This window comes from Xenopus laevis, chromosome 8L (genome assembly GCF_017654675.1).
Source record: "Xenopus laevis strain J_2021 chromosome 8L, Xenopus_laevis_v10.1, whole genome shotgun sequence".
NCBI lineage: Eukaryota > Metazoa > Chordata > Amphibia > Anura > Pipidae > Xenopus > Xenopus laevis.
The window spans coordinates 2,375,329-2,516,748 of record NC_054385.1 but is presented as its reverse complement, the minus strand read 5'-3'; the positions used below and the strand labels follow the sequence as shown (position 1 = coordinate 2,516,748).

Genomic DNA, 141,420 nt, shown 5'->3' with positions numbered 1-141,420 from the left:
TGTTCTTGGAGAGGAACCATGCTGTGTATGAATGCAATAAATGAGGCCATAATGAGTACTGAGAATTTTAATGGAAATTCAATATATTCTTTAGGTGACAAAGGAGATCCAGGTGTGCCAGTTCCTGGGAGTAAGTACTCATTGACTGCTTTTTAGCTGAAAAAAGTGCTAACAGTTGGGGTCAATAGTCAATAGCCATGCAGTGGGATAATAATCTATTGGAAGGGAATGTGGCTGTGGGATAGCAGGTATAGTAGGGAGAGATGGTGCCTATAGTAACAGTGGGATAATAGTCTCTGGGAAGGGAGTGTGACTGTGGGATAGCAGGTATAGTAGGGAGAGATGGTGCCTATAGTAACAGTGGATAATAGTCTCTGGGAAGCGAGTGTGACTGTGGGATAGCAGGTATAGTAGGGAGAGATGGTGTCTATAGTAACAGTAGAATAATATATTGGAAGGGAATGTGGCTGTGGGATAGCAGGTATAGTAGGGAGAGATGGTGTCTATAGTAACAGTAGAATAATATATTGGAAGGGAATGTGGCTGTGGGATAGCAGGTATAGTAGGGAGAGATGGTGCCTATAGTAACAATAGGATAACCAATATTATGTTTTTTCCCAGCGGCCCAAAACTGTAAGGAATGGCTGGATCAGGGAGGTACAATCAGCGGCTGGTACACTATATACACCCCCAATGGGCTTCCTCTCTCTGTGCTCTGTGACATGGAAACTGATGGAGGAGGATGGATAGTAAGTATTACATGACATGAATCTCCAAAGAAAAAGTAGAACATGAAAAGAACAAAAGCTAAAGGCTCTCTAATTATTATTTTCCTTCCCCAGGTGTTTCAGAGACGAGCAGACGGGTCGGTGGATTTTTATCGAGACTGGCATTCATACAAGAGAGGGTTTGGTCGCAAAGAGAGTGAATTTTGGTTGGGGAACGAGAATCTCCATCTCCTCACAGCAACAGGTGAGACCCGTATTTCCTTTTTCCATTTAGACCTTCCTGAAACCTTGTGTTTTTAAATATTGTTTTCAATAAATGAATTAAAAGATGTTCTCATTCAGGGAATTTGCAGCTCCGTGTGGACCTGACGGATTTCGGTGACCAGCACACTTACGCCTCATACAGCAACTTCCGTATCGATGAAGAGTCTCAGAACTACACCCTGAGTCTGGGGAGTTTCACAGGAGGAGATGCAGGTACAAATAACCATGCCCGGACTGGCAATCTGTGGGGTTCTGGCAAATGCCAGAGGGACTGCTATTAGGTGCCATAAAAAGTCAGAATTTAGTGGGCTGGTGGGGGCTGATTGGGCCTCTGTGTACCTGAAATGCCAGGGCCTGTTTTAATTCTCAGTCCAGACCTGCAAAACACCTCTTATTTCTAAAGACTGTGTGGGTCTTTGTCCAACTCCTATCTAAGTGCTGCTGAACCTGTCTGTGTAAAAAGGGGGTTTCAGCTATGTAGTTATTAAGGTACAACGGTTAATACCAGTTTATGCAAGGTTTGCTATAGCTTGCTAAAGCAGTCTCTACAGGCTCAATTGAGACCAAGAATATAAGTAAACCGTTGCCCTCATATATACAGGTTAGAATCATTGATCACATTCATTTATGGAGCATCAGGGGGTAGGCTGATAGGCTGATCCTTTTATTTTCCTTGTTGAAATGAACTTTTGAATTAAACTTAAAATATAAAAATGCCATTAGGATTTATTTAAATGTTGCAGAATATGGAAATAAAAGGAGTGTAATGATGTCCATATCCCAATAAATGGCATAACTAGTCCTCTCTAATGCAGGTAACTCCCTATCTGGGCACAGTGGCTACTCCTTCAGCACTAAAGACAGAGACAATGACATTTCTAGTGGCAGCTGTGCTCAGCAATTCAAAGGAGCCTGGTGGTATACAAAGTGCCATTCCTCCAACCTGAACGCACTCTACCTGCGCGGAAATCACACCAGCTATGCCAACGGAGTTAATTGGAGTACAGGCAAGGGGCAGCACTACTCCTACAAGGTGTCAGAAATGAAGTTTCGTCCCCAGCCTTAAAGTGGGAAGACTTATTATGTGATAATGAACAGCAGTTATCCCCATATAACTTCATAACCTGCTGCACCTGCTTCTTTTCTCCAATATCTGTTGCCAAAGCAGTTTTTGTAACCCCTATTTCTACCAGTTTCTCTTTTTATTTCCCAATAAAATCAACTTTTCCAAATCAGGCATGTCTTTGCCCATTATTTGTTCTTTTCCCCTAGTCTGGTTCTATCCAGAAACTGAAGCTGAAGAGTTAAAATTAGGCTGTAGAGTAATTGGCGGTGTTACAAAATCACCAAGTGAACGTCTCAAGCAGTAAACACAGTGGTAGTAAAATACCAGCGCTCCCCATTCCTGATTTGTGCCCAGCAAAAGTAACTAAGATTGGGTGCAGAGCTTTCTCCTCTTGGTGGCCACCATCCTGTTCTATTCATAGGATACCTTCCTAGGTGAGAAGATTTCATTCCACACACAATGCATCCATGGCTTCCTAGTTAGCGCGGACCAGTATGAAAAAGTTCAAGAACCAGTCTTACATTTCTCAAACTTATAACTCAATGCTCTTTAAAATGTAAAAGTTATTGGGGTTGTGGCTTCAGAAAAGCTGATCATGCGGCAAGGATGTTCCGTGATCCCAGGTGTAATGTGGCTACAGCCCACTGGACATGCTGTAAAGGTCACTGATATTGTTTTAAGACTTTACTATTAGGTTGATGTTTTAAACAGTTTTTCCCATACTTTGAGGAACAATTGTTAATGTTCTATAGCAGCAAAAATGGCTTCTAAACCAATATTTAATAATTGATAATTTAATACATTCAGTTTTCCTTCCTCAAACTTTATATTGGGTCTCCTGTATCTATCAGTCTTTGGAACACTCTACTCTTCTGATCTCTGTTAATTCCACTGATGTATTTGATTGTTTCTCTCTCTCTAGATGTCAAAAGGTGGCCCTGGTATTCTGGACACTGGAATAGAGTGTTCAAAAAAATTGTCCATTTGCAAATCTCCTGTAAATCACATAATAATTTAATTTCATCACTTATCTCCTGTTGACAACTCCTTCTTTAGCCACAAAATTCAAAAGTAAAATGTTCGAGGTCAATTTTTGTTCTTTAGCAATTCTCCTATTGACCATCTGTCTCCCCATTAATTGTTCATATAATTATTTTATGGGTTATCAAGATAGATCCTGGATGGTTTAATAGGAAGAGTTAATGCAACTGTAAATCACCAAGTCAACAACTTGAGCAGAAACCGCAGCAGATGTGGGAATTAGCAGTAACCAGGCAGGTTCCGGTTGAGTAATGCAGGTTGCTTCACAGCAAAAAATCTGTACAACCCCATTGTGATGATGGTTAGAAGGAGGGACAGAGACCAGAGATAGTTCTATCCTACTTGTTATAAAATGTTGCGGTAACCCCCAATATGAGTATTTGTACTGCAAGTAGAACCATGACTGGGTGGGTGCAGAGCTTTCTCCTCATGGCGGCCTCTGTACTATCCAATGCAGAGGATACCTGTCCTGGTAAGTGATAAGATAAAATACCTCAACTAATAGCACTATCTGTTTGGTTTCAGCTGTGTTAACTGGTCCTTGATATGCCCTGTGACTAAGATTTGTCAAGCTTATAACTATATACTCTTCCACCAGATGTGAAAGTGATTGGCGTGGGGGCCTCAGACAAGCTGACCATTCTGCAAGGATGTCCTGGGATTGCTGGAGTACCAGGACCACAAGGACCCACTGGCCCTGCAGGAGCAAAAGGTAAGAGATACTCTTTTCTTTTACTCAATCTTTGTAGTGAAATATCACTAAAAACTAATGATATCCCCCTCCCACGATGCATTTTCAGGAGATGCAGGAGCCCCTGGGATTCATGGGAAGATGGGACCCGCTGGCTTAAAAGGTAAATAAACAACTAAACAAATGCAATAATTTAGCTATTTTACAAATATCCATAACTTCTATAATATTTTGTATCTAGTCTACTTTTTATTTTTTCTTCCACAGGAGAACAAGGAAATTCTGGGCAAAGAGGGCAAAAAGGTATTTTCAGGATTTAGTTGGGCTTCAATACCTGCAGTTTTTACACACTAACAGAAATCAGTAAATACAATCATGGACATAACAAATGTATTCTTCCCAGATCAAGTATTCCATGTGATGTATATAAAAAGATGAGGCCCCTCACCTAGAGGAATTGTACTTTGTATGTCATTATGTAATATTGGGTTCTGAGAATTTTAACAGAAATCTAATCCCGTGTATAGGTGACAAAGGGGATCCAGGGGTGCCAGTTCCAGGGAGTAAGTACTCATTGGCTGTTTTTCATAGTTTAAAAAAGTTCTAATTGCTAACAGACTGTATCAGAGCTCTTAGCATGGCCAGGTGCCCTCAACATGATACACAGAAGGGTAAGATAGGTATGAAAAGTTTGGGGAAACTTATTTCTGGCAGTTCCCTCTAGGCCCAGTGGGAATATTGACCTCTGGGAGGAACTGTGACTGTGGGATAGTTGGTATAGTAGGGAGAGATGGTGCCTATAGTAACAGTGGGATAATAGTCTCTGGGAAGGGAGTTTAACCGTGAGAAAGCAGGTATAGTAGGGAGAGGTGGTGCTTCTAGTAACAGTGGGATAATAGTCTCTGGGAAGGGAGTGTGACTGTGGGATAGCAGGTGTAGTAGGGATAGATGGTGCCTATAGTAACAGTGGGATAATAGTCTCTGGGAAGGGAGTGTGACTGTGGAATAGCAGGCATAGTAGGGAGAGATGGTGCCTATAGTAACAGTGGGATAATAGTCTCTGGGAAGGGAGTGTGACTGTGGGATAGCAGGTATAGTAGGGAGAGATGGTGTCTATAGTAACAGTGGGATAATAGTCTCTGGGAAGGGAGTGTGACTGTTGGATAGCAGGTATAGTAGGGAGAGATGGTGCCTATAGTAACAGTGGATAACAGTCTCTGGGGAGAAACTGTGACTCTGGGATAGCAGGTATAGTAGGGAGAGATGGTAGATATAGTGGAAGCGGAGATAACCAATATTGTTTTCCCCAGCTGCACAAAATTGTAAGGAATGGCTGGATCAGGGAGGTACAATCAGTGGCTGGTACACAATATACACCCCCAATGGGCTTCCTCTCTCTGTGCTCTGTGACATGGAAACTGATGGAGGAGGATGGATAGTAAGTTGTGGGGGTCTTTAATTGGGAATTTCAGCATGATAGCCTTAATAACTAATGGACACTGGAATATGTACTTATCCCACCCCAGGTGTTTCAGAGAAGAGCAGACGGTTCAGTGGATTTTTATCAAGACTGGAATTCATACAAGAGAGGGTTTGGACGCAAAGAGAGTGAATTTTGGTTGGGGAACGACAATCTCCATCTCCTCACAGCAACCGGTGAGACCTATATTTCCTGCTTCCGGTTAGACTGTTTGGCCTTAGAATCTTCTCTATAGAAGTTAGACTTGGGATGCCGCAGATATTTATCCCTGTATTCATTTAACCTCAATCCCTAGATGGCTTCAAAATGAGCTTCTCATCCCAAACCTATTTCTTCTCAGGATAAGGATCCCTGCCTTTGTACTCTCCCCTTTTACAATTCTCAGTGAAGAGTGTTTTCAAAATGTTCCTCATTTAGGGAATTTCCAGCTCCGAGTGGACCTGACGGATTTCAGTGACAAGCGCACTTATGCCTCATACAGCAACTTCCGTATCCCTGGGGAGTCTCAGAATTACACCCTGAGTCTGGGGGGTTTCACAGGAGGAGACGCAGGTACAAATAACCCCCCCCCCCTTCCCAAATGAAGGGATATGGGCAAACAAGTCAAATGGAAGTGCATGCATTTACCTGTAGCTGTTGCTCCAAAGGGGGCAATTTCAATGTGTATTTCGGGGGTAGATGAAGCTTCAGCTAGACCCCACAGTGCCTTTTAGAATCTGGTTCTGGTAAATCAAGGGTGTGTTTGCCATGACAGCAGTGCCCCATAGGTTACTCGGGGCAGTAAAAAGTTTCTCCTTATAATAAGTGACAAACTGTATTTTTTTAAAGCAGAAAACTGTTCAATGCTCGTGAATATTTGAATCTGGGGCTTCTTCTGTGGATCTGCGACCAGCCTCTCTCTCTTTTTTGCACTGTTGGTTGAGGTAGAAAGGCTCTTATGGTAGGATTGCCACCTTTTCTGGAAAAAACACTGACCTTGCTTTTCTTTTATTAATAACAGTCATTTAGCTCTTTGTTACTGGCCAAGCAGCAAACCTTTGTTATGGTGAATTACTAGTAGGCAGTGTACCATATACATAATCCATACTATAGGGGAAAAGAGACAAAAGTCTCAGTGAAAAGTGCTTTTATACACAATTATACCAATGTTTTTAATAGGGAATAAAGATAAATATATAGGAAGGTCAGTGATCCCAATGTTAATTAATAGGGAATAAAGATAAATATATAGGAAGGTCAGTGATCCCAATGTTATTAATAGGGATAAAGATAAATATATAGGAAGGTCAGTGATCCCAATGTTATTAATAGGGAATAAAGATAAATATATAGGAAGGTCAGTGATCCCAATGTTATTAATAGGGAATAAAGATAAATATATAGGAAGGTCAGTGATCCCAATGTTATTAATAGGGAATAAAGATAAATATATAGGGAAGGTCAGTGATCCCAATGTTATTAATAGGGAATAAAGATAAATATATAGGAAGGTCAGTGATCCCAATGTTATTAATAGGGAATAAAGATAAATATATAGGAAGGTCAGTGATCCCAATGTTATTAATAGGGAATAAAGATAAATATATAGGAAGGTCAGTGATCCCAATGTTATTAATAGGGAATAAAGATAAATATATAGGAAGGTCAGTGATCCCAATGTTATTAATAGGGAATAAAGATAAATATATAGGAAGGTCAGTGATCCCAATGTTATTAATAGGGAATAAAGATAAATATATAGGAAGGTCAGTGATCCCAATGTTATTAATAGGGAATAAAGATAAATATATAGCAAGGCCGGTATTTTTTTCAGAATAGGTGGCACCCTATACACAGTACAAGGCTTGCCATATCCAGGCTGCTGACAGAAGGGGAATGACTGCAAGCACACAGTTATATATCATTGTTACAAAACATGAGGTGTTGGCACTGCACCTTGGCCAAAATCTGTGATATATCATGTACCACATCCCCTCACTGAATGTGACACTGCCTGTTATCATGACAGGAAAAAAGGCGCAAGGGATCCTGGGAGTGAGGGGAGGAGCTTCTCTCTCTAACAGGAAAGGAGCTACTTGTGGCTATTGTGAGGCAGTTGTAGAACAGACAAAAGTGATGAGAAAATGAGAGAAAAGAGAAATGATTCCCACAGACAGGAGAGAGGGAAGGATCTGTGAGGGAATGGGGAGCAGCCATGGGAGTGAGGGAGTGAAGCACCAGCCCATTGATATCAATGTAACACACAATACTCTGAGGTAAAAAATGGCTCTCACACACTATTGGCTCTTCCTAATTGTTCTACTTTATTCTCTTTAACAAATCAATAAAGTTTGTTTCCAACACCCACCATTTGTCTGCTGGGGAAAAGCAACAGTGTCCGTTCCACCACTATTGAGTTAAACACAGGGGTCATTTATCAACACTGGGCAAAGTTGCCCATGGGCAGTAACCCATGGCAACCAATCAAATTGCTGCATTCATTGTTCTACTTGCAGCTGGCTTTAAAAAGCTAATCACTGATTGGTTGCTATAGGTAACTGCCCATGGGCAAATTTGCCCAGTGTTGATAAATGAGCCCCTAGAGAGAGAGAAAGTAACAGGACTGGCTGAGTCTGAATTCCCAGTAACCCCCAGAGCCATGACATGATTGTATTGCGTGAATAGTTTAAGCTATGGCCATGAGAGGCCTGTGTGCTTCTCCTCTCACAATGCTTTTATTTTCCTGCTTTCAATAAAAATGGAATTCAAAACAAAATGTACACATGCTGTTTGCGTAGCCACAGAATGGGAATAAAAGGAGGGTAGTGATGAATGTATTCTTAAAAATGACATAAATACTCCTCATTCGTGCAGGTGACTCCCTCTCTGGGCACAACGGCTATTCCTTCAGCACTAAAGACAGGGACAATGACATTTATCTCGAAGGCAGCTGCGCTCAGAGTTACAAGGGAGGTTGGTGGTATTCCGTGTGCCATGGGTCCAACCTGAACGGACTCTACCTACGTGGAGATCACACCAGCTACGCCAATGGAGTTAACTGGAGTACAGGAAAGGGGTACAATTACTCCTACAAGGTGTCAGAAATAAAATTTCGTCCCCAGGCTTAAGGAAGGGAGGTAACTTGATAAATAACAGCAGCCAATGGGCAGTACCGACCCAATATAACTTTAAAAACCCGCTGCACCTGCTTCTTCGCACTCCTAGGGAAACTCTTTAAGGGGGCAATCACCAAATAAATATCTGTTTCCAAAGCAGTTTTTACATGTATTTACTTTAGTTATCAGCAGAAAGAAGTTTTGTGCCAGACAAAAATTTTTTACACACTTCAAAATAACAATCGAGTATCCGCGTATATTATATACAGTGATCTATATTGTAACAAAATGGGACATGTTCAAGAGCAGAAATGCAGAGCATCAGAACAATGGGCATGAATTAACCTGTACCACAGGGTCCCTTTGAAGGTGGTGTAGTAATTTCAGGTAGTTGGACCATGGTCTCACTGGGGAAAAGACATTTGCATATACTTCCAGACACTTCAATACAGAGGCACAGACAGTTCAATTGAGTAAAACTGTATTTTGGCTACTTTATTGGAGGCTTTTCCAAAGAAAAAAATAAAACAAAGAAACGTAAGCCTGTCTGGCTCTAACTAATACACAGTATGTTTTCCATTACAATCCCAGGACAAGGGCATTATGCCCCAATCCTTTACAAGGTAAATGCACAAAGTAGTTTCAAATTTACAAGGCAGTAAGATCAAACAAAACTGCAGCTCCTGCATTCGCTAAAGATCTCTCCCTTATAGGCTGGAACTACACAGTGCACGTTCTTCCGATCCAACGTGATGAGAGGAAGCGCAGACGTCACGTCGGATGCACCGAATCTAATGTAAGTAATACAAATATCACATGTACAAACTAATTGCATCCGACACGACTGTTGGATGAAGTCATGTTGGATGCAATCAGTTTGTAGATGCAACATTTGTATTACTTACATTAGATTCAGCGCATCCAATGTGACACCTGTGCTTCCTCTCATAGCGTCGGATTGGAAGAATGCGCTCCATGTAGTTCCAGTCTTACACTGAAAACTCAGCTCCTTTTCTTAGGGAGCCAGCCCCTGCACAGCTGCAGCCTAATCACAATGCAGCTACCTGCCTGGGAACCAAATTCACCTGGAGTGGCTTACTGAAATAGAGGACTTTTGTCCAGAGACTCCAGCTTTTATTTAAGCTGAACAATAGTAAAATAAAACCCTTTCATTTTTTTTTCCTCATTGCAAAACTGATAATTGTTGAAGTTACCACACATATGACAGGAATTTGGGGGAGCAAATATATATCAAGCGGTAGGGGAGTCGATAAATAATGTCATGGTGAGTTATAGGGACTCGCCCCAGTTCCCAGGGCATCAACAATTAAACATATATATAAAGTATACGTCTCATGACTCAATATTAGTTAAAATTCAAAAATGTATTCAATGTCACATTAAAATGGTACATACTGACCCCATATGGCCCACCTTACGCTTATCATAACCTCCGGTGCTTAGTCATACGTGTCTTTGTCTATGACTAAGTACCAGAGGGTATGAAACGAGTAAGGTGGGCCATATGGGGTCAGTATGTACCAGTTTAATGGAATCAATTTTTGAATTTTAGCTAATATTGAGTCATGGGACATATACTTTATATAAAGGAATCTGGTGGAAACATACACTGCATCCACCTGTTTCTCAGTGTTTCTCTTACAGTGGACAAACATTTGTTCTTCTGGTCTTGGCTAGTGCCAATTGGTCTTCCTAGAAGATAAAATATTCCTACGTAATGAAAGCAAGACTTGTTCATTTAAGTGACATGATCCACTTAATATTTCAAATATCAATTACTGCATCTAATTTTTTGCTTTCCACACCTCCTCCGTTCGTAAAAACGCCCAGCAGAGCTGACTTGACAAGTGAAAAAAATTGGGGCAGTCTTCTGCAGCCTACTCCTAAATATTGTTTACAGTTTGTTTAGCAAATCACTTGGGTTGAGATCAGGTGAGAACTGATTTTCATAGACACTGACATTTCAAGCACAGAGGCCCAAAACGACTCCCAAAAATTAATACTCTATGGTATCTTAAAGCAGCCCCTTTGGCATCTTTCTAGGGCCAGTGAGTAAAATTACCTCTTAGGACTGGGGCCGTAGCAGGTATAGTAGAGAGAGTTGGTGCCTTATCCACATAATAACTTTTGGATTGCTAATTTATTTCTTTGCACACATTCCTATAACATACCCTCACTATTCTGGTTCATAAAACAAGAATGATCAACCTTAAGCAAAAAAATATTGCATTCTCAAAAACATTTTGTGAGGTTTAAGTTAAGCAAATTGCATGGGGTGAGATGTCAAAATTAGGGTCACATGATGAAATTTTGTCCAATTATACTACTGTGCAAATTAAAGCTCCTGGCTGATTTGGGCTGTAGAATTAATTGATGCTATATAACCACCCAGTTAGCATCTTAATAAGAAACTGAATAACATGTTGGAACTGGCAGTAACCAGGCTGGTTCTCAGCCTTTAAAGACAAGTACCAAAAGGATTAGTGTTGGGAGGTTCTGAGTTCTTCAACACTGTTTATAAAAGGCAGATGTGCCTAATACATTGAACATGTGTCCTGCAAGAAGAACCATGACTGGGTGGTTGCAGAGCTTTCTTCTCTTGGTAGCTGCTAGCATTTCCAATAGAGTGGATACTCACCCACGTAAGTTACTTACTCAGAGCACATCGAATAGGTGTTATAGCAGGTATTGTAGGGTTAGATGGTATCTATAATAGGATAATAGTCTCTGAGAAGCAACTCTGGCTGTGGGATAGTTGGTATAGCAGGGAGAGATAATGGATATAGTAGCAGTGCGATAACTTATATTATTTTTTCCTAGTTCCACAAAACTGCATGCAATGGATGAATCAGGGAGATACAATCAGTGGCTGGTACTTATTAGATACCCTCGCTGGACTTCCTCTGTCTGTGTTCTGTGATATGGATACCGATGGAGGGGGATGGATAGTAAGTTGGGGGGCATAAAATAAAATGAAAATAGTCTTAAAAGGAGATGTAGAGAATAAGAACATTAAAAATGAAAATATATTGGAACTTCTATTATACTTACACCCCTTTCCAGGTGTTTCAGAGAAGAGCAGACGGGTCGTGGATTTTTTCAGAGACTGGAATTCATACAAGAGAGGGTTTGGTCACAAAGACAGTGAATTTTGGTTGGGGAACGATAATCTTCATCTCCTCACAGCAACAGGTGAGACCTGTATTTCCTGCTTCCACAAAATCATTGACTTTGAACCCTTGTCTTTTTTATTTGCTTGTGCTTTTTGTGGGGGGCGTAAATTTCCACCTACTAATGTAACTGTCGCTATTCAGATCTCCTTTGTTTTATTGCAGGGATTAAGTTGTTTGAGAAATAAAATGAGTAGTTAATTTAGAAACATTGTCCATCTTAATCTGGCAACTGTTTTAATAAATAGAGATTGAGTAAATGTCCAGGTTGAGTGACAGGTAGTCACTATAATATTGATAGATTCTTCTTTCACTTTTTCTCATTCAGGGAATTTCCAGCTCCGCATCGACCTGACGGATTTCAGTGACAAGCGCACTTACGCTACATACAGCAACTTCCATATTGATGGGGAGTCTCAGAACTACACCCTGCATTTGACGGGTTTCACTGGAGGAAACGCAGGTACTGTACATATATCCCCCGAATGTAAGGGATCTGGGCAAACAAGTGAGAGCTTTAGAATGGAACTCTTCCTAAAACCCCTAGTTGTGTGGATGCATACCTTTATAGAGATGCCCATGTTAAATGCTGCCCCAAAGGGAAGAATCTATGTGGGATTAACAGCGTGGGTTTCTGGGTTGGGTTGAGCGTCACCCACAGTGCCTTGTGATATCAGGTTCTATAGTAATATATCTAGAGGGATAAAAAATGAATAATATTATCTCTTAAAATGACTTGGCTGAGGGGGGCTAACCCATCTATTTAACCATTGACTTTCTGCTGGTACTTTTTCATCTTCAAACATACCAGCATTGACTACTCCCATCCTCAAAAAGAAACCTTCTTTTAATCCCAGCTCTCCCTTCAGCTATTGTTACTACTAATGTTACACCTAACCTACTTCCATTTTCCTCCGAAGTGTTGGAATGGTTTGTTTATAGTCGCCTTTTCCAGTATCACTCACATCTCTTTCTTGATCTACTGCAATCTGGCTTACTCCTAACATGCTCAACAGAACCTGCAATCTTCCCTTGGCACAGTCTAAAGGTCACTATTTCACTCTCATCCATCCATCTATCTCTCTCTTAAAGGAGAATTCAACCTGTAATAAAACCCCCCTTACCCTGGGTAGACCCCCTCCCTCATCCACCTCAGCCTACCCGCCCCCCCCCCCGGGCAAATGCCCCTAATCTCATACTCACCCCACATGCAGTTTCTGGCCTCGGCGTTCACTGCAGCCATCTTCTACTTCTCTGGTAATCTTCTTGTTTTGAGATCGTTTTCAACGCATGCGCAGTTGGAGTAAATGTTCGGAAATTTTCATGGCTTTCTGTGCACGGAAATTTAATCCAACTGCACATGCACCAGAACTTTTGAAAAAGACCGAAGAAAGAAGATGGCTGCCGTGAACTCTGAGGCCAGAATCTGCACGGAGGGGTGAGTAAAAAATTAGGGGCATTTGCGCGGGGGGGAGATAGGTTGGGGGGAGGGGGGTCTACCCAGGGTAGGGGGGAGGGTTTTTTTCTATTACGAAGTGAATTACGAGTTGAATTCTCCTTTAAGAAGGATGACCACCCACTCATCCTAGACTTTTTGTACTTAGCTGACATTCATGGCACTGCTCTCTCATGGTTCATATCGTAGTCGTATCTTTCTGATTTCTCCCTTGCTTTGTGTAGCTGCCCTACTGGTTCTCATAGAGCTTCTATTTTCCTTTTTTAAATTAACTTTTTATATAATGATGTCTGTATCCTTTATAATGACAACCACTCCTGTCCCATGCAGGTAACGCCTTATCTGAACACAATGGCTATTCCTTCAGCACTAAAGACAGAGACAATGACATTTATGAGGGCAACTGCGCCCAGCAGTTCAAAGGAGCCTGGTGGTATACAAGGTGCCATCTGTCCAACCTGAACGGACTCTACCTCCACGGAGATCACACCAGCTACGCCGATGGAGTTAACTGGAGTATGGGCAAGGGGCTATATTATTCCTACAAGGTTTCGGAAATGAAGTTTCGCCCCCAGCTTTAAGGAAGGGAGGTTGCATTAGATAACAGCAGCCATTCGGCGATACTGTCCAAAGATAAGTTTAAAACCTCCCAGGGAACGTTTTAACTGGATAATCACCAAATAAATGTCTGTTTCCAAAGCAATTGACTTTTTTTGTATATTTAATTTAGTTGCTAATTGCAGAGGGGGTGGCATGTGGGACTACTGTAGCGTAATAATGGTGTGTCAGTGTATGGTATTATGATCTGAGTTGGAACATGCTAAACAGTACAAATGCATAGCACCAGTACCATGGGCTCTAATTAACCCAGTGTTTGTATAAATGTAATGATACAGCAGCCTTGTGATGGCTATATCTTTTCCTGAGTTCCAGCACTGTACCACAAGGTTTCTCTGAAGGTAGAAGTATACTTGTTCTTCTATAAAGTGCCCAGATTCTCACCCATTTGTTGTGTCCCATATACACAGGTGATGAATAAAGCTGTCAGTTCACTACACATTCTGTGGCTGGTGCTAATATGTCTGGTGAAAGAATGACTTATATTGAATACATTATAGGCCTCTTCCCTATTAATTACATTGGCATTAAGCACTATTTATTCTGTTTAGGTGGGTAAAACACTGGTCAGGTGGCATCCCTACCTACAAGATCCATACTATGTGGGAATAGAAGGAAAGTCTCAGTGAAAAGTGCTTTTATCCACAGTACATGTAAGGCTTGCCATATCCAGGCTGCTGACCTCTAAATCCCACAGAGAGAAGGGGAATGACTGCCAGCGCACAGTTATATATCATTGTTACAAAACATGAGGTGTTGGTACTGCACTTTCCCCAAAATCTGTGATATATCATGTACCTAGGGTTGCCACCTGGCCAGTATTTTACTGGCCTGGCCGGTAAAAATGATGGGAGATGCCAATGTTATTAATAGGGAAAAAAAGATAAATATATAGGAAGGCCGGTATTTTTTTTCCAGAAAAAGTGGCAACCCTACATGTACCACATCTTGTCCCCTCACTGAATGTGACACTGCCTGTTATCATCACAGGAAATAGGTGCAAGGGATCCTGGGAGTGAGGGGAGGAGCTTTTTGTGACAGGAGAGTTTCTGATGCTTGTGGCTATTGTGAGGCAGTAATTGAACAGACAAAAGTTAGGAGACAATGACAGAGACAAAAGAGAAATGATTCCCACAGACAGGGAGGAGAGAGAGGGATGTGTGAGGGAATGGGGAGCAGCCATGGGAGTGAGGTTGTGAAGCACTGGCCCATTGATATCAAGGGGGTAACACACAATACTCTGAGGTAAAATATGGCTCTTTCAGTCCCACACACACTATTGTCTCTTCCTAATTGTAATTCCACTTTATCCCCTTCAACAAATCAATAAAGTTAATTTCCAACACCCACAATTTGTCTGCTGGGGAAAAGCAACCGTGACAATTCAGTCTCCAGTGAGTTAAACAATCCCTCTTATAGGAGTAATCACCAAATACATATCTGTTTCCATAGCAATATGTGTAGCTTAATGTACTTTAAATGTTTTCATATATTTAATTAAGCTACTGCTATGTGAGAGGACCTTAGCAACCCATTATAGTGACCTCTAGTTGAAGAGCAAGACTTATAACAGAAAATAACACTTTAAAATAGCAATGGAGTGTCTGTGTTTGGGTTGTGCAATGATTTATGTTGTAACAAAATGGGAGAAGCTAAAGAGCACAGATACATAGCACCAGTACAATGGGCCTTCATTTCTTTATATAAAGATTCTCACTTATACATGTCAACATATACAGAACATGCACAGAGTTACAGATCACTTTACTTTATACAATTCAGTGACATACAGTAGTTACTGTGAATCACTAGTAGGCAGTCATAACTACATTTTTATACATGATCAATACTATGGGAGTAGCTGCCCTACTGGTAATCATACATCTTTTATTTTCCTTGTTTAAATTAACTTTTGAATGATGTCTGTATCCTTATAATGACTTAACTACTCCGGTCCCATGCAGGTAACTCCTTATCTTAACACGATAGCTATTCCTTCAGCACAGAAGACAGAGACAATGACATTTATGATGGAAACTATGCCCAGAGTTACAAAGGAGCCGGGTGGTATATAAGGTGCCATCTGTCCAACCTGAACAGACTCTACCTGCGTGGCGATCACACCAGCTACGCCGATGTAACAGGAGTACAGGCAAGGGGCTACAGTACTCAAGGTTTTACAAATTAAGTTTTGTCCCCAGCCATAAGTAAGGGAGGTTGCATTATAAGTTTAAAACCTCACAGGGAACATTTTAAAGGGATAAGCCCCAAATAAATATCTGTATCCAAAGCAATTTTTGTAATTTAATGCAGTTTGTCTTTTTTTATGTATTTAATTTAGTTATTAGCAGCATGCAGTTAATTGCAGAGAGGATGGCGTGCAGGGACTACTGTAGAGCAATGATGGAATGTCAGTGTATGGCTTGTAGCATGATCTATATGTAACAAAATGTGACATGCTAAACAGTACAAATGGACAGCACCAGTACCATGGGCCCTAATTAACCCTGTGTTTGTATAAATGTAATGATACAGCAGCCTTTTGACAACAATATCCTTTCCTGAATTCCAGCACTGTACCACGGGGTTTCTCTGAAGATAGAGGTATACTTGTTCTTCTATAAAGTGCCCAGATTCTCACCCATTTGTTGTGTCCCATATACACAGGTGATGCATAAAGCTGTCAGTTCACTACACATTCTGTGGCTGGTGCTAATATGTCTGGTGAAAGAATGACATATTAAATACATTATAGGCCTCTTCCCTATTACATTGGCATAAAGCACTATATATTCTGTTTAGGTGGGTAAAACACTGGCCAGGTGGCAACCCTATCTCCAAGATCCATACTATGTGGGAATAGAAGGAAAGTCTCAGTGAAAAGTGCTTTTATACACAGTACATGTAAGGCTTGCCATATCCAGGCTGCTGACTTGCTAAATCCCACAGAGAGAAGGGGAATGACTGCCAGCGCACAGTTATATATCATTGTTACAAAACATGAGGTGTTGGCACTGCACTTTCCCCAGAATCTGTGATAAATCATGTACCACATCTTGTCCCCTCACTGAATGTGACACTGCCTGTTATCATCACAGGAAATAAGTGCAAGGGATCCTGGGAGTGAGGGGAGGGACTTTTTGTGACAGGACAGTTTCTGATGCTTGTGGCTATTGTGAGGCAGTTGTTGAACAGACATAAGTTTGTGAGAAAATGACAAAAGAGAAATGATTCCCACAGATGGGGTTGAGAGAGGCATGTGTGAAGGAATGGGGAGCAGCCATATGAGTGAAGCACCGGCCCATTAATATCAAGGGGGTAACACACAATCCTCTGAGGTAAAAAAATGTCTCTCTCAGTCACACACACACTATTGTCTCTTCCTAATTGTAATTCCACTTTATCCCCTTCAACAAATCAATAAAGTTAATTTCCAACACCCACAATTTGTCTGCTGGGGAAAAGCAACAGTGACAATTGAGTCTCCAGTGAGTTAAACAATCCCTCTTATAGGAGTAATCACCAAATACATATCTGTTTCCAAAGCAATATTCGTAGCTTAATGCACTTTGAATTTGTTCATGTATTTCATTTAATCACCCCAATGCTATGTGTGAGGACCTTAGCAACCCATTATAGTGACCTCTAGTTGAAGAGCAAGACTTATAACAGAAAATAACACTTTCAAATAGCAATGGAGTCTCTGTTTTTGGGTTGAGCAATGATTAATGTTGTAAAAAAATGGGAGAAGCTAAAGAGCACAGATACATAGCACCAGTACAATGGGCCTTCGTTTTTTTATATAAAGATTCTCACTTATACATGTCAACATATACAGAACATGCACAGAGTTACAGATGACTTTACTTAATACAATTGGTGACATTCAGTAGTTACAAAGGTTCTTATGGTGAATCACTAGTAGGCAGTCATAACTACATTTTTATACATGATCAATACTATGGGAGTAGCTGCCCTACTGGTAATCATAGATCTTTTATTTTCCTTGTTTAAATTAACTTTTGAATGATGTCTGTATCCTTATAATGACTCAACTACTCTGGTCCCATGCAGGTAAATCCTTATCTTAACACGATAGCTATTCCTTCAGCACAAAAGACAATGACAATGACATTTATGATGGAAACTATGCCCAGAGTTACAAAGGAGCCGGGTGGTATATAAGGTGCCATCTGTCCAACCTGAACAGACTCTACCTGCGTGGCGATCAGACCAGCTACGCCGATATAACCGGAGTACAGGCAAGGGGCTACAGTACTCCTACAAGGTTTCAGAAATTAAGTTTTGCCTACAGCCTTAAGTAAGGGAGGTTGCATTATAAGTTTAAAACCTCACAGGGAACATTTTAAAGGGATAAGCCCCAAATAAATATCTGTATCCAAAGCAATTTTTGTAATTTAATGCAGTTTGTCTTTTTTTATGTATTTAATTTAGTTATTAGCAGCATGCAGTTGATTGCAGAGGGGATGGTGTGTGGGGACTACTGTTGAGCAATGATGGAGTGTCAGTGTATGGCTTGTAGCATGATCTATATGTAACAAAATGTGACATGCTAAACAGTACAAATGGACAGCACCAGTACCATGGGCCCTAATTAACCCTGTGTTTGTATAAATGTAATGATACATCAGCTTTTTGACAACAATATCCTTTCCTGAATTCCAGCACTGTACCACAGGGTTTCTCTGAAGATAGAGGTATACCTGTTCTTCTATAAAGTGCCGAGATTCTCACCCATTTGTTGTGTCCCATATACACAGGTGATGCATAAAGCTGTCAGTTCACTACACATTCTGTGGCTGGTGCTAATATGTCTGGTGAAAGAATGACTTATATTAAATACATTATAGGCCTCTTCCCTATTAATTACATTGGCATAAAGCACTATATATTCTGTTTAGGTGGGTAAAACACTGGCCAGGTGGCAACCCTATCTACACGATCCATACTATGTGGGAATAGAAGGAAAGTCTCAGTGAAAAGTGCTTTTATACACAGTACATGTAAGGCTTGCCATATCCAGGCTGCTGACTTGCTAAATCCCACAGAGAGAAGGGGAATGACTGCCAGCGCACAGTTATATATCATTGTTACAAAACATGAGGTGTTGGCACTGCACTTTCCCCAGAATCTGTGATAAATCATGTACCACATCTTGTCCCCTCACTGAATGTGACACTGCCTGTTATCATCACAGGAAATAAGTGCAAGGGATCCTGGGAGTGAGGGGAGGGACTTTTTGTGACAGGACAGTTTCTGATGCTTGTGGCTATTGTGAGGCAGTTGTTGAACAGACATAAGTTTGTGAGAAAATGACAAAAGAGATGGGGTTGAGAGAGGCATGTGTGAAGGAATGGGGAGCAGCCATGGGAGTGAAGCACCGGCCCATTAATATCAAGGGGGTAACACACAATCCTCTGAGGTAAAAAAATGTCTCTCTCAGTCACACACACACTATTGTCTCTTCCTAATTGTAATTCCACTTTATCCCCTTCAACAAATCAATAAAGTTAATTTCCAACACCCACAATTTGTCTGCTGGGGAAAAGCAACCCTGACAATTCAGTCTCCAGTGAGTTAAACAGTCCCTCTTATAGGAGTAATCACCAAATACATATCTGTTTCCAAAGAAATATTTGTAGCTTAATGCACTTTGAATTTGTTCATGTATTTAATTTAACCATCCCAATGCTATGTGTGAGGACCATAGCAACCCATTATAGTGACCTCTAGTTGAAGAGCAAGACTTATAACAGAAAATAACACTTTAAAATAGTAATGGAGTCTCTGTTTTTGGGTTGAGCAATGATTAATGTAAAAAAATGGGAGAAGCTAAAGAGCACAGATACATAGCAACAGTACAATGGGCCTTCATTTCTTTATATAAAGATTCTCACTTGTACATGTCAACATATACAGAACATGCACAGAGTTACAGATGACTTTACTTTATACAATTGGTGACATACAGTAGTTACAAAGGTTCTTATGGTGAATCACTAGTAGGCAGTCATAACTACATTTTTATACATGATCAATACTATGGGAGTAGCTGCCCTACTGGTAATCATAGATCTTTTATTTTCCTTGTTTAAATTAACTTTTGAATGATGTCTGTATCCTTATAATGACTCAACTACTCCGTTCCCATGCAGGTAACTTCTTATCTTAACACAATAGCTATTCCTTCAGCACAGAAGACAGAGACAATGACATTTATGATGGAAACAGTGCCCAGAGTTACAAATGAGCCTGGTGGTATATAAGGTGCCATCTGTCCAACCTGAACAGACTCTACCTGCGTGGCGATCACACCAGCTACGCCGATGTAACCGGAGTACAGGCAAGGGGCTACAGTACTCCTACAAGGTTTCACATATTAAGTTTTGTCCCCAGCCTAAAGGAAGGGAGGTTGCATTTTAAGTTTAAAACCTCACAGGGAACATTTTAAAGGGATAAGCCCCAAATAAATATCTGTATCCAAAGCAATTTTTGTAATTTAATACAATTTGTCTTTTTTTATATATTTAATTTAGTTATTAGCAGCATGCAGTTGATTGCAGAGGGGATGGCGTGCAGGGACTACTGTAGAGCAATGATGGAGTGTCAGTGTACTGTATGGCTTGTAGCATGATCTATATGTAACAAAATGTGACGTGCTAAACACTACAAATGGACAGCACCAGTACCATGGGCCCTAATTAACCCTGTGTTTGTATAAATGTAATGATACAGCAGCCTTTTGACAACAATATCCTTTCCTGAATTCCAGCACTGTACCACAAGGTTTCTCTGAAGATAGAAGTATACTTGTTCTTCTATAAAGTGCCGAGATTCTCACCCATTTGTTGTGTCCCATATACACAGGTGTTGCATAAAGCTGTCAGTTCACTACACATTCTGTGGTTGGTGCTAATATGTCTGGTGAAAGAATGACTTATATTGAATACATTATAGGCCTCTTCCCTATTAATTACATTGGCATTAAGCACTATTTATTCTGTTTAGGTGGGTAAAACACTGGTCAGGTGACAACCCTACCTACAAGATCCATACTATGTGGGAATAGAAGGAAAGTCTCAGTGAAAAGTGCTTTTATACACAGTACATGTAAGGCTTGCCATATCCAGGCTGCTGACTTGCTAAATCCCACAGAGAGAAGGGGAATGACTGCCAGCGCAGTTATATATCATTGTTACAAAACATGAGGTGTTGGCACTGCACTTTCCCCAGAATCTGTGATATATCATGTACCACATCTTGTCCCCTCACTGAATGTGACACTGCCTGATATCATCACAGGAAATAGGTGCAAGGGATCCTGGGAGTGAGGGGAGGGACTTTCTGTGACAGGAGAGTTTCTGATGCTTGTGGCTATTGTGAGGCAGTTGTTGAACAGACACAAGTTGTGAGAAAATAACAAAAGAGAAATGATTCCCGCAAATGGGGGTGAGAGAGGGATGTGTGAAGGAATGGGGAGCAGCCATATGAGTGAAGCACCGGCCCATTGATATCAAGGGGGTAACGCATAATCTGAGGTAGAAAATGGCTCTCAGTCCCACAAACACACTATTGGCTCTTCCTAGTTGTTGTTCTACTTTATCCCCTTCAACAAATTAATAAAGTTAATTTCCAACACCCACAATTTGTCTGCTGGGGAAAAGCAACAGTGACAATTCAGTCTCCATTGAGTTAAACTCAATATGCTCATTCCCATATCTTCTAGAATTGTTTGATTTGTTTGAATTTGCCCAGTGGGGTTTTTCTACACGTATAAACAACATGATCCACTTAATATTTAATGAGCTAAGAACTAATTTTCTTGCACATCTCCCTGTTAAACACCCAGTAGGAATCAACCTGGAACAAGGAAATGGAGACAAATGGGGTCAAGTATTCAGCAAATACATACTCTGACATGCCCTGATATTTTGAGTACAAAGAGGCCCAAACAGCACTCACATTCCCAATAAATAGTGACAGTCTATGGCATCTCACAGCAGCCCCTCTGGCATTTGCCATAATCCACAGATTGTCAGTCTGGGCCTGGGTGTGATGACAAAATGAAGGGTCTGCCCAATACTTTTTTATTTTATGAGATTGAACTACTGCTATAAAACAATGTGAAACAAATCAGTAAGACTTAATTTATGATCTGGAACTGATAATTAAATCAGATACACCATTGCCCATAAATATTTATTTACCCCAATCTACTTCTGCCTGGAAAATGAAGTTTCTGGCTGGTTTGGGCTGTAGAGTTTATTGCTACTATAAAGCCACCAAGTAAACACCCTGACCAAAAACTGCAATACATGTTGGAACTGGCAGTAACCAGGCTGGTTCTCAATTTTAAAGACATGTGCCAAAGGGATTAGTGTTGGGAGGTTCTGAATTCTTCAGCGCTGTTAATAAAAGGCAGAGGTGCCTAATACATTGGCCATGTGCCCTGCAAGACGAGCCATGGCTGAGTGGTTGCAGAGCTTTCTTCTCTTGGTTGCTGCTATCATTTCCAATGTGGTGGATACCCACCCGGGTAAGTTACTCACAGCACATTAAATGCCAGAATTATTGAACCATGAGTGTTATCGCAAGTAAAATAGGGTGAGATGGTGCCTATAGTAGAAATGGGTATAATAGTCTCTGGGGAGGGACTGGGGCTGTAGGAAGCAGATATAGTATGGAGAGATGATGCCTGTAGTAGCAATGGGATAATAGTCTCTGGGAAGGGAGTGTGACTGTGGGATAGCAGGTAAAGTAGGGAGAGATGGTGCCTATAGTAACAGTGGATAATAGTCTCTGGGAAGGGAGTGTGACTGTGGGATAGCAGGTATAGTAGGGAGAGATGGTGCCTATAGTAACAGTCGGATAATAGTCTCTGGGAATTGAGTGTGACTGTGGGATAGCAGGTAAAGTAGGGAGAGATGGTGCCTATAGTAACAGTGGATGATAGTCTCTGGGAAAGGAGTGTGACTGTGGGATAGCAGGTATAGTAGGAAGAGATGGTGCCTATAGTAACAGTGGATAATATTCTCTGGGAAGGGAGTGTGACTGTGGGATAGCAGGTATAGTAGGGAGAGATGGTGCCTATAGTAACAGTCGGATAATAGTCTCTGGGAAGGGAGTGTGACTGTGGGATAGCAGGTATAGTAGGGAGAGCTGGTGTCTATAGTAACAGTCGGATAATAGTCTCTGGGAAGGAACTGTGACTGTGGGATAGCAGGTATAGTAGGGAGAGATGGTGCCTATAGTAACAGTGGGATAATAGTCTCTGGGAAGGGAGTGTGACTGTGGGATAGCAGGTATAGTAGGGAGAGATGGTGCCTATAGTAACAGTGGATAATAGTCTCTGGGAAGGGAGTGTGACTGTGGGATAGCAGGTATAGTAGGGAGAGATGGTGCCTATAGTAACAGTGGGATAATAGTCTCTGGGAAGGGAGTGTGACTGTGGGATAGTAGGGAGAGATGGTGCCTATAGTAGCAGTGGGATAACCTACGTATATTATTTTTTCAGTTGCACAAAACTGCCAGGAATGGCTGAATCAGGGAGGTACAATCAGCGGCTGGTACACTATATACACTTCCACTGGATTTCCTCTTTCTGTCCTCTGTGACATGGAAACTGATGGAGGAGGATGGATTGTAAGTTGGGGGCATAATATGAAAATGGCGTCTAAAGGGCATTTAGAGCATACGATCATTAAAAATTAAAGGGTATTGGAGCATCTATTTTCCTTACCCCTCCCCAGGTGTTTCAGAGACGAGCAGACGGTTCAGTGGATTTTTTCAGAGACTGGAAATCATACAAGAGAGGGTTTGGTCGTCAAGCCAGTGAATTTTGGTTGGGGAACGATAATCTCCATCTCCTCACAGCAACAGGTGAGACCTGTATTTCCTGCACAAAACCACTGAAGCTTGAGCCTTAAAGCTCCTCTTCTGCCCTTTTGTCTTTTTAATTTGTCTGTCTAGTTTTTTATGGGGGGGTATAGGGGTGTATAGTTAATCATGCCTCTACCTCCTCACTGACAAAAATACAGCAGATCTCCTTTACTTTATGGCAGGGATGAAGTTGTTTGAGAAGGGGAATCAGTTGAGACTTGTAAAGCTCCTTTAGAAACCTTTGCCTCTTTCTCAACCTGGCGATCGATAGCAAGTGTTCGGGTTCAGTGACAGGGAGTCACCCTAATATTTTCAGATTCTTCTTTCAATTCTTCTCATTCAGGGAATTTCCAGCTTCGCATCGACCTGACAGACTTCAGTAACAAGCGATATAACGCCACATACAGCAACTTCCATATCGATGGGGAATCTCTGAACTACACCCTACATTTTACGAGTTTCACAGGAGGAAACGCAGGTACAGATTTTTCGGGAAAATGTATTGATAAATAATGGGAAGTAACCCATGCGGATTTTGTCGGAGTATTTTTCAGAAAATAATGACATAAATCTTGATAAATAACCCTCTTAGTATTTGCATCCCCTGCAATCTGGCCTCCCCCCCAACACACACAACAGAAACTGCACTCTCAAAAAACAATTATCTTCCCCTAGCAAAAATCTTAAAGTCACTACTCCATACTCATTCTTCTAGATCTATCTGTGGCTTTTTACACAGTTGACCATCCACTCCTCCTAGATATTCGTGACACTGCTCTTTCAAGGTTCAAGTCTTATACTTCTGATCACTCCCTTGCTTTCTCCATCTCCACTTCATTCCATCATTCACTTTCTCTGTTGATGTTCCTCAAGACTTTGTCTTAAGCCCTCTGCTGTTTTCACTCTAGACTGCTTCGCTAGGAAAATGTATTCTGTACGTTGGATTTCTGCACACCTTCATGCTTATGATACACACATTAACTCTCTTCTGTTATGTCCTCCTGGATGTCACAGCTCCACCTGAAACTGAATCTCTATAAAACAGAATTCATTATATTTCTACTGACACTTTCCCTTGTATCTCAGGATCCACCATCATCTTTTATTGATTTGATACTAAATATAGAAATGCTGTTTGGGGAGCCACATAATTGGAATAATAGGAGAGTAATGATGTCTGAATCCTTTAAAATGGCATAACTACTCTTATCTCATGCAGGTGACTCCCTATCTCCACACAATGGCTATTCCTTCAGCACTAAAGACAGAGACAATGATATTTATGCATACAACTGTGCAGAGATATACAAAGGGGCATGGTGGTATATAAACTGCCATGCGTCCAACCTGAACGGACTCTACCTGCGTGGAAATATCACCAGTGACTCAGATGGAGTTATCTGGAGAGAAGCCATGGGGTACCAATACTCCCTCAAGGTGTCTGAAATGAAGTTTCGTCCCCAGCCTTAAGGAAGGGAGTTTACTTGATAATAAGCAGCAGTCATTGGGCGCTACTGACCCAATACAACTTTATAACCTGCTGCATCTGTTTCTTCTCTCTCCCAGGGAACCTCTTGAGGGGTAATCACCAAAGAAATATCTGTTTCCCAATCAGTTTTTGTAGCTGCACTGTAGCTCATTATACTGACCTCTAGTGTAAGGGGAAGACTCAACAGAAAATAAAACTTTGAAATAGCAATGGGGTGTCCTTGTATGATTTGTACATTGATGTTGCAACAAAATGAGACATGCTAAGCAGCACAAACGCATAGCACCAGTACCATGGTACCCTAATTAGCCAAATAATTAGGGTATTACAGCAGCTTTTTGGCAACAATATCCTTTCCCAAATACCAGCACTGTACCATATGGTCCCTATAACAAACCCTCACTATTCTGGGTAATGAAAATCCCCTACAGAACAAACTTGCGGGGGTAAGTAAAAAACAAGTCGGTGGAGCCTTCAGCATTCTCCAAAACATTTTGTGAGGTTTGAGTTCAGCAAATCACTTGGGTTGAGATGACAAATTTTATGGCCAGATGAACTCAAACCTCATAAATATACCCATTTATACTACTGGACAGAGTGATATAAACACAAAAATAGGAACAAAGGCAGACTCAATTCAAACTCCAGCTTTTTCCTTTTACTTAAGGTGAGATTCCAGCAAATGTTTCAGGGCCAGGCCCCTTCATCAAGTGCTGGAGTTTTTGCAGAAGCATTGAATTGAGTCTGCCTTCGTTTCTATTTTTGTGTGTATATTATGGAGGCTCTTATTTGCAGCAGAGCCAACATTGAGCACCTCTCATCAGTAAATATATACTTTTATTTTGTATACATAGAGGCAGAAAGAAGTTTGGATTTTATATATACATGACAGAGTGAAGCTCCTGGTTGGTTTGGGCTGGAGAATTAATTGATGCTATAAAACCACCAAGCAGCAATTTGAGCAGAACTGTAACACGCTGCAACTGGCAGGAGTCCTTCTCCACTTTAAATAATTGGGAGAGGTACAAATACACATGGCATGTGGCTCTGCAAGAGGAACCACCTGTGTATTTCAGAAATTGGATCCAAATGCCTAGATGGCTTCAAAGTGAATTGCTCTCTTGCTCTCTCTCACTTGCACAGGACCCCCTTTGGCTGGTTGTTTCTTCCCCCATATTGTTATGCATATGGTATGGTTACATTCAGCAACCTTCAAACTCCTCCACTCAGCTGAACCCTGTTGAACTTCCTCACCAAAATGCCTTCTGAAGTATTCTTGTTGTATGATTGTCAACCAGGCAGTTTACTATAATTACCATAGGACATTTTCCAACCAGATCAGCAACAAGATACTATCTGGGGCCACTCATGAATTTTTCAGCCACACCATTTGGTTCATAACAGCGGAAACATTTCATATAGCTTCCCATGATGGACTTTCAGCTGCTTTTTGAGACTAGTGTCCACTCCACTAGCACTCCCAATACTGTAATTACCCTCTTCCTTAATTTCTGTAAAATGGTGATGGTCTCCTGCTTGGAGTTGGCTCAGGATCTCCAGTTTACAGTCCATCTCTGACGCCTTGTGGTGTATCATACACTGTTGATAAACCTTTAATTTTTTGTGAAGCTCATCTTCATTCACTATTAATGATGAGATTCAATATTGAATACTATATACATTACTACTATACATTCTCCCATTCTGCTCTTTTCTTCCCACCGGCCTCAACATGATCTTATCTCACCTCCCAGGGCTACTTTGGGCAAAAACGCAACTATAAAAGCTATTATTTTTCTTGTTTAAATAACCTTGAATGGACTCTATCTCCATGGATAGCCAACCACCTATGCCAATGGAGTTAATTGGACTTCTAGTAGAGGGTATAATTACTACTACAAGGTGTATGAAATGAAGTTTTATACCCAGGCTTAAGGAAGGGAGCCAGATAAGCCTTGTAGTATACAATGTGATGCTTCAGAACTTATCTGTGATCCATTGTGTATCCTGTGCTTGAATGACTGCCCCTATATCTGCACAGTAGCTTCTTTATATAAACTAAATAGTTATTCTGAAGCAAACACACCAGTTTTACCAGTGCAGAGCAACACTACATTATATTGTCATTCTTTTATAACACTTTCATTCTTTGGTGTTACCGTTGCTTTAATAATATATAACTTAATTACTTGTGCAACACCTTTCCTGACCACAAAAACAAAACATTTAGCATTAAGACAAGTGACAATGGCTCTTACTGTACATGTATGTAATGCATATAATTGGTCCAAAGTGAATGTGCGGCATTGTAGGACAGAGTAAAGGTTGGCTGCTATTTAATGTTCTTGACCAGGAGCAGAAAATAGGGATGACACTGAATATTGATAAACGTAGGAAACGACTGACATCCATGTACCTTTAAAGAGGGATGATTTCTATGGGTGTTTATTAAATAGGCACCAGCAGTAAAGAGCTAACACCCTTCTTTATGGGGGTAATTTAATGCAGCCTGAAGAAGAGCATTTGCCGTAAAATATAATGCAGGTCCTTAATTAAAAATGGATCCAAGTCTTTTGTAACTTTCTAGGTTCAACAGATTTTTTGAGCATTAAAGTAGCCTGAAGACGTAATGACTCCCACAACAATGATGGCCCATACCATTATGGATCCACCACCAGTTTAACAGTTTTTGTTTATATAATTTTTTTAGGTTTTATCTAGACAGAGTCTGATAACAAGGATTAGCCGTTACTGTAAAACCACCAAGTCAACAACTTGAGCAGAAACTGCAACAGATGTGGGAATCGGCAGTAACCAGGCAGGTTCCGGTTGAGTAATGCAGGTTGCTTCACAGCAGAAAATCTGTGCAATCCCATTGTGATGATGGTTAGAAGGAGGGACAGAGATCAGAGCCAGCTCTATCCTACAAATTATAAAAGGTGGAAGTGCCCCCAACATGAGTATTTGCCCTGCAAGAAGAACCATGACTTGGTGTGTGCAGAGCTTTCTCCTCTTGTTGGCCTCTATACTTTCCTATGCAGAAGATACCTGCCCAGGTAAGTGATTCCCTTCCACATCCCTCTGTTTGGGTTTAACTGTGTCAAGTGGCATCAAAGAATGAAGTAGGGGCTTGAGATATACCCTGTCACTTATATTTGCCAACCTTGTAACCCCAAAGACTCAGTCTTACAGACTTGTAAATCCCATCTCCTCCCCCAGATGTGAAAGTGATTGGAGTGGGGGCTTCAGACAAGTTGACCATTCTGCGGGGGTGTCCTGGGACCCCTGGTATATCAGGACCACAAGGGCCAGCTGGTCCTGCAGGAGCAAAAGGTAATATATTTTACTGTTATTCCAAATTTTGTAGAGGAATATTCTCCATGTACAAGAAATTAACATTGCCCCATGATGCATTTTCAGGGGATACAGGAGCACCTGGGATTCCTGGGAAATTTGGACCCACTGGCTTAAAAGGTAACTAAGCAACAAACCTCATAATGTAGGTTCCAGCAAAATATCCATAATCTCTGTAATATCTTGTAGAGACATATCAATATATATATATATATTATTGAAATTGGCACTTGCCTACTGACTTTCCATTTCATCTTCCACAGGAGAACAAGGAGATCCTGGGCAAAGAGGGCAAAAAGGTATTTGCAGAATTTAGTTGGGCTTCAGTAACTGCAGTTTAAGGCACCAATAGAAATCATTAGATACATTGAAGAATAAAAGAAATGTATTGTTCCCAGATTAAGTATTCCACGTGATATGTATCTAATCATGGCCAGTCCAACTGACATTAGATACAAAATATGTATGTCATTTGAGTCCTTGGGAAGAATTAAGCACTGATATGATTATTAATGTACAGAATCAATTCTGCTCAAAGTGTTGTATTTCCCATAAGAATTTAATTACTTAAAGAACTGCGCTTTGTAGGATGTCATGCAATAAATTAGGCTGTAATGGACATTACAATTACCTCTAATTCTTGTTTAGGTGACAAAGGGGATCCAGGTGTGCCGGCTCCGGGAAGTAAGTACTCATTGGATTCTTTTCAACAGGTATCGTAGGAAGAGATGGTACCTATAGTAGCAGTGGGATAACCAATATTATTTTTCCCCAGCTGCACAAAACTGTAAGGAATGGCTGGATCAAGGAGGTACAATCAGTGGCTGGTACACTATATACACCCCCAATGGGCTTCCTCTCTCTGTGCTCTGTGATATGGAAACTGATGGAGGAGGATGGATAGTAAGTTGGGATCATGCCATGAGTCTCCAATGAGAAGGTAGAACATGAGAAGAATAAAAGCTAAAGGATCTCTACTTCTTTTAACCCCTCCCCAGGTGTTTCAGAGAAGAGCAGATGGGTCGGTGGATTTTTATCGAGACTGGAATTCATACAAGAGAGGGTTTGGTCACAAAGAGAGTGAATTTTGGTTGGGGAACGATAATCTCCATCTCCTCACAGCAACAGGTGAGACCTGTATTTCCTGCTTCCAGTTAGACTTTGTCCAAAGTTAATTGGTTCTCTGACCCCTTTTTATTTTATTTTTAAATGACCAATGTAAATGTGTCCTTCAAATTCTCTCTACATGAGTTGGACTGAATTTATCTGAATACATGGAATATTTATGTGATTTCATGTATACGCTAATTATAAGAGCATCAGTCTCACGAGAGACAGGGAATAACATACCCCATGTTGTAAAATATAAGGATATTATAAGTCACCAAGGAGTTCCATGTCCATATAAAGGCACAAAGCTGAATGTATGAGTTAATAGGAAGATAACTTGGGCTGCCCGATATAGTTATCCCTCCAGTTATTTAATCTCAGTCCCTAGATGGCTTCAGAGTGAGGTGCTCATCCCAACCCTATTTTTTTCAGGAGAAGGATCCCTGCCTCCGGACTTTACCCTTTTACAATTCTCAGTGAACAAAATGTAAACTTTCCTCATTCAGGCAATTTCCAGCTCCGTATCGACCTGATGGATTTCAGTGAAAAACGCACTTACGCTACATACAGCAACTTCCATATTGCCGGGGAGTCTCAGAACTACACCCTGAGTCTGGGGGGTTTCACGGGAGGAAACACAGGTACCAATATCCCCCTGAATGTAAAAGATCTGGGCAAAGTTAGAGCTGTAGAATAGAACTGTTCAGAGCCATACCAAAACAAAAGGGCACCCAAGGTCACTTACCCCCACAGTGGACAATTCTCCTGTTCACCAGAGTTAGAGGTTGTAGCAGAGGTAATTGCCTAGGGTCCTAGTGTCCCCCACCAATGTGGGAACATGCTTCTTCTACCTACTTCCAGCTCTAGAAGTGCTACAGTGATCCCCTAGTTGTGTGCCTGTATGCCTTTACCAAGATGCCCATGAAGCTGCTGCCCCAAAAGGGAGAATCTAGGGGTGATATACAGTGTGACTTGCTGAGGTGGGTGAGGCTTAAGCCATCTGTAGTAATACTGAGAGGAGGAGAAGGGACAGGTTGGATGGAAAGACAATGAGCTTTGTTTTACCTAGCTTCCATATGAGGGGGTGTTGGTTCATCCAGGAGGGGAATAAAAAGATTGTAATCATGTCCGGATCTTTGTAAATGACTTCACTACGCCTCTCTCATGCAGGTGACTCCCTCTCTGGGCACAAGAACCATTCCTTCAGCTCTAAAGACAGAGACAACGATGTTCATCTGGAAGGCAACTGTGCCCGGAGTTACAAAGGGGCCTGGTGGTATACAAAGTGCCACTCATCCAACCTGAATGGACTCTACCTGCGTGGAAATCACACCAGCTACGCCAATGGAGTCAACTGGGGTGCAGGAAAGGGGTACAATTATTCCTACAAGGTGTCGGAAATGAAGTTTCGTCCCCAGGCTTAAGCAAGGGAGGTGACTTGATAATAACCAGCAGCCATTGGTCAGTACTTACCCACCTGCTTCTGGGAAAAGGGACATAACCCTGTGGGTGTTCTGCTTTTTTTCATGCTTCATCTTATGTTAAAACTTTTTTTTTTCATTTATTCTGCTTAATAATATATGAATTAGTTACTACTGCATCTGCTGTAACTTTCTACTCACCTACTAGGGTTCTGGCTGATGAAAATGCATGGCATTACTGACAAGTCAAGCCCCATGCAATCTCTCAGATTAAAAGGAACTTGGGACAAGGAAGTGAACGTTCTTCTGCACAAGGGGCTCCACTGTCTCCAAAAGAGAAGTTTATTGGACTTTTTTGGACATGGTCACTTGACTAAATCTAGGGTCTGCCTCTTTTCACCTGCTTACTATTACTTTTATTTCTCAATAAAATGAACCAAAAACACTATGACCCATTAATACTTTTTTACCCCAGTCTGGTTCTGTCTATAAACTGAAGTCCCTGGTTGTTTTTGACTGTTGAGTTGATTGCTGCTATAATGCCACCAACTCTACATTTTAAGTAGAAAACCCAACCAAGTTGATTCCCTTATGATGACACCAGAAGGAACTCTCCTCCACTGTTTATAAAATACAGGTGTTATCCAACTTGTTTGTGGTCTGCAGATGAAAACATCACTGAGTGGGCTCAGTACTTTCTTCCCTTGGTGGAAACCATCCTTTGCAAAGCAGAGGATACTGTACCGGTCCAAGTGCATCAAATGCCCCAACCAATAGCACTTGCTAGTGGGTCAAGTGTTCAACTGTGACTTGATATACCATGAACTTCTGTGGGTTAATTTTGTGATAAACTTAGGTCTCCTGTATGCAACACCTTTCCTGACCACAAAAACAAGCACCAATGGCAATCACACTACCAGAAGCCTCATGAATACATACTGAGAGGCATAGTTGTGTGATGCATGTCAATGATCCAAAGGGGGAATGGTCTACACAACATGGTAGGACAACGAAAAGGTTGGCTTATATTTAATGTACTTGATCAGATAGAAAGACACTGAATATTGATTTAAGTAGGGAACGACAACTTAAATGTATGTGCCTTTAGAGAGGGATGATTTATTAAATGGTCAACAGTTATAATGTGCTAACACCCTGTTTTATGTGGATAATGTAATGCAACCTATAGAAGAACATTAGCCTCAAAACATAATGCATGTCCTCAATAAAAAACCAGCTCCAAGTCTTTTGTATTCTAGGTTGAAAGTGGTCTCAAATGTTTTCACCATTGAATGACCCAAAAGACCTAATGCCTCCCACAACAATGATGGCCCATACCATTATGGGTTCATCACTAGTTTAACAAACACTTTCTTACTGGTTTGATAGGAAGAGTTAAACGCTACTGTAAAACCACCAAGTCAACAACTTGAGCAGAAACCGCAGCGGATGTGGGAACTGGCAGTAACCATGCAGGTTCCGGTTGAGTAATGCAGGTTGCTTCACAGCAGAAAGTCTGGGCAATCCCATTGTGATGATGGTTAGAAGGAGGGGCCGAGACCAGAAAGAGTTATATCCCACTGCTTATAAAAGGTGAAGGTGCCTCCCAATTTGAGTATTGCAGTGCAAGAAGAACCATGACTAGGTGGGTGCAGAACTTACTCCTCTTGGTGGCCTCTATCCTTTCCTCTGCAGAGGAAACTTGCCCAGGTAAATGATTTCGTTCCACATGCCCCAACTTACATCACCATCTGTTTGCATTCAGCTGTGTCAAGTAGCACTAAAGATATACCTGTTGTTTTTGTATGCCAACATTATAACCCCCATGCCCTTCCCCCAGATGTGAAAGTTATTGGAGTCGGGGCTTCAGACAAGCTGACCATTCTGAGAGGATGTCCCGGGACCCCTGGTATACCAGGTCCACAAGGGCCAATTGGTCTTGCAGGAGCAAAAGGTAACTGATATTCCTCTGTTATTGCCGATAAATATATATTTCGCCAGCAAATAGAAACTAATAACTTTCCCCCATAATGCATTTTCAGGGGATGCAGGATGGCCTGGGATCCCTGGGAAGATGGGACCCACTGGGTTAAAAGGTAAATATACAACTCAACAACGCCATAATGTAGATAACTGCAAAATACACGTAACCCATGATATTTTGTGGAGACTGAATAAGATGCATGTCAATGGCCAGTCCATGTCATAGAACCACCCCCACATAATCCAGATAATCTTCATTATGTCTTGGTTACCAATTAAAGCCCCTCAGGTTTGTGAAGTTTGTAGAGTTAGTTGACTTTTGAAGTTGCAGCTGGTGGTTAGGGCCAATATAACAAACAAATGGCAACTTAAGATCAATGCAATATAACACTAAATATTCATGTTACTGAAATGGGCACTTACCTGCTAACTTTCTATTTTGTCTTCCACAGGAGAACAAGGAAACCCTGGGCAAAGAGGGCAAAAAGGTATTTGCAGGATTTAGTTGGGCTCCAACACCTGCATTTTTAAGCACCAACAGAAATCAGTAGATACAATACATTTTCCTCATATACGTATATTTTTCATTACAATGGAATACATTGGAAAGAGAAGAACTGTACTTTGTATGATGCTATTCAATAAATAAGCTATAATGGGCATTAAGAATGTCTAATTCACACTAATCCCTTATTTAGGTGACAAAGGGGATCAAGGTGTGCCGGCTCCAGGGAGTAAGTACTCATTGGATTCTTTTTAGCAGGTATAGTAGAGAGAGATGGTGGATATAGTAGAAGTGGATAACCAATAATATTTTCCCCAGCTGCACAGAACTGTAAGGAATGGCTGGATCAGAGAGGTACAATCAGCGGCTGGTACACTATATACACCCCCAATGGGCTTCCTCTCTCTGTGCTCTGTGACATGGAAACTGATGGAGGAGGATGGATAGTAAGTTGGGGTCATGCCATGAGTCTTCAAAGATTAAGTAGAACATAAGAAGAACAAAAGCTAACGGATCTCTAATTCTTCTTATTTCTCCCCAGGTGTTTCAGAGAAGAGCAGACGGATCGGTGGATTTTTTCAGAGACTGGAATTCATACAAAAGAGGGTTTGGTCACAAAGAGAGTGAATTTTGGTTGGGGAACGATAATCTCCATCTCCTCACAGCAACAGGTGAGACTTGTATTTCCTGCTTCTATTTGAACCATGAGTTTGATGACTGTTCTCTAAACTCTTTGCTCTTTCATTGTTTTCTCTTATGGTCGGCCAACTTTTTTAGTTTATAATACCAGCTTTTGGGTTGGAGTCTCACAGTAATGGTAAATACATTACCCTTAAATTTGGGCTGGATTACAACATTACTCTTACTATATAAGTTGGACTGATTCTATCAAAATGTATGGTTCTTTTATTTCTTTTGTCAAAGGTCCAAATAAAGTATAACACAATTACATTACAAAATTAAATCATGGGTTATGATGAAATATAGTGTAGGAAAAGTGATTTATTTCTCCCTGTCCAAGAAAAACACAGCAGTCCTGTCTTACTTTATGGCAGGGATTCCAGCTATACACTCCTTATCAGAGCTACAGTCTTAAGGGAGACAGGGAATAATGCGTCCCCTGTTGTAAAATGTAAGCATTTTAGAAGTAAGCAAGGAGTTCCATTTCTATATAAAGGCACGAGACCGAATGTATTTTGGTGAGATTACTCTGTTTGTTGGGAATTATCAAGGTTTATAGGCAGATAACTTGTGCTATCCCAGATAGTTATCCCTCCAGGTTTTTAATCCCAATCCCTAGATAGATAGAATGAGCTGTTCATCCCAACCCTGTTTCTCTTTTACAGTGAATAAAATGTGAATTTTCCTCATTCAGGCAATTTCCAGCTCCGCGTGGACCTGACAGATTTCAGTGACAATCACACTTACGCCACATACAGCAACTTTCGTATCACTGGGGAGTCTCAGAACTACACCCTGAGTGTGGGGAATTTCACAGGAGGAAACGCAGGTACCAAAATCATCCTAAATTTAAGGGATCTGGGCAAAGAAGTCAAATGGAAGTGCATTAGGAACCCCCCCCCCATGTAGCTGCTGTTCCCCCAAAGTGTTGAATCTATTGGGGTAGCATAGTGACTTTCTGTGGTGGCCGAGGCTTCAGCTAAAAGTGCTTTATGAGATCTGATTCTGTAGCACTATATACAGAGGGAGGCAATGCCAATGAAATATAATAAGGTTATCTCTGGAGGAGACTTGGCTTGAGGTGGAACAAAATCAGGTGTAATGTCTGAGGAAGAGGCAGTTTAGGGCTATTTCTATGGAGACTGTGGACCAACTCCCCTATCTGTGTTGCTGTCCCTGTACATATGAAGTGAGGTTTCCACCTATGTGAAGGACAAAGGCTCTAATGATGAATAACTAGTAAGCAGTGTACCTTATACATAACCCACACTATAGTGTCTCAGTGAAAAGTGCTTTTATACACAGTACATGCCATATCCAGGCTGCTGACTTGCTAAATCCCACAGAGAGAAGGGACTGCCAGCGCATAGTTATATATTAATGTTACAAAACATGAGGTATTGGTACTGCACTTTCCCCAAAATCTGTGATATATCATGTACCACATCTTGTCCCCTCACTGAATGTGACACTGCCTGTTATCATCACAGGAAATAGGATAAATTCCTACTTTATCTCCATCAATGAATAAATTCAATTTCATTTCCAACAAACACCATTTGTCTGCTGGGGAAAAGGAACGGTGATTGAGTTAAACAGAGACAGTAACAGGACTGGCTGAGGCTGAATTCCCATGAACCCCCTGAACCCACAACATGCCTACTTGTTTATACTGAATCTGCAGCGCATTGAATAGTGTGAGCGAGTAGTATGGTCGTGTTGTACTTACCCTTAGCTCAGGGGCAGAAGCGCAGGAAGACAATGAGAGGCCTATGTGGTTCTGTTACTCACAATGCTTTTAGAGCAGTGATCCCCAACCAGTAGCTTGTGAGTAACTTGTTGCTCCCCAACCCCTTGGATGTTGCTCTCAGTGGCCTCAAAGCAGGTGCTTATTTTTGAATTCCAGGCTTGGAGGCAAGATTTGGTTGCATAAAAACCAGATGTACTGCCAAACAGAACCTCCTGTAGTATTCCAGTCCACATAGGGGCTACCAATAGCCAATCACATTGATTATGTGGCATCACCCAGGAACATTTTCCATGCTTGTGTTGCTCCCCAACTCTTTTTAATCTGAATATTGCTCATGGGCGAAAAAGGTTGGGGACCCCTGTTTTAGAGAATGGGAATAAAAGTAGAGTAATGAGAGTCTGTATCCTTTAAAATGACATAACTACGCCTCTCTCATGCAGGTGACTCCCTCTCCTGGCACAAGAACCATTCCTTCAGCACTAAAGACAGAGACAATGACATTTACTTTGAAGGCAGCTGCGCCCAGAGATATAAAGGAGCCTGGTGGTATACAAAGTGCCACTCATCCAACCTGAATGCACTCTACCTGCGTGGAAATCACACCAGCTACGCCAACGGAGTTAACTGGAGTTCGGGCAAGGGGCCCCATTATTCCTACAAGGTGACGGAAATAAAGTTTCGTCCGCAGCTTTAATTAAAGAGGTGACTTGACAATGAACAGCAGCCACTTTGTAGTATTGACTTTATAACCTGCTGCACCTGCTCTATTAAATGGCAATCACCAAATAAATGTCGTTTTTTAAAGCAATTCTTATAGCTTAACACAGTTAAGGTTTTTTAATGTCTTTTTCATACAGTATATATTATCATTTCCTGAATGTCAACACTGTACCACAGGATTCCTCACAAGATGGAGGCTCACTGGGATAATAGTCTTTGGGAAGGGTCTGTGGAAATTCCCATGGAGTGTTTTTGTGAGATTTGCTTTGATTAAAAAAAAACACACATGAATAGAAAAAAACCGTGAGACCAACTGCATTTTCTGTTGGAGATGTAAAACCAGGATGAAAGAAGAGTTTCCATTCACTCCCTGTGATCTTCTTACATGGTACCAGCAAAGACATACACATAGTAAGTTAGGTTGAAAAAAGACACACGCCTATCAAGTTCAACCTTTGAACTCTATTTTAACCTGCCTAACTGCCAGTTGATCCAGAGAAAGGCAAAAAAAAAACAATCTGAAGCCTCTCCAATTTGCCCCAGGGGGAGAAAATTCCTTCCTGATTCCAAAATGGCAATGGGACCAGTCCCTGGGTCAACTTGTACTATGAACTATCTTCCATAACCTTGTATTCCCACCATTGCTAAAAAAACATCCCACCCTTTTTTAAAGCTCCCCTTATATATTTATATATATAGTTATCATATCACCCCTTAAGCGCCTCTTCTCTATGGGGTGCCGTTTGTCCCAAATACATTCTGTATACAAAACTATCCCTAATACACAGAATGAATGTCTCTCATGTTATATAAGTATTTGTGACCATACACAGAGGAAAAAATATACAAAAGACTTATTTCTATCAAAGAATGAAAACAAAATCTGGTTAGTGCACAAAAAGATTTCATTATGTCACAAACTCCATTCTGTACAGTTTAACAAGCAATCTGTCTCACAAATGTTTAACCTCCATGTAACGGACACACTTATGTGCAGAGTTACTTACAGAATGAATTATGTAAAAACAAAGTTGGACATAATATATAATAGTGTAACTAACTAGTGCTTGTCAAGCTAGATTTGACTGACAAAATAGATATCTGTGACAGAAAGCAAGATTTTATAGTACAGGATTCATTCTTTCCACAAAATGACAGTTTTGTTTCACAAAACAGATAAAATAACCATTCTGTGAAGCAACACTGTCAGTCACATTCCTGAACCAATAAGAACAAAGCTTATTGCCATATACAAACAAGATGAGAAGTGGCCAGCTCTGCTCCACATGGCTAAGCCAAAGTATCTGGCCTGCTATAGAGGGCGCCCTCTAATGTCCCCTGTGCTGCATAGTAATAAACATGAACAAACCTTTCCTAAAAGAGCTGCTTTTAAACACTACAGGTTCATAAATGGAAGTTTTTACAAATGGCTGAGAAATATAATGCTGCACTTATGATTGTAGAGAAAGAAAAGTATGCAAAACTTATATAAATTTGATCATTTTAGGTGATATGGCTATTCTTATTGTAGTAACCTGCTTGTGTGGCCATTTTGGTTAAGGGCATTCCTGCTGCTTTGCCATTATCTTATGACTCACTCCTGTTCCTCTTCCTGTCTAAGCTGAGAGTAATTATGGGACAGGCCACGCCCACCTGCAATGTTGTATTAAATGTAACAGAAGTTACTGTGCTTGTCTAGCTGCTTTGCCTGACTCTCAGAGACAGTTATAAGTTTTGTATATGATAGTTAGACTCCAATGTATCCTCCTAGCTGTAATCTTGTACCAATTATCTTGTCGTAGTCTCTTAATAATGTGCTTAGCTATAGTTCAACTACTACATAATAGCTTTAGCCAGAGACTTGGGATTGATCATGTGCACACATACCTCCCAACTGTCCCTTTTTCAGAGGGACAGTCCCTCTTTTGACAGCTCAACCTGAGGTCCCTCATTTGTACTGGAAAGTCCCTATTTTCTCTGCACTGAACAGCCAGAAAAAACAAAGTTTCTAATTTAACTGGCTTTTGGCAGAGAGGCCAGTACAGCTAACAGGTGCAACTAAAATGCTTTATAACAATTTTGAGATAAGAAAATAAGTAATTTTAACAGTTTAGATAAGGAGAAATATTTTCACATTTTTATAACCTGCCAAACTTTGTAAAATGAACATGGTAATTAGGGGGTGTGGCCACAAAATGGGTGTGGTCAAAAAATTGCTGCACTACATGCAAAATAATTTTTTGTCTCTCTTTTTATTTCCAAAATGTTGGGAGGTATGGTTCAACTACTACATAATAGCTTTAGCCAGAGACTTGGGACTGATCATGTGCACAGTCGCATTCTGTATAATATGATGTGTAGGTTATATGAACAGCCACTCCTGAGTACTGTGTGTAAACAAAAGGGGGTCATTAAGGCAGGGGCAATTTTAGGGGATCATAATCTATTTATATAGAAGCAACAAGCTGCACAATGCTTTATATTTATTTATAACAAAAGACTAATGATGCCGTCCCCTTACCTGCCCAGTGCTTAACCCTTTCACATCAGAGTGGGTCGAGGGGGGCACAACACTAGAGCAGAGAGCACAACTGTGCCCATGTCACATGCATGTCCAGGGCCGCCAGCAGGGGGGGGACAAGTGTTCCGGGCCTGAAGGGGGGCCCAGAAGTGCTGCATTTTTCAAAGAGCCGGGTCCCCTTTACGAGCACCCGAGTCATGCGGCCATTTCGCATATTACAGAATGCGGAAGTGCCGAAAAGACGAAGCTGAAGTCCCAAAGCGGCGAAAAGACCCAAATTCATGAAAGGAGGTGAAGTTGAAGTCCTAAAGCCTTTTGTTTACACATAGTACTCAGGAGTGGCTGCTCATATAACCTACACATCATACTAAACACAATGTGTGTGCACATGATCAGTCCCAAGTCTCTGGCTAAAACTATTATATAGTAGTTGAACTATAGCTAAGCACATTATTAAGAGACTACTACAAGCTAATTGGTGCAAGATTACAGCTAGGAGGAGACATTGGAGTCTAACTATCATGTACAAAACTTATAACTGACTCTGAGAGTCTGGCAAAGGAGCCAGACAAGCACAGTAACTTCTGGTACATTTAATACAACATTGCAGGTGGGTGTGGCCTGTCCCATAATTACTCTCAGCTTAGACAGGAAGAGGAACAGGAGTAAGTCATAAGATAATGGCAAAACAGCAGGAATGCCCTTAACCAAAATGGCCACACAATAAGAATAGCCATATCACCTAAAATGATCATATTTATATAAGTTTTGCATACTTTTCTTTCTCTACAATCATTATAAGTGCAGCATTATATTTCTCAGCCATTTGCAAAAACTTCCATTTATGAACCTGTAGTGTTTAACAGCAGCTCTTTAAGGAAAGGTTTGTTCATGTTTATTACTATGCAGCACAGGGGACATTAGAGGGCGCCCTCTATAGCGGGTCAGATACTTTGCCTTAGCCATGTGGAGCAGAGCTGGCCACTTCTCATCTTGTTTGTATATGGCAATAAGCTTTGTTCTTATTGGTTCAGGAATGTGACTGACAGTGTTGCTTCACAGAATGGTTATTTTATCTGTTTTGTGAAACAAAACTGTCATTTTGTGGAAAAAATATAAAATCTTGCTTTCTGTCACAGATATCTATTTTGTCAGTCAAATCTAGCTTGACAAGCACTAGTTAGTTACATTATTATATATTATGTCCAACTTTGTTTTTACATAATTCATTCTGTAAGTAACTCTGCACATAAGTGTGTCCGTTACATGGAGGTTATACATTTGTGAGACAGATTGCTTGTTAAACTGTACAGAATGGAGTTTGTGATATAATGACATCCTTTTGTGCACTAACCAGATTTTGTTTTCATTCTTTAATAGAAATAAGTCTTTCGTATATTTGTTTTCTCTGTGTATGGTCACAAATACTTATATAACATGAGAGACATTCATTCTGTGTATTAGGGATAGTTTTGTATACAGAATGTATTTGGAACAAACGGCACCCCATACTTCTCTAGCATAAACATCACCAATTTGGCCAGTCTTTCCTTTAAGATGTACTGCTTGATCTCATGATACAATCCTTTTATGAATAAAAGAAAGAATTGCTGCTGCATCTAATGTACAGTATCTCTCTTTACACCTACTAGTAACAGGTTGTTAGTGTTCTGGATCATGAAAATGCCCGGCACTTAGGTGTAGATTCACTAACGGGTGAAATTTTGCCAGCGTCAGCTTCGCACAGCTCACACCAGTTCGCCAGGCACAAATGCGCTACAATTACACCAATTCACTAATATAAAGTGCTAGGCGCCAAACTCTGGAGACTTTTCGATAGCGTTACTTTGGCAGTACAAGCTTTTCTTAGTGAGGATGCGATATTGTTTGTTTGTGCCTAGCGAAAATTCGCTAGTGATCTTGCGCTTAACTCAATTTGCATACAGTGGGTAATTTAAAGTTGTATGGAGGTCTTTATTATAAGTGTTGGTGCAAATGCTTGAAGTTACCACTTTTTATTACATTAATAATTAATAAAGACAAGAGAGTTAATATAATGCCCTACACATGAGCCCACTGTAAAATGAATGTTCCATAGGTTATGAAATGTCTGGAGAAAACCGGTTACCCAAAAAAAGTTTGTTAGGACTTTTGCAGGCAATCCCACTTAAAAAGTCACCCGGTGATAGAGTGTGAACGAACGCAAGTGACGATCTGTTTTGCTAGCGAATTGACGCCTGCACCTGTTAGTGAATTCGCAATGTCCCTGCGGATGGTTACACTGGCGAATTGTTGCTAGCGTTAGCCACTTCGTCCTTTAGTGAATAGAGTTACCACCTTTTCCTGAAAAACTACTGACTTTCCTATACTTCTATTTATCTTAACTATGAATAACATTGTCAGCAAATATCATTTTCTTTCAAATCTTTTTTTTTTATTGCTTTTAATGCAAACGGTAACAAAAACATTTTTTTGTTGGTTTTACACGCTGTTATCAATAAAAGGCACAATGAAGAATAGCATTGCAGTATTAATAACAGTAAAATATTGTTCTTAATGTGGGATGTCCTCCAGGTCTAAAGAGTCCAGCCAGCCGCGATGCCTTCACTTTGATGTACGTAACTGGTTGAACGCATTACTATTCCTGACACTCTTCTTCTATCTTTCTATTTTCTTATCCCCTTTTTCTTTTCTTTTCTTCCTCCCTCCATTTTAATTAAAGATACAGTCACTTTAACACTTTCATGATAATAGTTCATATGTGGAAACCACATTTTTTGATCTGCTGCGTAGATACTTTCCATGTTGTGACATAAGCTGATATCTTATTGTTGGACTACGTTCTGCATTCTATACTGTATTGAAGTAAATCAATAAAATTTCAAATATTAAAAAAAAAGAGTCCAGCCAGCATTGCCAAACCTGGTCAAATTTATCAGGTATACCCCTTTGTATGTATACCAAGTGTGCCAGGATGAGATGCTCCAGCAGAGAAAATATCATTTTTATTGCCCAGGATAGTCCATATGCCAGTGTTGCCAGGGGATCAAGTCCCATGCAGTCACTTAGATTAAAAGGAACTTGGCACAGGGAAGTGAAAGCTCTTCTGCACAAAGGGCTCTGCTGTCTCCAAAGTTAATCACTGTGGGAACTGGCAGTGACCAGGCTGGTTCAGTTATACAATGCACAGCCCTATTGTGATAAGAGGCAGGATTGAGACCAGAGGGAGATCATCAATGTTGCTAAAAAAAATCAGAGATGCCCATCAGCCTTGGTTCATGTCTTAGAAGAGGAACCATGACTGGTTGGGTGCAGAGCTTTTTCCTATTGGTGGCCGCCATCCTTTCCTATGCAGAGGATACCTGCCCAGGTAGTTACTCTCTCTAACTCACAGCACATACAATGCTTCAACCAACAGATCCCACCCAACATATCAATTCCCAATTTATAACTCAATGCTCTTCCCATAGAGGTGAAAGTTATTGGACTGGGAGCTTCGGACAAACTGAGCATTCTGCAAGGATGTCCAGGAGTACCGGGCACACAAGGACCCACTGGTCCCACAGGAACTAAAGGTAAATGATATTATTATAAGACTATTTAACTGATATTTTATCTCATACTGTGAGACGCAAGTGCACTTATTCATAAAGTCAATCTCTTGTTTTATGGCACCATAAATGGCTTCTAGTCTGGTTTATAACAATCCTATTGGTGCTACAATTCCACCTCTGCTGGAAGGCTTGTCCATCTATCTAACCATCTTCTGTAAAATAAAGTGTTTCCTCGTGTTTCTTTTTAGTTTTCCAGCCTCCAACATCTTTTTGTGTCTCCTTATCTCCATCCCTTCCTGATCTATGTTTATCTATTGTCCTTTCTAGGTGACAAATGTGACCCAGGTGTTCCCATCCCTGGAAGTGAGTATCCAATGACTGCTATGTAGCTTATTCTCTCATGCACCAACTATTCTAAGCACAAGGTCAACTATAGCAGGGTGACTGTTACCCCAATGTTTCTATATATCTGTAACCTTGTTATGAGCTAAGGGGGCCCAGTCTGAAGGTCAGTTAGGGGGAGATTTGGGGTGAGTGCTTATTTGTACCCTGGGTACCCCTGGAACTATAGCAGGGTGACTGTTACCCCAATGTTTCAATATATCTGTAACCTTGTTATGAGCTAAGGGGACCCAGTCTGAAGGTCAGTTAGGGGGAGATTTGGGGTGAGTGTTTATTTGTACCCTGGGTACCCCTGGAACTATAGCAGGGTGACACCCCAATGTTTCTATATATCTATAACCTTGTTATGAGCTAAGGGGGCCCAGCCTGAAGGTCAGTTAGGGGGAGATTTGGGGTGAGTGCTTATTTGTACCCTGGGTACCCCTGGAACTATAGCAGGGTGACTGTTACCCCAATGTTTCTATATATCTGTAACCTTGTTATGAGCTAAGGGGGCCCAATCTGAAGGTCAGTTAGGGGGAGATTTGGGGTGAGTGCTTATTTGTGCCCTGGGTACCCCTGAAACTATATCAGGGTGACACCCCAATGTTTCTATATATCTGTAACCTTGTTATGAGCTAAGGGGGCCCAGTCTGAAGGTCAGTTAGGGGGAGATTTGGGGTGAGTGTTTATTTTTACCCTGGCTTATTTGTGACTCAAGGAGAACCTAGGAGGATTGGTTAGAGGTCCCCTGTTGGGCTCAGGGTTCATTTGGCCTTATAGTTAACCCAACCCGTTGCCCCGTTTCAATACTGGATCTCTATTTTAAGGCAGCACAAATTTTTCCTTTAATTATTCTTATTGTCCTTTTATCAGCTGCAAAGAACTGTAAGGATTGGTTGGATCAAGGAGCATCCATCACTGGTTGGTACACTATATACACCTCCACTGGGCGGCGCCTCCGTGTGCTCTGTGACATGGAAACTGATGGAGGGGGATGGACAGTAAGTTAGGGAATGGCTTGCAAATAGTAAAGTAAAGTTTTTAAGCAAGTTATTTGCAAGTTATTGCAAACGATTATCCTGTCATCAAAAAATAAATAATATTTCCTATATAAACATGATCCCTTCTACCCTTTGTTATTGGTGAATGTTAAAAGTGTAACCCTCTCCTATCATGGTTAATGGAGCCTATATTTACCAACAGGTTTTTCAGAGACGCTCAGATGGTTCTGTGGATTTTTTCCGTGATTGGGATTCTTACAAGAGAGGATTTGGCCTCCAACAGAGTGAATTTTGGTTGGGGAATGAGAATATCCATCTGCTTACGTCCACAGGTGAGTGTCATAAGCTGGGGCTGGGGCAAATACCATAAGCCACATGCTTGTGTAGAAAGGAACTGTGAGCATAGTATTGATGGTTTCTCTGTTATTCCCCAGGATATTTCCAGCTGCGCATAGATCTGACCGACTTTGAGAAGAAACACACTTATGCTGCATACAGTGGCTTCAGCATTACTGGGGACTCTAATAACTACGCCCTAAGACTGGGGACTTTCATTGGAGGAGACGCAGGTAGAAATATTGCCTGACCTTTATGGCAATTGGAGAGGGGGATCAGTAGTGTAAACAGATGTTACTGGGCTCCATAGCAAATTCAATTTAGGGCCCCTAAACATTGTCAAGTAACTTGACTGGTTCTAAGAAGATATATTGAAATTGCTCATTATGTATGACTTCACTCTCCCCTATCCTCCTGGGCTCCCCTGCAACCACAGGGTCTGCTTCCTTTTTAATTTCTCCCCTGAGAGGGATCATACCACCCCAGAGCGGAAGGACTGTTTAATACTGTATTTTGAAAGAAAGAAAGGCCAGATTAGTGGCACCTAGAAAAGGGTACATATACTGGCATAAATACTAATCAGTTGAATGAAAACGAATTGATTGTGAGCTCTGGTAACATATGTAAATCTGTCTCAGGTGACTCTTTATCGATCCACAACAACATGGCATTCAGCACTAAAGACAGAGACAATGATGCCCACATGGCCGGGAACTGTGCACAGAATTACAAGGGGGCCTGGTGGTATGAAAGCTGCCACTCATCCAACCTCAACGGACTCTACCAGCAGGGAGAACACAGCAGTTCCATAAATGGCATTAACTGGAGAACAGGCAGGGGGTACCAGTACTCTTACAAGGTGTCAGAAATGAAGTTTCGTCCCCTGGCAGGGTAGGAAACAGGAACCCTGATAAATGTGGAGGCCCCCAATCACTGCTCAGTAACCATACTAAAGATGTTGGAAAGCTGGCTGCAAAATTGTACCCGTGGAAAAATAAATTGACCTTCAGTCAGTGCATTACTGCTCCCTGTTCAATAAATAGGGTTGTATCAACATTGTTTCCAGGCTCTCCTCTTCAATTGCCTCATTGTGTTGGTCTGATTCTTCAGCTGGTGGTGGTGGGTGAAGGCAGAAGGCCTAAAGTAGGCACTCAGAAGAGCTGTGAAAGGGACAAGGTATTGTAGACATGGGGGAGAAGTGTGGAAAGAAAACATTGGGAGGAAGTGTAAAAAGAAGGAGACATTAGGAAGAACTTTGGAAAGGGGATGTTGGGAGAGAAGTGGAAAGGAGACATTGGGTAGAGGTGCAGTTGGGAGAGAAGTGGAAAGGAGACATTGAGTAGGGGTGCAGAAAGGAGACATTAGGGAGAGGTGTGGAAAGGAGACAGTAGGAAGAACTTTGGAAAGGAGATGTTGGGGAGTGAAGTGGAAAGGAGACATTGGGTAGAGGTGCAGAAAGGAGACATTGGGGAGAGGTGTGGAAAGGAGAAAGTAGGAAGAACTTTGGAAAGGAGAATTTGTGAAGTGAAATGAGACATTGGGTAGAGGTGCAGAAAGGAGACATTGGGGAGAGAAGCAGAAAGGAGACATTAGCGAGAGAATCAGAAAGGAGACATTGGGGAGAGGTGTGGAAAGGAGACATTAGGATGAACTTTGGAAAGGAGATATTGAGAAGTGGTATGGAAAGCCATCGGAGGGATAATCTAGAAATTGTTATATATGAATTTGGAAGGGAAGCAGATGGGAAAAGGTAGAAGAGGGCATTGTGGGAAGAATGAATCATTTGGGAGGGGTATAGAAAGTGCAAGGCTTTCCCAGGGGCCGGGTGTATGAGGCACAAGAAGGAGGCACTTGGGAAAGGTGTAAGAGGGATGAGACAAAGGCTACTGGAAAGCAGTATAAGTGTGGGGGGGGGGTAAAGAGAGGCTTTTGCACCTACACAGTTGTGTTGTCTACCTGTCCTTGGCACTTATATGAAGCAAAGCTTTGGACTGATTGCAATTTATAGCTGTGATGATGTAGATTTTGAAGATGGGAGGGCAGTGTCGGGCCCCGTCTTGATCCCTTTTTGAACCTTTTTACTAATAATATAAAATCATATTAATATATATGATACAGTTATTAATAGAATGGCACCCTGGGCTTTAGGAACCTACAGGGAACCCTGTAAGCAGCCTGGTTATACATCTTACTTTTCATTTAAACTCTGCGGGTTTGTTATGAAGAGTTAATTGCTGCTACAAGTTCAGCTGCAGGCGGATGTGGGCACAGGCAGGTTCTGGTTGTGTAAAGCAGGTTACTTAACTGCAGAAAATCCGTTAGGACACAGCGATCACGCAACCCCGGGGTGGTGAATGTTGGGAGGTGGGACGCAGGCCACAGAGTTCTCTTCCACTGATAATAAAAGGCAGAGGTGCCCCAAGCCTGGCACTAGTCTTCTGCAGAGGAACCATGACTTGGTGGGTGCAAATCTTAATACTCCTGGTGGCCGCCATCCTTTCCTATGCTGAGGATACCTGCCCAGGTAAGTGATACCCTCCTACTCACAGCACATTAGAGATCAGTCTTACTGCCAGACTTGTAACTCCCATCTCTTCCCCCAGATGTTAAAGTCATTGGAGTGGGGGCTTCAGACAAGATGACCATTCTACGAGGGTGTCCTGGGATCCCTGGAGTTCCAGGGCCACAAGGGCCCGCTGGACCTGCAGGAGTTAAAGGTAAGTGATATTCGTCTTCCACACTAATCTTTATATCTGCTTCTCCAGGTCTTAGTGTCTATATATGTGTGGCCTGTAGTATAGACAGCTACCAGGCTTCTACCAGGAGTTTGTGACTTTTTTAAATGATCCCTTTACAGGAGAGAAGGGATTTCAAGGGATTACGGGGAAGATGGGACCCGCTGGGCTGAAAGGTAACTCCACAAAGCAACAAACATAATTCCCCAGTAAGGGGTCTGCTCAGTCGCAGGAATATCCAGGAAGCAGTGTTGCATGACTTATTATTGACTTTGTGTTTTTCATACACAGGAGAAAGGGGGATCTCTGGGCCAAAGGGGCAAAAAGGTAAGAAAAGGGCAGACTAAAACTTTACTAAGAGGGTTTTATAGCGTTGTCCTCTCTGGATTGGCTGGTTGTTTCATTAGAGTGTGACTGATTGGCTGTTAATGGAGAGAGAAAGAGATCACTTATCACACATGTACTTAACAAGGAAATGTCATTTCCATCTATAGGTGACAAGGGGGACCCCGGAATCCCAGCTGCGGGAAGTGAGTATCCACTTATAAACCCCAACAAGGGCAAAATGCTCCCGAAATGTAACATCACATGGGTCAGTCTGTATTCTTATTATTTAAGTGAAACGTTGGACTTCATGGCTGTGCCTTTTTTTCACCCTCAGCTACTAGAGTGCTAGTGTTCTTTCTCTTCCCCAGCGGCACAGAACTGTAAGGAATGGCTCGACCAAGGAGCTTCTATCAGCGGCTGGTACACTATATACACCCCCAATGGGCTTCCTCTCTCTGTGCTCTGTGATATGGAAACTGATGGAGGAGGATGGATAGTAAGTTGGGGGGTTGCCCTCCTTAAGTACATGCAAAGTGTCTCATGTACAGGTTGGTGAGAAATAAAGGGGTTTTCTCTTTATCCCCACAGGTGTTTCAGAGGCGCATGGATGGCTCAGTGGATTTTTTCCGAGACTGGAATTCATACAAGAGAGGGTTTGGCCGACAAGACAGTGAGTTTTGGTTGGGGAACGATAATCTCCATCTCCTCACAGCAACAGGTGAGTGACACTTATGCTCCCCAGCCTGTAACCTCAGTAATCAGATGGGCAGATTAACCAGAGGATAAATTGGCCTTTAACTGGAGTATTTGTGGTAGCAGCCTTACCACCTCTTGACTGTTAGAGCTGGATATGGGGTCCTGTAAGAAGCCGAGCAAGTGACCCGATTGATAATCTTAACAACAAGAGTGTAGGGACCACAATTGCCCCATTTTTACGTATGTTATGAAATGCATGGAAGTTACTATCTAAAATTCTAAGTCTCCTCCCCTTTCCTTTCCCGTATGTACACAGGGAATTTTCAGCTGCGGGTGGATCTGACGGATTTTGACAAAAATCACACTTCTGCCTCATACAGCAACTTCCGCATCGCTGGGGAGTCTCGGAACTACACCCTGAGTCTGGGCACTTTCACTGGAGGAGACGCAGGTACAGATGCCCCCCATATTATCTGTTGTTCCTCTTTCCATTGCCATTCTCCCATAATCCTCCTAATAGATATATATAGATAGGTAGGTATTCCTCTGTACTAAGCACAATTCAGCAGGAACAGTCCCTAAGTTTGCTCATAGTCTGTACAGAGAGATCCCATAAAACTATGGCAGCATAGGTATTCCCTGTACTAAGCACAATTCAGCAGGAACAGTCCCCTAAGTTTGCTCATAGTCTGTACAGAGAGATCCCATAAAACTATGGTACATAGGTATTCCCTGTACTAAGCACAATTCAGCAGGAACAGTCCCCTAAGTTTGCTCATAGCACGTGTGTGTTTCCAGCCCAGTGAGTATAATTTATAAACTATCTGTTATAGCTTTTTTCTGTTTCCAAAATAAAAATAAATGTTAATAATGAAAAAAAAATACTCACTCTACTTTTTATGCCTTCTTAATGCAATAAATTTAGCAAATAGGCCCATCGTAGGTGAAGTGTTATAGTTCTATACTCCCTTTAATGTCTTGTAACATAATTACATAAAAGAAGGACAACTAAAAAAAAAAAGGTTCTCCTTTAAATCTGAGTGATTCATTGATCCCATAAAACTATGGCAGCATAGGTATCCCCTGTACTAAGCACAATTCAGCAGGAACAGTCCCCTAAGTTTGCTCATAGTCTGTACAGAGAGATCCCATAAAACTATGGCAGCATAGGTATTCCCCTGTACTAAGCACAATTCAGCAGGAACAGTCCCTAAGTTTGCTCATAGTCTGTACAGAGAGAGATCCCATAAAACTGTGGCAGCATAGGTATTCCCTGTACTAAGCACAATTCAGCAGGAACAGTCCCTAGGTTTGCTTATAGTCTGTACAGAGAGATCCCATAAAACTATAACAGCATAGGTATTCCCCTGTATTAAGCACAATTCAGCAGGAACAGTCCCCTAAATTTGCTCATAGTCTGTACAGAGAGATCCCATAAAACTATGGCAGCATAGGTATTCCCTGTACTAAGCACAATTCAGCAGGAACAGTCCCCTAAGTTAGCTCATAGTCTGTACAGAGAGATCCCATAAAACTATGGCAGCATAGGTATTCCCTGTACTAAGCACAATTCAGCAGGAACAGTCCCCTAAGTTTGCTCATAGTCTGTACAGAGAGATCCCATAAAACTATGGCAGCATAGGTATTCCCTGTACTAAGCACAATTCAGCAGGAACAGTCCCCTAAGTTTGCTCATAGTCTGTACAGAGAGAGATCCCATAAAACTATGGCAGCATAGGTATTCCCTGTACTAAGCACAATTCAGCAGGAACAGTCCCCTAAGTTTGCTCATAGTCTGTACAGAGAGATCCCATAAAACTATGGCAGCATAGGTATTCCCTGTACTAAGCACAATTCAGCAGGAACAGTCCCCTAAGTTTGCTCATAGTCTGTACAGAGAGATCCCATAAAACTATGGCTGCATAGGTATTCCCCTGTACTAAGCACAATTCAGCAGGAACAGTCCCTAAATTTGCTCATAGTCTGTACAGAGAGATCCCATAAAACTATGGCAGCATAGGTATTCCTCTGTACTAAGCACAATTCAGCAGGGACAGTCCCTAAGTTTGCTCATAGTCTGTACAGAGAGAGATCCCATAAAACTATGGCAGCATAGGTATTCCCTGTACTAAGCACAATTCAGCAGGAACAGTCCCCTAAGTTTGCTCATAGTCTGTACAGAGAGATCCCATAAAACTATGGCAGCATAGGTATTCCCTGTACTAAGCACAATTCAGCAGGAACAGTCCCCTAAGTTTGCTCATAGTCTGTACAGAGAGATCCCATAAAACTATGGCTGCATAGGTATTCCCCTGTACTAAGCACAATTCAGCAGGAACAGTCCCTAAATTTGCTCATAGTCTGTACAGAGAGATCCCATAAAACTATGGCAGCATAGGTATTCCTCTGTACTAAGCACAATTCAGCAGGAACAGTCCCCTATCAATTTAGATGCCCATTCTCCAAGCACCCTCCATTGTGAGCACTAATTCCTATTACCCTATTATTACCAGTAGGTGGCACTGCTCAATGACTATTCCTGTTCCCTACAGGTGACTCCTTGTCGGGCCACAAAAACAAAGGATTCAGCACCAAGGACAGAGACAACGACTCTTCTCCCAGCAGCTGCGCAGAGAGGTACAAGGGAGCCTGGTGGTATACCTCTTGCCATGTGTCCCACCTGAACGGACTCTACCTGGGGGGAAAACACAGCAGCTCTGCCAACGGAGTTAACTGGAGATCAGGCAGGGGGTTCAATTACTCCTACAAGGTGTCTGAAATGAAGTTCCGCCCCCAGTCATAAGAAGATGCCTGGGGAACCAAAGGAAAGAGTAAGGGCTGGCAGCCAGTGATAGTATAACCCACTTCCCCTTTAATTGAGGGCAGGGAGTGCAAGTCAACCTGAGCTGCTGCTGCGCCTCTTGGAACTGGACATTTATTTCTCTGCTGATAAAGTGCTGACTTTCTGTCTTGGGGCTATTATGGGCTATACTTATATGGGGGAAATTGCCCTGTTCTAGAAACCCATAGCAACCGTTTGTTTTTAAATAAGTAATCAATAAATGCTCCCTGCTGATTGGTTGGTATAGGAGACTAGGCCTGTAGCAAATGTTAAATTCTACGTGTGTGTTTCCAGCCCAGTGAGTATCATTTATAAACAATCTGCTTTAGCTTTTCTCTGTTTCCAAAATAAAAATAAATGTTAATGAAAAAAAAAATACTCACTATACTTTTTATGCCTTCTTAATGCCATAAATTTAGCAAATAGGCCCATCGTAGGTGAAGTGTTATAGTTCTATATTCCCTTTAATGTCTTGTAACATAATGACATAAAAGAAGGACAACTAAAAAAAAAAAAAGTTCTGCTTTAAATCTGAGTGATTCATTGGTGGGGGAGAAATTGAGATTTCACCATCAGCATAGGAAGGGGTTCTTTACTGTAAGGCAGTTGAGTTATGGGATTCCCTACCAAGAGAGGGGGAATGAGTGTTTCATTGGTGGTGAAGAAAGGAGATTTAACCATCAGCATAGGAAGGGGTTCTTTATTGTAAGGGCAGTCAGGTTATGGGATTCCCTACCAAGAGAGGGGGAATGAGTGATTCATTGGTGGGGAGGAAACCGCTTTTTCCACCAAAAAAGTGTCAATATAACAACCATTAACAATATACAGACTTGCCACTGTATTCTCCAAAATGGCCACTAGGTGTCAGCCTTGCTTTTAACATACATTTTTCTTTCCATGTTGTTGGTTTCCCCCATTCTCCACCAGGTGGCGCCATTATAATTCTACAACTGATAAAGCAGCACATTCCCTATAAAAGCAAAAAAGGACTCCAGCCCTGAAATACCCGGTTTCATTTCAATTTGATTTATAGAACATAGTCACAGACTAAAGCAATTAAAAAAAAACTGTTATTAGTGTTGTACATTCAGCATACTTATAATATACACTAACAACTTTTGCCTGAATGAAGATACAGATTGCAAACCTTCCGCCCAAGACTAAACTCTAAATAAAATGCTTCATTTCCTCAAGTGGCCACTAGGGGTCAGTCTTGCCTGTGTATTTCTGTGCCTCTACACTATACACTTACATTAAATGCAGATATAATATATTCTAAATAAAATTATGTATTTTCTCAAGTGGCCACTAGGGGTCAGACTTGCCTGTGTTTTTGTGCCTCTACACTTACATTAAATGCAGATATAATATATTCTATTAAGGGGCAGATTAGTTACCAGTGAAACCACAGAGGTGTTTGATCTCTTATTCCCATAAAGAGGAAAATAGAAAAAGGAATCATTTGAACGTTTCGTCTCTAAGGCAACGGGTCCAAATAAAAAGAACAAAGAAGCAGGTAACCTGGTGGGATCGTTAGCGTTCACTCTCTTCTGCTCACAAACGAGGCGCTTTCATCCGGATTAAAGGGGAAACTGTCACATTAAAGGAAATGATCTTTCTGAGCTCTAATGTCTTTTCTCTGCTGCTGCTACATTGTCTCAGAAGTCAAAACCAGCAGTACCTATAGCTACACATATATATATAATTTTATTTTGTACAAGGGTAAGGCAGTGGATAGAGGGGGTGTTTGGGCTGCTGGATTGACCCTGTCCCTGCTCCACTGAGGACAAATATTCAATTTCATTGAGTCAAGAATAAAAGTGATTAGTCAGCCGGGACGCCGGATCCCACAGCCGACTGAGCTTTCCTCTCATGTTCTCTCTACTCCACCAGCAACAAACTGCTTCTATGCTCCCAGCATTCAGTTCTATTCACTTATACATAAAATAAACATTCTGTCATATTTAGAAACACGCACATTCTCTACTAAAAAAATACAAAAAATAAATAAAAAACACTTTACGTAAAAAAAAATATATATATATTGCACAAATTCTTGAACGTTATATCAAATCTTGGAAAAAAAATATATTTAAAATGAAAAAAAGTGAAGATATTTTTAATAAGAAATCTAACGGGAAAAAATTGCTATTTTTTTAAGGGTAAATAAAACAAACTACAAAATAAAAAATGTAAATATATTTCAAAGAAAAAACAAACGTATAGTTGGAAATGAAACATTAGGATCACACTTTCTAAGTAGGGATACACCAATTTCAGTATTTTGTAGGGATGCCCGAATCCATGATTCGGTTTGCCATTCGATCTTTTTCAGCAGGATTCAGATTCGGCAGAATCCTTCTGCCCGGCGGAACCAAATCCTAATTTGCATATGCAAATAAGGGACTGGGAGGGAAATCATATGACTCTTTGTCACAAAACAAAGTAAACATTTTTCCCCTTCCCACCCCTAATTTGCATATGCAAATTCGGGTTCTGTATTTGGCCGAATCCAAAATAGTAGACTCGGTGCATCCCTACTATTTTGCATATGTGAATTAGGACTCTTTCACAAAGGATTCGGCCAAATACCGAACGGAATACTAATTCCCATATACAAATGAGGCTAGGAAAAGGTGAAAGAGAAGCTTATAGTATGAAGGATAAAAGGAGCCAAACAACCAGCTTGTCTATTATTTTTTATTGAAGCCAATAGAACATATTTACAAGGAAGGTGAGAGCTGCCATGTTGCTTACCTGAGTCATTCTCCACCCGCACCAGTCCAACAGCGACCCCTGGTGGTTATTGATGGAGAATGATATTGAACAGACAATCAAACAACAGGGAACATTAAGGCCACAGTTTATTCTATTGTTTCCTCCCACGGACCCATCGACAGCAGCTGATTAGCCAATGAAATAGCAACAGCTTTACAAGGCCAGGAGATCATCACATCGCCACTCAATAAGCGACAGGAGGGAAATTTATTCACAAAAATAGAATCCAGTTTTGCTCAATAAATAGCAGTCCTCCATATACACCATGGGGGGCCCAGATCCCATCTCTGGCCCCAGTCTGTACACTATATACAAGGGAATGCAAGTCCGTTCAGCAGGCGTTCTGATTGGACGCCTGAGACTCCAGCACTTCGGCCAGGTCTTCCAGTTGGTCGAGAATCTCCCCAAATGAGGGTCTTTTGAAAGCTTCCAGCTGCAACAAACCAATGGGGAAGCGTTAGGAACCAAGTGTCAATCTAATACAGTTGGCCCCAGGGGCCCAATCACAATGCAAGAAACCCAGTGAACTTTTCTTAACCGGCAACAGGTGACGGTTAGGTCCAACATTTGCTTGGGGCAACCTGGGACCATCTCCTTGAATGCCGTAACATCTAACCCGAAATCCTAAGAATGGAAAGAGCGGCGTCACAATGTCCTTCATACACACCCATTGTGGCATCATATACAGTCAGAGAATGGATTGCTGGAAGTTCTACTACATCCTCACTGCAAGCGATGTGACAGCTCCCACCCATCTATACAAAGCAGGGGTGTTGCACCCACTAACCCTACCCTGGGGCTGTTGGATCAAATTTCTGCTGAGCCCACGGCATTACCACAAAGGCAGGTGGGTCGGTTTCGACGCTACACGGATGACATTTTTCTACACAAGACATTTGGCTCCAGGGATTCGAAACATTTATTTTTGTTTTTTATCATTCGATCCAGGAGAGAGAGAAGCAGAAAAGTATGTGGAGGGCGCGGCTCCTGCCCCCGGGGGCAATTTTTATTATGGGGAAAAAGAAATGTATTTTGTTTGTTCCTCGTCCTCCCATAGTCACAGCGACAGACTTACCCGTGTGCGCGGAAGGATCTCCGGGTCGGCAGGGATCCGGCCCAGAATTTCGCACAGAACGATCCCGAAGGAAAAGACGTCGACCTGAGAAAGATAAACAAATGTCAGATTTCAGCACCGTCACCATAATGGGGTCCAACCACAAAGGGTGCAAATTTGGGCCCTTTGGAACCATGGCTGCTCTATGTAAGCGGACAGTTAGTAAAGGGCACTTTGTGTATCTGACTGGTGCACTGTAAAACAGCTTCCCCAGACCACACCCCAACACTAAACTGCCACCCACCTTTCTGTCATACGGCTCCCCCCGCAGCATCTCCGGTGCCATCCAAAAGGCAGATCCAACCAGAGACAACTTGCGCTCCCCATTCTTCAATGGCAGCTCCCCGACCTCCCGAGCGAGGCCGAAATCCGTCACCACGGCCTCCCTGCCCCGTGGGGTCACCCTGATCAGGCAGTTCTGTGAACCAATCAGAGAAAAGGATAGAAGCACCTACTTGCCACCTTTTCTGAAAAAACAATACCGGCCTTCCAATATTTCTATAGAGTTTCCCTATAAATAACATTGGCATCAAGCAACATTTTTACTGGCCAGGCCGGTGGCAACCCTATCTGCAACCATGCTTATTTCCCAGTAGAATGTCCCACTTAGGCACCCGTACCTTGGAATTGAGGTCCCGGTGGTAGATATTCTTGGAGTGCAGATAGACCATCCCCCTGCTGATGTCACAGGACAGTTCCACTTTGTCTCTCCAGCTGAGGGGGAGCTCTTTAGTGGCCAGTAGCTCTTCCAGGCACCCCCCATTCACATACTGCAATGGGGAACACAGGGGCACCAGTCAGAGAGCAAACTAGAAAAGTAATTGGTGGCTCCCAGTCTGTTTAACCCCCAACACAATATTATAAGACACAGGGAAATGCCCTTTAATTATTGATTAAAGGGTAAGTTGCAAGGAGGTGCTAGATATTGAAGAGAGCCCAGTGGAGACCATCATTTAGACTCTAAAGCTTTGGGCGCCATAAAAAAAAAGAAAACTTTACTGATGCTGCAGGGATAAGGGGTCATTTAATACTTTAATCTGCAAAAGAATCTTCATTTCAATCCCAACTTCCGCCTTCAGACACAATGTAGCAATTAGATGCGACTCAGCGGAGGAAACAACTGAAATCCCGTGCCTCTTAAAGGGCAATTAGCACCATCTTCCAACTTGTTTAAGTGACATCAGCCACCTTGATTTTAGGGATTTGGGTTTACGCAATTTTAAATGCACCAAAAACATTACAATTCTTAATTGGAGGGGCAGAGACTGCATTAACAGGAAAAGGTGGATGAAAAGAATCCCTACCTCCAATATTGGATGCAATTTCTCATCCTTGACGCATATTCCAAGATACCTAGACAGAAATAAAGCAAATTAGTAGCCCACCAGGTACCAACTCCCAACACCTCATCTCCCTAATTGCACAGTTACTGAAACTGCCGTGTCCTTTAAAGGTGCAGAAACAGCATAACAATTAAACTAGGGGAGCCTCCCCCCTTTTAAATCTCAAGCACAATCATTTAGAAACTGCCGCCTCAGACAATACAGCCCAGCTATGAATGCTGGGAACCGAAGTCGCTTACCTTACAATATTAGGGTGAGAAAATTTTTGAAGCAAAGTGATCTCTCGGACAATTCCCTCCTCATCGACATCGTTTTTGTAAATTTTCACCACCATCGACTTAGATCCAATACCCTGTGTCACCTGATGGACAGACAGAGGGACAGGGGTAAATATATGGCACCTCCTCCTCCCATATGTATAAATACAAATATACAGAGAAGGAATGTTCTGGGCACACAATAAGCTATACCCTCATACTGTACTGTCTAAGGGAATCAATATGGCACCTCCTCCCATATGTATAAATACAAATATACAGAGAAGGAATGTTCTGGGCACACAATAAGCTATACCCTCATACTAAAGATGCAATAAGGGAGCTGAAGATCCGCGCTTGCTGGGTATCAAGGGAGGGTTTAAGCTGCACCAGAAAAAAGTGGATCCACGTATCCACAAGTGAATGATTAATAAAGCAGAGGTGGTGGCTTGCACCTCTTAAGAGGTGAAAGCCACCACACCAGGCTGTATCACAGGTCACTAAGACGATCAGCCAGACCGAAGCCATTAGGAGTCTCTTTTGTGAACTAAATCTACAGTTCCCCCGCAATACCAGTTAGTCCAGCAAAAGCGCACCTACCTCTGCTTTATTATACCCTCATACTGTATTGTCTAAGGGAATCAATATGGCACCTCCCTCCTCCCATATGTATAAATACAAATATACAGAGAAGGAATGTTCTGGGCACACAATAAGCTATACCCTCATACTGTACTGTCTAAGGGAATCAATATGGCACCTCCTCCCATATGTATAAATACAAATATACAGAGAAGGAATGTTCTGGGCACACAATAAGTTATACCCTCATACTGTACTGTCTAAGGGAATCAATATGGCACCTCCTCCCATATGTATAAATACAAATATACAGAGAAGGAATGTTCTGGGCACACAATAAGCTATACCCTCATACTGTACTGTCTAAGGGAATCAATATGGCACCTCCTCCTCCCATATGTATAAATACAAATATACAGAGAAGGAATGTTCTGGGCACACAATAAGCTATACCCTCATACTGTACTGTCTAAGGGAATCAATATGGCACCTCCCTCCTCCCATATGTATAAATACAAATATACAGAGAAGGAATGTTCTGGGCACACAATAAGCTATACCCTCATACTGTACTGTCTAAGGGAATCAATATGTCACCTCCTCCCATATGTATAAATACAAATATACAGAGAAGGAATGTTCTGGGCACACAACAAGCTATACCCTCATACTGTACTGTCTAAGGGAATCAATATGGCACCTCCCTCCTCCCATATGTATAAATACAAATATACAGAGAAGGAATGTTCTGGGCACACAACAAGCTATACCCTCATACTGTACTGTCTAAGGGAATCAATATGGCACCTCCTCCTCCCATATATATAAATACAATTATACAGAGAAGGAATGTTCTGGGCACACAATAAGCTATACCCTCATACTGTACTGTCTAAGGGAATCAATATGGCACCTCCTCCCATATGTATAAATACAATTATACAGAGAAGGAATGTTCTGGGCACACAATAAGCTATACCCTCATACTGTACTGTCTAAGGGAATCAATATGGCACCTCCTCCCATATGTATAAATACAATTATACAGAGAAGGAATGTTCTGGGCACACAATAAGCTATACCCTCATACTGTACTGTCTAAGGGAAAGAATTAATGCCAGGGTGGTGCAGGGCAGACACAAAGCAGCCGCTGGCACAGAATTTTGTTGCCAATACAAAGTCTGCCTGTGACTGAGCTACAAACAAACACACAGTCAGCAGAAGTGAGTTCCAGCTCAGCAGTCGCAATGCAGCAGGAATTATACAGGGAGGCAGGTTTGTGTAGAGATCAGCGGGTCGGGATAAGCCTACTGTCGGCATGGCAAGTTGGGACAGACAGACAGACAGTGAGTGACGCACACACGCTCAGTATTAATCAGCATTGAGTTGTTGCCCTAATGCCCCACAGGATCACCCACAGGCTCCAGGGGGCAATTATAGGCTAAAGAGCACCCACAGCAAACTTCATTAATCCCACTAATCACCTAACGATCCCTAAGAGCTTGTTCCATGCACCTAATCCCACATTAACCACATGCCCAGAAATGAATTCCACGTTAACCACTTATTAGCCTTGTCCCAACAATGAATCCCACATTAACCACATGCCCAGAAATGAATTCCACGTTAACCACTTATTAGCCTTGTCCCAACAATGAATCCCACATTAACCAGCAGTGCTGCCAACGTATCAGGTTTGGATAGAGCCGAATAGTGAATTTGGGTCGGACAGAATGGAACGTCCCGGAGTAATATTTCCTTCCTAAAGTACGGCACGTCCCCAGCCAATCCTAGAGCTGAGAGCAGGAAGGCCAGTGATAGGTCAGCACAGACACCCCACTCACTCAGCAGGGGCCAATTAAAAGCTTCCTCTGTTTCCTGCCAGAGATGCCCTGGCCTGATAATAACAATGCCCAGTCAGTAGGATGCAAAGTGCTGGGGAGGAACCACTAATGGGAGCTACTTACTGTTCTTATTAATATTCTATAAAAGGGATATTTTGCCTTGTAATGTGGACCCTTAAAGGAACAGCGGAGCTTACCTGTGGCTTTAAAAATAGGGCCCCTAAAGCAGCAGATCTTTTTAACCCTTTCAGTATCCAAATGCCCCACTTAGGTATTTTAAACCTGCTTATAGGGATGAACAATGACCCAATCTCCCAGATTTCTGGCTCCGCCCCCATTATGAACCGGAATAACAGCTCTGACTGAGATGGGCAGATATTGTCCCCAAGCTGCACTTTTGTGCCTCTGACCCTTGTTTCTACTTGTGTTATTGTACAGGTGTTATTGGTCGGGAATGTCCGACACCTGAAAGTGACCCCCTGAGGCTCCTCTCCCTCATTACCTGCCCAATAGCTAAGGATTCCTGATCAGCATGAGGATATAGACAGAGAGAGAGAGAGAGAGAGAGAGAGAGAGAGAGAGAGAGAGAGAGAGAGAGAGAGAGAGAGAGAGAGAGAGAGAGAGAGAGAGAGAGAGAGAGAGACACAGAGAGAGACAGACAGAGAGAGAGAGAGAGACAGAGAGACAGAGAGACAGAGAGACAGAGAGACAGAGAGACAGAGAGACAGAGAGACAGAGAGACAGAGAGACAGAGAGACAGAGAGACAGAGAGACAGAGAGACAGAGAGACAGAGAGACAGAGAGACAGAGAGAGAGAGAGAGAGAGAGAGAGAGAGAGAGAGAGAGACTGAATGGATAGGACAGAGATAGATAGATATGAGCAGCTCTCGCCTCATACAGTCTCCATAAAGAATTATATATGGTAGTTAAAGGGTAAATGTATCCAATAACTGCCTGGCTAACATATAGTAACCCCTGTTCCTGTGCAGGATGTTACTTTGCGGGGCCCTTGGGCCGGGCACATAGAACTTTCTGGTATAACCCAACGCCCATGTGTAAGTGGCTTGTGACACTGAAGGAAACATCTGGGAAGGTTAAAAAAAAGCCCCAGACAGGGGTGGAGAGACCTGGGCTTCAGTGTATCCCTACTGTATATACATAAATATTCATATATACTGCTCCTCTGCCAAGCCCACAATAGAACACTGCCCCTAGTGGTCATCATGCAACAAACCCAGAGCATTCCCTGCAGGATTCCACTTCTCTTGCTTCACAAACGTTGCTACAATGTAACAGATACACTGTCTTTCCTTCCACAGAGAGAACTGGCCTACTGAGTGAAGGAATGAGTATGGTGGTACAGATAGAAGAGGTGCCCCCTACTCCCATAACGATCTTACCTTATAGACCTTGGAAAAGAATCCACTGCCGATCAGCTCAGCGCTGAAGCTTTCCCAGAATTCCAGCTTCCTGACGGCGGTGCGCAGTTTCTGCCAGCGGTCAACATGGAAATAGGTGTCGGCGGATTCCCCGTAGAACGGGCTGGACGGCGGGGAGGGTAGGAGGGCAGACTCACACATGGCTGGCACTGCCACTGAAACACAAAGAGAACAGGGTGGGGGGTTATGGTGCATGTATATATTTATATGGGAGCTGCCATAGCGATTCACTTGGTAAAGTCACACTGTCACAGGGGCAGTATGGTTGGGGGCAGGGGTCTTGTTACCGTCATCATTCCATTGCACAAAGTCACAGTCTCAGATGCTGCAGAACTTCTCTTATTTTTGCCACTTAGTTATGAAATGTGTGTCACTTCCCAGAGAATCCCAGAAGGAATGAGGAGAACACTCCCGGCACAGAGGGGATTTCTGGGAAGGGGCGCCAGGGTGAGAAATCTCTCACAATAATCCTAAAAGCCAGGGGCAAGAGGGCACATTGTGACTCAATATACTGACCCCTCATTCCTCTCTGTGCCACCCCCCCAAATCCAGACAGAACCTGCTGAGATCACCGTCTGTGTATGTACAGGATCCAGGAAGGGTCAAACCCCCCCTCAGAGAGTCCAGGTCCAAGGAGCTGCCATATTGATTCTCTTAGACAGTACAGTATGAGGGTATAGCTTATTGTGTACCCAGAACATTCCTTCTCTGTATATTTGTATTTATACATATGGGAGGAGGTGCCATATTGATTCCCTTAGACAGTACAGTATGAGGGTATAGCTTATTGTGTGCCCAGAACATTCCTTCTCTGTATATTTGTATTTATACATATGGGAGGAGGAGGTGCCATATTGATTCCCTTAGACAGTACAGTATGAGGGTATAGCTTATTGTGTGCCCAGAACATTCCTTCTCTGTATATTTGTATTTATACATATGGGAGGAGGAGGTACCATATTGATTCCCTTAGACAGTACAGTATGAGGGTATAGCTTATTGTGTGCCCAGAACATTACTTCTCTACATATTTGTATTTATAAACCCTACACATCATAAAAGATGCAACTCATTTAATGAAGATCTCCTTTCCCAGTCACCTGACTGGGCTGATAAAACCAAATCTCATTGGCTCAGACTGAGGCTGTGTCATTAGGAGGCAGCGAATTAACTTACACTAACAAAGCGCGCTGGCTGGAGCTATTTACATACACATTCCATTTCAGTCGCCCATCTGACTAATGAAGAGCTGCCAGTAACACAAGAATTGCCCAGAGATCCCCTGCCAAACCCTGAAATAACATTGTGACGTCTCTCCTGTACTTGTGACATCATATTCTAAAGGAAATGTAGGCTGTCTGCGATTTTTAAAGACATTCTTTGCCCCAGGCTTTACAGTGTCCCAATCGACAGACAGGGGGGGGGCAGTTATTGGGAATGACTGAAGGCAGGGGGAGGCATCCCCACCCTAAACATTAGGAGAATCTCTGTTTATTGTCCCGTTACCAAGGCTGCGCCCTTGTTCTCCCCAATGTCACTAGATAATAAATCAAACCCCCCTGCCCCAAGGCGACACAAAACAGAGGAGCTATCCATAACCCTGTCACTGCACAATGGCCTGTCCAAATTCCACCCTTTATTAGTGCAACTGAGAGATGGAGTTGCCATACCACCGACACGGAGCTTACACTTGCCCTGCATGAACCAGCCTTACTTATCTCCTCCTGCCAATAGGAGAGGCACCCACACAGCACTGCTGCCTGGAGATTTAACTTGCAGATAGAAATAGGAAAGCTTAGGGAAGGCAGGGGGAACAAAACCACAACAAACCCCAGCACTGGAACACACTCTCTCATTGGGGATCAGTGTGACATCTCCCAGACTGTCCCTTTGTGCCAGAGAGAATTCCAGGCATCACACAATGGGAACGGTCTCGCCCCTGCCTTCCCCTCTCTCACATGGATGTCTCTGATACAAATGAGGCTGCATTGTGCCTCCCTGTATGCTTCCCAGGGCACTGGCCAAAATAGAGGGGCTTGTGTCGGAGAGTCTCTAATGATCCCATGACTTTGAGCAATCCTCAGGTCGGGGCAATCAGTATGGCAGCTCCAAGTTGTGTATAACTACTAATAAGCATACTGGATTTACATTCCCTCTTTCCTGCCCCCACGAGCGTCGATATTATTCCCTGCACCACAAAGCAAGGGCTTGGGTTTCACCCTGCAATCGGATCCTTCAGTTATAAAGGCGCTTACAATTATGACGGCACAATGGGCTCCTCTATGCGCTGTCAGGGGAACAGGACCCACCATTCATTATTCATAGGCAATAGTTGCAGAGAATTCTGGGTAACAGCCAGTTCACCCCTTTCCATTCTGCGCAATATTTACAGGCTGGAGGCTCCCCAAGAGAAACAAGAGGGCCCAGGGCCCCAGAGGAATCACAGACGGCAACTGCAGCCATTAACTGATAAGGTCCCGATATCCTAAACAAGCAAAAACCTGTTCTCTGCGTAGGTGCCACACGCGAAGGGCAAATCCAAGGATGTGATACACGGCCTACAGAGTCTTAAAATGCCCACCTGTGTTATTAGCATATTATATTTGCCTGTCCCTCCTTGATATAACAGTTAGTGGCACAAAGGTGAACTGCTCCTGCACCCCTAGTGTAAGGCTACAGTAACCCCATAGCCAAACATAGAACATGATGACGTCACAATCACTGCAATATCCCCTCCCAATGTTCTGTGGCCCCGTGTCCTTCCCCTTGCGTGGGCCCTGGGCTGTTCCTATCTCTGATATGTCATTATTATACTTGGCCCTTAACACTTCCCGTGCCGGCACACGTCTCCTTCCAACGCCCAATGGGCAGAGTCTCTCCGAAGCGTGGGGTGAGTCTTTCCTGGGAATGTGCCAACTCCCCAGTCTGAACTTGAGCCCAAACCAACAGGAATACACTGGGGTTATTAGGCAACTGTCACATGTAACTCCTACAATTCCCAGCATGCTTAGCAGCCTATGCCTGTTCCTTTCTCATAATCATGGGGCCCCATACAAATTATCAGGGCCCTCCAGTACTCCAATGATCCATCTGTCTGCACCCCTGTTATGCCAAAACTCCATCCTCTGATCTCTGCAAACACTGCCCACTCTTTACAAGCCCCACCCCATTTGCTACTTGCAAATAACGCCTTTGCGTCTCGTGGGGGCCCCCTCTGCCACAAGTCCCCTGGACTCATGTTCCCCTGCACCTCCCAGATAGTGGCCCTGTTTATTCATATTGGTAGGGGCTCAAAGGGATTCCCTTACCCAGAGATTCCTGCATTACCATGGGAAAGAGAACAGCCCAGGAGCAGGAAGTACAGAGAATCAGAGCTCTGTACCTGGGTAAGTACTGGGGGAGATTGGATTCACTTACCCAGGGGGAGGTTCCTGTCTGACCATGGGAAAGAGAACAGCCCAGGAGCAGGAAGTACAGAGAATCAGAGCTCTGTACCTGGGTAAGTACTGGGGGAGATTGGATTCACTTACCCAGGGGGAGGTTCCTGTCTGACCATGGGAAAGAGAGCAGCCCAGGAGCAGGAAGTACAGAGAATCAGAGCTCTGTACCTGGGTAAGTAAGTAAAGCAGTTGCAGCTGGTTGTTTCTGTTGGACACAGAGTATTTGTTGTGAGTGCAGCAACAGGACAGGGTCAGGGACAGGCTGTTTGTTTGTATGGGACAATGGGAATGATCAGGTTAAACTGGCAGAGACTGGAATTGCCCCGGGGGTCACAACAAGTGTATTTAGTGGGAGTCAGGAAAGTCATTAACAGCAAGGAAACAATTACCAACATGTTGATCCTCACTAGAGCCCAGCCTTTCCCTGGGAGGGGTATTACCGAATGTCTGGGAATCTGTGCGGGGGCTGCCATGCTGCTTGCCAATGGAGACAAGGCCCATCATGCATAATCACATGGGATCATTTCATGCAATCTGGCACCTCCTAAACTACTATAGCACCCCAAAACCATCCCATGCGCCACTTCCCTTAAAGAGGCAGACACAAAAGAAATACTTTCCTTTTCTCTTTTGTGGTTGGGAGGAATTTGCACCGTCTGGTGATATCCCACAGTTGCACCTGCTTGAGCTCACTATTACTCACTAGTGCAAGACCAGAGGCGAGTCACTGATCATTCTGTGCAGTGACAAGGGGCCTATTTGTACTGAATGAAGGGTATATAGTGGAGTTGTAGTCGAACTACGTCACACACACAGCTGGGCAGTGTAGAACTTGGAGCAAGTGACCCCATGGGAGAGAAGGAACTTGGCTTTCCGTAAGGACAAACAGGATAATCGAAGGGGTAATCCTGGGATCATCCAGGGATCTCCCTAAATCCCGTCTGCTGGGAATCTCTCCCATCTGTTCAACTCGCTGCCGGCTGCTACCGAGTCAGACACAGCAAGAAACAGAGCAACAGTCACAACCGCCAGTGAAGGAGGCTGCTGGGGCTGGGAAATGACAGAGGCCGCTCATATGTAGAATTAGCCATTCTTTATAGGAGAGGGTTAGTTCCCCTTTACAACACTGCAGGCTTGAGAGACTGGGGCAGGTTTAACTAGGCGCCTGGGTTAAATAAGAAAGCTTGTCTAAGGCAGAGCAAACAAAACCACGAGTTCTGATTATGGGTCACTCTGCCCATGTGTGTGTGGCCCCTCATTAGCCACCTGTGTGGCCCCGCATTCACTCCCTCTGTAACACTCATACAATGCCTTTTTTTATATGCCCTGCAATTAACCCTCTCATTTCCCTGCAGAGAGGCCATAAAACCTATTTACAGTGAGAGACAACGTGACAGGCAGAATGAGCCCCTTCTGTTCCAGGCAACAGGTCAACCCATTGTGTCATCATCCCACAGTCCATCTCCCCCATTGTAATGGGCGGGACAGTGAAGTTCTAGGGGCAATAAAGCGTGATTTACTATTGTCTCTATGTATGTAGGTAGGGGGGCATTTGTTTGGCCGACCCAGGGCACTTGAATCTAATATTGTTACAGCAGAATACAAAAAGCCCCTCTCAGTCTGATACTTTGTATACTAATCTGTCCCGCACCCTGCTCATTGTATGAACACAAACACTCACTAACACTTTTATTGCCCCACACAAATACCCCCATCCAATACCCCGCCCCCAGCTGAAACAACCCACTGTTATCCAGCCTAACTGAACAACCCTCTACATGATGGATTGTGTCCTCAAGAGCTTACACTCTACCCCTTGCAAACAATGCTAAGCCTCTCCCAACTGTCATATTAGGGGTAAATGAATGTAACAATCAGAGACAAATTTGCCATTGATCTTTTTTAGGGGATGAGAGGGAGCAGTGGGGCAGGAGGTTATGTGGTTATTTTAGGTGTATATTTAGGGTGCCCTAACTGCCACCCCATCTCAGCATCACATTGCATATGTCATGGATATGAGACAGAGCATGCAGGTGACTGGAATGTTCAGGTCCCTACTCCCCTCAGGTAACACCTGTTTTTAAACAAGCAAAAACACCTGTGCGAGTATCAGCAGCACCTGTTCCCCCTGCAAAGCCACATGGCAGCACCAGCGGATTAGGGAGCCAGTCAGACTCACCTGTGTATTTACTAATAATCCCTCATGGGAGTTTATAGGAATTGTCCTGTTAAGGTTCAGGGAAGGATCTGGGTAACAGCCCCTTATACCTGGGAATGTTCTGCCCATAGAATCGACAGAGCTGCTTTAGAGCCGGGCCCCCCCAATATCACAGATACATCATTAATCAGAAACTGCCTGCCGCTGCCTCCCAACTGCCATCTCCAGGGGTGTTACGACTCATTAACCATGAAATGCTCCTTGTTTGTTTGTGGTGCTCATAGAGTTACCCATTAATGCAGAGCTCTCCCCAAAAATACAATAGGAGTCCCCCCGCCCCCCCAGGATGCACCCCTAATTTCCCAGGGGGGACAATCTGCACTTGAGGCAATTAGTCTGGAGGGACAGCAGGCACCTGCTCCGCAGCAGAGAGTGAGAGACTGATGAACAATATGTGGGGGGCCAGAGCATTTGGGGGGTTACAGAGGGGTTGGGGCAGATTAAATGTTATTAAATACCCAACAGACAGAAAGTAGGACCCCCAGTCATGACGTACAGACAGTTACAGGGAAAGAAGCAGAAGGTACTTACTTGGAGTTTGTTGGGGTGCAGGCAGCGGAATCAGCAGGACATGGAAATAAAACTCACATGTCTTTGTAAAGCAGGGGGGACTGAGTGACTGAGCACCCCAGAAATAATCCAAAGCCCCTTAGCTATAGTGAGTGTGTCTCTTTATCCAGAGCTGGCAGTTGGCACTGAGTGGGTCTGTCCCTTTATCCAGAGCCGACAGTTGCAGCAGCAATGGGCACCATCCTCTCTCGCCCTCAGTAAACACAGCAAGTGATCAGCCCAGGGAGTGAGTGAGAGAGTTGGACTCTTCCTGCAGGGCTCAGCAATAAACACCCTCCCTCCCTGAGCATTGTGGGAACTGTAGTCCTTCTTTCCTCCCAGCAGGGGGAGACACATCTCTCTCTCTCTCTCTCGCTCCCTGCCTCTATTAAAGGGGAAATTCTCCCTGACATTAAATCCTTCAGTATGCCGTTAATTTGGTTTGTTTGATATAAACTGGTTGCTACAGTCCCACTTACCCTAGCAACCAATTCATGATCTGATAGATGGTTGTAGTCCAGCAACATCTGGGGGCCGAAGTTAAGAAACAGGGCGAGAGTAAGGAAAAATGCTAATTTTAAAGGGCAAGTAACACCAGGTAATTAAAAAGCGGTTTACCCATGACCAGAGGGGATGATGGGAAATGTAGTTGAGCCACAGATGATAGTCATTATTGTATCCAGTTGCCCGGGGAGTTGTAGGAACTTGGTGCAGGCATCCCAGTGCTGAGCATTCAGTGCACGACTCAGTAATAATAATAGTGACTAAATGCCAGTGAGTGGGAGACGGAGAGGAGCAGATATTTTCCCTGGGAATATTCCCCCCATTGAAGAATGAGTGTGTGGGAAGCTGCAAATTCATCTTTCTAGCCAGGCAGATGGGTGTGGTTTAACTACAAATCCCAGCATTCCTAACTGGCACATATATTTGCCACAAACTTCTTTAGCTGAGAGTTGTAGTTCAGAAACACATGACGTGCCAGGGAACCTTAATAGCTCCGCCTCTAGATGCCGAGAATCTTCCCCAAATCACCACTGTTTTGGGGGGACAGAGACACATTTAGAGGAGCCCAAACCTTATTAACTGTTTCCACACCTCTGCTATCAGCCAAACTGGCAGGAAGTGTGATGTGCATAGGAAAATGGGCTCATTCTGGCCAGCAGAGGGTGCTATGGATGAGACTGGACAATTGCTATGCAGTATGGCAGCTCCCACTCAGCGGATATCTGTATAGGTTCAGGTGAGTCAGTGGATATGGAATTTGGGCCCAGGCCCAGCAAGAGGAGCCACATTCCAATGTGCATTTCTGGGATGCCTGGGTATTTGCAACCTCTTGTATCAGGTGAGTAAACAACGTGTAACAATGCTCCAACCTGCACGTGACTCCTGACACAGGGAAAACCAACGTGCCTTTAAAGGGCAAGTAAACCCAAACATACCATCTTGCGTAATGAAAGAAAAAACATTGTAATTATAAGATCAATATGATTCTAGTTTCTGGGCAGCGGGCAGAGATTCCTGTCCCAAATGGATGGGGGGGGGACGTTCCTCATCCATAAACACCGGTGTGAGAACGAAACACGTAAACAGCAGTTGTTGGTAGATAAATCAAAGCGGGACAAGACTGGGATTTGTGGACGGGCGGGAGGGGCCCTGCTGATTCCAGCTCCCATCCGACACCCCTCCATTGATTGTACCCAACAACTGGATCAGAACTGCTTCCAAAGAGTCCTCTGTTGGGGCCCAACCTGAGAGTTAATATGTATTAAAGGTATATATGGTCTGGATATAAGATTCTAACATGCGAGTTGGAGATTAGGGAGCACCTTCCATCAAATGGAGATTCTAACTTGGCTTTTAACAATAAGGGGGGTCTGTACATGGTCAGGGGAGCCCAACCAAAATAGCTGCGCACTCCCCCGTCACCCTGATGATTGGGTTCAACAGCCCCCCACCCCAGGGAACAAAGGGGAGACCAACGACATATATAGGTGTATACCCTGCTAGAACTACCCCTGCCTTATTCCCTTTTGCTCCCAAATGTGGCCCCAAATCTGATCATCAGTGTCCCAGGATCCTATCCCCCCAGCCTATAATTGGGAATATCATTTCCTGCATTTTGATTGGCTACTGCACCTGGAACATTCTGATTGGCTACATGAGGGTCATTCCCTGTATGTATCAATGTTATTATAACACACAACTGTTACATGCAACTCCCAGACACCCTGTATATACACACAGACGGGGGGGTGTCTCTTTGTTTAGCACCTTGCGTGCCGCCGAGCTCCCTCCCCAATCTGCCCCAACCTGTTTGTTTGTTGGAGTCGGAGCAAGAAACCCGAGTCTGAATATTTTTCTCTCTCTCTCTTCCTCTGTTTCCTTTATAATCAGAGTTGCTTGGGGGGCCACAGCCGGGCACGAGAGGGGTACAGGGGTGTCTGCAGATGTCCAGAGTCACAGACCAGAACTGGACCCCGGGACCCATATGGGGCACCCCCCCAACCAGTTCCATAGAGTAAAGGCAGTCTGCCCCCTGCTGGCAAATAAAGGAGCCACATATCCAGTGGAATAAAAAATTCTAGTGGCTGAACCTGACTCCCCCCTCCCATTTGCACTGAAATTCCTGTATTGACAGGGTTAATCTAATTTCTGAGCCCCCCCCACCCAGTCCCAGAGCAGGGGTGCGTGGGAGGTTTGTCAATATTTCAATAGACTCATTTCCCAGGATCCTCCTATTCATAACATGTTTATTCTCTCTCGTTCCTGCAATTAAACTTGATGGATGCACAGCCATCGCCTGGATATTCCATGAATTAATTATATAGAGACAATCAGTCCGAGCCTGAGCCCTATCCTATATCACTTCCGACTGCAGAACAACTTCGGCCTACAAAAACAGCATGGCATGGAGAAGACAGTAGGACAAGATGGAGACAGTAGGGCAAGATGGAGACAGTAGACCAAGATGGAGTCAGTAGGGCAAGATGGAGACAGTAGGGCAAGATGGAGACAGTAGGGCAAGATGGAGACAGTAGGGCAAGATGGAGTCAGTAGGGCAAGATGGAGACAGTAGACCAGGATAGAGACCAAGATAGAGACAGTAGACCAAGATGGAGACAGTAGGGCAAGATGGAAACAGTAGACCAAGATGGAGACAGTAGACCAAGATGGAGACTATAGGGCAAGATAGAGACAGTAGAGCAAGATGGAGACAGTAGAGCAAGATGGAGACGGTAGGCCAAGATGGAGACAGTAGGCCAAGATGGAGGCAGAAGGGCAAGATGGAGACAGTAGGGCAAGATAGAGACAGTAGACCAAGATGGAGACAGTAGGCCAAGATGGAGACAGTAGGCCAAGATGGAGACAGTAGACCAAGATGGAGACAGTAGAGCAAGATGGAGACGGTAGGCCAAGATGGAGACAGTAGGCCAAGATGGAGGCAGAAGGGCAAGATGGAGACAGTAGGGCAAGATAGAGACAGAAGACCAAGATGGAGACAGTAGGCCAAGATGGAGACAGTAGGCCAAGATGGAGACAGTAGACCAAGATGGAGACAGTAGACCAAGATGGAGACAGTAGGACAAGATGGAGACAGTAGGCCAAGATGGGGTAGGGTTAGTCAATACAATTCACTAAGATTAAGGGTGCAGGAGAGACTCCCTTTAGGGTGGTGGCACATGGGGAGATTTAGTTGCCTAAACCGCTACTGAGGGCGACTAATCTCCCCGAAATGCCTTTGAAGAAAACTTCAGAAAACCAAAGTGATGCTTATGCCATCCTGCCGGTGATTCGCATTCTTCCTGGTGGAAAGTCATACGGGAGATTAGTCGCCCGCAGTAGCGAAGTTTTAGCACAGGCCACTAAATCTCCCCATGTGCCACCGACCTTACAGAATGTGTATGTGACAGGGGTGAGACGGAGGGGGGGGGGGTAGTGTAGGAAGTTAATTGAATGGATTCTGGTTGCTCAGGTGTTTGACAGGAAATCTTTAGAGAACCAATCAGAATTATTTAGCATCAGGAAATTGCCTTTAATGGAATAGCGTAAGGAGTTTAAGGCCCCGGAGAGACAGTGTGTAAAGTAACACCCGGCTTTTTAATCAGAGGGTAATGGCTACTGGAACAGCAATTTAATTGCAAGTGCAACGTGTGATATATTGCGGTTACTCCCTGTATACACTCACTGTGTATTATACTCATGCTGCCCAAGCAATGATGTGCTGATTATGCAATGTGTGCTGCCCTCTAGTGGCTTGGTATTGTCTTTCTACCTATAGAGGGAACATAAAACCTTAAGAGCTGACAATCTGCATATAAAGACTAAATAAAATGCATAGTCTGTCTGCATGACCCTTGGCACAACCTAGATCAATTTTCAGTTAGGGCCCATTGTCTAATTACCCAGAACCAGACACAGAAGCTAAAGGCTTAAATAATTCAAATGTATATATACTGATTTATTATAAAGTGCTGCACTATATATAAATATATATATATATAAATCTTAGACAGTATAGTATGAGGGTATATTGTATTGTATGCCCAGAACATTCCTTTTCAGTATATTTGTATTTATACATATGGGAAGAGGTGCCATATTAATTCCCTTAGACAGTACAGTATGAGGGTATAGCTTATTGTGTGCCCAGAACATTCCTTCTCTGTATATTTGTATTTATACATTTGGGAGGAGGGAGGTGCCATATTGATTCCCTGAGACAGTACAGTATGAGGGTATAGCTTATTGTGTGCCCAGAACATTCCTTCTCTGTATATTTGTATTTATACATATGGGAGGTGCCATATTGATTCCCTTAGACAGTACAGTATGAGGGTATAGCTTATTGTGTGCCCAGAACATTCCTTCTCTGTATATTTGTATTTATACATATGGGAGGAGGAGGTGCCATATTGATTCCCTTAGACAGTACAGTATGAGGGTATAGCTTATTGTGTGCCCAGAACATTCCTTCTCTGTATATTTGTATTTATACATATGGGAGGAGGGAGGTGCCATATTGATTCCCTTAGACAGTACAGTATGAGGATATAACTTATTGTGTGCCCAGAACATTCCTTCTCTGTATATTTGTATTTATACATATGGGAGAAATATAAGAATCATACAGAATATATATAGAACATATAGAATCTTGAATGCAGGAGTTGCCCCTAATGTATAAGAAAGGTGACAATCAATAGGGATGTCCCACTCTCACACTGTCGGTTGTGACTCACAAGAGTCTGTTTCCTTTTTCCCAGTAATGAACAGATTTAGGGTTGACTTCTTTTTGGCCGAAACGTTGGAGTTTTCCTCCTCCTTCTGCGGAAGGTTCTGTGTCAGGTGATGTGGCAGTTTAATAACGCAGGAGGCGTGGTCTACTAAGGGACGAGGCAAGGATCCCGCCTTCTTCCATGTCTTGGCCTCTGGGTCATAGATAAACACGCCATCTTCTTTGTTCATTCGCCGTAAGGAGCCGCCCCCGGTGATGTAGAGTTTGGAGTGGTGGGCGGTGAGGCTGAACTGGCAGCAGTCGAAGGGGGAAAGCTGGAGTGTGCTCCACTGGTCGGCGGCCGGGCAATACACTTCCGTCTCATTGACGTGGATCCATTCCTTTGCCTAAAGCCAAACACATGTATCTGCTCTTACTGACCCAGCTAAAGCCTATCCAACACACTGGGCAGGCTCACTTTCTTCCATAACATCCCCCAGTACTAGGGTCACCACCTGGCCGGTATTTTACTGGTCTGATCGGTAAAAATGATGGTTGATCCCAATGTTATGAATAGGTAAAAATGATAAATATATAGGAAGGTCGGTATTTTTTTTCCAGAAAAGGTGGCAACCCTACCCAGTTCCCTGGGGCCTCCCCCAGACATTTATAGCTCCCAACCCTGCCCACTTACCGCATTCAATGTGCGCCCGCCAACGCAGAAGATTTTTTCGCCTCTGTTGGCCATTCCGTGGTCGCATCGAGCAAATGTCATAGATCGGTTCACCACCCATCGCTTCAGCCGCGGCAGGTAACTATACACGTCATTAAGGCTCCTCCCCGTGGAATAACCCCCTGCAGACAGAACACAGTTATACAGAATATAAGATAGACTATCCCTTTTCCATAAACCAAGATGGCGGCAAGACGTAAATACAAACCTGAGATGTACAGGATCCCTTTGTGAGTGGTGCCACCGTGATCCGCCACAGGTATTGGGAAGGGGGCGGTGAATTCCCAGCTGTTTTCTGATGGGCGATATTCTTCCACCGTGTTAGTGAGATGCCCCAATAGTGTTCCCCCACCAACTGCAATGATCCGCTCCGAGATCACCTCTACGTGAAAGCGCGTCCTCCTATCCTGCATCCCGGCCACCTGCAGCCACGATCCTTGTCTGGGGTCAAACCGAAACACCTGCAGCACACATAGGGGGATACATACTGTGTTCTGGGCACACAATAAGCTATACCCTCATACTGTACTGTCTAAGGGAATCAATATGGCACCTCCCTCCTCCCATATGTATAAATACAAATATACAGAGAAGGAATGTTCTGGGCACACAATAAGCTATACCCTCATACTGTACTGTCTAAGGGAATCAATATGGCACCACCTCCTCCCATATGTATAAATACAAATATACAGAGAAGGAATGTTCTGGGCACACAATAAGCTATACCCTCATACTGTACTGTCTAAGGGAATCAATATGGCACCTCCTCCTCCCATATGTATAAATACAAATATACAGAGATGGAATGTTCTGGGCACACAATAAGCTATACCCTCATACTGTACTGTCTAAGGGAATCAATATGGCACCTCCTCCCATATGTATAAATACAAATATACAGAGAAGGAATGTTCTGGGCACACAATAAGCTATACCCTCATACTGTACTGTCTAAGGGAATCAATATGGCACCTCCTCCCATATGTATAAATACAGATATACAGAGAAGGAATGTTCTGGGCACACAATAAGCTATACCCTCATACTGTACTGTCTAAGGGAATCAATATGGCACCTCCTCCCATATGTATAAATACAAATATACAGAGAAGGAATGTTCTGGGCACACAATAAGCTATACCCTCATACTGTACTGTCTAAGGGAATCAATATGGCACCTCCTCCTCCCATATGTATAAATACAAATATACAGAGAAGGAATGTTCTGGGCACACAATAAGCTATACCCTCATACTGTACTGTCTAAGGGAATCAATATGGCACCTACCTCCTCCCATATTTATAAATACAAATATACAGAGAAGGAATGTTCTGGGCACACAATAAGCTATACCCTCATACTGTACTGTCTAAGGGAATCAATATGGCACCTCCCTCCTCCCATATGTATAAATACAAATATACAGAGAAGGAATGTTCTGGACACACAATAAGCTATACCCTCATCCTGTACTGTCTAAGGGAATCAATATGGCACCTTCCTTATCCCATTTGTATAAATACAAATATACAGAGAAGGAATGTTCTGGGCACACAATAAGCTATACCCTCATACTGTACTGTCTAAGGGAATCAATATGGCACCTCCCTCCTCCCATATGTATAAATACAAATATACAGGAAAGGAATGTTCTGGGCACACAATAAGTTATACCCTCCTCATTTTGTACTGTTTAAGGGAAAAAATATGGTACCCTAATGAACATTGAGCTGTTGCCAAGGATAGGAAACTCTGTTTATTAGAAACCATGGAGGCAGAGGGGGTAGATAGCCTACAGGTATTCCTATTTATTCCAGTCTACAAACCAGTGACACACCCAGTGGCAAGCTAAGGATGCTGGGAGTTGCAGGACAACTACCAAGTTTACTGATGAACATTATTTTATACAGAGGCACATTATCGTGTTATCACGTGACCCAGGGGAAGTACAGTTCTGATGCCATTATGGAAGAAGAAAACATGTTTTCCCATTAGAATTCCTTACCTCGTTTGATGGATGTTTCCCTGTTGGGTCAAATTGGTTTTGCCCTCCAAGAATGAACAGAAAGTCATTGATGACCGCAGCGCAGTGATTGTAGACGGGCACACACAGTTCAGTGAGTTCAGACCATGAGCTGCCACCTTGGTCTCCAACATAGATACTTCCACAGACTATATTATTGGATGTCCTTCCACCAATAACCAGCAACCTCTCTGTGGTTGAGCGGACATGGGTTCCCTCCCAGTTAAGCACGGGCTGGGAGTAGAGCTGGGCATGATAGCTAAGGGCATCTTGTAGGTATCTGAAACAGCTTGAGTCTGTTTTCATGATGGATGTCTCTTTAAGCAGCTTCTGGAGGTCTTCTAGGGGAACAAGAGGGAACCGTATGTGCCTTAGGACATCCCCTGCCTCAACAACCCTTGAACTATCATACCTCAGCCAAGCCACGGCAAAATTAAACAAGTCCAACTCACTATATTCCACCATATCCTCCCTTTCCAGCATCTCACAGAGGGTGGTCTTGTCTACCTTGCCAAGATTTTCAGATTGCCCCAGTATTTGTCGGTAATGTTCACCAACGCATCCAATAACCTTCTGCTTCAAGTCTTCCGGGCCGTGCTTCGTGACCAAATTTAAGATTTCTAAAGAGTTGTTGTCCGTCAGGTGGTCTTCTAAAAAACAAAAGCACAGCTTGATAGCCTCACGGACCAACAGCACCTCCGCTGCTTTCAAGGTGTCCTCGATGTTGGCCAAGGACAACCTGAGCTTGTTGGTGTAGATGAAATTGAGAACATTCTTGAGCCCATTAGCTTTCACGCCTTTGAGTTGGATGGTGTCTCTGGTTTTGGGGTCAGCGAAGAGCAATTTACAGTAAGTGCTAGCAGAGGCAAGGATAATCTTGTGGGCCTGGTAGGAGATACCCTCAGCCTCCAAAGTGACGTCACAGAGCTCCTGCTCAGCACGTAGTTGTCCTATCCTATCAAGGATCTTCTCTGGATACTTATCTGATGTATAAGTGGTGCCTTCCGTGCCGTTCTCCATCTTCCTGTAGATTCCTAGAGTCTGCCGTCGGAATATGCTCACACTTGGGGCTGAGGGTAACAATTTGGTGCAAAGCACCACTCTTTTTTTCTTGGCTGTTTAATATGTTCCTCTGAAAGACTTTTCAAGAAATCTGCTTCTGTCCTTCTGCCCAAGCAAGAAACCTTGAGTTATGTTCCTTCACCTGCTTCATATGTCCATCAGCCACGCCCACTGGTGCCGCTCCAATCTCCAGTGCTAGGTAATAACACTCACAACATTCCTTCACCACCAATACACACATAACCCTTGGGCACCCATTGGCTTCAGGCGAGTTCGGCCAGGGATCGGCGTGCCTCGACTTGCCCAATTTAACAAACACAAAGGGAAATGTTTCCTGAGCCCGGTCAGCTGTGATACCTTCTGTTTGATCTGCAACTCAACTGCCCCGGGGCGTGAGAGTCTCTACCCATTACTCTCACTAGAGACAAAACTTTGGCACATTAAACATTGGGGTGACAATCACCCTGCTATAGTTCCAGGGGTACACAGGGTACAAATAAACTCTCACCCCAAATCTCCTCCTAACTGACCTTCAGACTGGGCCCCCTTAGCTCATAACAAGGTTACAGATATATAGAAACATTGGGGTGTCACCCTGCTATAGTTCCAGGGGTACCCAGGGTACAAATTAGCACTCACCCCAAATCTCCCCCTAACTGAACTTCAGACTGGGCCCCCTTAGCTCATAACAAGGTTACAAATATATAGACACATTGGGGTAACAGTCACCCTGCTATAGTTCCATGGAGGGATTAAGCACCTTTGAGCCTAAAATATTCCTGGAATGCAGGTAACCAATGACAGCGCTTGTGACATCCAGTAATACCGGTTAGTAGTAGAAGTGAGAGATCTTTTACCCACTTTCACTTTGTTTCCAGCTTGACGAGCAAGTGGCCCTTTCTGCTGGGGGGGGTCATAGTTACGGGGGTGCAGGGGGAGGAGATAAATATACTCATGTTTATTATTGAGGTTCTATTACTGGGCATTGCAGTCAGAGTAAGAGCTCCCTCTACTGGCCAACCCACACCATCCCCATTTATTCATCTATGACACCTGCTGCTGCACTACAGTTCCCATCATCCCCTGCTGATCCTTCTGAGACAGAGCTTTATTTCTGGGGATGACTACAAATCCCAGCATCCCCCTACACATAATACAAAGCAGACACAAGACAGCTATTTTAAAATTTGCTTTATTATATTACATGTTTCCTTTACTGTCACTGTACAATGTAATGAACCAGCATGGGGCGCCATTCCATAACCCTCAACCCACCTTTCTGCCAGTAAAAGACTGGTTCTTGGGCCCAAATGTGAGTGGGATAGTGGCTAAGAACTGGTGGGAGCAGCAATGTATAATAAAGAGACCATGGGGTACTGGGGACTGCATCATAGCTCCAATGTGGTCCTCATATTGGCCAATCAGGTTGTAGGAAAGGTTATATGTATGGGCCAATAAGCTGCTGACTTGGTTTGGAGGAACCAAACTATTGGCTTGTGTGTAGGCATCTTCAGTCCCACCCTGGGCATGTACTGATGCAAAGTTTGGGGAGTAATTATATTTCTGCATGGCCCAATCCCAGCAAACCAATAACATTGACTGTAAGAAAAGAGAGTGTGGCCCTTTAATAAAGCTGCCCAATGATTAAATCTCTAATAGGAACCGATCATTGGCTGTAAACAAGAAGTGCGCCCCAACCCGAATCCCTGTAGGCAAAGGGTTACACGTGTCTGTTAAGTCAATTTCAACAAAGGGTTAACCCTCCACATAACCCTTTCACTGCCAGGTACAGTGGTGAGGCGCAAAAAACATTAAAAAATAAAAAAAACACAAATATCCAGATTCGTCTCCCAATCAGAAACCCTTTATATATATATATATATATATATATATTTATATAGAATTCTCTAGCAAACGTATATATTATTCTGATCCATTGCTTCACTCGATTGACCATATTTAAAACAACTTAAAAAACAAAACAGGCTTTCTGATTATTTGATCCCTGAAAAAAACCAAACCTCGTGTAGAGACGTTCAGCTCCTGATGTAACAATACATTGGTTCTGGTACTGGTTCTGCTTCTGAACCACCTACTAGATAAGAACAGAGGTGAATTTGTACAGGAATGATACGGCTGATTAAAGGGTAAGTAAAGGTAAAACCAGGAGGGGTGCTTCATTTTATGTACCCCCTCTGACAGGCTTGGGATACACCAAGGTGAAGAAGAGGAGCAGATTATTATGGGATAGGATTTGGGAGAATCTAAAAACCATTGCAGGTAGCCCAGCGCAGTCTCCTGGAATTCCAGCCAATTAGACGTCTCGGCTGCGGCAAAACCTCCATATTCCTTTATGCATAACACTGGCACATCTATGAAATAAATATGGAGGCGGAGCCTCATTCAGCGTGATGTTCCGCCATGAACGTCGAAGGAAAAGCAAATTCAAGGCGGCGATGTAAAAAATTAACCCTGTATTCAACACGAGAAGATAGAACATAGAAAAACTTGGGATGGTCAGTAGGGGGCGCCGCGGCGGGGGCTCAGATATGTACAAAGGTCAAAATGTAAAACCGCTAAAAAAAAAAGAGACAATTGGTTCCGTATCAGACGCCAAAGAGGCGCAATGGAGGCAAAGTTACCAAGAAATATTTACATCCGCGATGAGATGCTGCGCTGCGTGGCGCTTCACAGTGTTCCCGTAAAATAAAAACGCAGGGCGGGTTCTGCCCCGGAGATCCAGTTATGGCCAGAGGAACGTCAACTACTTTAACCCCTTCAGTACCTGAGTGTTACAATGTCTCCTGACGCCCCTTATATAGGTCAACCCAACTCTGCTGCGTCACAGACGTTAATGAGCAATTAGCACTTGGGAAGGGGTCGGATGGAGGAAAAAAAAAGCGTTGATAACTGCACTTTATACCCGCCAAGTCCTGAGTAGAGCCACTCGTGATTGGTCGGAGGAATGGCTGGTTGCCCTATCGCCTGTCCCTACACAGAGCAGGAAGGAAGCAGCTTCTCCCAGGAAGTGCAGAGAATAAACATGAACAGAACAACCCCCACCATGGGATCATCTCCCGCTTTATCCAAATAGGAAAAGAGCAGCGGGTGGCGCTATGAGTTCCAGATGGGCAGCGGGTGGGCTTCCGTGTTGAACACAAACTTGTCCAGGTTAATAAGGTCCACGTCGTCGGAAAAGAGCAGGTACAGGTACTTGAGGGTCTCGCCCAGGAAGAAGCTCTCCATCTTGTCCCGCGGCTCGGGGTTCTCGGTGCTCTGTACGTTGTTGATGGAAGTGAAACCGCCACCCGAAACCTGACGGGACAAGAGATATTATTAGAATGGAGGCGAGGAATGAACCTCAGGGGGGTGTATCAGCAGAGGGGCTTCCTTACCCGCGTGTATTTGTTAAAGCTCTGCAGTATCTCCCACCCCCAGTCCTGGTATTTGGTATCACCGGTGAAGCGGTACAAGTAGAAGAGACTTTCCACTGTCTCTGGGCGTAGGAGGTTGTGGCGGTCGGCCGGCTGTAACAGACACAGAGGGAGGGGTGATTAATAGTATAGGATAACAGATGCCCCGCCCCAGTTTCATGAGCTCCACCCACCTTCACATCGATATCCTTGCTGCCCTTCTGTGCCCCGCTCAGGAAGAAGTGGGAGATCTCGGGGCTCAGGCCGGTCTCCATCTGCTTGTACATCTGGTAACAGGTTTCCATCAAGGCCGTGGCGATCTCCATGTGATCCGCCGTGATGCCGTTGTGAGCTCCTAGGGCAAGCGTTCCGGGAAGGAAACACACCAGGTGGTCCTGTGGGAACAATTACAGTGGGTTTCATTTATAAACACTGGACAGTAAATCATGGCAACCAATCAGATGATTGCTTTCAGTTTTCAACTCGCAGCTGGCTGAAAAAAGCTAATCACTGATTGGTTGCTATGGGTTACTGCCCAGGAGCAAATTTGCCCAGTGTTTATAAATGAGCCCTAGTGTTTCAGACACTGAATATCTAGAATAATCCCAGGGATCAAACTTTGAAAAAAAGGGGGCGCTGTTCCTTACCATCTTGGGACTGAAGTGCCCGTGAGATAATTCTCCCACAAACGTCAGCTGGTTGGGGTGGGATTTCCGCAGAAGGTTCTTCTTCACTCCCTCGATAGCCTGCATGTAATCTTCTAGGAACCTGAGGGGATTCACAAACTGTAAATACACACGTATTCCCCTTTAAATTAACTGCTAGTATGATGTAGAGAGGGATATTCTGAGACAATTTGCAATTGGTCTTCATTTTTTATTATTTGTGGCTTTTGAGTTATTCAGGGTTTTAGTCAGCAGCTCTCCAGTTTGCACTTTCAGCAGTCTGGTTGCTAGGGTCCCAATTACCCAAGCAACCATGAAATAAGGGACTGGAATATGAATAGGAGAGGCCTGAATAGAAAGATGTGCAATGAAAAGTAGCCTAACAGAGCATTTGTTTTTAGATGGGGTCAGTGACCACCATTTGAAAGCTGGGAAGGGTCAAAAAAAGAAGGAAAATAATTCAAAAACTATAAAAAAAAAAAAGAAATAATGAAGACCAACTGAAACATTGCTTAGAATTGTCCATTCTATAACACACTGAAAGTGAATGTAACCCCTTTAATTCAGTTCTCTGGGGTCGGACTGAGAGTCTACGTTACCCATTCTCCTTCTTGCCGCTCTGAATCCACTGCTTCAGCAGATACTCGTAGTAACTGTCAGCTCTGGCGCCCAAAGTGAACACCCCCAGGTGAGTGAACTGGCCGCTGTTTGTGTTGATGAACATCGGTACCAGACCGTCCCGTTTCCCGGGCAGACTGTGCACGTGCTGGGTCACCTGATCGACGGATTTCTGGAAGGATGAGGGAACGTTAGCTCTTTGGATCTACTTGGAAAATGTCACAAATAAATAACATGGGGTGGGCGGTACCTGGAAGCGGTCGTCCCCTGTGATTCGGCTCAGCTCCCGGAATTCCAGTTGTACGCTGGTCACTTCGGCCACGGTGCTGTCAGAGGTCCAGCGAGGGGGGTGGGCCGTCCCACGCCCAATGTTCACATCGGAGAAAGGAACCTTGGACGGAGTGTTGAAGGCTGGCAGCAAGCGGGTACCGATGTCTTTCTACATAGAAAGGAAACACAAGAGAGGATTAATAAACTCCCTGACCCCATAAGCAAAAAACTGTCAGCTCTTTGTGCCAATCTCCCATGGTCAAGGCTTTGAGGTCTATCTAACAAGCTTCTCTGTTAGTCTGCCATTCATATGCAGTGATCTCAGTTAATAAGCTTGGCTGAGAACCAGATTAAAGGAGAAGAAAGCTACCGAAGCAGTTTATTGCCAATAGATTAGCCATAATATTGCAAGATATAAGACTATATTTATTCTGCTTTATCTGAGTAAACAGCTCTAGAAGCTCTCTGTTTGTTTAGGATAGCAGCTGCCATATTAGCTTGGTGTGACATCACTTCCTGCCTGATTCTCCCTGCTCACTTATATCTCTGGGCTCAGATTACAGCAGGGAGGGGAGGAGTCATGCAAGTTCCCTCCCTGCCCTAATTTGCATATGCAAATTAGGGTTTGGATTGACCAGGCAGACGAATTCAGCTGAATCCGAATCCTGCTGCAAAAGGCCAAATCCTGGATTCGGTGCATCCCTAATAATATATAGCTGGGACCACAAAACAACAATGTAAAATGAGGGGAAACTTGAAATTAGGGGATGTAAAATTGAGGCTCCAGTGTATGTATTTCTTTTTTATTTCTCAATTGATGTATTTGCCGTAATATACCAGGTATAGACTATCACACTTGGTGTGGGATAAAAACCACTCTCTCAACTCCTACCACTGAATGTCTTTATCTTTATTGGTTATATTTTTATTCACTGAATTGCTATTGGTCTGAGGTCTGTTTGATGCACTTTACTCTGATTGGATAAATCTGGTACGACATATTTTATGTTGATTGGTAATTTTTTTAGGGTTAGTTTTTTTCGGATTGGATAGATTTTATATGATGTATTTTATATTGATTGGTCAACACCGGTTTTAAAAAGTATGTACATCGGTGTGACTGTTAGCCTATGAGTAAGTGCCCATTTGGCACGAAACGCACTAGGCTATACATGTCCTAATAAAAAATATTTTACTTTTATTATTATTTTTGCTATTACATTGTTATTAGTGGGTCTCCCCAAATCCTTCTTAAAGATTCGGCCGAATACCAAACAGAATCCTAATTTGCATATGCAAATTAGGGGCGGGAAAAGATGGGAAAATATTTTTTTACTTCCTTGTTTTGTGACAAAAAGGATTTCCCTTTCCACACCTAATTTACATAAGCAAGTTAGAATTTGGTTCGCCATGCACAAGGATTTGGCCGAATCGGAATCCTGCTGAAAAAGGCTGAATCCTGGATTTGGCGCATCTCGACTTCGAATCTATAGTGCAAGCTTTGAAATTTTGTTCACCCTTGGACTGGGGTATCTTTGAGGAGACCATACTATTATTATTTAATTTTAGGAACAGAGCTAAACACCAGCATCTCCTTTAAACCCCCCTTCCCCAGACTTACAGCTTTATCTAGGAAGATGGGGTCTTTGGTCAGGTGATACGTGCTCAGCAGCCCCCCCAGGATCCGGATTGTGCTCTCAAACAGGTTGACGTCTACGTTCTTGTCGAAGGTGAGCCGATTGCTGACCCACTCCCGGGCTTTCTCAAACTCTGGGCCAAAGTAAAGCTTAGTGTGAGTTACAGCAAGGCGGGGTGAGTTTTGTTCCCTCCCAGCAGAAGGCGTGGCTTAAGTAACTACATCACATCCTCACCTTCCTTCAGTCCCATGATCCACATGGTGTCCAGGGCATCGATGAGGGTCAGCCCCAGCCCGAACCACTCGCTGTAGGATTTAGAGATGGGCTTCAGTTCATCGTGCCCCCATGCGTGCTCCGTGTAGCCCTTCCAAGCATGGCGGAATGCCTCCTTCACTGCCTCCTGACGCTCGCTGATGGGGACTTAGCAGGAAAAACAACAACAAAATATAAGTTCCCACAGTGCAACATTCTCCCATCTCTACAAGCATGGTTCACCTTAAGTTAACTTTTAGTATGTTATAGAATGCTATCCGACTTTTCAATTGGTCTTCATAATTTATTTTCTATAGTTTTTGAATTATTTGCCTTTTTCTTCTGACCCATTCCAGCTTTCAAATGGGGGTCACTGACCCCATCTAAAAACAAATGCTCTGTAAGGCTACACATGTATTGTTAGTGCTACTTTTTATTCCTCATCTTTCTATTCTGGCCTCTCCTATTCATATTCCAGTCTCATTCAAATCAATGCATGGTTGCTAGGGGAATTTGAACCATAGCAACCAGACTGCTGAAATTACAAACTGGAGAGCTGCTGAATAAAAAGCTAAATAAGTCAAAAACCACAAATAATAATAAATGAAAACCAATTGCAAATTGTCTCAGAATATTCTTCTCTACAGCATACTAACTGTTAATCCAAAGGTGAACAACCCCTTAATCAGTCAGAGAAAGCAAATGGGGGCACCCGTGGGACCTCAAATGTGCTCTATTACCTGGTTCCTTTTCATTGGCAACCGGAGCAGCTGCAGTCGCCTTTTGTACTTTATTCACAGTAGGTTCCGAGGGTTGGACTGGGTCTATAACGGCGCCGCGCCAGCTGCAAACACAACGTCACAACATGAGTCTCTACCCACTTTAACATGCAAAGAAACACAGCTGACATTCAACAGGATTGATGGAGTGCACCAAGTAGGAAGCCAATGGAATCTGACACATCAACTCTTAAGTTCCCCTTTAAATCTACAAGTCCTGAGCCAGTTATCTACCCATGTGCCAATTCTAGGGGCAACGTTGATCCCAGTACCTGATTACTGGCTGCTGGTTCTCAACTTGGTCCGGTCTCTGCTCGTTGTCTTCCACTTTCTGGCCTGGCGTAGGGGGTGGCTGCAAGATGGGGGGGCCGCGTTTGTGGGGTCTCCTGGGTTTCTGAAAAGGGTAAGTAGCAAAATTGTATTCGAGAAGCAATGCAATATTCGTGGCTCTGTTTCAGTTGGAAGCAAAACAAGCAATGAGCTTGGGGCTGCATTTATTGAATGGAAAGGTCTATTCCTAATGTCCCCGGTACCTGAGCAGGAGGTTTGAGCAACATCAGGTCTGAGTCTTCCTCTCTCTTAGGGGCCGGCAGCACGGCTTTAACCCCAGGCCCATCCTGGGACTCATAATGCTCTTCTGATTGGCTGATTAGGGCTGCAATGGGGACACAGATAGAAACGAATGATCCCACCCTCAGCAACACGTATGTTATATGTAGGTGTATGTATGTAGCAGTCCCTTAAAGTGGAAGTAGCCTCTTTTTTTCAAATAATAAATCCCTTCTATTACAGCAACTCCCTGTAGCTCTCCCCTGACAAACAAAGGAAGCAGTGGAGGTGGAAAAGGGAAACGGCAATAGCTTTCTGCCTCTGAACTCACTCCCCCCAGGACCTGTGAAATTGCTACTCCCAGTCCCAGCACAGGATGCTGTAATCCACTGACAGCTCTGCCCGAGGGACGAATCCAAACCCCAAATGATGCAAAAACCCCTCTAGAGGATCAGGCAGGAGGAAGAATAAACATGTCAGCGGCTCAGGAGCAAAACTCACCCCTCCAGTGCTCGCCCAGGTTGGAGAAGGAGACCACGGTGCAGACAGCGAGTACAACGCACAGGAACAGAATGATGTTGCGCTGGAACCTCGACAGCTGCTTCCATTTCTGTAACACAACAGGGGGTTAATGGGGGGCACATGCACAGCAGGAAAGCAGAGAATATGGAACTGACAGCTCAGCAGGGAGGGGTAACCAGCATCAAATTCTCTATAATAAGCAACAGCAAGAAATGCCGGAACATTCAGCCATGGATAAAGGACAACTTCACCTACAGTCAATGACTGACCCCTTTATTCTGCTTCCAACCCATCAGCAGATGATAACCCGCTGATAATACAGACAGACAAACAGAGAGATAGATACAGGGAGAGATACACATCTAGATGAAGTAGATGGACAGACAACACACTGGGGCTTGTTTATTATCAGTGGGCAAATTTGCACCTGGGCAGTAACCCATAGCAACCAATCAGTGACAGCCCCAGGTTGAGCAGTGAAATTTATCAACTGATTGTTGATGGTTGCCATGGGTTACAGCCCAGGTGCAAATTTGCCCACTGATAATTAACGAGCCCCATTGAGTACATATAACAGAGAGAAGATAGATCAACTAATGATATAGAGAGAGATGGAGATGAGACAGGTAGACAGACATTAGACAGAAAAGAGACACACACACACAAAGAGCAGCAGACAGAGATGAGAAATAGACAGATTAAATGGATAATAGACAGATAGACAGCTGAACTGAGAGGGTGAGATGAGAGTCAGGTAGACAGACATTAGACAGAGAAGAGAGAGAAACTAGAGAGAGACACACACAAAGACCAGTAGATAGAGAGAGCTGAAATAGATAATAGACATTTAGATGATAGAGAGAGATGGAGATGAGAGACAGGATGACAGAAATTAGAGAAGAGACACACACACATATACAAAGAGCAGTAGACAGAGATATGAAATAGACAGATTAAATGGATAACAGACAGACAGATGATACACTGAGAGAGGGTGAGATGCGAGACAGGTAGACAGACATTAGACAGAGAGAGAGACACACACAAAACAGTAGACAGAGACAAGAGAGATTAAATTGATAAGAGACAGACTGAGAGGCAGAGAATACACACAGGAGACATACAGATCAGTTGCAGATACAGTAGACAGACAGACAGACAGAGCTCTAATGGAGCCCAAATGACGGAAGCCCATAAGGAAACAATTGCTCAGTACCAAGTGAATGAGGATCAGCCCAATAACCTCGGTGCTGGCCATGACTCTGTCTCAGCAGGTGCAGTTGTGCCATGTGTTGAGCCTCCTGTACCCGTTACTGATATACAACTGCGCTCACCTGCCCCTCCCCCATATCCACTTCCATTCATGGCATCTGCACCCTGGGACCTCTGTGTAACATGAACCTCCCCGGGCTCTGGGGTAAATTCAACAGCAGGTGCCACCCTGCGCCCCACCCCACTTCCCATCTTCCTTAAAGAAACAGGACCCTGATAAGGGAATCTCTCCTTTCCAGGAGGCTCTTTCTGCACAAGCGCTGGCAGTTGCCTGAGGGTATCAGTATATCTATATACCAGGTCGTCTCCATTGGCTTGCAATAAACAATGGCTGCAGCTGTGGTCATTAAGGGGTTAAGTGGTTCCAGCCTGCAGGGCACACACCAAGCTTGATAGAGCAGTGCTGCTTCCAGGAGGCAACTCTATTCCCTAACGGCACAAAGGTTGGCTACAAAAACAATAAACAGCAATGGAAGTGCTCAGCTGAGCAGATGATGCAAGGTTAAAGGGCAAGTCTACCTGGAGCAAAATACAGAAATATTTGCATTACACCAACTAGGTACCTCCCCATGGGCATGTAAATCTAATCCCTCACCCCCCAAGTATTATCCAAGTTACAAAGCTCCAACTCTTTGTACTTCCTGCTCCTGGGCTGTTCTCTTTCCCATGGTCAGACAGGAACTGGGTAAGTGAATCCAATCTCCCCCAGTACTTACCCAGGTACAGAGCTCTGATTCTCTGTACTTCCTGCTCCTGGGCTGTTCTCTTTCCCATGGTCAGACAGGAACCTCCCCCTGGGTAAGTGAATCCAATCTCCCCCAGTACTTACCCAGGTACAGAGCTCTGATTCTCTGTACTTCCTGCTCCTGGGCTGTTCTCTTTCCCATGGTCAGACAGGAACCTCCCCCTGGGTAAGTGAATCCAATCTCCCCCAGTACTTACCCAGGTACAGAGCTCTGATTCTCTGTACTTCCTGCTCCTGGGCTGTTCTCTTTCCCATGGTCAGACAGGAACCTCCCCCTGGGTAAGTGAATCCAATCTCCCCCAGTACTTACCCAGGTACAGAGCTCTGATTCTCTGTACTTCCTGCTCCTGGGCTGTTCTCTTTCCCATGGTCAGACAGGAACCTCCCCCTGGGTAAGTGAATCCAATCTCCCCCAGTACTTACCCAGGTACAGAGCTCTGATTCTCTGTACTTCCTGCTCCTGGGCTGCTCTCTTTCTCATGGTCAGACAGGAACCTCCCCCTGGGTAAGTGAATCCAATCTCCCCCTGTACTTACCCAGGTACAGAGCTCTGATTCTCCAATTCCTGCTCCTGGGCTGCTCTCTTTCCCATGGTCAGACACAGGGAGTGGCTTAGAGCAGTGCTTTCTCCATGTTTTTGCTCTATACAGGTAATGTAAAGCAGGTGGTATATCTCTGCCCACAGTAATCAATGTAATGTGAAACCTGTATATAGTTCTTTAATGTGAGACCAAGCCCCACTCTCTGCTTGGCCATGGGAAAGAGAGCAACCCAAAAGCAGAGGGAGTTAAGTACTAGAGAAGGCAGATGTTGCCTGTGCAACCAGTTCTTACATTCCTGCCCTGCAGGGTTCCCTCCGACTCATATACAAACCCTTATCTTTTATACAACAAATTCTTCTCTCTCTCAGGTGCTGGGGGTGTTAGTTGTACAATGCACAGATCTGGCCTTGCTCTTCACTTGCCTGGAGGTCCCACTCTGTAGTCACTTTCACTGCAAAGCTCCAGAGGCACAAAACCCAGAGGGTGCAGGGAGTTGTGAAGGGACAGGGAATTAAAGGGCATGTTGATCCCAAAATAAAAAAATGTGCCAAATAAAACATAATTCTAAGCAAATTTCCAACATACAGTTGTTAAAAAATGATCAGGGCTTGTAAAGTTATTTGTAAATGTGTATTGCTATTAAAACACTGGTGCAACAAGGCGGGTCTGTTAATCAGCTGCTTGTCCTACATTGTATCAACAGTCTGAACCAGCAGTGCAGAGAATAGACAGACACAAATAACTTGCCCTTTAATGACAGAGATTCTTCTGATTGCGGAGAAGCCTCACACTATTGCTCATGTAAAGTGCCAGTTGGAAGGTGACAGTGGGGTTTGTGTGCCAAGCCATAGGGCAGCTCCAGTCTAAAGCAGCTGCAGCCAATGAGATCTGAGGCAGGTCTGTAGCAGAGAGTGCACAGGGGATTCTGGGAGTTGTATTCCCCGTATAATCGGACTCACCCTCCAGCAGGACTTTCTCCTCCAGCCCTTGCTGTTATTGTAGCCCTCGGCCTGGTTCACAGTCACGGACAGAAAGTCCCGGCGCTGCGGGGAGTACATGGCCCCGGTTCACAATGGCCCCATGAAGCGCCTCCCGTTGTCGGGTAGGACGAGGGGGCGGTAACTACAGCCCGAGGCTGCGGCCTACTCCTCCCTGTAAACAAGCCTGAGCCATCCGAGACCTGCGCGCATGCGCCGCTGCAACCCACACCATCGAGTCCTGGCTAGCGCGCCGCATTTCTGCGTGATAGAGCTGGAATGCTAACGTGTAACCAGCTGTCACTGGTGGCCGCCATCTTTCATTAGGGCAAGTTGCCCTTCCCTACAGATTTCATTTCCCTTGTTTCTATCATTTAGGAAGCTGTGATCATGATCAGCTAAATACATCGATACATACTCCTAGAGCTGGGGAGGGAAAAGCTTAACTACAACTCCCAGACACCCCCAGCACAACTACAACTCCCAGACACCCCCAGCAGAACTATGCCTCACAGCAACCCACCAGGACTAACACTCCCATGGACCCAGTGCCAGTAGAACTACAACTCCCAGACACCCCCAGCAGAACTACAACTCCCAGACACCCCCCAGCAGAAATACAACTCCCAGACACCCCCAGCAGAACTATGCCTCACAGCAACCCACCAGGACTAACACTCCCATGGACCCAGTGCCAGTAGAACTACAACTCCCAGAAACCCCCAGCAGAACTACAACTCCCAGACACCCCCCAGCAGAACTATGCCTCACAGCAACCCACCAGGACTAACACTCCCATGGACCCAATGACAGTACAACTACAACTCCCAGATAAGCCCTTGCTTAAATGATGACTCCCTTTTCCAGTATTTTTATTGTAAACAACTCTGATTGGCTGCAGACTGCTTCTAATCCCACCCACTTCAAAGCTGCCAAAAAGCAGCCCCAATAGGTGCACCCATGCCCAGAATGGGGTGCCACAAGCCTTAATAATAATTAATAATATCCCCTATACACATCAAGAGAAGGGTGGTAGGTAAAGAGACCCCAATAAGCAAACAATGAAGCAGTGGCTGGGAGTCCCAGAGCTATTTATTGCAATACAGACAGTAAGTACAACTGTAAGTGCCACCTGGGCATGGGCAGCTTCTGGCATTGAATGATTTATAAAAAAAACTAAAAATAGTCACTTTGTTGATATAACATCTGGGCTGGGAGCTGCCATATTGCTTGTGGGCAGGGTCGCTGGCTGCCATTCATACGCTGTAGTCCTTATACAGTACAGTGGAACTGGCTGGCACTATAGAGATCAATGAGGAAGAGGATGGAGGCGGCAGCAGAATCTGGAGCAGGGCGTTTATTTAAAAGAGAAAACATCAGACATTAGAAAATGCCACAGAGTTGGCAGTGACAACACGCAATCAGAAGTGGCAGTGCAGGGGGGCCTCATTAAATCCCATGCCCAGTGGCAAGTCAGTCCCACATTTGGCTAAAAGTGCAGAGTGGCTTTAATCTTTGGCTACAAGAAGAGAGAGGGGGTTTTGCTTCCAACAGGGCCCATACGCAGCATCTTCAGGGGCCACATCCTGCCTACAGGCCCCAGTTGAACAGCCCTGCCTTACAATGTAATTGGAGAGAAGCGGAGATTGTCAGTCACAGCAATGGCTTCCCTATTGGCATCTGTAGTAGCCGCTGGGTCAGACTGGTACTGGCCCGGAGTCACTTCTCTCCACAATAAAAGGCTCAGAGGAGATGTCTTTGTCCTTCACGTATGATTCTAACCCCTGAGAAAAAGAAAGGGGAGGCTTAGTGTTGCCTTTAGTGTTGTGCTATAAATAGGGGCTGGGGGGCACAGAACTCACCTCTCCGAAATACGACACCAAAGGGGAGATCTCACACACAGCTGGAGGGTCGAACTCGCTTGAAATCCTATGGAGAAAACAAGGTCATTAGACTTGCCCTTTAAAGGAGACATATTGTGTGAAAAATAAGAACGTACCAGTGAGTTATACTTATTTAGATATAGAAGAATTGTGTTTTATTGAATTTTTATTGAATATTTTCTACAAAAAAACCCTAATAATCCCTCCCTTCTCTTCAATGTCCTGCTCCCTGAATTCCCAGGCTGTGCTCTCAGCTCACTGCACTGTAGGACAGGAACCAATCAGCAGCTAGCAGGACCTGATAGGGAACTGAAGCCTGTCTGTGCTTGTGTGACTGCAGGGCTGTGATTGGCTGTCCCCCTCCTACTGTGCTTCTGGCAGGGACACCCCCACCCCTCATTTGAAACAGGGACCAGAGAACATCTATAGGGAGCTCCAATAAAGGGGCTATTTTTAAATATTAATTTTTAGCACCATGTAAACCATATATTACTTATAATTACCAACATAATTAGGGTTTTTTTCATTTATCCTATATGTCTCCTTTAAAACAAACACATTTAGTTCCCCCGCCAAACAGCAGGGGGCGCTGCCCACACAGTCATGATATAAGCGGTATAAAACTACAAAGCCTTGAACAGTTACATGAAGTTGTTAGTAAGGTATGTGTCCCCTCTAACCTTTTTCTTTGGGGTACCCACTCTGCTTTGTGCCCCAAAGTTTGTCGTTGGCAGAAATAAACAGACCTACCCTACAGCACTCACCAACCTGCAATATAAAGGACAGAGAGAGGAGACTGACCTGTAGCTGTCAGGTATGGGACTGCCGTTCTCATCTAAAAAGCGGGCGCCGGATCTCTTTGCCCAGCGGTAATGTTGCCACAGAAGCGCCCGCCTCGCTGTTGTTGGGGTGTCCTTATCGGCCGTATCCGCGTTCTTTAGTGGCGAGAATTCTTCCTCCCTCAGCACCTCAAAGGCAACAAAGTTCCTGCCAATCAGAGAGCAGAGAGTGACGTTCCCAAGTCTCCGGAACATTCTCCTGTCTGGCTCCGGCACACTCACTCACTCCCACATTGACCATACAGAAGTGGCACAAGGGGTTAATGTTGCTGGGAGACCAGTGACACTCACTTTGCAAACTGGAAGACGTCGAACACAAACTTCTCCATTTTGATCCCGTTTGGTCGCGTCGGTTTCACCAAATTTCCCTCATTGTCCACGTAAGGGATTTTCTTTATGGCTACGTGGTAATTCAGGCGCGGCTCCAACGACCTGGCACAGGAGACGATAAGGTGAACCCCCAAACCCAACCCAACCCAAACGTACGGCTGACAAGACAGAGTCATTCTATGGCTTCACTGCACCATGGGAAAGAGAGCAGCCCAGAAGCAAGAAGTACAGAAAAGCAAGAGCTCTGTATCTAGGGGAAGGTTCAAGTGTGACCATGGGAAAGAGAGCAGCCCAGAAAAGCCAGAGCTCTGCATCTAGGGGAAGGTTCCTGAATGACCATGGAAAGGAGAGCAGCCCAGGAGCAAGTAGTACAGAAAGGCCAGAGCTCTGTATCTAGGGGAAAGTTCTTCTGTGAACATGGGAGAGAGAGCAGCCCAGAGCAAGCAGTACTGAAAAGCCAGAGCTCTGTATCTAGGGTAAGGTTTGTGTCTGACCATGGGAAGGAGAGCAGCCCAGAAGCAAGCAGTACAGAAAAGTCAGGGCTCTGTAACTAAGGGAAGGTTCTTGTGTGACCGTGGGAAGGAGAGCAGCCCAGGAGCTGAGGTTGATGAGTAGAAGTCTCACCCAGTGACAGCCCTGAGGAAGGGCACAGTGAAGAAGTGATTGCAGATGTTTCCAGCGCTGAAGGTCAGGCTGCCATCAGGATTGCGTTTCTCCACAGTTTCGGGGCTTATTTCGCTGTATTCCACCACCTGATAAACGCCGTCTACTTGACACACCACCCCCACTGGCTCGGCCGGGTACCCCTTCTCCACTACCTGCATAAAGGGGTCACATTGATCAGGACAGGTGTCACTCCCACAATACAATCACCCCACACGTGACACCCACCTTGGCCCCACAGTCGGCCCCTTTGCTGACACAGAAGCCAATAAACACGGGGTCGGCCATCTTGACCAGGATGTTGTCCACACAATAGACGTGAATGTACTGGATGCCCCTCCCTTCCATGTCCTCCAGGATGCGGTTATCAGACAGAGCCTGGTACAGACCCCCGTTCCCATCTACAACAGGACACGAGTCTTTCATTACAACACTGGCTGCTGGGCATGCTGGGAATTGTAGTCCCACAGAAGAAACCTACCTGGAGCCATAGCAAGTTTAGCTTTATCCTCCAGAATGGCCTTTCCATCAAATCCCACCGCCGGCAGCATCCTCTGCTCAAACATGATCACGTCCGACCTCTCCAGCCCAAAGTAGTCGTGTTCCTCAAAGAACTTGCGTGTGGGACCCAAAGTGAACTCGCTCGTCATGATGTACCTGGGGGAAGAGAACAGGCCTCGTCCCTTTGTAGAACTGAGCACAAACCCACTAAGTACCAGCAGCCTTACACTAGGAAGCCAGGAGCAGCTTTCTGTGCTGCAGAGCTGACACAACCCCACCCAACTCACCAAGGCACGATGCAGGAGACGCCATGTTGCTCACTGGCCAAATGCTGCACCCGGAGGATCCGCTCTGCCTGGATCTGGTACAGGGTTTTAGCACTCGGCAGGCCCACTCTGTACATTCCTTTGGGGTACGTCACCCCCAGACGGGTTCCCTGACCCCCAGCAAGAAGAAGGACGGCCACCTTGTTCTGCGCAATCTGATGAAACCCTGAAGGAGAAGAAAGGGTTAATGTACAGGTCAGAGATCTCAATATTCCAACAGCCCCGTGTATTTCCCTTGGATATCCTTACTGCTTGCCCTGTATATATATATATATATATATATATATATATATATATATATATATATATATATATATATATATATATATATATATATATATATATTCCTGTCAGACCATGGGGAAGAGAACAGCCCAGGAGCAGGAAGTACAGAGAATCAGAGCTCTGTACCTGGGTAAGTACTGGGGGAGATTGGATTCACTTACCCAGGGGGAGGTTCCAGTCTGACCATGGGAAAGAGAACAGCCCAGGAGCAGGAAGTACAGAGAATCAGAGCTCTGTACCTGGGTAAGTACTGGGGGAGATTGGATTCACTTACCCAGGGGGAGGTTCCAGTCTGACCATGGGAAAGAGAACAGCCCAAGAGCAGGAAGTACAGAGAATCAGAGCTCTGTACCTGGGTAAGTACTGGGGGAGATTGGATTCACTTACCCAGGGGGAGGTTCCAGTCTGACCATGGGAAAGAGAACAGCCCAGGAGCAGGAAGTACAGAGAATCAGAGCTCTGTACCTGGGTAAGTACTGGGGGGAGATTGGATTCACTTACCCAGGGGGAGGTTCCTGTCTGACCATGGGAAAGAGAACAGCCCAGGAGCAGGAAGTACAGAGAATCAGAGCTCTGTACCTGGGTAAGTACTGGGGGAGATTGGATTCACTTACCCAGGGGGAGGTTCCTGTCTGACCATGGGAAAGAGAGCAGCCCAGGAGCAGGAAGTACAGAGAATCAGAGTAAGTACTGGGGACCATGGGGAAGAGAGCAGGCCAGGAGCTGAAGTGAATGGGTAGAAGTGATGAGGGTATATAGAGCGGTATATAGGGGTATATAGAGGGGTATATAGAGCGGTATATAGGGGTATATATAGAATAAGGAGTCACCCTGTCTCTCCCATGAGTCCAGCTCCCCGGTGCTGCTGTGCCGGACGCTGCCCAGTAACAGTGAGGGTACAGGCTGCATTGTATCATCCAGCCGCTGGGGGGCGCTGATGTCCCGCACATACGCCTCCTGTGCCCGCAGACAGTGCTCCTTCAACTCCCGGGGCTCAAGCATTTCCAGCTGATCCAGCAGCGCCTCCTTTTCCACCGGGCTCAGCTCATCCCAAAACCGAAACAGCTGCCACTGTCCGGAATCCTCCGCCCGTTGTCTCCGACTCTCGACGCTTCCCGTAGGCTCCATATCTCCCGTTACTATGGAGACCAGCCGGGAAGCGCCGCCGCTAATAGGCTGAGGGCGGGGATTGGCGCGTGACGGAGGCGGAGTTTCCCCTCCCCTTGTTACTTATAAAGCGGAGTTTGCCGCTCAGTCATGTGACACAGTTCCTGGTGTGACGGAGTTTGTTGTGTGTTTGTTCCTTCAGACACAGCAAACTCTGCCTTTGTGTGGGTTAAAGTTCCCAATAAGTCACTCGTGTTAATAAAACTCCTCCTTTCAGCTTGAAGCAAAGTTTTTCCACCAACTTTGTAATTGTTATGTCTAATTCTATATGAGCTCCCCCTGTGTAATTACTGCTGAGAGACCTGAGGCCTAACAGAGACATCAATTCCTGTCAGTATAACTAGAGGAAACCTCAGCCAATTCACTAGGACATTTCACAAGTGAAAAACAAAGCCTTTGTGCAGCACTAGGATTTGCCTGGGGCCTAAATGGCTTCTTTGCTACAGGCGCAGGGACCTCTGTGGCTTCTGGTACCAGGATTTGGCTCTGTCAGAACCAGGGAACACACCAGGGAAGCCACTCAAATCCCAACACACAAAAACTACCAGATGCACAAAATAAGGGGGTGTAAATGGCGGAGCTCACCCTCGTGTAGTGGCGTCTGCAAAAACGTCGAGGCCCACGTTAAACAGGTGCTTGATATTTATGCTGCAAGATATAGGACATTTATTTGGGTTTTTTTTCTATTATCATTCTCGGCCCCCAACGTTTTTGTGCACCAAGGACCAGTTTCAAGCAAGACCAGGACCAGGGGGATGTACATACAGGTCCGGACTAAATTAAAACAGGCCCTGGCATTTCAAGTACACAGAGGCCCAATCGGTCCACACAGAGGCAGTGTCAGACTGGGCTGGCGGGATACCGGGAAAAAACCCGATGGGCCCGGGCTCTTGTCGGGGTTCACTGTAGAATAGAAGATCTGTGCTTGCATACAAACGTAGCGCCGCGCGTGTGCGCACAAACACGGTGCCGTGCACACCGGAGCGGCAGCGGGGGCTGGAGGGGGGCCCTGGGGTAGTAGCCCCGGTGGGCCCCAAGACCCCCAGTCCGACCCTGCACAGTGGCCCAAACAGCCCCCCACCAGCCCACTAAATAATGACTTTCTATGGCACCTCATAGCAGCCCTTCTGGCATTTGCCAGAACTCACAGATTGCCAGTCCGGGCCTGTGTAGATACGTATGTACATTTCAGGCTTACCAAAAAAAACTGTAAAAGTTTCCTGGGCCTCACACAGCTGTTGTCATGGCAATGGCTATTGGTAGCCCCTATGTGGACTGGCAGCTACAGGAGGTTCTGTTTGGCAGTACACCTGGTTTTTATACAACCAAAACTTGCCTCTAAGCCTGGAATTCAAATACAAGCACCTGCTTTGAGGTCAATCAATATCAATATCGAAGGGGTTGGGGAGCAACATGTTACTCATGAGCTACTGGTTGGGGACCACTGTATTATAGACTTCAGCTGGGACCAGAGGCGGCCTAGTTCGGCACAGCCCTCGGCTCGGTGGTTGGGGACCCCTGTTCTATATGCATGAAAAATCTGATGACACATTGAAGGAGAACAAAAGAGATTATTACTGAGGGAGTGTCAATCTGATAGGCCCAGAGCAGGGCAAGGTGAGAGCTCAGACAGCATGGAACGGGCAGTTACTAGGAAAGGCAAAAAGCCACCTCTGGCAACTTTAAGAGCCAAATTTGTAACACGGAAATTAAGCTTTGCTAGTGCTGCGAGAACAATAGCGGCCCCCACTGAACCCACTCCGACGCTAAAACTTAAAAGCTTGGATTGGGAGGGGGCGGCAGCAGCCTCTGAAACACCGCTGGTCCTGGGTGATTATAATTATTTAACTCAGACCCACGGTCAGTAGTGTCTCTCTTCCCTGAATAAAACTCAGGCCCAGCTGGGGCTGTTTTTTTAATGAGCATCGTGTCTCCATCTTTTCTTCTGTCCCTCTGATTCCTTGTAGTCAATCTGACCAGACTAGAATAGAACCCTGGGCAAGTACTAGGTTTTTTTCAGTGAACATAGGTCCCGGGCAGAGGTCCGAGGTAAATGATAATAATCACCATGGGGGCTATCAGATTGGATTTACCTGTGATTTAAGGTGGTCATAGACGTAACAATTACGATTTTTCCTGGAAAAGATCTTTTAAGGAAAGATCGTTCATTTCAATACACACGTGTAGAGCTGAATGGTCAGATATACTGATAGAAACAATACAATTCTACCTGTATCTGATGATTCAGCACTAACAATGGCCCATGTTCAGTTGCCTTCAAAGGAGCCCGATCAGAATTTCCAGCCAGGTCGGTCGGCGAGCCGACTGATGTCCAAGTCTCCTGCTGATATTGGTAGTCTCGCCTCCCGCCATAGACGTACCGAATATCATATGTAAATGTGTTTTATACAATATTATCTGTGAGTTTATGGCCACCTTAACCCTTTGCTCTCCTTCAATGCTGCAGTAGTGAGAGTGGGGTCTGTAATTGAACAACATCTTGTGGGCTGTAGTGTGACTGGCATCGCATCTAAAAAATGTTGTCAATGCAAATTTCTGAAAAATTTAGCAAAACAGCCAGGATCTACTTCTGTCATTGTGGTTGAGAAATGTGAAATAAGCAGGGTACAGAGTGTGTTCCGTACAGCAGCCGTTCCCCTGCCAAAATCAACGCAATTTGCCCAGAGAACAGAATCCCTTTTCTTCTGATCCATCACGTGATCGGAGGTGGACTGGGCATCAAGTGGTTTCTCGCAAAACATAAACTGGTTTTTACTTCTTAGACTCCCTCGACCCGTCTCCGAGCAGAAATCTGAGTTTGAGATTGCGAAACACAAGTTCAGTTACTAATATGCTACAGATATGAGACCTTTAATCCAGAATGTTCGGGCCTGGGGTTTTCCAGATAATGGAATTTGTATCTTCATATCTTAAGTCTACTAGAAAATCATATAAACATTAAATAAACCCAATAGGCTGGGTTTGCTTCCAATAAGGATTCATTATTTCTTAGTTGGGATCAAGTACAAGCGAATGTTTTATTATTACACAGAAAAAAGAAATCAGATTTAATAATGTGGATTATTTTGATAAAATGGAGTCTATGGGAGACGGCCATTCCGTAATTCGGAGCTTTCTGGATAACAGGTTTCCAGATAACGGATCCCATACCTGTACATAAAGATGTTTCAAATTAAACGGAAGAAATCGGCACAATAAATGAAACATATGTTGTTTTTAAGAAAGGCAGTGAACTCACAGCACCAACTGCTCAAAGCCGTTTCCTTCCAAATTCATCGAATTTGATTTGTATAGGTTTTTCTTCCCCCTCTGGAGTCACATGGTATAGAGAACCTATTTATTTACAATTTATTATAGACCACACAATAAACCAAAAAGAAACCTATAAACTAGTCAGTGAACCTCAAATCTGCCCCATCGCTGGACTGGATATGAAAGAACAAGGAACAGAGCCTTCATCTGATCAAATCCCATCTTGAACCAAAATAGTGTATAGACCAAATGCCCCCCCCCCAAAAAAAGGTGGATATTTTATTTTTCGAACCACACTTCTTATTTATTATTGAGCTCTAATAAACAGACACAAAAATAGCTTCAACAAGACATTGGGGAAAGTTGGAATTGGTTCCCCCCACCAGTCGATAGTCCGTCTACAGCAGAGGCAGGACATTTCTATACAATCAGGCACTTGATGATGTTTTCACAGTGAACAAACAGGTAGGTTGTGAACTTGTGAGGAACTCTACAATCCTGGCCTCCATCTATACATATATATCTATATAGTCCAACCTTCACAATGTATCCTAGGAAAATGTGGTTTGTCACCATGGTGGCCCTTTGTTGAGGCACAATTATGCAATGGTCTACCTGTTTCATCCCAACATGGCTTACATTTCCTACCCCCTTCCTGGAGTTGATGATTGAACCATGGTGGAAAATACATTTATCTCTACAACCTACAGGGTTCTATTTCCTGATAATGTTTAGGTCTGTTTCAATGTGACCCAACAAGACATTGCAATAAATTCACTAACAGTTTGGTTTCCACCAGGCAAGGGGCATGTGGACCCCATGTGCCCTATAAGTGTTATAGCGTGTTTATTGTGTGTTTATAGCATGTTCCTAGCTCAGGACAAGATTTAAGGCAGGATACGGCCTACATGTGTCATTGGCTTGTCTCCATTTCTACCATTACTGCCAACCCCAGCTGGGTCTCCATAACAAACCAACCCATGCTCAGTTGTCCATTTTAGATGTTTGTGGTTTTCTGTTGGTAGATGGGGCTTGGCCTCTGGATGTACGGATTTGCGTAGCCCTGTCTGGTCACCGGTTTCAAGCAGCGGCGGATGAAGTAAAGTAGGATGTCCAGGAACAGTTCAAAGAACTCCGCCAGGGTGCAGACAGAGAAGCCCACCCAAAGTCCAACCAGGCCGCCCATGTTAGAGATTAGGTTAATTTCCTGGAGAGAAAGAGGAAAACAGAGATTGAAATGCAACATGGCTGGTTCTGAAATCTTCAAAACACCAAGCAGAAGGGAGGAGCAACTGCATTTCAGGAAATGTAGTAAGTGGAACATTCCATAAAACCTTCTTACCGTCATGGAAGGCTCCTCCTCTATCAGTTCGAAGTTGAGCTGCTTGAAGTAGACTACAACTTTTACAAAGTTATCCCTAAAGGATAAAGCATATATACATATATAATCAGTAACATCTGCCCAGGTCTACTAACTCATAGCACAATGACACCCAGTGGGGTCGTAGGTTCGATTCCAGCCAGGATACTATGGAGGTTCTATACTCCCTACCTGATCATTGAGGGATTGTCTGCAATCTCTCTCATCTGCCCTCCCATCTCCTTCAGCTCCCGGGAGAAATTTTCCTGAAACGGAGAAGAGATAAAATATTTATTTCCCCGTTGGGCTTTTCTTTCATGGGATTCAACGAAGAGGGATGAATAGAACAAGAACAGTGACAATTTAAAATCAACTTTCATTTGAACAAGTATAAACAAACCCAGGTTATTCAGATCCACCGCTTCCCCTGAAGCTTAACCCATTATTATCGTATGATGTATAGATTATCTAAACAATGACTTACGATGAATGCAGTGGACGGCCATTGGGATCCAGACACGGTTAACTCGTACAGTTCTTCGCTGGAGAAAAGAATGACCTTTGGTTAGTGCCATCGGTGGAGGGGCGGTTAATGTTTCCCCGCTAACCTTATACTTATTGTTGATCTATAAGACAACGCTCTGGGACCACCTGTGTTGCCGGTGCCTCCTCCTGTCCCCTACCCTTTCACCCACACTACAGAACACAGAGCCTGCCCTGCATGTACATAGGGTTGCCACCTTTTCTGGAAAAAAATACCGGCCTTCCGAAATATTTATCTTTTTTCCCCTATTAATAACATTGGGATCAGCCCTCATTTTTACCGGTCAGGCCGGTAAAATACTGGCCAGGTGGCAACCCTACATTTACAAGTTTATTTATACATTATTGCATACACTTTATATTCCACTTCTACCTTTATCCAATAATTAAAATTTTCTACTTTTCTCTGATACTGAAAAATATATTTTCGACTGCTGAGTTCAGCTAAAAACAGTCCTGACGGGGGGGGGGGTGAATGTTTATCCTGGTCGAGGGCCAGTCCCATCATGTGATTCTGAGGCTGCCGACTGGTTTTCCGGCTTGGGGGAAACGGCACAGGGGAAATAGATACTTCCTTGTCTCGTGCCGCTGACTCAACTTACTGAGCTGTTCTGTAATAGGGATGCAGGGACCACTTCTAATACACTTGTACATTACCCACCCAGTTAGATTGTAAGCTCTATGGGGCAGGAACCTCCGTTCCATCAGTGACATTGCTGGTCTGTATTCTCCTTTAAAGTCTAAGCTTTGCTTACGAGACCGTGCCCTGTGTGACCTCATGTCACTCTCTCTCTAATCTTTAAGGGTTAATAACCATGTAATGCTCAAACAAAACCCAACACAAACAGGCTGTAAAACCAGACTTACCTGCACTGCAGGGGGCAGTTGCAGTTTAACTCATCGTGTGCAAATTTAAACTCGTACAACTTCACACAGTCACCTACAGTTGGAGAAAAGGGGGTTTGAGCAGGCTGAAGTTTAAAGGCAAAATGATTGTCCACGTAGCGAGGAAGACTTACGGATAGCCATATTGCTCAGGTTACACTTGGGGTAAATGCTCTGCTTGGGGCAAGCAAATTCCCAGTGGCTACAGCCACAGTTGTCCATGATGTTCTGTTGGGCGCACGTCCGCTTACAAGCCTGGAATCACAGGAGGAAGGGACTGTTATACACTGCTGGTTCTAACTCCTGAAATAATGTAGCAGAAGCCAGACCTCATATATTGTAATGACTCACCTCTCGGGTGTATCCGGCTCCGTACACATCCTTGTAGAAATTTTTGATTCCTTCCCCTTGAGTACACTGGTTCCCGTATGGCGCAGGCAGCCTGTTTATATGGACCTTCAAATAGATAAAAGAACTTACTCAACACCTACTAACATTGCAAGGTGCCCCCTAGTATATTATAATAGGTAGTAGTCCATAAAGGAACTATCATTGCAAACTAGACTTTCTTTGTAAGTGAAATTGTAACAGTACAAATAACAGTTAAACATCCCCCCCCCCCATTACTCTATGAGCAATTCTGCAGTGCCCTCTGCTGGAATGAGTACAGTAACGCACTAGCAATGAAAAGTCATCAATAAATGTCCCTAAAATTCCCTTTCCCCTCTGTTAATAACTTCCTCCTTGGCAAACATTTTACCATTTTCATAATCATTTGCAAACAATAGACCTACAGCACCTCCAAAACAGCAAAGTTTTTGTCTTCCCCTACCCTCATTATCTTGCCCTACTGACACCATGTTGTCCTTCTCCATCTTGTCCTACTGTCTCCATCTTGTCATCTCCATCTTGCTCTACCATCTCCACCTTGTCCTTCTATCCCATCTTGTCTTACCATCTCCACCTTGCCCTACTGTCTCCATCTTCTCCTACAGTCTCCATCTTGCCTTACTGTCTCCATCTTCTCCTATTGTCTCCATCTTGTCCTACTGTCTCCGTCTTGTTATATGGTCTCAGTCTTGTCCTACTGTCTCCATACTCCATACACTCTTCACCTTACCCGGGTGTCACTGCCCTGTTGTCATGATCTTGCCCTATTGTCTCTAACATGACCTACTGTCTCCAATCTGTTTTAGTACATCCAACTTTCATGCTGTCTCCATCTTACCCTACTGTCTCCATCTTGTCCTACTGTCTCCATCTTGCCCTACTGTCTCCATCTTGCCCTACTGTCTCCATCTTGTCCTACTGTCTCAATCTTGTCCTACTGTCTCCATCTTGTCCTACTGTATCCATCTTATCCTACTGTGTCTATCTTGCCCTACTGTCTCCATCCTGCTCTACTGTCTCCATCTTGGCCTTCTGTCTCTATGTTGCCCTACTATCTCCATCTTGGTCTACTGTCTCCATCTGGCCCTACTGTCTCCATTTTGCTTTACTGTCTCCATCTTGCCCTACTGTCTCCATCTTCTCCTACTGTCTCCAGCTTGTCCTACTGTCTCCATCTTGCCCTGCTGTCTCCATCTTGTTCTACTGTCTCCGTCTTGCCCTACTGTCTCCATCTTGCCCTACTGTCTCCATCTTCTCCTATTGTCTCCATTTTGTCCATCTGTCTCCATCTTGTCCAACTGTCTCCATCCTGCCCTACTGTCCCCTCCTTGTCCTACTGTTCCAAACTTGTCCTATTGTTTCCATATTGCTCTGCATTATCTGGATCTTGGTTGACTGATGTGCAGTTATTGTTGCCATCTCACCTTCTGTACATTATTCTTCCTACTACATTTCTGTTCTGCTTGTGGGTACATTGTGGGGTACGGTACTACGGGAACCCACGGGTTACAGAGATTTCAATGCTATGGCAGGTCGTGTTCTTGTCAAGCCACTCCTTTGGCATAGATGGTCCAATAAAAGCTCTGTATCAAAAGATCCCATGGGGACTGATGGAATTGTCTTATATTGCACTGGCAACTTTTCCATAAGGATCCATGGAATGGGAATGAATATCCTATGCACATATATCTGAATTTACATGTATAGGTGAAATTATTCTGAGCTTTTCTTTTATATGTTTATTCTTATGATTGCCTCATTCTTATTGGCCATCACTGGACACATGACTACAGAAGGGTCCTATTCATAGAAGCTGTTACCAGTCTAAACAGTCGCTGTGGGTTAGATCTGGATTTAATTGCCGTTGCTATGGTGAGATCAACCAGTTCATTTATTCTAAAGCCAAACTCATTGGTTCCCCTAATTTGAAACAAGGTGATTTGGCAGTTTAAATGAGACTCCATTCTGCATGATAAATAACCAGCTCAGCCCAACACGATCGCTTGCATTGCTTCCTATGCAAGAAGCATGAAAAATTTCCATAAATGTTTAAAAAAATACAATTTTGCTTGGATATGAGGATTGCTATAGAGTATGTATTCATCTCTAACTGACTCTCCAGCCAAGTGACCACACTGCGCCCATTCATAATATTCACAGGAATCCCTTTCCAAGAACATATAGATATTTTATGAGCACAGGGCAAACTGTCATGCTATGTACAACTGCCGGCTCTAACCATGCCATGTCCTCATTAATGCAGCAAGAGAACCTTCAGTCTTCTCATAGAATATTAAAGAGAGATATATGTGTTGCCTTAATCCTCTTATGCTACCAGACAAGGGAATAGCTATATCTGTATTTCTAATCACCCTTCTCTCACCCATATGTATAAATACAAATATACAGAGACGGAATGTTCTGGGCACACAATAAGCTATACCCTCATACTGTACTGTCTAAGGGAATCAATATGGCGCCTCCCTCCTCCCATATGTATAAATACAAATATACAGAGAAGGAATGTTCTGGGCACACAATAAGCTATACCCTCATACTGTACTGTCTAAGGGAATCAATATGGCACCTCCTCCCATATGTATAAATACAAATATACAGAGACGGAATGTTCTGGGCACACAATAAGCTATACCCTCATACTGTACTGTCTAAGGGAATCAATATGGCACCTCCTCCTCCCATATGTATAAATACAAATATACAGAGAAGGAATGTTCTGGGCACACAATAAGCTATACCCTCATACTGTACTGTCTAAGGCAATCAATATGGCACCTCCTTCCCATATGTATAAATACAAATATACAGAGAAGGAATGTTCTGGACACACAATAAGCTATACCCTCATACTGTACTGTCTAAGGGAATCAATATGGCACCTCCTCCCATATGTATAAATACAAATATACAGAGAAGGAATGTTCTGGGCACACAATAAGCTATACCCTCATACTGTACTGTCTAAGGGAATCAATATAGCACCTCCTCCCATATGTATAAATACAAATATACAGAGTAGGAATGTTCTGGGCACACAATAAACTATACCCTCATACTGTACTGTCTAAGGGAATCAATATGGCACCTCCTCCCATATGTATAAATACAAATATACAGAGAAGGAATGTTCTGGGCACACAATAAGCTATACCCTCATACTGTACTGTCTAAGGTAATCAATATGGCACCTCCCTCCTCCCATATGTATAAATACAAATATACAGAGAAGGAATTCTGGGCACACAATAAGCTATACCCTCATACTGTACTGTCTAAGGGAATCAATAGGGCACCTCCTCCTCCCATATGTATAAATACAAATATACAGAGAAGGGATGTTCTGGGCACACAATAAGCTATACCCTCATACTGTACTGTCTAAGGGAATCAATATGGCACCTCCCTCCTCCCATATGTATAAATACAAATATACAGAGAAGGAATGTTCTGGGCACACAATAAGCTATACCCTCATACTGTACTGTCTAAGGGAATCAATATGGCACCTCCTCCTCCCATATGTATAAATACAAATATACAGAGAAGGAATGTTCTGGGCACACAATAAGCTATACCCTCATACTGTACTGTCTAAGGGAATCAATATGGCACCTCCTCCTCCCATATGTATAAATACAAATATACAGAGAAGGAATGTTCTGGGCACACAATAAGCTATACCCTCATACTGTACTGTCTAAGGGAATCAATATGGCACCTCTCTCCAATACCTTCATCATGCCAATCTCAGTTTCAGCTCCTGGAGGGACATTGACACCTTCATCCTCGGGAAAGGGCATTTGCGCCTGGTCATGGACAAGGAGTCGGATGCCGGCGGCGTGGGTCATATCTCGCACATACTCAATCTGCTGGATGAACAGTTCCAGGTGCAGCCCTGTTGAGTGACCATATAATTGTCGCCATGTCAGTTTTCACCCAAGTCCATCCTTAAGTGCCATTGCAATCAAGCCATATGGGGTTGTTAAATAGTCATTAAACACATGGGACAGGCAGACTGGGGGCTATTATACACAATCTCCTGGCAAGTCTATTTTTCAGACTGGAGGATGTACATTTCCTTCCCCAAACCACTCTCTGGAGGCACATTCTGTGCTTGGTTATTTTATCCAGCTTTAGTACACTGATTAGCCCATAGAGCTGTCAATTACTGCCATTATCTGAGATTGCCTGATTCTGTGCTGCCTGATTATAGCGTTCTATGGGGCAGAACCGTGCCTATGAAGAGGGCTAATCATTTCTTTCCAATAGTCCACATGCTATTACACACATCATATAACCACTTGGGGGGCAAAACTATTTCCTATACTGAAGCAAGCAGGTATAGTACTTACCGTACATAAAACCGGCCTTGGTGATGTTGAGCACGTCTACCCTATTCTGGTTTCCTCTGATGTCTATGGACTTCTGGGAGTTGAACGTGTAACAGTTGCCAAATTTATAGTTAATGAACCCAGTGAAGAAGCTGCAAGGGCAAGAGGGGAAATTAAACGAAAAAAAACAGAAGCACAGTAGTGATCCAATTAAAGATTCTGATTATTGGAGCACAAATGAGGATCCCAGTAGAGTTCCACTCGTCCTCAAGCCAATAGTTTCTATTTTGTGGACTGGGAATCAATGAAAATAAGTGTGAGGGGGGTTATCCAAAAATAACTACTAGAAAGATGTAACGCCATCAGCAGAGGTGAATTGAGGACAAGCTTGGAAGCAGCTGTCCTTACTAACAGAATTATAGAACCAAAAATTAACATTCTGGAAGCAATTTGCAGATCACAGGCCCATCAATCCCTTTGGTGCAAGAGACATCTATAAGTAATGAGATTACGATGCCATTAAACAGGTGCAGACACCACTCACACGTCAAGGTATTAAATGTGCACCGGAAAATGTTGTACCTGCAAATCCCACTGTATAATAGTGTCCTATTTATATATATGTTGCATGAGCAGCATGTGCTTCAGATGGACCCCCGTGAGTTTCCACCTAATTTTCAGCTTTGTTGGTATCACCAGACCTTGGGTAAAGGTTCGTTAACTCAGAGGGATTCAGTAGGCACTAAAGAAACTACTGGTGTCCAATTAAACACATGAATAAGCAAGCAGCAGGAAACATGTGAGGCTCTCACTATTTTCTTATTGATGACACCAGCGGGCCCCTTAGATCAGTTTGGCCCCAGTGCACCAATTATATCTACTACATAGATTCATTAGTGACTACAGACTACAATGTAGGCCATTTTTTGGCTTTCGTCTTTTGAGGGACCTGCCCTAAGTCTAGTTTTTTGAATGACTTATATCAGATACTGCCCTAAGTCTAGTTTTGGTGACCCAACTTGCAGACATTGTTAGAGTAATGGAGCGCCTCTATCCACCTTATTTGCTTACTGCCACTGATTTGTTTGTTTCCACCTTATACGCTTATGGTAGGTGGTCCTAAATGCACCACAAGGTAATTCACCTTCCAACTCCACCATCACATATGGGAAGTAGGACATCTTTCAAGACCTTTGCTTCCACCATATCCATGTAGCAGGTGACCCTAAGTATACCACTAGGTCATTTGTTTGCCAATTTCTCTAACACATATGGGAAGCAGGATGTCCTAAAGACTTTGCTTCAACCCTGGCTCCATACTTTGTGTAATAGATTCCTATCCAAGGAAAAGTACATGTTTGCCAGCAGCCATCTTTCACTAGTTTGAGCCATCTCAAATAAAGTCACAAAAACACGTTCCTTTCCTTGAGGGACATTATGGTATTGGTTATTGGTTATCCTCAGATATAATATATATGATTCCAAACCTGGAATTGCACTCCTGCCCGTGGAAGTTGCAGAAGGTCAACATGTCCTCTAGCTGGTGCCCCATCTCAATCTTCTGCTCATCCGGTAACTGGTTAAATTCTGAGGCAAACTTGTTGAAAGCATTGGTGTACAGCATGTTTTCATCTGCAGAGTCTGATGATACATTCATGTGATGAGAGCGGTTCCTCCGATGGGTCATTTCCAGGCCAGAGTCCTGGGGAAGGGGGGAAATGTAAACTAAAGAAAACACACCCAAAAGGAATTAGGCAGCCTTTGTATTAGGGGTTCCAAATGTAGAGCTGGGTCTCTAAGGAGGTACCTGGTGCATTTCCACCAGGCCCGGATTGGCAATCTATGGGTTCTGGCAAATGGCAGAGGGGCTGCTATAGGGTGCCATAGAAAGTGACTATTAAGTGGGAGCTGTTTGGGCATCTATGTGGGCTGATTGGACCTTCGTGTACCTGACATGACAGGGCCTATTTTGATTCTCATTCCAGACCTGATTTCCACCCTTAAGCACATGGTTTATACTCAGGGCCACAATCAGGGGGGCACAGGGGGGAGAGTTGTAGGGGGCCCTAAGGGTAAGGGGGGCCCGGCCACGCCACACTAATTTGATTATCCGGGCTCCTCGTCTTTCTGAGAGCTGCTGATTTCGGGAAGGCATGGACGTTTAAGGGGCCCTGCCTTAATGTGTGGGGGGGCCCTGGCCACCAATTTTGGCCACCAATTTTTTTTTCGCATGTGGGGTCCTAGCCACCAATATTTCTAAATGGGGGGCCCTGGCTACAAATGTTTTTTTATGGGGGGCCTTGACCACCAATTTATTTTTTATTAACATGTGGGAACCCTAGCCACCAATATTTTTTTTGTTTTTTTACTGTGCGGTAGGGGCGGACCTGTGGGGTGGGGAGGAGTCTATTCCTGCACTGCATATATGTTTTACCAATTACCCTTTAGATGTAGTTGCTGCATGCTGATCTTCCCTTTCAGTTGCACCTTGTACAAATAAATCTTCATATAATTTTAATTATACTGATTTTCTCTATGCTGCTGCACTGCTGATCCAAAAAAAGACATTCACACAAGCATACAACCCACAGTTGACATCAAGAAATAAGACCAACCCTATGGGACTCAACCCATTCCAACATACATCCTAGAGCAAGAGTTGGGCAGAACCACCGTAGACGACAACAACAAATATAGTGTTGGAGGAAAGGTACAAACCTGCAATGAGTTAGACATGGCAAAGCTTTGAGCGAGAGCAGATAGCTTGACGCTGTTCAGGTTGCAGATGGTGACTGCCGGGAACTTGAGCTTGGCACTTGAGATCAGCATGATTTTCTCATGGGAAGGGTAGGTGTAATAGTTAAGGACCATCTCGGTGCACTGCCAAAGGGCACAGCAGAGGGCAAAGGTCACAAAGAATAGCCAGACCATGCGCCGGAACCAGTGCTTGGAGCGGAAGATGTTGGGAATACCATGGGCAGAGGTGTGCTGAAGAGTAGTCTTTCCCAGTGTCTTAAGTGTGTTGGCATCATAAGATGGTTTTACCACCTTCATGTCTGGATAGTACATAGTCTTCTTCTTCATCTGTGAAAATACACCACAACTCCACAGAATGGAATAGGCTCGTCCTTTTATATTCTCTTCGGCCAGTCTAGGAGGTGCTAAAAATTCACAGACCTGAAAGCCCACAGGCATACGTGAGTGTAATCCACATTCAATATCCCGTTACCGTAGCGACATCTATAATAATGAGCTAATTATCGCTCCTTGTCACAGAAAGCCTCTTTCGAACGCCCTACCTGGCCTGAGTATCAATTAAAAGAAAGGACCACTCTATATTTAAACCATCTTCAATCTGTTGAGGCTTATTCTCTCCAACCAAATATAACCTCAACGCTGGAGATCTGCTCTGCCTGCCCCCATGCACAATGCTGAGATAGAAATTGCTATCAAATGGCTTGTGAACAAGCAGCTGAATTCTAACCAACTCCAACTGTTGCACAACGGTGATGGGTTTTAATGATAAGGTAGATGGTCCCTCAAGTACATGGAGAAACGAATAGGTTATGCATTAGGCTGCATCTTTTGGTGCACTCTTCGATTCCTAAGGAACCAATTTGCCTCTATAATATTTCAGGGGCAGCTTAGAGTTCACCATGGAAACAAGACAAAAAAAAATCATAATATTGCCCTACACAAAAGCAAATGTTGTTGAATGAGGTCTAATCAATGTTGAGGTGGACTAATTTAGAGACGTGCCTCTCAAGTGGGTTTAGTGCCATTAATGTAGGTAGGCATGTCTAGGGGCGGTGGTAAATGATCATCCAAATAGTAATCATCTTCCAATATGTCTTTCCTCTTGGACCACTGGAACAGTATCTGGTCTATTTCTCCTTTACTGATGCCTGGAAATGGTAGGCTTCATACTTTCATCTCACTTGGACTGGAAGCTCTTTGGAAAAGGGTATTATGGCCTGGGCAACAACTCAACAGTCCAATTACAATGAGAAAGTTCCTGGTCAAACACCTTGGAGAATCCATTCAGTCAATGATCGAGCAGACAGCATGGCTTCCACATGTTTTCTGTTAACCAAGTTAGTTGTTCCAAAGCCCTGTGTTGGCCAACGATTCTCTTGGACAGATCTGACCTTTTAACTGGTTTCAAATATTTTTGTATCTACTAATATATCATACATTTAATAAAGGCACCTGCCCTGTATTCAGTATGGCTTGTGTAATTATGTACACCATGATGTGTCCCAGAAACCTTAACTACACAATGTGATAACTGAATATGGAAGGTGGGTGACAGTACAGAAAGTTGTCTTCTCTGAGGAGAATATTATAAATGTGATGGCCAGGGAATATGATCCAGTGAAACCTAATCTTGTTTGAAAAGCATCATCAATTCCATCACCCCCCCCCCCCAAACATTAATATTTAGCACACTATGCATTCTACAACCCAAAGACAGCTCTATAGGAGGAAGAATGATGACCGACATGGAGGGGGGAGGTGATAATAGAGGAGTAGCTGAAAGAAGAAGAAGATGCTAAAACCCAGAGGAGGTCGAGGGGAGAAAATCAAAGCCAGAGAATAATATTGATTTCCTTCTCCTTGTGCAGCACAGATCATCCACGTGACTCAATACACAAGAGAGCAAAGGTGGCCTCATACACTGAAAGATCTGCTCCATTAGGAGCACGCCAAACGAGTAGATCTTTCCCTGATATGCCCATCTTGAGCCATATCGTTTGCCATTGAAGTGAGGACTCCATCAACAAGCTGCAACGAGTTCTAGCTTTGTAACTAAAAGAGCCTGCAAACGAAATGTCCTACCAGTCTGCCTACCCAACTTTCCCAACCCAAGGGCATTAATGTGCAGTTGCCCCTCCCTTTGCTGCTATAACTGCCCCATCTCTTCTGGGAAGGTTTCCACTAGATGTTGGAACATTGTTGCTGAGAGTTGCTTCCAATCAGCCACTAGAGCATTAGTGAGTTTGGGAACTGATATTGGGGATCAGTTGGGGTTCCAGTTCATCCCAAAGGGGTACAGTTGGATTGAGGGCTCTGCACAGTCTGGTTCTTCCCATCTCAGCAAACCCTGGCTTCATGCAGGGGGGCATTATTGTTCTGAAACCGGAAAGCCCCCCCACCACCAACTGTTCCACAAAGTCAAAAACATTGCCATTTTCGGGGAGCACTCTCTGCCCTCTCTGCACTAGAGAAGTCACAGTGGATGATTATGTAAGTGTATCCCTTTAATTTCATCCATTCCGCCCCTAGCTGCCCCATCCTCCTCTTCCTCAATGGGGCCCCTACATACAGAAATGGTGTTTTAAGTGGATAAACAAGGATTGCCAGTGGAAGTGTATGAAACTGAATATGAGAGTAGGGGATTAACTACACCAGCGCCCATTCCAGATGTGGAAGAAATCGGTTTATCAGAGAGGTGGGGGGGTGGGTTACACAGAGCTCTCCCATGAGATTACCCGCTCTCTCCTCTGTCTGAAATGGAGCCAACTGGGTCAGATGCCAAGCAACCACCTTCCTCTTCATTAGACAGAGATCTGTGTTCTAAGTAAAATGTAATTTAACCTCAGTCCTATGAATAAATGAGACTAATCCTTGGGTGCCTCTGCTGCCCTATTTGTTTGCTCGTTAGATCAGAGTCTGACAGGATGTAATCAATAACGAGCTGCTGCTCTGTGTCTATTGGCTGGAACTGTGGGGGTGCCTGCTGTACATGGGTCTAAATGAGGTGCAGCTACTGAAGTCCTGCCAATGCAACAGTGTTTATATTTTCCTCAAACTAACCCCCCATTTAAAACCTCTGCACCCCCTGGGCATTTCTAGAATAACTGAGGGCCACACAGGCAGCTTGTTGTAACTAATTAAAGGGGCAAATTTGCAGACAAACGCCAAGAAAGCCTTGTGGGAGGAGGTCGGCACAACAAACCAAGATGGGCTGTAGATGGGTTTATCCTCAGAGGTGTGCCTGTTAGCAATCCATTGTGACGTCAACACCAATGTTAGGAATGGAGAGGGGAGATTACAAGTACTTACCAACCCCCCCCCCACACACACAACCTCTGGGTCTGCTCCCCCTATAATTACCCCACTGTATCCAGAGACACTTGGGGATGAGTTTAGGGTGGAATTCCTGGTGGGCAGCAGCCGAATGGGGGTTCAATGATGGTCCGGCAGTTCCTGTTGAATTTCTTTGTCAGAGCCATATCAGAAGTTCTGCTGTTTGATCCAGTTCCAACTGATATCGGACGCTTCGAAATAATAGACGCCGACCCTCTACCCCCCCCTGGACCTCTGACTGCAAAGAAATAAATTCCATACAAGCCCATGAATGTGGCCCCCAGAGCTTTGAATATCTGATTTCTCAGTAAATCTGGGTGTGGACTGTACCTGTACCGGCGGGTGGGAATATGAGAATATGAGGAGACAGAGATAATGTTACTGGCAAATATGTAGACGTGTCCTGATCTGCTAAGTTGGTGCTGGACTGCTGGTCCTTAGAGATGCACTTATAGTCCAAGGCTGGTACCGAGGGAAATGACTGTGAGCTTGATCTATTGCCAGTTGTATAATAATGTCCATGCGCACAAATGATCTCTACAGTGCAAATCCCACCTGTGACTTTACATCTGGACTGCAACTCCCAGCATCCTCTGTCAGTCACAGTATGAGAGCCAGAGCATGGACATCTCAGAAATGGGTCCCCAGTACTGTAAGTGGTGGTGACAATATCAGACACCGGGCAAGATTATTTCAGGTTACTACTACCGGCCCATCTCCAACCATCAGCTATGGGAACTGGGGTGGAAAAATTCTGGGGGGCACAGAGACACTTATTAAAAGGGAGACACATCTATACCCTGATCTTGCCTAGTCCCATACCTTGTGTCTTCTTCTTTTAGATTGTAAGCTCTTTCAGCCAGGGTCCTCTTTACCTTTTGTACTGGTTATTGGTGGTTTTTGTGTGTGTGTTTTTCCTTTTTATTTAATGTACACATCCTTTTATTGTACAAGGCTGGTGAATATGTTGGAGTTTTATACATTCGTGTTAATAATGTCAGTGGTGTAATTAGATATTACTGGGCCTCACAGCAAATTATTTTTCAGGTCCCAAAAATGTCTAGTGGTTGACCAGTTTTAACAGTATTTATTCAAAATATATATATGAGTTAGGGACTCATGGGACCCCTATACCTCCTGGGCCCCCTGCAGTCGCAGGGTCTGCTTCCTTTATAGTTATGTGCCAATAATAATAATATACACTGACAGTGACACACATTTTATAAATACATGTTAATAATAATAATAATAATAATAATAATATACACTGACAGTGACACACATTTTATAAATACATGTTAATAATAATAATAATAATAATAATAATAATATACACTGACAGTGACACACATTTTATAAATACATGTTAATAATAATAATAATAATAATAATAATAATATACACTGACAGTGACACACATTTTATAAATACATGTTAATAATAATAATAATAATAATAATAATAATAATAATAATAACAATAATATTCACTCTCAAATTGACACAAAATTTTATAAATTCATGTTAATAATAATAATAATAATAATACTAATAATAATAACAATAATAATAATTTACACTCAAATTGACACAAAGTTTTATAAATTCATGTTAATAATAATAATAATAACAATAATAATAATAATTTACACTCACAGTGACACAGTTTTATAAACTCATGTTATTAATAATAATAATAATAATATACACTGACAGATGACACAAGTTTTATTCATGTTATTAGTAAAAATAAAAATAATAATAACAATAATCATAATAATATACACTGACAGTGACAAAAGTTTTATAAATTCATGTTATTAATAATAAAAATAATAATATACAGTGACAGGGACACACGTTTTATAAATTCATGTTATTAATAATAATAATAATAATATACAGTGACAGTGACACACGTTTTATAAATTCATGTTATTAATAATAATAATAATAATAATAATAATAATAATATACACTAACAATGACACAAGTTTTATAAATTCATGTTATTAATAATAATAATAATAATAATAATAATAATATACACTAACAATGACACAAGTTTTATAAATTCATGTTATTAATAATAATATGATATACAGTGACAGAGACACACCTGTAGTAACACACACAGTCCTTTCCCACCCCTCGTACACTGAGAGGGGCCCTTTGATGCCAGACAGGCAGTTAGAAGGGCCCCAGGGGGTTGAATCATATGGATCCCATTTAATTCACTTCCTTGTGCAGAAACAAAAATCAAACTAGAAGGCTCCTGTGAGCTGACCAATCAGCGCAGGACGGGGTGTAACGGCAGCCAATGAGAGACGAGAGGGGCAGAGCTGCAGCCAATGGGAGGCGCTGGTGGCCGGGGCAGTGAGTTGTCAGTCCAACTCGGGGATGGAGCGGAGCGGGGAGACAGGTTCGCTGGGGCTGCCCCGGGCCTTTCTGCTCAGTCTGCGGACTCTATTCGATATCCTGGATGAGCGGGGAAGGGGCTCGGTGCACATCGCGGAGATAGAGAGTCGCTGGCGGGGAGCGGACACTCACGATGTTCCCCCGGGGGTATTGCAGTGTCTGCGCAGGGTCGCGCCCCCGGATGGATTTCTCACCTTCGATCGCTTCGTGCTGGGGCTCCGCTCGTCTATTCTCCGGCCTCTCCCGGGACCCAACGCTGACAACTACCGGGAACCTCCGGGACAAACCGCCGGCAATGAGTGTGGGGCCAAACGTCCTCCTCTCGGACTGCGCTACCCCAATGTACTGCCCGGTAATAGTATTCTACTACTTTATATTTATATAAATCTGCTCCTGTCCTCTATAGACTGGGGGTTATATATCTATTCCTGTCCTCTATAGACTGGGGGTTATATATCTATTCCTGTCTGTTATACACTGGGGGTTATATATCTGCTCCTGTCTGGTATACACTGGGGGTTATATATCTGCTCCTGTCTGGTATACACTGGGGGTTATATATCTGCTCCTGTCTGGTATACACTGGGGGTTATATATCTACTCCTGTCTGTTATACACCGGGGGTTATATATCTACTCCTGTCTGGTATACACTGGGGGTTATATATCTGCTCCTGTCTGGTATACACTGGGGGTTATATATCTACTCCTGTCTGGTATACACTGGGGGTTATATATCTGCTCCTGTCTGGTATACACTGGGGGTTATATATCTGCTCCTGCCCTGTATACACTGGGGGTTATATATCTACTCCTGTCTGGTATACACTGGGGTTATATATCTACTCCTGTCTGTTATACACTGGGATATATATATCTGCTCCTGTCTGGTATACACTGGGGGTTATATATCTGCTCCTGTCTGTTATACACTGGGGTTATATATCTGCTCCTGTCTGTTATACACTGGGGATTATATATCTGCTCCTGTCTGGTATACACTGGGGATTATATATCTGCTCCTGTCTGTTATACACTGGGGATTATATATCTGCTCCTGTCTGGTATACACTGGGGGTTATATATCTGCTCCTGTCTGGTATACACTGGGGATTATATATCTGCTCCTGTCTGGTATACACTGGGGTTATATATCTGCTCCTGTCTGGTATACACTGGGGGTTATATATCTACTCCTGTCTGTTATACACTGCGGGTTATATATCTGCTCCTGTCTGGTATACACTGGGGATTATATATCTGCTCCTGTCTGGTATACACTGGGGTTATATATCTGCTCCTGTCTGGTATACACTGGGGGTTATATATCTGCTCCTGTCCTGTATTGTATGGGGGTTCTATATCTACTCCTGTCTGATATACACTGGGGGTTATATATCTACTCCTGTCTGGTATACACTGGGGGTTATATAACTACTCCTGTCTGGTATACACTGGGGGTTCTATATCTACTCCTGTCTGGTATACACCGGGGTTATATATCTGCTCCTGTCTGGTATACGACTAGGGGTTCTATATCTGCTCCTGTCTGGTATACACTGGGAGTTCTATATCTGCTCCTGTCTGGTATACACACAAGGTAGTGATCATATTCATTACAGATACAGGGGTGGGGGGAGGGGGGTCTGGATTGTGTTTGAAATTATCTGTATCATCTGGTCTTTCCTGTATTGCCAGTACTGATCCATAACAGGTATTAGACTGGCATCACTATACACTGTACAGCTGGCATCCCTATGCACTGTACAACTGGCATCCCTATGCACTGTACAACTGGCATCCCTATACACTGTACAACTGGCATCCCTATACACTGTACAGCTGGCATCCCTATACACTGTACAACTGGCATCCCTATACACTGTACAACTGGCATCACTATGCACTGTACAACTGGCATCCCTATACACTGTACAACTGGCATCCCTATACACTGTACAGCTGGCATCCCTATACACTGTACAGCTGGCATCCCTATACACTGTACAACTGGCATCCCTATACACTGTACAACTGGCATCCCTATACACTGTACAACTGGCATCCCTATACACTGTACAGCTGGCATCCCTATACACTGTACAGCTGGCATCCCTATACACTGTACAGCTGGCATCCCTATACACAGTACAACTGGCATCCCTATACACTGTACAACTGGCATCCCTATACACTGTACAACTGGCATCACTATACACTGTACAACTGGCATCACTATACACTGTACAACTGGCATCCCTATACACTGTACAGCTGGCATCCCTATACACTGTACAGCTGGCATCACTATACACTGTACAGCTGGCATCACTATACACTGTACAGCTGGCATCCCTATGCACTGTGCAACTGGCATCCCTATACACTGTACAACTGGCACCCCTATGCACTGTACAGCTGGCATCCCTATGCACTGTACAACTGGCATCACTATACACTGTACAGCTGGCATCCCTATACACTGTACAGCTGGCATCCCTATGCACTGTACAGCTGGCATCCCTATGCACTGTACAGCTGGCATCCCTATGCACTGTACAACTGGCATCCCTATGCACTGTACAACTGGCATCCCTATGCACTGTACAACTGGCATCCTATGCACTGTACAACTGGCATCCCTATGCACTGTACAACTGGCATCCCTATGCACTGTACAACTGGCATCCCTATACACTGTACAACTGGCATCCCTATGCACTGTACAGCTGGCATCCCTATGCACTGTACAGCTGGCATCCCTATGCACTGTACAGCTGGCATCACTATGCACTGTACAGCTGGCATCCCTATGCACTGTACAGCTGGCATCCCTATGCACTGTACAGCTGGCATCCCTATGCACTGTACAGCTGGCATCCCTATGCACTGTACAGCTGGCACCCCTATGCACTGTACAGCTGGCACCCCTATGCACTGTACAGCTGGCATCCCTATGCACTGTACAGCTGGCATCCCTATGCACTGTACAGCTGGCATCCCTATGCACTGTACAGCTGGCACCCCTATGCACTGTACAGCTGGCACCCCTATGCACTGTACAGCTGGCACCCCTATGCACTGTACAGCTGGCACCCTATGCACTGTACAGCTGGCACCCCATGTCTGATCTGAGGAAGGTCGGATGTTTCAGCTCAGCCTGATGTTTCCCTTAAAGCCTGGCACTTAAATGTGGATTATGGGACAGTACCGGTGCCTCTCAGGAATGCCTGGCATTCTTCTCCGCTATTCTAAAGGTGGAGGAAAATGCCCCTATATTACACTCTGCAGGAATGTGCATAGAAAGGAATGGGGTAAACTGGAACCTGCCTCCTTAGCTAATGAGCCTCAGGGATGCTGGGAATTGTAGTTTATTTTATTGATGAGAGGCGAGTTTCATTCTTTCCATTAGTTCTGTGACACCTGCAGACAAAGCTCTGGGCTGTTGCTTCTCGATCCCTTCAATTATAGCAGAGGATTGTGTGAGGGAAGAGCAAATATTTACCTTGGGAACAGGTTACACAAAGATCCACCCGGGGGAGAGTCTGAGGAGGAGAGGGGAGGGTTCCAGAGAGAGTCTGTGAGGTTAATAGCAGGTGCCTATAGTATGAAATACATGGGGTTGATCCTCCTTACACCCTACTCTCATTCCAGTTGAGGGAGGTAGGTCTTCCTTTTTGACCATGGGAAGGAGAGCAGCCCAGGAGCAGGAAGTACAGAGAATCACAGCTCTGTACCTGGGTAAGTACTGGGGGAGATTGGATTCACTTACCCAGGGGGAGGTTCCTGTCTGACCATGGGAAAGAGAACAGCCCAGGAGCAGGAAGTACAGAGAATCAGAGCTCTCTGTACCTGGGTAAGTACTGGGGAGATTGGATTCACTTACCCAGAGGGAGGTTCCTGTCTGACCATGGGAAAGAGAACAGCCCAGGAGCAGGAAGTACAGAGAATCAGAGCTCTGTACCTGGGTAAGTACTGGGGGAGATTGGATTCATTTACCCCTGGGGGAGGTTCCTGTCTGACCATGGGAAAGAGAGCAGCCCAGGAGCAGGAAGTACAGAGAGGGGCGGAGCTTTGTACCTGGGTGAATCCAGAGGGCATGAATCTGGGGGGGGGGGGTGGGGTCACTAATATTTTATTCACTAATATTTTATTATGGAGAAGTTTCTTGTACAAAGCAGGACCTGGAAGTGTATCTTTATTGTGCAGTTGTTACGGGTGATTGGTTGGATCCCTCTGCACCTTACTTAACTCCCCGGCTAAACAAGTGCCCCACTCCTTTCTCACGGGATCTGGGAATATCCTACATTCCTGTCCATCCATCACATGAGCTCACAGCAGTCACTCCTGCTCTTCCTAAATGTTATTGCCATTAACCCCTTCTCTTCCATGCTGCTTTAGTCACTCCTGTTCCCTTCTGTCCCAGGTGGGGAGATGAAGGGGATGTGCCGGTCCCACAATGAGGCCACCAAAGAGGGGCTAATGGACCAGTGCAAACACCAGCGTGGCCGGGGGGAGCCCAGGAGACACACCGTTACCAGTGGGGTAGATTACAGCTTGGTGAGTGAGACTGCTCCTCTCTATTGAGATCTGTCCTGTAATTGTCTTTTCTGCTCAGCCAAACAGAGGGGCCCCAGAGAGTGTTTCCTGAGCTCTGTGTATATATAAGAACCCCATTAGCATCTGATCAGGACCCCTTGTATTCAAATGCTTCATCATCCTGCATGACAAGCTTCCCATGGGTGGTCCCGAAGGGGGGGTGTCTAAGTCAAAACTGCAATACAAGAGACAAGACCACTGGAAAGTGTCATATTCTCCATGCTGCATTCCAAAAAAAACTTCCCTAATATACAACGTGCAGTACCACTTCCCACCACTATAAGCCAACGGTGAGTTTTACCCATAAGGCTGCGATGGAACAGCGCTAGGACCTATTGATTTCATATATGGAAGATTCCTGTTATTGCTCTTTCGCTTCTGTTTATACTTATTAACTTAATAGCAATTCCTGAGCTGCTGACTTCCAAGTGTAGATACATTTAGGAAACTCCAAATGCTTCTGTGTCAATAATGTGTCAATAATGTAACCGAGCACAAGGAACTTGTATTAGAAAACTAGTAAGTGAGGTTGGACAGATATTTCCTCACTGGACTGGACCCCCCACAGCTCCATTGGCAACATAGGGGGGCAACTTGTAATGCAGATAAAGGGACAGTCCCTTGGTGGGCCTGAGATTTCTCTGTTTCCACAGCTGAAGAAGATGAAGGAGCTCGAGCAAGAGAAGGATTTCCTCCTGCAGGGGCTGGAGATGGTGGAAAGAGCACGAGACTGGTACCACCAGCAGATCCACATAGTCCAGGAGCAACAGAGGAACCTTGGCAAAACTCCAACAGTGAGTAACACAGGGGTATATAGACTTGGGGTGTGTGTAGTATCATAAATATATTATTATGTCTGTCCCATTAATTCTGTATACTCCCTATCAACCTATGGCCTTTTGTCTGTCCCTTCCCCTATCTACCTAAAGAGCTCCGGCTTACTCCCTCTGTGTATAAGGGAGGGAGAGAGGGAGGCTCAGGAGGGTGTGAGGTTCAGGAGGGAGAGAGGGAGAGAGGGTTAAGGATGGAGGGAGGGAGAGAGGTTCGGGAGGGAGAGAGGTTCGGGAGGGAGAGAGGTTCGGGAGAGAGGTTCGGGAGAGAGGTTCGGGAAAGAGGTTCAGGAGGGAGGGAGGCTCAGGAGGAAGAGCTGCTCAGGAGGGAGGGAGGTTGAGGAGGGAGAGTGGTTCAGGAGGGAGAGTGGTTCAGGAGGGAGAGTGGTTCAGGAGGGAGAGTGGTTCAGGAGGGAGAGTGGTTCAGGAGGGAGAGTGGTTCAGGAGGGAGGGAAGTTCAGTAGCGAGGTTCAGTAGGGAGAGAGGTTTGGGAGGGAGATAGGTTCAAGAGGGAGGTTCAGGACTGAGGTTCAGGAATGAGGGAGAAAGATTCGGGAGGGAGGTTCAGGAATGAGGAAGATAGGCTCGGGAGGGAGGGAGAGAGGTTTAGAAGGGAGGAATGTTCAGGAGGGAGAGAGGTATGGGAGGGAGAGTTTTGGGGAGGGTTAGAGGTTTGGGAGTTAGGGAGATTTATTATTTGGCACTAAGAGGCCATTACATTCTGTTCCAGGATTATATCTGTGATGGAAAGTCCAGTTCCCTAAACCAACAACTCCCTAAATTAATGGAGGTAAATCGCTGCCTGGGGGAATTGGTTGCCACTGGGAAGGTAAGTTTTCTTCTCCCCTCTTTACAACGTAACAAGAATAATCACATGTACCCAACCACATTTCAGCATTAAATTCCACTTACTGCAAAAACCCCCATTTTACGTTTTTCAGGGGACCAGGAAAAAAATATGTAAAATCCAGGAAATTGTAAAATCAGGGAAGTGTGTTAAAGTAATTTTTTCTTCAGGTACTGAAAAGATAAAAGCACAGGAGTGAGTTTACTTTGAGATACAATAGGTTAAACATGGGGCACGTGTCAGTCACATACACAAGCTAAAGCAATAAGTGATTGGTGCAGGACTGTATATACATTGCAATTGACTATTTTCAGGCAAAATATACCTCTGCTTAGTATATTAAACCTCTTTATTTCACGAATAATAAAATTCATAAAGGGAAAAAAGCAGTTCTTGGGAACATCAGGACAAAATTTTCATGTAAAATCCAAAAAAATCAGGGAAATGCATTATAAATTGGTGGGACCACAAATAAAAAATGTAAAATGTGGGAAAACTTAAAATCAGGGGACTTAAAATCGAGATTTCCCTGTAATTCACTGTTCTTTACAAACTTTGCCTTTTGTATGGCTGTTCCAGTGTCCCCCCAGCAATTCTATTATACGTCCTATTAGTAGAGTTTCCAGCTGGGCGAGCTCTGTTCCCCATGTGACTCCACTTGTATCTATAGGTAATTCTGCTGTACATGTGTTTGTGTAAAGTAAATATTGTTCCTCTACTCCGCCCTCTCCTCTATTCAAACACATCCCTTGTGATTTCACTGCTTTCATTAGGTGACAGAATCCTTGTGGGGAACCTTTGCCACCAATAAAGCACCTTATCAGCACCCGGGGAGAGGCCTGTGTCTTCTCTCATTGGCTGCTTTGAGAGTGGAGAGCGTGCATATTATTATAATTATTATATACTGTACAGGTGCTTCAGGTTGGGCTCTGCTATGCCAGATTCCCACAGTCCTTGTATCGACACTGGGCATCAGTTTTATATGGAACCCCCAAAGCCTTTATCTTTGGTTCCATTAGGGCAGTGATAAGCAACTGATGCCACTCCAGATACCTTAGCTGTACAGCTCCTACTCATGATGCATGCTGGGAGTTGTAGTCTAACATTATCTGCTTTATGGCAAACACCAGTGCACTATACGCGTAGCAGAGCCCCCTAGTGGTGCTGGTGGAAAACTGTCAGGATCACAAACCACTTTCTGTGAATCCATGTGTTCTGGTTGTTATTATTATTATTATTATTATTATTATTGCGCAGTGCTGATCAACGTTATATTCTTGATGAAAAATCTGGTCAGCCAATGAAAGTTTTGGCATGCATTAGCAACAGGCAATCACAAGCCTAAGGGAATTCGGTTCGGCCAGGCAGAAGGATTCGGCCGAATCCTGATGAAAAAGGCTGAATCCTGGCAAAATCCTGAACGGAATCCTGGATTTAGGGGCCGATTCACCAAGGGTCGAATATTGAGGTTTAATTAACCCTCGTTATTCGACTGGGAATTGAAATCCTTCGAATATCGAAGTCGAAGGATTTTAGCGCAAATAGTTTGATCGAAGGATTATTCCTTCGATCGAACGATTAAATCCTTTGAATCGTTCGATTCGAAGGATTTAAATCCACTGATCGAAGGAATAATCCTTCGATCAAAAAAACTTAGGAAAGCCTATCGGGACCTTCCCCATAGGCTAACATTGAGTTCGGTAGCTTTTAGATGGCGAACTAGGGGTTGAAGTTTTTTCTTAAAGAGACAGTACTTCGACTATCGAATGGTCGAATAGTCGAACGATTTTTAGTTCGAATCCTTCGATTCGTAGTCGAAGGTCAAAGTAGCCCAAAAAAACTTTGAAATTCTAAGTTTTTTTACTTCGAATCCTTCACTCGAAGTTAGTGAATCGGCCCCTAAGTGTATCCCTACTTTAAAGGGCTTATTCACCTAAATTAACTGTCAGTATGATGTAGAGAGGGATATTCTGAGACAATTTACAAATGGTTTTAATTTTCTATTATCCGTGCTTTTTGACTTATTTAGCTGTGTATTTGGTATTCTACAACTTGCAGCAACCTGGTTGCTAAGGTCTGAATTATCCTTGTAACCACACATTTGTTTGCATAAGAAACTGGACTATGAATAGAAGAGGGATTGAATAGAAAAATAAAAACTAGCAATAACAATACATTTGTAGCCTTACAGATCCTTTTTATGTGTATGTTTCTATTCTCTGCAACATTTGGAATCGAATAATTGCAACAGTCACTGTAATACTAGGAATGGACAGGCCTTCACTTCATTTTGAAACAACCCATCCCTCATATGTAGTCTATAGGGGGATTTCAATACTCGTAATGCTTCCCTATGGCTCTACCAAGGACTCCTGTCCAGCCTCCCATTTACATCAGTTCTTCTATTAAATAAAAAGCTTAAAGGAACAGTAACAGCAAAAAAAACAAAAGTGTTCCAAAAGAATGACAATACAATGTAGTGCCTCCCTGCACCGACAAAACTAGTGTATTCGCTTTAGAAACTCTACTATAGTTTATAGAGTCAAGCTGCTGTGTGGCCATGGGGCAGCCATTCAAGCACAGGAAACACAGTAGATAACAGATAAGTACTACTATAGTTTATATAAACAAGCTGCTGTGTAGCCATGGGGGCAGCCATTCAAGCACAGGATACACAGTAGATAACAGATAAGTACTACTATAGTTTATATAAACAAGCTGCTGTGTAGCCATGGGGGCAGCCATTCAAGCACAGGATACACAGTAGATAACAGATAAGTACTACTATAGTTTATATAAACAAGCTGCTGTGTAGCCATGGGGCAGCCATTGAAGCTCAGGATACACAGTAGATAACAGATAAGTACTACTATAGTGTATATAAACAAGATGTGTAGCCATCGGGGCAGCCATTCAAGTACAGGATACACAGTAGATAACAGATAAGTACTACTATAGTTTATATAAACAAGCTGCTGTGTAGCCATGGAGGCAGCCATTTAAGCACAGGATACACAGTAAATAACAGATAAGTACTACTATAGTTTATATAAACAAGCTGCTGTGTAGCCATGGGGGCAGCCATTCAAGCACAGGATACACAGTAGATAACAGATAAGTACTACTATAGTTTATATAAACAAGCTGCTGTGTAGCCATGGGGGCAGCCATTCAAGCACAGGATACACAGTAGATAACAGATAAGTACTACTATAGTTTATATAAACAAGCTGCTGTGTAGCCATGGGCAGCCATTGAAGCTCAGGATACACAGTAGATAACAGATAAGTACTACTATAGTGTATATAAACAAGATGTGTAGCCATCGGGGCAGCCATTCAAGTACAGGATACACAGTAGATAACAGATAAGTACTACTATAGTTTATATAAACAAGCTGCTGTGTAGCCATGGGGACAGCCATTCAAGCACAGGATACACAGTAGATAACAGATAAGTACTACTGTAGTTTATATAAACAGGCTGCTGTGTAGCCATGGGGGCAGCCATTCAAGCATAGGATACACAGTAGATAACAGACAAGCCCTGATCCGTTGTAACTTTATAATTGTACTTGTCCGTGTGTCCTGCAGACTAGCGCTCCCTCCCCACCTACAAACATGGGTCAGACGGCGGCTCCGGGTGTATCGGGTCAGCAAGTACAACCGGGGACTATGCTGAAGGAACAGAACCGGCTTCTGACCAAGGTACCAGGATGCAATTTCCTATATAACTTCCCGCAGAACCAAACTGTAATATCTGTATGTGATCAGCCCATCTGTGTGTTCCCAGGAGGTGTCGGAGAAGAGCGACCGGATCACCCAACTGGAGCAGGAGAAGTCGGCTCTGATCAAGCAGCTGTTTGAGGCCCGAGCGAGAAACGTCCAGGATTCAAACCCAATGGACTCCACGTTCATATGAACTGGGACTGGTGGAAAGCACTGTGACTTCTGATTGGTTGTTGAGCAGCTGCTTTAGTGATTGGCTCACTACACTCCCATGATGCACAGCTTGACTCCACCGATGTCCCTCTCCTTCCCACAACATTGGTCCCATGCGGGTTACATTCAGCGCTACATCCAGAGCCTTCCTTGCACCACCATCACACTCCTCTTTGTTCTCCCGACTGGACCTCATGTTTGCCCTTTTTGACGACTGAAATTCTGTATCCGCACAAACTGTCACCTCACAAGGCCGTTCTAACAATATGGAGTGTTTTTATATAATGTTTACACTTGGACTTGTCTTTTTAATCAGATGAATCTCCAATATTAAACCGTTAAAGAAACAAGTAGGCGGAGCTTTGCCCTTGTAAACGGCGCTGATTTCATTTTGCACAGAAGAACCAAGAAACACCCTGATCGGATTTACTGACTTCATATAATTGGGGTGATCATATGGGGTCATTTTCCACTGAACCCCTGTCCTTTCCTGGATTCTACAGTGGCCCCTTTGGTCAAAACATCACACAGGATCACCATCACCCCATTCCCAAAATGCTTGGGAAACTGAGACCCCATAAATTCTCAGCACATGAAACAACTTCTATTTGTATATTTGTTTGTTTCCTTTTAGTTTTGTTTAACTAAATCTCTTAAATATCTCGGTTTCTTCTTGTATCAACTTCATGGTCACACGGGGCCCAGTCTGAAGGTCAGTTAGGGGAGATTTGGGGTGAGTGTTTATTTGTACCCTGGGTACCCCTGGAACTATAGCAGGGTGACTGTTACCCCAATGTTTCTATATATCTGTAACCTTGTTATGAGCTAAGGGGCCCAGTCTGAAGGCCAGTTAGGGGGAGATTTGGGGTGAGTGCTTATTTGTACCCTGGGTACCCTGGAACTATAGCAGGGTGACTGTTACCCCAATGTTTCTATATATGTGTAACCTTATGAGCTAAGGGGGCCCAGTCTGAAGGTCAGTTAGGGGGAGATTTGGGTGAGTGTTTATTTGTACCCTGGTACCCCTGGAACTATAGCAGGGTGACTGTTACCCAATGTTTCTATATATCTGTAACCTTGTTATGAGCTAAGGGGGCCCAGTCTGAAGGCCAGTTAGGGGAGATTTGGGGTGAGTGTTTATTTGTACCCTGGGTACCCCTGGAACTATAGCAGGGTGACACCCCAATGTTTCTATACATCTGTAACCTTGTTATGAGCTAAGGGGACCCAGTTTGAAGGTCAGTTTTGGGGAGATTTGGGGGTGAGTGCTTATTGTACCCTGGGTACTCCTGGAACTATAGCAGGGTGACTGTTACCCCAATGTTTCTATATATCTGTAACCTTGTTATGAGCTAAGGGGACCCAGTCTGAAGGTCAGTTAGGGGGAGATTTGGGGTGAGTGTTTATTTGTACCCTGGGTACCCCTGGAACTATAGCAGGGTGACTGTTACCCCAATGTTTCTATATATCTGTAACCTTGTTATGAGCTAAGGGGGCCCAGTCTGAAGGCCAGTTAGGGGGAGATTTGGGTGAGTGGTTATTTGTACCCTGGGTACCCCTGGAACTATAGCAGGGTGACACCCCAATGTTTCTATATATCTGTAACCTTGTTATGAGCTAAGGGGGCCCAGTCTGAAGGTCAGTTAGGGGGAGATTTGGGGTGAGTGCTTATTTGTACCCTGGGTACCCCTGGAACTATAGCAGGGTGACACCCCAATGTTTCTATATATCTGTAACCTTGTTATGAGCTAAGGGGCCCAGTCTGAAGGCCAGTTAGGGGAGATTTGGGGTGAGTGTTTATTTGTACCCTGGGTACCCTGGAACTATAGCAGGGTGACACCCCAATGTTTCTATACATCTGTAACCTTGTTATGAGCTAAGGGGACCCAGTTTGAAGGTCAGTTTTGGGGAGATTTGGGGGTGAGTGCTTATTTGTACCCTGGGTACTCCTGGAACTATAGCAGGGTGACTGTTACCCCAATGTTTCTATATATCTGTAACCTTGTTATGAGCTAAGGGGGCCCAGTCTGAAGGCCAGTTAGAGGGAGATTTGGGGTGAGTGGTTATTTGTACCCTGGGTACCCCTGGAACTATAGCAGGGTGACACCCCAATGTTTCTATATATCTGTAACCTTGTTATGAGCTAAGGGGGCCCAGTCTGAAGGTCAGTTAGGGGGAGATTTGGGGTGAGTGCTTATTTGTACCCTGGGTACCCCTGGAACTATAGCAGGGTGACACCCCAATGTTTCTATATATCTGTAACCTTGTTATGAGCTAAGGGGCCCAGTCTGAAGGTCAGTTAGGGGGAGATTTGGGGTGAGTGATTATTTGTACCTGGGTACCCCTGGAACTATAGCAGGCTGACTCCCTAATGTTTCTATATATCTGTACCATTGTTATGAGCTAAGGGCTCCTGCACCAAAGGTTTATATTACATCCTTTTGCACATGAAAAAACAGGTGATTGACACTACAGGGACCCACCTCCGGGTGGTGTAAAGTATAGGCTGAGATTCCTGATACTGACCAATAGGGGGAGCTGTTGTATTCCATTTAAGCTGCGGTTCCCTCGTATCCTCCTTTCCTCAGTGAATTTAGGAGTTTTCCCTGTGTTACATGGTAGTGCATGAACCTCTTTTCTCCTTTTAACCTCAGCCCACGGGAGGGAATTTCTGAAAGGAAATGGATGTTTCAGTTTACAAAGGAACATGATTTGTAACCCGCCCCAGAGGCCAGTTATACAGGGCCGACAATTTCCTCTTACAACCCCTCTTCTTTGCTCAGTAAACTCTCTATATCCCCAGCCAAAACTGCAGGCACATAAAACAGAACAATCTCTTGTTATATTAGAATATTGGCAGTCAATCTCTCTCCTAGCTAAATCCCTTGCAGGCGTCTCCAGTCGGCAGTGCTGTAAATCATGCCTCCATGCCAACACCTGCACTGTTGCTTTAAAAAAAATAAACATTTTGTAGAGTTTAATTTTTTTTTTAAAAGGGTTAAAAAAAATCTTTGCAAAGGAATGTGCTGGAGGCCATAACATGTTCCAGAGCGTTACATCTGCTCCTTGGCACATTTAACAAGTCTATTATTCTTTACACAAGGACAGGTGTCTGTTCACCTCTCGCACAATCGGGTTTTGTGGTTTCGTGTTTATTAGAGGCGCGAGATCAAAGCATTTGTGCCCTTTTATGTGCCCGTTTCTCAAGCCCCAAAGATGCAAAACACAGGGAATCTCATACTCCAAACACGGAAACTTCACATCATTCCATGCCCGATCTTCCCAGACTCTAATAGGGGGAATTCATGTGCAGTTGCCCCTCCCTTTGCTCCTATAACTGCCCCGGTGCTTCTGGGAACCTTCCCACTAGATGGTGGAACATTGTTGCTGGGAGTTGTTGCTGGGAGTTGCTTCCATTCAGCCACAAGAGCATTAGTGAGGTTGGGCACTGATGTTGTTCAGACTCACAGTCGAGGTTCTAATTCATCCCACTGGGGTTCAGTTGGGTTGAGGTCAGGTTCTTCCCTTCTCAGCAAACCTATTCTGTAGGGATTTGGCTCTGTACATGGGGGGCATTATTGTGCTGAAACAGGAAAGAGCCCCCCAAACTGTTCCACAAAGTAGGAAGCACTGAGTTGTCACTCTACCTGAAGCCTTAAGGTTTCCCTGGAACCCAAACCATAGCAACAACTCCAGACCCCACCCAACAATACCACCGGCATTACACATTTAGGCAGGTGGTATTCTCCTGGCAGTGCCAACCTCAGACCTTTCTATCAGACTGGCAGATGAGGGACATGCCGTTTATCCTTCAGATGATGGGTACCCCACTCTCCCTGCGTTTAGTTTTTGTACTGCCCATGACAGTTTGGGAGGGTTCCACCTGACGGCATGACATTATATATGGAGCAGTTGGATACTCTGGCTTCTGCTCCAACCTGTTGACTAATGGAAGCCCTGGAAGGTGACCTGAGCGATTCCTCACCTAATAAATAGAATCTGCACCACCAGGGAGGAAGATAATGTGGGTTACACTTGACAGCCATGTAACAGGTAGTAACATAGAATAGGTCCATTACTATTCCCTATCCATTCTACCCCTTCTATTTATCTGCCCTCAACTGCTTCTCCCGTATATTGTATTTTCTGTCCTGCTGTTTCTTTTCTAGGATAGACCCCACCTTCTTCTTTTGGGATGTGCACTGTTATCCCATACTTTCCAGCTCTGGGAAACTTTACCTTTATTTTTCCAGCTGTGCCTTATGACCCCCTTCACGCTTTTTTCCCTTAAAATCATTTGGTGACTGATGGCTGTAACCCGGGAGCTCGGCCCTCTGGTTTTTGCTTCTTTAAGTGACCAAATGACTTTGCAGCTGTGCCAATGTCTAGCACATTCCTGCACTGACAGGGATAAAGGTTAAAGCTCTGCACAAACCCCTTAGAATATGTTAAAGGGATACTGTTATGGGAAAAAAAAAATGTTTCAGAATGAATCAGTTAATAGTGCTGCTCCAGCAGAATGCTGCACTGAAATCCATTTCTCAAAAGAGCAAACAGATTTTTTTATATTCAATTTTGAAATCTGACATGGGGCTAGACATATTGTCAATTTCCCAGCTGCCCCCAGTCATGTGACTTGTGCCTGCACTTTAGGAGAGAAATGCTTTCTGTCAGGCTGCTGTTTTTCCTTCTCAATGTAACTGAATGTGTCTCAGTGGGACATGGGTTTTTACTATTGAGTGTTGTTCTTAGATCTACCCGGGAGTTGTTGTTATCTTGTGTGAGGGAGCTGCTATCTGGTTACCTTCCCATTGTTCTTTTGTTTGGCTGCTGAGGGGAAAAAGGGAGGAGGGTAATATCACTCCAACTTGCAGTACAGCAGTAAAGAGTGATTGAAGTTTATCAGAGCACAAGTCACATGACTTGGGGCAGCTGGGAAATTGACAATATGTCTAGCCCCATGTCAGATTTCAAAATTGAATATAAAAAAATCTGTTTGCTCTTTTGCTCGTTTGCATTTCAGTGCAGAATTCTGCTGGAGCGGCACTATTAACTGATTTCATTTTGAAAAATTTTTTTTTTCCCATGACAGTATCCCTTTAACGCTGCAGTACAAGCGCAGAAGTACAGCACCACTATGACCACTCTGGGCTTCCGTAGGTACTTACAGGCACACCCTGTGCCGGTGCCCTATACGTAAGGTCTGGGCTTATTAACCACTGAATATTCGTTTCAGCCATAGTGATTGCAATAGCTCACACACAGGTATGGGTGTCCCTGGGCCGTCCTCTGTTTAAAATATGTGAATTATTTCAAAAATCCCATGCGGACACATATACTGTCTATGCCTCACCCACTTGAGATACTGGATGTACAAATATCAGAGGGAGATACGGCCAGTCAGGGACCCAGATGAGATAGAGGAACAGTGGCATAAGGAACATCTTACTTCCCCTCATAACCTAATGGGGTCCCTCTGGGGGGCTTGTGGCTAGAAATAGATTCCCATATTGGTTCAGCTCCATTCCATAGCAAGGACCATATATAAATATATAGATGTGGTATTTGTACGGCATTCATTTCTGCCCTTGGAGCAGCACAAGGTTCACGATCTTTCGGCTGCTTCAGGATAGCCCAATGAAGGGGCACACAGTGGAGATGCTCTACATTGGCAAGAATAGGGCATTTGTTTAGGAGTCAATAAAGTCTCCACAAAGCCCCTGACATAGAGAAGCTCTGTATTCTGTCCAGCAGACATCAGCAATTAGGGAATTTGTAGCCAGTGAGAAAAAGATCATCTACTCTTTATTTCTTTGATGCCCTCGCTGAGCCACATCCGTAGTTTCATTCTGAATGCTGAAAGAGTGGTGCCCGGGACATTAGTGGGGTATTATAAAAGAGCCATCTAATGATTTTGTATGAGTCAAGTGGAGACCATCTTGTGTCTGTTTCAGAAGACCTGCACCCAATGTGGACCTGCAACCTCCACTTTTACCCAATCAAAACCACTACCCAATCTAACCTGCCACTGCTTTATCTGCAATTTAAACAGCTACCCACTCAACCAAAATTGAGTCACAGAAGCTTTTATTTGGCCCATGTCTGGGCTGAAATTAAAAAATAAGCCCTGCTGAAATAGCTCCACACAGGTCCGGTATAAAGCACTGGTCTATGTTGACATACCCTCTGGAATATGCCAGAATTTCTAGATTTCTACTCCAGGCCTGATTGTATCCCACTGATCCACAAACATACCCACATAATACACAACATGCCAGAGAACCCTATGCACAAATGTAAAACTGAGGACAGTGGAAAAGGGTGGAGATAGTAGAGCAAGATGGAAACATCTTGTGTAGGAGAAGAGTAGGGCAATATGGAGACAGTAGGAGAAGTTAAAGGCTGTAAGGCAGGATGGAGACAGTAGGACAAGATAATGACAGTAGGGCAAGACAGCAAAGAGAGGCAACAGGATGAGAAGAAGACTATTATATGACAAGCTGGAGACGGAGCCAGTAGCAAAAGATGGAGACAGTAGGGCAGGAATGAGACAGTAGCACAAGTTGGAGACAGTAGGGCAAGATGAGACATTAGCATAAGATGGAAAAAGTAGGTCAAGATGGAGACAGTAGAGCAAGATGGAGATGGTAGGATAAGTTGTTGGGAGTAGGATGTGAGGAAGACAGAAGGGACACCGGGGTAAGATAAAAACAGTAGGACACAATGGAGACAGTGGAATAGATGAAGACTGTAGGGCAATATGGAGACAGTAGGGCAAAATAGAGACAATAGGATGAGATGAAGACTGTATGGGAAGATGGAGACAGAGCCAGTAGCACAAGTTGGAGACCGTAGGAATATACAAAGACAGAGGAGCAGAGCACATCCAGTAAAGGAAAATGTAGACAAAAAAAGCAATTCAGTGACAGTGAAACTTAATGGCTATATTTCCCAAACTGCAATGCTTGATGTGCTTCTCCCTCCTTTTTGATGTGCCCTGGTGTATGTGTTGACTTAAAATAGCGTGCAAGTGAATTCAGCACTAATGTGCGCCTAATCCAATTGTAGTATAATGGTTCTTTGTTGTTAAAATTCTTCCTTCTCTTCTCCGGGGGTTCCTGTTCCAATAAATACCATCCGGCAGAGCCTTTGTGCTCAGCCAATAGCAAAGCATTTCTCCTCTGTTTTTCCCCTGGAACACAAAAGTTCCATGGGTCAAGGATTTGCCGTCACGTCATGCTCCTTTCTTCTGTACCGGTGGCATTCCTTGCAGTTCTGGTAAATGCCAGTAACTAAGCACATCAGTAACCCATGCCAGGGCATTGTGCCATCTGAAACCCAGCACTGGGCACTGTTACCAGTCCATTGCCAGCATCTGGCATTATCTGTGCCAACAGAGTTCACATTAGGATAACAACAATGGATTGACACCTTCAGTCTCCCACCTCTTTATAACCTCACTCCATTCTAGATCTATAGCATCATGAAACACTTCAGACCCAATGAGATATCAACACCATCTAAACCTCACGTGGTCACCTCATGCCCCTTAAATCTCATGGATTTCATGAAATGTGACTACAGTTATTCTTGTCAAGCCACAACAAGAACCTTTGCTGACACCAATGAACCAATAGAGGTTTTGCGTGGGACCAGTATGAAAAGACCCATCAGTCTTCTGTTTGTAAAGGTCTTTTTTTCCAGCTCACAAATGTTTACTCTGTCTCAAAATTCAGATATAGTGAATATAAAATCTGCAAATATGAATAAAGGGATTTCCGTGTGTCATGTGATGCCTGATTTATTTGTTTGTAGTAGATGTCTACTGTAAAGTCTGAGCCAGTCCCATCACCTGGCTATGTGTTTAAAGCACCCCTACACCCATTCCTTTATGGGTCTTATGCCTTTAACATTGGCACTTGTTGATAAATGACCCTTGAAGGAACTTGTTGTTGAGCAACTGAAGGAAAGTTATCGCCACATCTAAGTCACACGTCTCAAAAATAGACTCCAAAGTGGAACCACCGACCTTCCTTTGTTCGTGAAACCACCGTTGACCTCCAATAACTTCCCTATTCTGATATCACGAGAGTGCTGAGCCAGAGGATTTCCTATCAGTAACACACGCATAATGTGTCCAGGAGGACCCTGACTTGGTTACTAGAATAACACAATAACACTAGTTTTCACCACTAGTGGGCAGAGTTGCAGAGGGACGGGTTTAATTGAGGAAAGCCTGAGTTTAATCCCAGTCCTGTGTCTTATACCAGTGTGCTGGGCTCGTTGTATTGAGCAGTACATTCATAAACCTGAATAAGAAACTGCTGAGTGCCTGGGGGGAACAATATCTGCTGCTCAAATTCAGTCTATAGACTCTGAAAACTATTTCAGAACCCGACAGACAATTAGTGTATCCTAAAATGTCTATAACAGATTAGCAGGAATGCGGCTTTTTGCCCTTGAAACCGTCAAGAGCTTCTGATAAGAATTAACATTTCGGTGCCGAGGGTTGGCTGCCAACACCTCTTCTCTCAACAGCCTATGGCCTTGTGTACAGACGGGCAACAAACAATCAAATCCCATGGGGTAACGGCTGCACTGAGATGAATGAAATAGAGAAAGTACAGAGAAAAGCGACTAAGCTGATAAAGGGAATGGGAGGGATCAGTTATGGGGAGAGACAAGTTGGGATTGGTTACACTGGAGAAGAGACAGTTAAGGGGGATATGATCACTATATATAAATATATAAGGGGATGTGATCACTATATTTAAGGGGAATTGTGGAAGCACTCAAGGCTAAATCAAAATATATCCAAATATAATGGAAGTGCTACTTACAATGCACTTCCCTGGGCCCCTGTCTCATAAATAATTCAGTATAAATGCAAGTGCATGTGTTTACAAAACAGGGGTTTTTAGTTACCAAAGTTATGATCATAAAATTGAAAAGCCACCATACCACGTCAAGGTAAACCCCATATGGCGGTCCCTAACTTGCTTACTTTAAAAAGAGATACTTCTCTGCATAATAGCATTACCTGTGTTCAGTGTGTGTTGAGCATTGGTTTCAATTTGAAGGCTGAATCCTCCCCCGCCAGTAAAGGCTTTTAAGAGAGAGAGATTGCCCAAACCAACACCCATATTTAAAAGCGTAGGACCACCATTAGTTTTAAGGGGGGGTATGGGGTGCTATTGAAAAACCACATAAAGCTATGCCACAGCTTCATATATATATATAGTGATCACTATATATAAATATATAAGGGGGGATATGATCACTATATATAAATATATAAGGGGATAGGATCACTATATATAAATATATAAGGGGGATGTGATCACTATATATAAATATATAAGGGGGGATATGATCACTATATATAAATATATAAGGGGATAGGATCACTATATATAAATATATAAGGGGATAGGATCACTATATATAAATATATAAGGGGATAGGATCACTATATATAAATATATAAGGGGGATAAGATCACTATATATAAATATATAAGGGGGATAGGATCACTATATATAAATATATAAGGGGATAGGATCACTATATATAAATATATAAGGGGATAGGATCACTATATATAAATATATAAGGGGATGTGATCACTATATATAAATATATAAGGGGATAGGATCACTATATATAAATATATAAGGGGATGTGATCACTATATATAAATATATAAGGGGGATAGGATCACTATATATAAATATATAAGGGGGATAAGATCACTATATATAAATATATAAGGGGGATAGGATCACTATATATAAATATATAAGGGGATAGGATCACTATATATAAATATATAAGGGGGATATGATCACTATATATAAATATATAAGGGGATAGGATCACTATATATAAGGGGGATAAGATCACTATATATAAATATATAAGGGGGATAGGATCACTATATATAAATATATAAGGGGATAGGATCACTATATATAATATATAAGGGGATAGGATCACTATATATAAATATATAAGGGGATGTGATCACTATATATAAATATATAAGGGGGATAGGATCACTATATATAAATATATAAGGGGATAGGATCACTATATATAAATATATAAGGGGGATAAGATCACTATATATAAATATATAAGGGGGATAGGATCACTATATATAAATATATAAGGGGATAGGATCACTATATATAAATATATAAGGGGATAGGATCACTATATATAAATATATAAGTGGGATATGATCACTATATATAAGGAGGATATGATCATATAAATATATAAGGGGGATATGATCACTATATATAAGGAGGATATGATCACTATATATAAATATATAAGGGGGATATGATCACTATATATAAATATATAAGGGGGATATGATCACTATATAAATATATAAGGGGATATGATCACTATATATAAATATATAAGGGAGATATGATCACTATATATAAATATATAAGGGGAATATGATCACTATATATAAATATAGAGAAAGTACAGAGAAGAGCGACTAAGCTGCTTAAGGGAATGGAAGGGATCAGTTATGGGGGGCTGTACTGGCAGATACATTAGATAACTTTAAGGAAGGGCCACATGTCCTTAAAACAAGGAAAAATGCAGGGTTATGGATATTAAACCTTAGAAACTGACCCAGCTGAGTCAAAAAGAAGTTTACCCCCTTTAGAGGCCCAGGGATCAAATAGAGGTTTAATATATTTGATTAGGACAATAGTCTGAACTTGTAGGGGATGTTGTTCAACCTTGTTGTTTGTCTTACTCTGTGTAACTGTGTCTGCCCTTGGGCTTTTACTGAATATTTCTATGAAAGACAAATGGAATCAAACTCAACACAGTCCCTTTCTCTGCATGCTCCTCATAAATACTCACAGCCTTCTTCTTCCCATAAACCTCCTGTTGTGTTAAACCCCCAGCAAGGGATGTAAAGTAAATGTGATGAAGGTCCAGGCCAACTAAACGTCATTGGAAATGGAATTCTAATGTCAATACTATGAGCAGAGCTGCAGCAGAAACGGCCTTTACGTTACTCATAGCCCATAAATAGAGATCCAATCATTGGAATATTCACAGGATTGTTGTACCTGTTTCAGCCAAGTTGTTTCTGGGAATATTAGAAGCTGTGGATAAGAGATCCCTCTCAGTCTGTATATAGTGAATTAATTGCAGTAACGTTGAACTTTTTTTGTTGTTTTTTTTTAGGTACATGTCATTGTGGCCTGGGAGACCCATTAGGGGGAATCTTCCATGTATATAACTGTTCCATTATGATTACACCCCTGTCTGCGACTGTTTAGCAGCACTACCCACCCCTGCAGTTTTATGGGAAATGTACAGACATATTCCCCTCTGTTCCTCCCTAGTGAAATTCAATCTCCTTGTTCTTGGTCCCTTGTGTTTAGCGCCAATTTACCAACTATGCACTGATGTTCCCTTCCTCAGTTAACTATCCCCCACCTGCCCAAGCCTTGGAAAAGGCTCCCAGACTTATTTTCTATCTTATTGTTTGCCCAGAACATTCCTTCTCTGTATATTTGTACATATGGGAATAGGGAGGTGCCATATTGATTCCCTTAGACAGTACAGTATGAGGGTATAGCTTATTGTGTGCCCAGAACATTCCTTCTCTGTATATTTGTATTTATACATATGGGAGGAGGAGGTGCCATATTGATTCCCTTAGACAGTACAGTATGAGGGTATAGCTTATTGTGTGCCCAGAACATTCCTTCTCTGTATATTTGTATTTATACATATGGGAGGAGGGAGGTGCCATATTGATTCCCTTAGACAGTACAGTATGAGGGTATAGCTTATTGTGTAGCCAGAACATTCCTTCTCTGTATATTTGTATTTATACATATGGGAGGAGGAGGTGCCATATTGATTCCCTTAGACAGTACAGTATGAGGGAATAGCTTATTGTGTGCCCAGAACATTCCTTCTCTGTATATTTGTATTTATACATATGGGAGGAGGTGCCATATTGATTCCCTTAGACAGTACAGTATGAGGGTATAGCTTATTGTGTGACCAGAACATTCCTTCTCTGTATATTTGTATTTATACATATGGGAGGAGGGAGGTGCCATATTGATTCCCTTAGACAGTACAGTATGAGGGTATAGCTTATTGTGTAGCCAGAACATTCCTTCTCTGTATATTTGTATTTATACATATGGGAGGAGGAGGTGCCATATTGATTCCCTTAGACAGTACAGTATGAGGGTATAGCTTATTGTGTGCCCAGAACATTCCTTCTCTGTATATTTGTATTTATACATATGGGAGGAGGAGGTGCCATATTGATTCCCTTAGACAGTACAGTATGAGGGTATAGCTTATTGTGTGCCCAGAACATTCCTTCTCTGTATATTTGTATTTATACATATGGGAGGAGGAGGTGCCATATTGATTCCCTTAGACAGTACAGTATGAGGGTATAGCTTATTGTGTGCCCAGAACATTCCTTCTCTGTATATTTGTATTTATACATATGGGAGGAGGAGGTGCCATATTGATTCCCTTAGACAGTACAGTATGAGGGAATAGCTTATTGTGTGCCCAGAACATTCCTTCTCTGTATATTTGTATTTATACATATGGGAGGAGGTGCCATATTGATTCCCTTAGACAGTACAGTATGAGGGTATAGCTTATTGTGTGACCAGAACATTCCTTCTCTGTATATTTGTATTTATACATATGGGAGGAGGGAGGTGCCATATTGATTCCCTTAGACAGTACAGTATGAGGGTATAGCTTATTGTGTAGCCAGAACATTCCTTCTCTGTATATTTGTATTTATACATATGGGAGGAGGAGGTGCCATATTGATTCCCTTAGACAGTACAGTATGAGGGTATAGCTTATTGTGTGCCCAGAACATTCCTTCTCTGTATATTTGTATTTATACATATGGGAGGAGGGAGATGCCATACAGATTCCCTTAGACAGTACAGTATGAGGGTATAGCTTATTGTGTGCCCAGAACATTCCTTCTCTGTATATTTGTATTTATACATATGGGAGGAGGAGGTGCCATATTGATTCCCTTAGACAGTACAGTATGAGGGCATAGCTTATTGTGTGCCCAGAACATTCCTTCTCTGTATATTTGTATTTATACCTATGGGAGGAGGAGGTGCCATATTGATTCCCTTAGACAGTACAGTATGAGGGTAAAGCTTACTGTGTGCCCAGAACATTCCTTCTCTTTATATTTGTATTTATACATATGGGAGGAGGGAGGTGCCATATTGATTCCCTTAGACAGTACAGTATGAGGGTATAGCTTATTGTGTGCCCAGAACATTCATTCTCTGTATATTTGTATTTATACATATGGGAGGAGGAGGTGCCATATTGATTCCCTTAGACAGTACAGTATGAGGGTATAGCTTATTGTGTGCCCAGAACATTCCTTCTCTGTATATTTGTATTTATACATATGGGAGGAGGAGGTACCATATTGATTCCCTTAGACAGTACAGTATGAGGGTATAGCTTATTGTGTGCCCAGAACATTCCTTCTCTGTATATTTGTATTTATACATATGGGAGGAGGAGGTGCCATATTGATTCCCTTAGACAGCACAGTATGAGGGTATAGCTTATTGTGTGCCCAGAACATTCCTTCTCTGTATATTTGTATTTATACATATGGGAGGAGGGAGTTGCCATATTGATTCCCTTAGACAGTACAGTATGAGGGTATATCTTATTGTGTGCCCAGAACATTCCTTCTCTGTATATTTGTATTTATACATATGGGAGGAGGGAGATGCCATACAGATTCCCTTAGACATTACAGTATGAGGGTATAGCTTATTGTGTGCCCAGAACATTCTTTCTCTGTACATTTGGGAGCAAATCCCAAGCAATAGTCAAAATCATTCAACAAAAAAAAAAGATTAGGAGAAGCCTACTGAACCTTTAAGGAAAGCTTGGACTCGCTCAGACACATGTTCCTGACGGCCGCACCCCTAGTGACCCTTTCCAAGAGGTCTAAGGAACATCTGCCTCCAAGTGCAGCCAGATCTCAGCAAACAAAGACTTTAGCCAGAGACATACACAATGTTGGAGAGCTGCCTTTCCTGCTTTCTCTAGTGGAAATATCCCGTTTCCATGACATTCCCATGAACAGTAACTGGATGGGGGGGGGGACAGAGAAGGGACCACTTTGTTTGGAGAACATTGGCCACAGACACAGAATAGAATACAGAATAGTCTTGTGTCCTCCACTTCTCTTTTCCCCTTCCCCATATATTCTCATTTAATATATATATATGCAGTATTCTTCAGGTGTGCCCTCTGTTATTATTCCTTATCCTTATTTATTGATATAGGGCTGATATTATTGAATGAGAAAGGCTGTGGGTGTATCTTCCCCTGCGATGGCTGTACATTTAAGTGTTGCTCTTTGCCAGATAATTGCAATATACAAGAATTCCTGGAGGATCCAGTTGATGGGTTCCAGGATGATGCATCTAGGAATAGTTATGGATACTCCGGAAATCTGGATAATGACCTCAGCTAATGAGGCACTAAGGATTCTCAATAGGTTTCACGTTGAGGAACACTAAGCCCAGAACATGCCATTAATGCATATTGCAAGGAATAGGGTTTCCCTACAATTGTGCAGATGACTTCATCGAGCCCCGGGTGAAGGACCCTGATGTAAGTTTATCTACATCAATGCTACTTGCCCTTTAAGTTGATGCTGCCGGGCAGTTCCCCCGTTTCTGTAACAGAGTCTGGCCTGGAGTGACCCCCCAAAAACAAACAAAATTCAGATGTGGTGGTGTGGACAGTATTCCCTCCGGCATCTCCTGGACTGCAGAAGTTTGGACAAAACCCATGTTGGAAGAAGCTATTGGGAGGCCCAGAACAGGGGGGCTCTTAACTTGTTTCATTTCTCAACCAGCTGGGCCCTCTCCCCCCCCCAGCCCTCCACTCAATGAGCTTGTAATGTACTAGTCTAGAATAAAAACTATGATTTGTGGGCAAGTTTGGGCCCAGTAACTTAGTGTGGGGCTCTGTGATTCCTGATGGTGGACCTAGTTGTAGGTCAAGATGGGCTCCATTGACCACCCAAGAGGATGGAGCTCATCGTCTGGCTCCCATCTAGTTTAGGGACGGCCATGGGCTCCAAGGAAGTGTGAAACAACCTCTGCAGGTCACCCAGAGATTTATTGCACTCAAGGAGGGAAATCATTTTGATTGTGGGTGGTTATATGTCCCCCAGTATATGACCAAATAAGGGAGAAACAAGCCCTAATAACAACCCCAGGCAGAAATGGGGCCCTTCCAATGGCGCACATATGCTTTCCAAGAAGAGGTCCATATTTCACCCGGTGGGAGGGCAGCTGAGTAATATTAATAAAATGGTAAATGAACATGGGCATGACATGCCAACATCCAGCCAAACATCTGGGCAATTTCTCTAGAGAAACAGGTTCCATTGGACTCGTCTGCCCTGGGAAAGGAGCACATCAGGTCTTACTGATCCGGTTTTATCAAGTCATTCATACATTTCCCACCAAAATGCTCCCCAAAGTGCTTTGTGTTGGGTGCAAATGAACCCACATTTCTGGCACAAAATTACAAATCCCATGATTTCAAGAGACACTGGAATGGGATATTAGTACTGTACCCCAATAAACCCTGTGGCACGGGCTGTTACTGGCACCTTACTGCAACTCCCATGATTCCAAGAGACACTGGAATGGTATATCAGTACTGTACCCCAATAAATCCTGTGGCACGGGCTGTTACTGGGAGTTACTGCAAATCCCATGATTCCAAGAGACACTGGAATGGGATATTAGTACTGTACCCCAATAAACCCTGTGGCACGGGCTGTTACTGGCATCTTACTGCAACTCCCATGATTCCAAGAGACACTGGAATGGTATATCAGTACTGTACCCCAATAAATCCTGTGGCACGGGCTGTTACTGGGAGTTACTGCAAATCCCATGATTCCAAGAGACACTGGAATGGGATATTAGTACTGTACCCCAATAAACCCTGTGGCACGGGCTGTTACTGGCATCTTACTGCAACTCCCATGATTCCAAGAGACACTGGAATGGTATATCAGTACTGTACCCCAATAAATCCTGTGGCACGGGCTGTTACTGGGAGTTACTGCAAATCCCATGATTCCAAGAGACACTGGAATGGGATATTAGTACTGTACCCCAATAAACCCTGTGGCACGGGCTGTTACTGGCATCTTACTGCAACTCCCATGATTCCAAGAGACACTGGAATGGGATATCACTACTGTACCCCAATAAATCCTGTGGCACGGGGCTTTTACTGGCATCTTACTGCAAATCCCATGATTCCAAGAGACACTGGAATTGGATATAAGTACTGTACCCCAATAAACCCTGTGGCGCAGGCTGTTACTGGCACTTTACTGCAACTCCCATGATTTCAAGAGACACTGGAATGGGATATCAGTACTGTACCCCAATAAATCCTGTGGCATGGGTTGTTACTGGCATCTTACTGCAAATCCCATGATTCCAAGAGACACTGGAATGGGATATAAGTACTGTACCCCAATAAACCCTGTGGCACGGGGCTGTTACTGGGAGTTACTGCAAATCCCATGATTCCAAGAGACACTGGAATGGGATATCAGTACTGTACCCCAATAAACCCTGTGGCGCGGGCTGTTACTGGCACTTTACTGCAACTCCCATGATTTCAAGAGACACTGGAATGGGATATCAGTACTGTACCCCAATAAATCCTGTGGCATGGGTTGTTACTGGCATCTTACTGCAAATCCCATGATTCCAAGAGACACTGAAATGGGATATTAGTACTGTACCCTAATAAATCCTGTGGCACGGGCTGTTACTGGCATCTTACTGCAAATCCCATGATTCCAAGAGACACTGGAAGGGGATATCAGTACTGTACCCCAATAAATCCTGTGGCACGGGCTGTTACTGGGAGTTACTGCAAATCCCATGATTCCAAGAGACACTGGAATGGGATATCAGTACTGTACCCCAATAAATCCTGTGGCATGGGTTGTTACTGGCATCTTACTGCAAATCCCATGATTCCAAGAGACACTGGAATGGGATATTAGTACTGTACCCCAATAAACCCTGTGGCACGGGCTGTTACTGGCACCTTACTGCAAATCCCATGATTCCAAGAGACACTGGAATGCGATATCACTACTGTACCCCAATAAATCCTGTGGCACGGGGCTGTTACTGGCAGTAACTGCAAATCCCATGATTCTGAGAGACACTGGAACATCGAATACGTTTTGTTTACTTTAGAATTAGTTTGTAGTTGTTTGGGGGACGCCTCACAAGTCACATGCTTTATAGTGTGCCAGTTACAGTGCAGTTTGTTTGTGATGCTCAAGGATATGTTTGTTGGTGTTTCATCCCAGTAATTGCTGCGTCTGACCTTCACCTGCTTAATTGGAATTAATTGTCCCATTTATTTGCCCTTTGTTTCAAGGAAGGTCAAACCATTCGCTCACTTTGAATCCCAACGTGGTTACAGATATGGGAAACAGTGACAAAAGGAATCTCATTATCTCTTGTATCAGTTGGATTTGTGTATAGTTATTGATACACACCCAATTGTTGTTCAATGCTGTGGAATATGTTGAACGATAATAACCAGTTTACGCCTTACACGTATCAGTTATTCCGGCAGCGTTCCAGGAATATTTAAGACTAATTATTATTTATCCCAAATCTCACCCGGATTGACCTGGGAGAGGCGCTGCAGGTGTATCCAAGCCAATGAGTTGGGGAATATTACCCCAATGGGCATTGATATGGTTCCCCTCACTGGAGAGGCAGAGCCACAGTTTGGAAACCACTTCTTTATTATATCCAATGGCAGCTTCAGCTCTGATTCCAGATGCTTCTCCACTGGCTGCTTCTCATCCCTATCCGTGTGTCCTTTATCAGCCTCAGCTCTTACATTACTGATAAACTGTGGGCATTTTCCTTTTTATGTGTTCTTTTGTGAAAAGCCGCAACACTTCCACATTGCTATAAAGTATCATTTCTCTTATTAATATTATTCATAGTGTACAAACTAAA

General features: G+C 43.6%; 13 protein-coding genes across 21 annotated transcripts in view; 8 read left to right on the top strand and 5 right to left on the bottom strand.

Moving 5' to 3' along the window:
- LOC108698158 (ficolin-1-A-like) overlaps positions 1 to 2,224 on the top strand; it is a 3,338-nt gene extending 1,114 nt beyond the window's left edge. The window contains exons 5-9 of the mRNA XM_018229436.2: positions 95 to 130; positions 622 to 749; positions 843 to 972; positions 1,071 to 1,205; positions 1,808 to 2,224. Coding sequence (XP_018084925.1) covers positions 95 to 130; positions 622 to 749; positions 843 to 972; positions 1,071 to 1,205; positions 1,808 to 2,058 — 680 coding nt within the window. The 3' untranslated portion in view covers positions 2,059 to 2,224. The remainder of the gene's footprint in view (positions 1 to 94; positions 131 to 621; positions 750 to 842; positions 973 to 1,070; positions 1,206 to 1,807) is intronic.
- A 1,232-nt stretch (positions 2,225 to 3,456) lies between these two features.
- On the top strand, positions 3,457 to 13,715 carry LOC108698157 (ficolin-1-A-like). Of its 7 annotated transcripts, XM_041572290.1 has the most exons (12): positions 3,472 to 3,571; positions 3,698 to 3,811; positions 3,900 to 3,953; positions 4,058 to 4,093; positions 4,318 to 4,353; positions 5,101 to 5,228; positions 5,317 to 5,446; positions 5,688 to 5,822; positions 8,124 to 8,344; positions 11,450 to 11,578; positions 11,885 to 12,019; positions 13,343 to 13,478. In XM_041572290.1, the coding sequence occupies exons 1-11, from the start codon at positions 3,472 to 3,474 to the stop codon at positions 11,909 to 11,911; spliced, it is 1,110 nt and encodes a 369-aa protein (XP_041428224.1). In that variant the 3' UTR covers positions 11,912 to 12,019; positions 13,343 to 13,478. The 7 variants fall into 7 exon arrangements, with proteins under 7 accessions (XP_041428226.1, XP_018084923.1, XP_041428225.1 ...); XM_041572291.1 differs by lacking the exons at positions 11,885 to 12,019; positions 13,343 to 13,478 and adding an exon at positions 11,207 to 11,334 and having other exon boundaries at positions 3,471 to 3,571; positions 8,124 to 8,325; positions 11,450 to 11,574; XM_041572293.1 differs by lacking the exons at positions 11,885 to 12,019; positions 13,343 to 13,478 and adding an exon at positions 11,207 to 11,334 and having other exon boundaries at positions 3,471 to 3,571; positions 11,450 to 11,574.
- Positions 13,716 to 21,795: 8,080 nt separating this feature from the next.
- Positions 21,796 to 25,198, top strand: LOC108698847 (ficolin-1-B). 2 transcript variants are annotated; one of them, XM_041572295.1, is made up of 5 exons: positions 21,796 to 22,187; positions 23,166 to 23,293; positions 23,401 to 23,530; positions 23,847 to 24,008; positions 24,750 to 25,198. In XM_041572295.1, the coding sequence occupies exons 1-5, from the start codon at positions 22,094 to 22,096 to the stop codon at positions 24,998 to 25,000; spliced, it is 765 nt and encodes a 254-aa protein (XP_041428229.1). In that variant the 5' UTR covers positions 21,796 to 22,093; the 3' UTR covers positions 25,001 to 25,198. The 2 variants fall into 2 exon arrangements, with proteins under 2 accessions (XP_041428229.1, XP_018086183.2); XM_018230694.2 differs by having other exon boundaries at positions 21,817 to 22,187; positions 23,874 to 24,008.
- Positions 25,199 to 27,939: 2,741 nt separating this feature from the next.
- LOC108699499 (ficolin-1-A-like) lies at positions 27,940 to 31,657 on the top strand. 2 transcript variants are annotated; one of them, XM_041572294.1, is made up of 10 exons: positions 27,940 to 28,075; positions 28,239 to 28,352; positions 28,440 to 28,493; positions 28,637 to 28,672; positions 29,022 to 29,057; positions 29,149 to 29,276; positions 29,372 to 29,501; positions 29,990 to 30,124; positions 30,654 to 30,944; positions 31,113 to 31,655. In XM_041572294.1, exons 1-9 carry the CDS (start codon positions 27,976 to 27,978, stop codon positions 30,905 to 30,907), a joined length of 987 nt encoding a protein of 328 aa, XP_041428228.1. In that variant the 5' UTR covers positions 27,940 to 27,975; the 3' UTR covers positions 30,908 to 30,944; positions 31,113 to 31,655. The 2 variants fall into 2 exon arrangements, with proteins under 2 accessions (XP_041428228.1, XP_018087094.1); XM_018231605.2 differs by having other exon boundaries at positions 30,654 to 31,657.
- Positions 31,658 to 32,532: 875 nt separating this feature from the next.
- Positions 32,533 to 36,645, top strand: LOC100037204 (uncharacterized). Its single transcript, NM_001097893.1, is given in 9 exon segments — positions 32,533 to 32,614; positions 32,745 to 32,858; positions 32,947 to 33,000; positions 33,340 to 33,375; positions 33,586 to 33,621; positions 33,711 to 33,838; positions 33,934 to 34,063; positions 34,768 to 34,902; positions 36,264 to 36,645. Coding segments are annotated over 9 exon segments (960 nt in total). The 5' UTR covers positions 32,533 to 32,541; the 3' UTR covers positions 36,518 to 36,645.
- Positions 36,646 to 42,217: 5,572 nt separating this feature from the next.
- Positions 42,218 to 45,393, top strand: fcn3-A (ficolin-3; the record flags this gene model as incomplete). The annotated part of the gene is given in 8 exon segments (NM_001085669.1): positions 42,218 to 42,434; positions 42,535 to 42,639; positions 42,946 to 42,981; positions 43,876 to 44,003; positions 44,206 to 44,335; positions 44,438 to 44,572; positions 44,978 to 45,183; positions 45,185 to 45,393. Coding segments are annotated over 8 exon segments (840 nt in total). The 3' UTR covers positions 45,212 to 45,393.
- Positions 45,394 to 46,779: 1,386 nt separating this feature from the next.
- Positions 46,780 to 51,456, top strand: fcn2-A (ficolin-2). Its single transcript, NM_001085668.1, is given in 9 exon segments — positions 46,780 to 46,863; positions 46,943 to 47,056; positions 47,197 to 47,250; positions 47,366 to 47,401; positions 47,569 to 47,604; positions 47,770 to 47,897; positions 47,990 to 48,119; positions 48,414 to 48,548; positions 50,650 to 51,456. Coding segments are annotated over 9 exon segments (957 nt in total). The 5' UTR covers positions 46,780 to 46,790; the 3' UTR covers positions 50,901 to 51,456.
- A 2,169-nt stretch (positions 51,457 to 53,625) lies between these two features.
- On the bottom strand, positions 53,626 to 66,664 carry tesk1.L (testis associated actin remodelling kinase 1 L homeolog). Its single transcript, NM_001127821.1, is given in 9 exon segments — positions 53,626 to 54,150; positions 54,255 to 54,341; positions 54,793 to 54,876; positions 55,076 to 55,249; positions 55,452 to 55,601; positions 56,136 to 56,184; positions 56,414 to 56,535; positions 60,258 to 60,451; positions 66,486 to 66,664. Coding segments are annotated over 8 exon segments (948 nt in total). The 5' UTR covers positions 60,438 to 60,451; positions 66,486 to 66,664; the 3' UTR covers positions 53,626 to 54,048.
- A 4,915-nt stretch (positions 66,665 to 71,579) lies between these two features.
- Positions 71,580 to 76,068, bottom strand: klhl9.L (kelch like family member 9 L homeolog). The gene is made up of 4 exons (XM_018229433.2): positions 74,461 to 76,068; positions 72,660 to 72,912; positions 72,413 to 72,573; positions 71,580 to 72,125 (listed from the first exon to the last, which is right to left on the bottom strand). The coding sequence occupies exons 1-4, from the start codon at positions 75,496 to 75,498 to the stop codon at positions 71,721 to 71,723; spliced, it is 1,857 nt and encodes a 618-aa protein (XP_018084922.1). The 5' UTR covers positions 75,499 to 76,068; the 3' UTR covers positions 71,580 to 71,720.
- Positions 76,069 to 76,716: 648 nt separating this feature from the next.
- man1b1.L (mannosidase, alpha, class 1B, member 1 L homeolog) lies at positions 76,717 to 88,023 on the bottom strand. Its single transcript, NM_001093998.1, is given in 13 exon segments — positions 76,717 to 78,855; positions 78,936 to 79,067; positions 79,148 to 79,348; positions 79,601 to 79,721; positions 80,218 to 80,408; positions 80,487 to 80,675; positions 82,128 to 82,276; positions 82,378 to 82,563; positions 83,136 to 83,239; positions 83,447 to 83,568; positions 83,708 to 83,829; positions 84,225 to 84,333; positions 87,764 to 88,023. Coding segments are annotated over 13 exon segments (1,926 nt in total). The 5' UTR covers positions 87,863 to 88,023; the 3' UTR covers positions 76,717 to 78,654.
- Positions 88,024 to 88,855: 832 nt separating this feature from the next.
- Positions 88,856 to 93,877, bottom strand: uap1l1.L (UDP-N-acetylglucosamine pyrophosphorylase 1 like 1 L homeolog). The gene is made up of 9 exons (XM_018229432.2): positions 93,439 to 93,877; positions 92,285 to 92,489; positions 91,978 to 92,153; positions 91,725 to 91,897; positions 91,458 to 91,651; positions 90,795 to 90,935; positions 90,466 to 90,651; positions 89,644 to 89,710; positions 88,856 to 89,565 (listed from the first exon to the last, which is right to left on the bottom strand). Exons 1-9 carry the CDS (start codon positions 93,734 to 93,736, stop codon positions 89,479 to 89,481), a joined length of 1,527 nt encoding a protein of 508 aa, XP_018084921.1. The 5' UTR covers positions 93,737 to 93,877; the 3' UTR covers positions 88,856 to 89,478.
- A 3,027-nt stretch (positions 93,878 to 96,904) lies between these two features.
- Positions 96,905 to 107,796, bottom strand: LOC108698154 (degenerin unc-8-like). The gene is made up of 11 exons (XM_018229429.2): positions 107,297 to 107,796; positions 106,066 to 106,280; positions 104,600 to 104,730; positions 103,979 to 104,142; positions 100,188 to 100,292; positions 99,971 to 100,091; positions 99,819 to 99,891; positions 98,893 to 98,950; positions 98,601 to 98,674; positions 98,391 to 98,466; positions 96,905 to 98,255 (listed from the first exon to the last, which is right to left on the bottom strand). The coding sequence occupies exons 1-11, from the start codon at positions 107,771 to 107,773 to the stop codon at positions 98,046 to 98,048; spliced, it is 1,704 nt and encodes a 567-aa protein (XP_018084918.2). The 5' UTR covers positions 107,774 to 107,796; the 3' UTR covers positions 96,905 to 98,045.
- Positions 107,797 to 113,014: 5,218 nt separating this feature from the next.
- LOC121396854 (suppressor APC domain-containing protein 2-like) lies at positions 113,015 to 123,648 on the top strand. The gene is made up of 6 exons (XM_041572287.1): positions 113,015 to 113,437; positions 117,511 to 117,644; positions 118,337 to 118,477; positions 119,244 to 119,342; positions 122,954 to 123,067; positions 123,153 to 123,648. The coding sequence occupies exons 1-6, from the start codon at positions 113,068 to 113,070 to the stop codon at positions 123,279 to 123,281; spliced, it is 987 nt and encodes a 328-aa protein (XP_041428221.1). The 5' UTR covers positions 113,015 to 113,067; the 3' UTR covers positions 123,282 to 123,648.
- The last annotated feature ends 17,772 nt before the right edge of the window (positions 123,649 to 141,420 follow it).

Coding starts and splice junctions, on each gene's coding strand:
- LOC108698157 (XM_041572288.1), top strand. CDS start 3,472: ATGAGTATTTGTACTGCAAGTAGAACCATGACTGGGTGGGTGCAGAGC. Junction 5,229..5,316: donor CTGATGGAGGAGGATGGATA/GTAAGTTGTGGG, acceptor ATCCCACCCCAG/GTGTTTCAGAGAAGAGCAGA. Junction 5,823..11,449: donor TTTCACAGGAGGAGACGCAG/GTACAAATAACC, acceptor ACCCCTTTCCAG/GTGTTTCAGAGAAGAGCAGA.
- LOC108698847 (XM_041572295.1), top strand. CDS start 22,094: ATGTGCCCTGCAAGACGAGCCATGGCTGAGTGGTTGCAGAGCTTTCTT. Junction 22,188..23,165: donor TGTGGTGGATACCCACCCGG/GTAAGTTACTCA, acceptor TTATTTTTTCAG/TTGCACAAAACTGCCAGGAA. Junction 24,009..24,749: donor TTTCACAGGAGGAAACGCAG/GTACAGATTTTT, acceptor TATCTCATGCAG/GTGACTCCCTATCTCCACAC.
- LOC108699499 (XM_018231605.2), top strand. CDS start 27,976: ATGAGTATTTGCCCTGCAAGAAGAACCATGACTTGGTGTGTGCAGAGC. Junction 28,076..28,238: donor TGCAGAAGATACCTGCCCAG/GTAAGTGATTCC, acceptor CTCCTCCCCCAG/ATGTGAAAGTGATTGGAGTG. Junction 28,673..29,021: donor TGGGCAAAGAGGGCAAAAAG/GTATTTGCAGAA, acceptor ATTCTTGTTTAG/GTGACAAAGGGGATCCAGGT.
- klhl9.L (XM_018229433.2), bottom strand. CDS start 75,498: ATGGAGAACGGCACGGAAGGCACCACTTATACATCAGATAAGTATCCA. Junction 72,913..74,460: donor GGAAACATCCATCAAACGAG/GTAAGGAATTCT, acceptor TGTGTGCTGCAG/GTGTTTCGGTTTGACCCCAG. Junction 72,126..72,412: donor GCGGGCGCACATTGAATGCG/GTAAGTGGGCAG, acceptor GTTTGGCTTTAG/GCAAAGGAATGGATCCACGT.
- uap1l1.L (XM_018229432.2), bottom strand. CDS start 93,736: ATGGAGCCTACGGGAAGCGTCGAGAGTCGGAGACAACGGGCGGAGGAT. Junction 92,154..92,284: donor GTCTCCTGCATCGTGCCTTG/GTGAGTTGGGTG, acceptor CTCTTCCCCCAG/GTACATCATGACGAGCGAGT. Junction 90,652..90,794: donor GACGTCTTCCAGTTTGCAAA/GTGAGTGTCACT, acceptor TCTGATTGGCAG/GAACTTTGTTGCCTTTGAGG.
- LOC108698154 (XM_018229429.2), bottom strand. CDS start 107,773: ATGCCTGTGGGCTTTCAGGTCTGTGAATTTTTAGCACCTCCTAGACTG. Junction 99,892..99,970: donor CCTGAGCAATATGGCTATCC/GTAAGTCTTCCT, acceptor CTCCAACTGTAG/GTGACTGTGTGAAGTTGTAC. Junction 98,467..98,600: donor GACAATCCCTCAATGATCAG/GTAGGGAGTATA, acceptor TTTATCCTTTAG/GGATAACTTTGTAAAAGTTG.
- LOC121396854 (XM_041572287.1), top strand. CDS start 113,068: ATGGAGCGGAGCGGGGAGACAGGTTCGCTGGGGCTGCCCCGGGCCTTT. Junction 118,478..119,243: donor ACCTTGGCAAAACTCCAACA/GTGAGTAACACA, acceptor ATTCTGTTCCAG/GATTATATCTGTGATGGAAA. Junction 119,343..122,953: donor AATTGGTTGCCACTGGGAAG/GTAAGTTTTCTT, acceptor TGTGTCCTGCAG/ACTAGCGCTCCCTCCCCACC.